The sequence below is a fragment of the Choristoneura fumiferana genome, chromosome 6, assembly GCF_025370935.1.
Source record: "Choristoneura fumiferana chromosome 6, NRCan_CFum_1, whole genome shotgun sequence".
In the NCBI taxonomy this organism is placed as follows: Eukaryota; Metazoa; Arthropoda; class Insecta; order Lepidoptera; family Tortricidae; genus Choristoneura; species Choristoneura fumiferana.
The window spans coordinates 17,244,951-17,356,117 of record NC_133477.1 but is presented as its reverse complement, the minus strand read 5'-3'; the positions used below and the strand labels follow the sequence as shown (position 1 = coordinate 17,356,117).

The 111,167-nt window shown below is 36.9% G+C and overlaps 2 protein-coding genes across 2 annotated transcripts; both read right to left on the bottom strand.

Annotated features, from left to right (window-relative positions):
• Positions 1-2,472: 2,472 nt before the first annotated feature.
• Positions 2,473-34,356, bottom strand: LOC141428730 (alkylglycerone-phosphate synthase-like). Its single transcript, XM_074088744.1, is given in 15 exon segments — positions 2,473-2,695; positions 3,138-3,191; positions 3,194-3,258; positions 4,294-4,358; positions 4,360-4,455; positions 6,173-6,303; positions 6,772-6,907; positions 7,486-7,632; positions 8,171-8,287; positions 8,778-8,951; positions 9,416-9,601; positions 10,765-10,845; positions 10,848-10,908; positions 24,815-24,901; positions 34,107-34,356. Coding segments are annotated over 15 exon segments (1,770 nt in total). The 5' UTR covers positions 34,286-34,356; the 3' UTR covers positions 2,473-2,504.
• A 2,156-nt stretch (positions 34,357-36,512) lies between these two features.
• On the bottom strand, positions 36,513-97,226 carry LOC141429235 (uncharacterized). The gene is made up of 2 exons (XM_074089510.1): positions 97,061-97,226; positions 36,513-39,565 (listed from the first exon to the last, which is right to left on the bottom strand). Exons 1-2 carry the CDS (start codon positions 97,075-97,077, stop codon positions 38,971-38,973), a joined length of 612 nt encoding a protein of 203 aa, XP_073945611.1. The 5' UTR covers positions 97,078-97,226; the 3' UTR covers positions 36,513-38,970.
• Positions 97,227-111,167: the final 13,941 nt, after the last annotated feature.

Genomic DNA, 111,167 nt, shown 5'->3' with positions numbered 1-111,167 from the left:
GTTTAAGTCTAATAAGTGAATAAAAAAAAAAGATCAAAAATAAGAAATACAGTACTGAATTAATAATCCACCCACTGCAATGAAACAACCATAAATCCGAATAAATGCGAAAGTTTGTAAGTCAGTTTGTTTGTTACGTCATCACGTCCAAACCACTGAACCGATTTAGAAAAATTGTGTCCCTCTCCCCCCTCTATCTTGTAAACCATTTGTTAAAAAAATATGCAAAAAATATAGAAAGGTAACGCTTAATAAATACTTTCAACGAAAATTGGTTTCAGCATGATCGGATATACTGTTTTTGAGTTATTGCCGAAAAACTGCGCTTCTTAACAAAAGGACATAATTGCCGTGAAGATACGCTCTTTTTCTGGTAATAGATTTTAAGACTGTAGTAAGTGTTTTAATTGTGTTATAACGCACATAATATGACTTGATTTTTTTCGTAATGGCTACGGAACCCTATCTTGGGCGTGTCCGACACGCTCTTGGCCGTTTTTTTTAAATTTTTTTGGATCTACTTTCAATAGGAATAAAAGCTAATTAAGAATAACATGACAGTGCTTTGGATCTTTTTTGCTAAACTACGTCCAGTTTACCTATAATATTTTGTGGGTACTTCACTTGGGATTGAAAATGACGAATTTAAATGTTTGTTTAGGTTCGTGAGTCTAACGTCTGGTTCTGATAGCACGGTGAACGATTGTGTGTGCTCTGAGGATGAACTCTGGTTGAGTTTGGAACGCGTCAGTGTCTTGTCTGATAGTGGTGATAGTTGGGTTTGTGTTTTATTCTTACAGTGTGGAAAAGGAGGGAGCTACATTAACTCACATTTAATTTTGTTGCATAGACGTAGCTGGGCCAAGTCGGGTCAATCAACTATTTTACCCACACTTTGGGCGTCTCCTGCGTTAAGTACCAAAAATCGTACTTCCAACAAGATATTTCACAGTTTAATAGGTAGAACTTACGTAGGATCGCATGTATTAATGTACACCATCTATTAAATTACAGAAAAAAAACATGTTTACTTACAAAAATCTGCAATTGTTTGAAAAATGTCGCGGACAGATTAGTGTGGGTAAAAAAGTTAATTGGGCAGCTATCGGAAGGTTACGGGTGAACAAAGTAGTTATATGTCGTTCATAAAATTTATTCTTTCCTTTTAATGTATTTTTATGTGTAGTGGACATGTATCTCTCTTTTCTCTCTCGCTCAGCTCGCTCTCACTTTGTTTTTTTTTTCAAAAAAATAAAGCCGTGGGCTAAATTAGATAGGTTCGAAATAAATAAACCCATTAGTAACATAAAGTTCTTTAATACCATAATTATTAATAAAGATTTAAGGTACGTAATTTGTCAGTTTTTGTGTTTAAATATAAGCAGATGTAATAAAAAATGTATAAACTATATTATCCTAACAATTTAACTGATATCATTGGTACGGAATGTCAATTTTAACTCATCGTATTTTGTTTTTGTTAACACATAAGCGTGACGAGAAACCTAAATTTTATAAAACCACACAGTTCTAACAAAATAGTCCAATATGGTAATGTATAGAATTGGTCTGAAATAATTTGTAGTTATTACTTGGACTTTATCTAACATAATTATTGTTTGGAACAATTGAGCAATTGGATTGTTAAAAAATAGATAATTCTTAATAACAAACAATTTTAAAACATATTATAGTGATTTAACTCGAGTAACATTTGAACGAAAATACATGTAATATTATGCAGTTTCCTGAATTATCAATAAAACGAAGGTGACATGCTTCATTTCGACTTAAATCTAGTTACTAATGAACTAAACTAGCATGTTTGAAGGCACTGCTTACATCAAACACGCTCCCAAACTCCCACCGCACACCTCACTAAACAATCAAACACCACTTGGCTTACATAAACGTAATTCGGGTTAAGTAAACATTTCAAATATAATCATACATAGGCCCTAAGCTGTCCTAAGTAAATTGCAACACAAACATACACAAGTGTATTCATATAGAATTTACAAAAACGACGTCTACTGGAGTATATCAATCAGGGCTTCTCAAAGTGGGGTAAAGGGGTGCGCGACAAGATTTACGTAATGGTGGGTGCAAGACTAGCGAAATTTAAAAAAAACTTAGTTTCTCCAATAGCGAATTATATTATTTTCTTTGGGGGTGGGAAGATAGCCGTTCGCTGTCATCTAAAAACTTTAGGGGTACGTGGAGCCATAAGTTTGAGAAACCCTGGAGTACATAAATCGAGTCATTCGCTCGTTGTTGTTAAGTAGAACACTCTATTGGTGAAAAATACTTTTCCTTTTAGGAGTGAACATATTGTACATAAAAGACTTGTAATTCTGACATATTGTCGATATGATCTTCGTTAAATAAGTGATAATGTATTTAACCAAAAACTAAACATAACAATATAATAATATGTACTTTGACACGGTGTACTTTTTAATCACAAAAAATAAGTCTGTTCCTAAGCTTTCCAACGACCATTTTTATAATTTACTCTTAATCGACGTCTCTTCTTGATTTCCTTCGTTAAAAGCCATGTTGCCCAGAGCAAAAATATTATCGGGGTCGAGCGTTTGTTTGGCAGCCAATAGCAGCCGCCTCCCGGGTTCACTCACAGTGTCTGTGTACCATTTTTTTCGAAGCTTACCAACTCCATGGTGATGGGATATCGACCCTAGAAAAATTAGAGAAATATGTTTAGATTGAACATGTATACTTAAACTAAGCAATAACAAGAAATTAAAAAGTTATCGGTTGCACTCCAGGTAATAAAGAACCATTAAAAAAATAGAAATGAAATCTCATTTGTTTACACTATTATTATTATATTCATTCTTTACAATATAACAGTCTTACTCTATCGTGTACTTATATTATTAGATTATTTCACTCAAACTTCCGTAAACATCATTGCAGCCAACTTGAGTCATTCAAAATGTTTAGTTTTTTTTTTCTAAATAGGCAGGGGTTGAGTTTATGCAGCCACTAGAACATTTTATAGGCCACTGAAGGGCTACTACGTAAAAAATTGAAGTTCGTATCGTACCGGCCCTCTCACTTACGAACGCTACGATTTTTGAATTTCGTAATAGCCTTGCTGGTAAAAAAAATCTTACCACCGCAATCGATAATTTCGTCTCGAGCAGCTTCTTCGATTTCTTCGTAACGGTAACGGGGTCCTTAAATGCTGATGTGTTGAATCCAAAGTAGAAGTAAATGCAACAGCCCGCGTCGTACCTGCCGTAGCAATAAACAAAATATACATGATTCTCTTATACTTAATTTATTTTAACATTGGCAAAATTTTGCACACGTTTTTAAATGAAACAACGAAACTACTTATTTAAAAAATCTGTTAACTTCAATAATAAAAAAATATAATAAATAATGCTAATCGCTAATAATAATAAATGTACCTGTTCGAAATACAGTGTATTTGACCGTTAATTCAAACCTTAAACGGAGAGTAGTCTGTGATAAAGGTTTTGGAAGATCAACTGACGTAATAAGTACTACGTTACCACAGAATATATAATACATGGCCTCCCCCAAACATAACATATAGGTTTAGGTTTAGAAATACATAATAAATGAATATCACGTGACACTTGACACCAAATTGATCTAGTCCTAAAGTAACCAAAGTTTGTGTTATGGGTACTTGAGCCCAAACATTCGTATTATTCATAGGTAGGTACATTTACTTATTTGCCCCGACCGTAGATCGAACCCGGGACCTCAAGCTTTCGTAGTCAGGTTTCACTAACCTGGGCTATCTGGTCGTCAAGTTTGTGGAAATCATGCTTGACGCTGCTGTTCGACGCGGCGACTTGACGCTGTTTTTTTTGAGTCGCGGGAAATTCAAAAAGGGTCAGGTGACCAGATTTATCGCTGGAAACAAGCGTCGAGCGACTTGCATGTGGCCACACCTTATCGCAACTCGCATGCAAGTTCTTGCATCGTCTAATTCAGGGTTTCTCAAACTATCGGCTCCACGTACCCCTGTTAAAGTTTCCAGGTGACTAGCTCCCCTAAATTAATAATCCCCTCGAATATTCCCTAATATCTCCAAAGAAAACAATAAAATTGACTGTTGAACGACGGAAATCAGTCACGCGCGCGCCATCTTGTTGCCGCACATTGCCTGCCAGTCATTCACGCGACATTACGTAAATCTTGTCGCGAACCCCTTGCCGTCGAGAATGGCGAACCCCTAAAAACTTCGCGTGCGCACTTTTTGCGAAACCCTGGCCTCATTGGGTCTTTACTTACGTCTGCGTCAGCCGGCAGGAGATATGGTAGTGCGTGACGCCGCGTCGCGCGCACTCGTCGCGCACGGCGCCGCTTGACGCCCGCGCACAGCGCCAGCGTGCGGTCCCAAGGGACTGACGTCTCGAACGACTCCGCCACACACGTCGTAGTCCAGGCTAGGTCCTGTGAAACAAGTACTAGTTAGCCTAACTAATAATTAAATATCCCGCTAATATTATACTTAAATGCTACTTCATCATGAAATTCCGTATACAGATAGTTTGAGCCCCGGGGAAGGACATAAAAGGATAGTTTTTATTCCGGAAAATTGCATAGTTTGCGCGAGATAGTGATAAACGAATTCTATGCAGACGGAGTTGCGGGCAACAGGCTGTTTAATAATTGTTTTTACTCAATGAAAAAAAAAATCGTCTAGGAATCTTGATCAGCACCAGCTTTCTATTAAAAAAAGAGTCATACAGTGAGACTCACTCATATTAAATGATATTGTAACGGATAATTCACGTCTTAAATACAGTTTAGCTCGACATGTTTCGGGCTATTTCGTAGCCGTTCTTCATAGGAGCACGCGACTCGGCGTGACACGTCGGGGAGACGTGAGTTATCCGTTGCAATATCATTTAATATGAGAAAAAAGTTCTAAGTATACAGTCGTTTTGGGAACCTACTTTCTAAGAAGTCGCATAGAAAGAAAACTTTCCACTGATTCTGCCGCAATCTTAACACCCGGCAATCCAAGACAATGTTCCGACCAAATTGAACTCATTCCGTCCAATTTGGCGTGCAGTTAAGGTATGAAGCTCTACCGGTTGCATTCGCACTCATCCACCAGCACTAATAAGGGAAGGCCGCATTACCGCTGTCTACCCCAGTACGGCCTCAGGGGGGCTACTACAAAATTAGAAAATCAAAGTTCGTCTCGTCTCGTACCGTCCCTCTCACGCTCGTATTAAATAATATTGGTGTAAGCGGAACGGCAAGATACGAAGTTCGAATTTTGCACTTAGTATAGACAGGGCCAGCATAAAGCCCAACACACACAGACGGCGGGTGCGGGTCGTGCGCAGGCCCATGCGCGTATATGGATGGACGTACGACCCGACCCTCGCCCGCCGTCGTTGTGACGGGTCCATATACCGCCATGTAAATGGGTCAATCAACGTTTAAGTGTTGTTATTCCATCCATAACTCAGGAGGCATCAGTGATGATGTCAGAAAAATGTTTGCAATTTATATTAATGAGGGCTATCGTTTTTTGTCTCACTAGATGGCGCACTGTTGGGTGAGATTTTTAAGTATGGCTTTCAAAGTCTGTTATTATGAGCGTGAAAACAAAGTTTAGATTAAAATCATATTTAATACACCTTAAAACCGTACCATAAATATATCGAGCATGCCACAGTGTTGCATAGTCCCCGTTTTGTTCGGAAAAAAGGGAGGACAAAGGTTTCCGAAAGACAAAACTGTCTCAAAACACAGACATTCATTGCCCCGGAACGCATATTTGCCATAATTAATTTCAGATATTGCAAAATTTTCACAAAATTATTCTAATTTTAAATAAACCCGCGTAGCTCACCCAAAAACTATGAGATTTGACATTTCGGAGACCTCACGCTACACTAGCGCCTCTAGTGGCGAATTCATACGCGATAGCCCTCATTAGCACACCTACGAGATGAGCCATAGAGGAATTGCCTTAAAACTGTCACAACACAACTTCTAACTTTTAATGGATTTGTACCCCATAAAATCATACATTTAATAGGTAACGCAGGAGACGTTACCAAGCAGCAAAAAGTTGCATGATCCAAATACTTCCGTCGCGGTCCCGCGCAGGACCCACACCCTCCGTAATGTGTTGGGCATAAGGACTCACCCGTATGTAGGCTATGACAAAGGTGAACGTGTAGCCGCGCTCGCCGTTGGCAGCCCCGGCCGGCACCCCGCCGTACTTGGCTGCGATGGCGTTCAGTCTCCGCTCCCGCTCCGCTACTTCCTCCGCGTGCCCTTTGCGATACAGAGTAATAAAAATAAGGAATGTTACAAGCGGAATTTTGATAAACTATTGGAAATCAATACCAACTATAATTCTCGAATATTTTGAAAGAAAATAAATTTTATTTTATACTTTTGTAAAACTCTAGAGGTTCGGTAGTTTTTTGAAGGAGGTTTTTGTCCAGCATTGGACATCATTCGACTAAATATGATGATGATGGTGGTGTAATTTCATTATTATCGTGCATTCCAGAGGCCTTATTGTCTATCACACTTGCAATCACACTCGTTTCACCACTTCTTTCTGTCACACGGTATAAGACGAGGGTAGAAAGAGATGGTGAATACGCGAACGTCAGCGCGTTAGATAATAAGGCCTCAGGTAAAAAAATACTCTTATGTACGACGAAGTACGAATATTAACCGTACAAATGTAACGACGGTTAATTTAATACCGTACTAAATTTTGGTTTAGGTTACCTTCAATAAGCAGCGTGACGACGCAGAGCGAAGCGGGATCGAACCCCTTGATGCGTGTTATGTAGAAGTGCTTCAGTCCGTCGAGGATCACTCCGCCCCACGTGGTCTCCGTCTTTAGAGCCAGCCCGAAACGGAACTGCAAGGAGATAAAAGAACAATTTAATAGACCGATACGTATATTACAGACAGATAGACGTGTAATAAAGTTTGACTATCTATTATGTAGGTGTTTTTTCTTCGCGTCGCGTTTTATTCCGCAGTGCCTGAAGACTGAAGTCTTCGACCAGTGTGTGTTGACCTATGGCTCTGAGACGTGGTACTTGACATTTGGCCTCTTGGAGAAGTTCAGAGTTACGCTACGAGCTATGGAGAAAGGTTATGCTTGGAGTTTCTTTGCGCGATAGAATCCAGAATATGGAAATTTGTCGAAGAACTAAAGTCACCGATATGTTGTAAAATATATAAGTTGGCCGGGCTCGAAGGGCATATAACCGTTGGGGGACAAAAGTCCTCGAGTAGGTAGCGACCACGAACCGGAAGACCAAGCGTTGGCAGGCCTCCTACTAGGTGGCCTGACGATGTCGTGAGAGTTACGGGCAACTGGTGGATGCAAGTGGCGAGTTGTCCTTCACTGTGGCGCTTTAAGGGGGAGGCCTTTGTTCAGCAGTGGACGTCTTTCGGCTGTTGATGATGGTCACAATTTCGTCGTGATACCTGGTCGTTATCCATGAGCCGTATGCTAGCGGGTTGCAGACGAAGCTCGGCCACTTCGCGCTCGAATCTCACCCCCGCCTCCCATCCCGGGAACACCAGCGAGCCGTAGCGCGTCACTGGCGGCAGCGGGCGCACCTTCAGGGTCACCTGGAAAAACGGCGTGGAGCTCAACAGCTGAGGCCTTAGGCGCAAGCCACATAGAAGAGACGGGGGACGGAGGCGCGTTTGAATCAGTTTTCATACTAAATGTATAGAAACGTCGCGACGCGATCCAAAGCAAACAGAAGAGACGAAGCGGAGACGCCTTCGCCCCGTGTCCGCCTCGTCCGCGACTCGCCCCCGTCCCATTTCTTCTTCTGTGGGGCTTACCTCTCCGTAGCCATTACGTACATACGTGGGGCGATTTTGGCGATTCTTTGACTCATGAGATGTTGTGACAATTGGCTCGACCCCCTGTTCATATCAAGTGAGTTTCCTAACAAATGTCTTAGTCTATAAACAAACGTGGATATATGCTTTATTGTGGATTGGTATAACGATATTAGCCATATTTTAGAAGAAAGAAAAATGACCAATTTATACCGTTGTTGCAGAAAGACTTGCGAGTTTCCTAGGAGACAGTCTACCACTACCACTACGTTATTTAACCTGCACTAGTAATACGATTACGTTTGTAAAATGTTACCTCAGTGACGACTCCGAAGCACCCCTCTGAGCCCATAATGACGTGCTCCCATTCCGGCCCGCACGAGATGCGTGGCACGCGGCAACTCTTCTCCAGTACACCCACTGGTGTCACCGTCTGTAACAGCAGACGTATACGGTCAGCAAATATAATTATGATTCAAAAGGAAGGGAACATGAAGTGCTTCCTCGATAGACTTCCGAACTTAGGGACTATCGTCAAAACCATTCTGTTTTAAAACGGTCACATTGCAATGTAAGGAAGGTTGAAGGCGTTCACGCTTTGATACGGCAGGCAGGAGTGGAAGATCATCCATATTAGCACAGTGAATATTCGGTTAGTCAACTTTACTTCAGGGACGGCGGAGCTACGAGAAGCAACTTCATGTCATGAATTTAGTAAACTTCTTTGGTTACGGCTTCCTCCGGTCGATTTTCCTTATGCACAGGTACTTTTTCTCAATGAAACAGGAAAGGGGGGAGAGGGGCAGCGTCCCCTGCACTCCACTTTCTCAGCCGCTGGCAGTCTTACCATCCTGATGTATGCATGTTCCTAAAGCCTAGCCCCTAAACACTACATAAAGGGGTTGTCACAAGATATTCCCTACCTTAGTCTGCACGACAAGATCTTCGATGTTTCCATAGGTATTCTTCTTCATGCCGCTGGCGCGAGTGGCCACCCAGCCGCCAAGCGTGGAGAACTCGTAAGAGTCCGGCTCGTGGCCCACTGTCAGACCCCGGGCGCGCATCTCGCGCTCCAGGTCTTGGCCCACTATGCCTGTCTGAAAAGAAGAGTAGGTATTTTTGAGGCCCTTGTACAAAAACGGCCATACAAGGCCCTTGCACCATTGTGTACTGTCATACTGTCACTACTAGAAGTTTCGAGAACCATCGAGAAGCGAGCTTGTGATATATTTCTGTTCATCGTATCTTGCTCGTGCTGGATTCTCGCCGATCGGTATCGATTTTGTGCCCGTTGCAAAGTGATAACACAGTCTCTGCTATGTCCTCCGGCCATTTGGATTTTGTCTATCCGCAGTTTGGAGATTCTTAATCTATTAGTATTTCACCTAAGGAATCACGCACGAACTCGGTAGTATCTTCTCGAATTAATATGTACTCTAACCAGTCGTTGGTTACCACTTACTTGAACCACCATAGAGACTAAAATCATTTGTCTCCACAACAGATGACATAATCCCTTAAGAATACTGTCAAGAACTGTTAAGTAGTACGCTAATTTTACCTGCACTCTAGCCAGTAGCTGTTCTTTGTCGATCCACAGTATGGAGTTCATCTCGCTGGTGTCTAGAGCCACGATGGGCCGTTCCTCGCGCTCGGGGCATGTCACAGAGCCAGAGACAGAGGTGCCTCCTCCGAAGGGGATTATCACGAATTGATGGCGGGTCGCGCAATCTACTATTTTTACCACCTAATAGGAGGAAAAGATTTTAAGTTTAGGATAAAAGTACGTGACAAATGGAACTCTTAGGGACTATTTCACCCTTCATTGATAATTTTCATGTGACAGATAAATATGTAATGCCTTTTCTCTTTGTTTGGTTCGATTAAATAGAGGCAGCATCACATTTATTTGCCACATAAAGTTACCAACGTGCGGTGAAACAGGTCCCAAATCTGATGGCCTAAGCCATTTGGTATAATCCTACTAACATATCCTAGTGTGTCTGGATCACACACACGAACACAGTTCCGTTCTTTCCCACGCAGGATGGAAGCAAGCTGCACGATGTAGTGCGTCTTACGTGCGGTCTACGTGGACAGTAGGCCTCATGAGGCTCGCATCTCAGGTAGACAGCAGTAGTGCTGCCACCCTGACGCTGGGTGTGGCGGGTGATGTTAGTGCAGCTGCTAGCGCTGCTTATCCTCACTGCACGCCAACGGATAATAAATATCATCATCTGCACGTCACTATGAACAACAACGGCACTAGTTGCAGTGGCGTATGACCTGCGATCTACGTGGACAGTAGTGTTAGGGTCTCCCCACATCTATCGACGCGAAATCGCTTAACCGATCAAAAAACTTTATGTCCCCGCGATAAGAGCGAAAAAGACGTCGATCGGCTCGGCTTGTCACCGACGGAGACGTCTTTTTCTCGCTCTTATTGCGCGTTGTTTGGATTCTGCGTCGATAGATGTGGTGTGGGAGACCCTTATTGTAGTGTAGCGTCAGTGCCTGCTGGCACGAGATGACGCTCCGGAATCGGGGAAAGTGTTGGTCGCAGTGCCATGTCGCAGAGCTTGCCCGTGTGCCGTATAGGCGGTCATGCATGCTGAGAGCGCGGCCGGAATACACTGGCGGGGAATGCCTTTGGCAGGGGTGCCATTGGGTCTGCTGGTGGTTGCCGTGTCCTGCCGGTATCAGGGGCGGCCCATGCCTTCTAGTGCTGAGAGTCCGCCTTTATGCTGAGGCCCGCTATTGCCTCTACACTGGCGGTTAGAGGGGGACCTTTGGCCTATGGGTGCCCTATTTTAAAAATAATATGTTTCATCATTTCAAGCAGCTGCGTTTAACAAACGAAACTGCGAAGTTGCGCATTTTTTTGCGCATAACGAAAGGGTTCATACATACTTGACGCACGCGGTGTGGGTAAACGGCTCTCCTGGTAGGAGGAGGGCACGGCGGGATCTTGCGCGGTTTGCTGGCGTCTATAATTTCAGATTCTGGACGGCCCATGGTATGAAGTGGGGCAGGGACTTTCCGCCTAGTAAGTACCTGGAAGAAAAAAAAAGGAAATTTATGACTAACGAGGAACTGGGAGCTACTACGAAATTCGATGAATAACATACCTAAGCGTCAGCGCAGCAGCAGAGACTATACTTTAAGGGTTAATAATACAACATTCTTACTTTAGTTTCCTGCTAACCTTAGAGGTCCCCCGACTCCCGACGACGCTTAGATAGAAAAAATATTACTAGGTACTTATACACTAATTAACTGGAGCTAATTTTGCGGGAAATCAGCATAGTCCCCCGCGGGATAGGGATAAACGAATTCTTCGCAGATGAAGTCGCGCGGCAACAGCTAGGTAGTGCATAATATATTTTTTACTTTTAGTTGTCTTTTTTAATGCGTTTGAACTAATCTATAGATCAAACATAGACAATAACTAGTTTGTCAAAACAAAACACTCATGCAAAACAATGCAAAGGCGTTCAAAATAACTATTTGAAAGGCATTGATGAAATACGCGTGAACAAAATACATCAATGACAATAATACGTTAATTTCCAGCATTAATAAGGAACCCTATATTGACAGTGGTATACCATGAAACGATATTGATTATGAGTTGTGTTCGTGAAGGGCATAAACACATAACGCGTACTCTAGCTAGGACATAGAATATTGTTGTTATTACAGGTTGACACTTTGCGGCAAGGCGAAAAATTAATAGATAAATATAAGTGTGTAAAATAGATTCAGGTACTAAAATATTTTATATATTTTCGAGCAGTTATGTATTGCGAACAGTAATTTGACACAAGAGAGAGCATGTAACGTCGACAGTGCAACGTTTTAAATAAAAACTAAATAGTGATCATGTTAGTGATACATTGCGTGCATTGTATCTATAAGAAAAAAGGGGGTATTTTATTAAAACATGTGAAATTATGATTATTTATTGGGGCCTTAACTATAACAACCCTTTAAGTTGTATTTAACATGAATTTAACGGATAACAAGAGAATGAGATGTAGGTACAAAGGCTATCTTATCCCTTATACCGTTACCTTATAGGTACACACTGTATAATATATTTATATGGTCCTTGATAAAGATAACAATTTGATATCGAGCACAGATATAGATTACACTAGATAACGCAAACACCTCAAACTGTATGAAAACCAACCGTGTCACTTTTTTTATATCTACTGTAACTTCTCAAGAGCGAATTAGCGATGTGAATTCCCCGATGTCCGCGCAAAATCGATTCAAATGCACCGCCCGCCCGCGCCGTGGGGCTCGAGTCAGTCACTAGTCATGATTAGTCAGTTAGCGGTCAGTCTTTGTATGGGGCCAACCCCGACGTTTGGTCGGGGTTCGGACACGCGTAGTAGATGCATTTGCGTAATCTAGTGATAACGTATCTATATCTGTGATAACGAGAGGGGCGTGGATAAAGCTATCAATGCGTTACATGTAATCGTAATCGTGTATCATCAATAATCTGGAGTAGTAGGAAACCTATTGCTCCATCATCATTATCATTGTCATCATACCAGCCGTAGGACGTCCTCTGTTGGACATAGGCCTCCCCCATAAACCTCCAGTTGATTCGGTTGGAAGCGGCTTGCATCCTGAACCCGCGGTTTTAACCAGTGGCCGTATTGTCTAACGCTCTGACGCTCGCGATCGCATTCACTATCCCTTAATTTCTACCCTCTTCTTAAACCGTGTGACAGAAAGAGGCGGTGAAAACGATCGTGTTTTGTACTGTGTTAGACAATGCGGCCCCAGAGGCTCGCAACGCTCTCGATCGCAATCAAATGTCATTTCGCATACAAAAACTGTCATTTGATTGCAATCGCGAGCGTCAGAAACGTTAGGCTCAGGTCATCAATCCGCGCTTGCAAATCCGCGGTGCCTTGCTCCAAAACTAATAAAATAAATATACTGGGGCGTCTTACACTACCCAATCTAATACCAAAACAAGCAAAGCTTGCACAATGGGTACTTAACAGCGGATAAATATATTAGTGGCTGGGCGATCGAGTTATTGGGCGGTTTTGCTCGGAGTTATTTTTTGTTACATTGTGTAACTAATAAACAAATAAATAATAAGTCGCTATAATTTACACTTAAAAATACCATTAGAACTCAAAAATATGAGTTTTGACAGAGATACAAACAAGCTAGATCGATTGTATGCCCCTCCACATAGCAAATTGGCCCTATACTAAAAAGTTTAAAATTCGTAATTCGAGCATAAATATTCATTTTTAGGGTTCCGTACAAAACCAACCGACCGACCGTAGGGTCAAAAGGAAAAAACGGAACTGTTATAGAATCACTTTTTGTCCGTCTGTCTGTCTGTCTGTGAAGACCCTTTTTCTCAGAAACGCGTGGAGGTATAAAGCTGAAATTTATACCAAATACTTACGTCTACTGTCCCTCAGAGCTGTGAAAAAATCAAACTTCTAAGTTAACGCAATCAAAAGCCGCCGTGCTGCAAATTTTCGACATTCGGAAGGGAATCAATACCTACGCGGTACTTCCCGTGTACTCAGAATCTTGAAATTTGGTACGAAGCAACGTCTTACAGCACAGATAAAAGAAAAATTGCGAAAAGCATAATTTTTTATTTACTTACATCATATAATAAAAATATTTTTAATAATTTGTACGGAACCCTCGGTGCGCGAGTCCGACTCTCATTTGGCCGGTTTTTACAAGCTCTTATTTAATTTGATCTGTTTGTTGTCGTTGTTTTTTGTTTGGGCCAAATCTCGCAAATTCACTTCCAGTGACCACGGGAAGTGAACTTGCGAGATTTGACCCAAAATCAACAATTTGACCAAATTGACATGAATTTAGTATGAATATGCAAGTGAGATGAGATGACAATGTAAGTACAATCAACAAAAAGTAGAGTCATCAACAAATCTTGTATTAAAAATGATTTTTTTAACAGAAACTTTATTAGTTAAAACTGGTACAAGCTTTTTAATCAATTTGCCCACCACTTTGTTGTTTGGGTCAAATCTTGTAAGTTCATTTTGACCCACTTCCTTTTTCCATTGGTTGGATGACAAAGTAAGTACCTACCTATAGTCAACAAAAAGTACAAGCAACAAAAAAAAGCTGCGCCTTTGTACATAACACCTTTTTTTCTGTAACCTTTTGTTTTTCCTTTTTTTAAATAAAGAGTAAAAACAAACAAACAAACAAAAGTTCGATTATCTTGGAATAATTCAACATCATTACCTATTGCCCCATAATCTTTAAAAACGTAAGATAGGTACATACATCATCCATGTTCGTAATCACAAATACTCGTGCCTAGTATAAGTACCATCATCCATGGTATGGTGTTTAAAGTTTGAGCAAGGTATTAGCAAATGATTAAATACAGACGTACCTAATATTAGCACTACGTAATGTGAGTTTAGTGTGTTGTAATGAAACGCGTTGTTAGCGGACAATCGCAGTCGTGTTGACTGTGACATCTTCAGGGACGTGACATTATAAATATTTAGCCCTTTGTATACAAAACGGTGGGCTGATGATATTGTTGAAAAAGCGGGGCGTGACTGGATGACCCTCGCCAGAAATAGAGAATTGTAGAAAGAGAAAGAGGAGGCCTTCATCAAAACGGGATCCGCATCACAGAAAGATAACTAACCCTACTAACATTAGATTAATAAGTAAAAAGTAATAACACGACTACTAATAGTACTTGAATTGTAAAATATTTGATGTGGAAATAAAAGGCTTATTATTATTATTGTTCTTTATTTTTCTTTCATTCTTAGGTTTAGGTTTTTATAATAGTTATAAAAAGTAAAATACAGAAAAGTACGTCCAAATAAAAAAAATATTATAAAAACCTAACCTAGTTTGCCGCCGGTGACGGGGTAGGGCCCAAGCTACCGGTGGTCAGGGCCGCAGAGTGAGGAACCTCCGGACGATGCGTGCCGTGTCCAGAAGTACCGCCTTCTGGATCTGGCCCTTGATCCAGCCATCTAGCGAGAGTCTCTTGAGATGTTGGTCGAGACTCTTCGCTATTAGACCGTTTGCCGAAACAACTATCGACAATGATCGTCAAGTCAACATCCCACATAGCAGTCACCTCGTGAGCCAAGTCAAGGTACTTGCTGAGTTTGTCCATCTCGGCCTTCACGAGGTTCTCGTCATGTGGGATGGTGATGTCGACGAGCACTGCCTGGCGGTTTGATCGATCTGTCAGCACGATATCAGGCTTATTGTCTACAATAGTCCTGTCCGTGATGACAGATCGATCCCAATAGAGCGTGGCACGACCATTTTCAAGACTGGCGCAGGGACATACCTATAATACGGCACCTCAGAGTCTAGACCGTTTTTGTATTGTAGGCCGTATCGAAGAGCAAGTTGCTGGTGGATAATCCTGGCTACTAAGTAATGTCTGTGCAACTAAGTTATTATTATGTACTCTCCCACGCATGGGGGAGGCCTATGTCCAACAGTGGACGTCTTCCGGCTGATAGGATGATGTGATGATGCAATCTCGCACGAGAAAATCCGCCGAAAAATAAGTCATCGACATAGCTCGCAGAATATACAAGTTGAAGTGGCAATGGGCGGGTCACATCCCTCAAAGAACAGATAACCGTTGGGGGAGAAAGTCCTCGAGCGGCGACTACGAGCCGGAAGACGAAACGATGGCTCGGCTACACCAGGTGGACTGATGACATTGCGAGACTTGCGGGAAAACTTCTTTCAACGCAACAAAAAAAAAATTATAACAAAAAAAAAATTGAACCAACTACAAAAAAACATGAAAATAATTTCAGTCTAGTCATCTATACTACTATACTCATCTGCCACACCTACGCACTGCTGCTGGCTCGTGCTGAGGCACCGACCGACTTCAGACTGGTAGGAAATTATTTTCATGTTTTTTTGTAGTCGGTTCAATTTTTTGTTATATTTTTTTTCACGCTTTTTAGTGTAAATAATCTAAGATACAATAGTTTAATATCCACTGCTCGTCACCTTTTATGAAAGATTGCTTTTTCCGATGCAGAGACGTTCATTGTTGAGGAGTCCTGGTGTTTCACCACCCGTTTTACCATATTCTATGCCGTTATGCTGTGTAAGTTTTTAAAAATAAATAAATAAATATAAATTACGAGGAGCATAAATTGCTTAGCAACTGTGTCAAAGTAATTAAAATTCAACCCATGAAATACTTGTTATTGAGTAGTAACGCCGATGGTCAACTGTGGTCTTCATCATCAGTTCCACTTCACCAAATGATGATTTTCAAGAGCAAATGCACGAGTTACTACTAAATATATCCAATTAGTTGTCCCTACAACATTTGAAGAGTTCCCTCGATGTCCTTAAGATCCAATCATCAGACCCTGATTTGGTGCTTATGGGACCCAATTATTGAAGACATTCCTTTTTTGAATTCAATATATTTACAAATGTCGCTAAAAATAAAAATTACAATTACAATAGAGAAACTTGTAGGGTAGGTACTTCCGGTTAAATATCCTAGAAACTTAAAATTTGGTATAAAGGTAGCTGTTATATTATAGCACAGCCAATATAGACACAAATAGGCGACATTATAACACATGCGTATGTGTCAGTAAATATAGTTACAACTAGGATTTTAGCGTATTAAACATAAATAGAGATGTACACCGACTGCTCGCTCAGTAAAGCCAACTATTGGTCACATTAATAATAGGCGAATAATTGGCGACTGGTCGGCAAAAGATACCTAATATTCGGCATTTTTAGACGGGGAAAGGAAAGTACATTCAATTTCCGTCTAAAAATTCCGAATATTAGGTACCTACATTAATATCTGCCACAGCGGAGTGTGCAAAAATATCTGACACGCTCTACCAGCCCAGAAAATAGAGTGGTATCAGATGCACGCTTTGTTGTGTCTGATATCGGTGCTGGTGACTGTACTAATGAAGAGCACCAGTTGTTAGTATGTATGTATGTAAACTTTTTATTGCACATAAAAATAAAAATACAAATACACAGAGAGGAGAACAAAGGATCAAAGGAGGAGGAAGAAGGAGGAGAAGGAAGGAAGGAAGGAAGGAAGGAAGGAGGAGGGAGGAAGGAAGGAGGAGGAGGAAGGATTGTGTTAGTTTCACACAATGTGTCTTTTTTGCTGTGATATGAATCATATGAAAGACCGGGCCGGTTTAGCAAGCAAATTCAATACAACAATACACACACACTGCGAACCAAAGCGAACGTACCCGATCGCACCCGAACTTAGCCGACACCATAGATCAGCGTTGTCGATTAGTCGGTCCTATCAGCGCAGATTAGTCGGCTAGTCGGCAAAGTCCGTAGTCACCCCATCTCTAGTATTAATCCTACTTCAAGACACACCCTGTGTACGCAATTGGCGTGCGAGTGTGAAGGCCCTATTACGGTTTACTTGGCAATGATCTGTGAATACTTTAAATAATAATGATCTAATATTACTTATAGATTTTTAGTTTTTTTATGTAGCCTTACCCTCGGTTTCGCTTCAGTAAACCGTTAGATCTGGTAGTCGAAATATTTAGTAATTTAACTTTTGCACCGCACTAAACGTAGCCTTGTTTACCTTAGACCACTAGACGGCCGAGTTACCTCAGTGTACATTACTATGCTAAAGCTATGCTAGATATTGTGAACCCTTACTAAATTCTTCTCTCCCTCAAACATAAAGGTGCGAACATACTATTAAAACCCGACCCCACGCCACGCTTGCGAAACGCTAGCCAACGCGTGTCGTACTAATCAGTCCCATATCCCATATATTTACTATGGTCAGTCGCAGATAGAGAAACATGCGTCGGACGACGTGGCGTGGTACGTTTCCGCCTTAAATATCGGTGCACAAACGATAACACGAATGTGATAGAAGTCCATAGTTCACGCATTACGCCTGTCAACACAAGCGTTACATTGTGTATTTATTTTACTACGGCCATAAATTTTATTATTGACACTGTGCCACACGACAATGTTCAATGATGCGTTATTGACTATTGTGACTCTGCAGCCATCATTTGCGTTGCAATTCTGATCATCTGTGTAATATAATAAATATTAAGCAAAATCTAGGACATTACGCACGCAAAAACTTAAATGCTAGAACGTTAAAAGATTTGATATAGTATATTTTTTATCGAGGGACTAAAATAAGTCAATATATACCCGAGGTGGTTTGGTTAGCCTCTGTCTATTTATTTATCCGAGGGTTTATATTGACTTTTAGTCTCGAGGTGAAAACTCTATTTTTCTCTTCGATTGCGAGAAAACGCTTTCTGTGAAAGAATTAATGCGTTTCTTATTCCTCCAGTCCTTTAAGGACATTACTTTCATAGGTCAGGTTTTTAAATAAATCTTTCTAGATTTCGGCGGCAAAAGATTATCAATTATGTCTTTTGCTCTTTGCTCGACATCATAATTTTCACTATCACTTGACGACATTGTGAGAATAATCAATTTATTTTAATCGTTTATGATTTACGCTCTACAACAATTTCAAAGTTTTCGCGGCTTTTTTCCAACCAGACACAGATATAACACAATCGCATCGGCCGCGGCGAAATGGTCCATACACACACTAGAATATATAGAATGGCGCCACCTTCTGCGGAAAAAGCATAGAACTAAGACTACGTAGACTAAGAACGTAACATTTTCGTCATGAACATGGTCCACACACAATCTTATTTTATGCCAAAAACTAAGCAAGTATTGGCTGATGGAGTTTATCTAAGTCACTCGAAGAAAATTAAAAAAAAAAAAAACTTTTACTCCCTAGGGACTAAAGTACTCACTTTACTCCCGCCTCGTGAGGCTATATTGACCTACTTTTAGAGCATGAGAAGTGAAAACGCTTGTAGAGTTTCCGAAATAGTGTTTTAATCTATTCCCTCGTCTATACGGATACCTACTTCATTAAAGCGAATGCAATGATTTGAATGACCTTAATATGTTTTCTGTCAGCAGTAAGTTTACCTAACGAAATTATATTGGTTTCCACGCTCATTCTGGTATCAGTTCAATCCATCATTCTGGTCGGACTGATGCTCCAGACTGACATTTTCTACGAAAATAGACTTTCACAAGCACCACAGTGTCATAAAAGGTCAGAAGCGAGTGTGGAGTACGTCACACGTATGGGAAAAGAGCACATGCTTAGATTCTGAATTGAAATTAATAGATTCTGAGTGATATCAAGAATTTAATTTGCTAAAAGGAGATTGTTGCACCAAGCAGAAAGTTATTAATTATTGTACCGAGTCCCGATCGAAAAGCACGAGGGCAATATAAATTACTTAATGCGAGGTGCATAATCTGCTTTTCTTTCAACTATTACAGGAATAGTAGACGAAAAAAAAATATGCTAATCAAGTAATAGGAAAGAAATATCACTAGCACTCAATGATTCCATTTTTGTAGGTTTACATTCGCACTCTCAAAAAATGTCCACGGAAAATTCGCAAGGTTCCCGCCAATTTGTTTTTTTTTTTTTAATTTCTTTTTTTTTTGACAGAGTTAGTATATTATATAGCAGATATTTTTACTCGCGATTCGATTTCAGGTTGGCCAACCAAACACACAAAGTTTTTTTTAAATATACGGCTACTTACTATTTTTGGTAGGATTGGTAGCAACAATTTTTTGTACGCAATCTGTCAAATTTCATAAAACCGTCAGGTTGACCAACCTAACACTAGATTTTTTTACACTATGCAGGCTAATTTTATAGCAAAAATACTTAGATTACCTCTTTGGTCGTGCAATTAAAAAAAAACTAAAACAATGCAATAAAGGATTTTCATAGGTACATTTTTCTGCTCTAGAGCAGAAAAGTCCCGCTTTGTGCTGGGTATTTAGTGCGGTTATGATGAAATTAAAGCATAGTTGGAAGAAAAAATTATTATGTTCTTCTGCTGGTTATTACGGGTCTATTCTCAGCAAGATAGGACTTGGGCTTTAAACAGACACCTTCGTTAATATCTACCGATTTGTTTAGATCTTTACCTCAAATGCATAAATTCCTTGTAGCGATTCATCGCATCGCATTTCACCTCGAAATAACAAAATTCAATAGAATCTTGTAGGTAGGTACCTACACTTGACGCAATTTTTCGCGTAGCTTTTTACATTAGTAAAATTAATTTGTAGCATCTCATTTTTAGGGTTCCGGAGCCCAAATGACAAAAACGGAACACTTATAGTTTCGCCATGTCTGTCTGTCTGTCCGTCCGCCGCGTCCGCGGCTTTGCTCAGGGACTATCAATGCTAGAAAGCTGTAATTTTGCACGGATATATAAACTATGTAAACTATGCGGCAAAATGGTACAATAAAAAATTAAAAAAACATTTTTTTAGGGTTACTTGTATTGTGACATTATCATCAGTGCAGCAGGGCTACTACGAAACTCAAAACTCGAAGTTCGTGTCGTGCGGTCCCTCTGACACTTATACTATTTAATACGAGAGCGAGAGGGACGGTACGATACGAACTTCGGAGTAGGCCCTCAAGAACTGTGCACGGTTTTAAAACTGCTATGCAAGGTCTTAAGCTAATGCTAATAATACGTTAAACGTAAGTCACACAGTGGCCCCAAAATCATACAGTACAGAGCAAACATCTAAAATTCGTTACATCTTACGACATACACGAGTACGAATGTCGGTACATGGGCAAATGGAAAAAACAAACCTCAATCGGGCTAAAACGTTTGACGGCTTTAGCTGATATATGTTTTGATGGCTGATCGACAGAGTACAGAATGCTGCGTTTCCATCAGAGAAGTATTTAGGGGCCATACATTTATTACGTAAGACGATTTAGGGGGGGAGAGGGTCGACCATGTCTTGTTTTTTCTTACAAGGGGGTGAAAAACTGGCAAAAACGGTCTTACGTAATAAATGAAGGCCCCTTATGTGTTTCGAGGCATGTGTTTCATAAACATGAATCAATGGAAACGCTTCATTTACTTGGTTTATTCTCGCACAGCACAGCTCTAGTGAAATATTTGAGAGGAGCAAGATAGGTAGGTAAATAGGTGTTTATATTGGTTCATGAAAACACATTCCTCGCAACGCATTCTCGCACATCTCTGGTGGAACGTAGCCTTATCGTGGGATTTCAGCTTCCATAGCGACTTCTCCTATCTTTAAGTTTTCCTGTCCTGTTTTGTTAGCTTGAAAAGATCCCTTTTAGGGATAAGTTCGCCTTCGTACTCTTTTGTTTTGTTGTTTTCTTTTTGTATTATTTTGTGTTTTATGCACAATAAAGTATTTACATACATACATACATACATACATACTTCTCATTTATCGACTAGTATAGCTTATACCCGCGACTTCATCTGCGTGGATCTAGGTTATCGCGCGGTGGCGCCCTCTACCGGAATAAAAGGTATCCTATGTTGATCCAAGGACCCAAAGGGTTCAAACTATCTATATACCAAATTTCATCAAAATCGGTTCAGTGGTTTCAACGTGAAAGCGTAACAGACAGACAGACAGAGTTACTTTCGCATTTATAATATTATATATAGTAGGGAAGTAGGGATAATGTGGACTTAGTGCCTTTTGCGGTCGAGAAGGCTGGCCCCTGGAGGGTGGACGCCAGGTCGTTGGTGTGTGAGTTTGGCCGCAGGATGAGGGACAGAGGGGGGACCCCCGTTCCGGGTCGTACTTGGTCCAGCGGGTCTCGTTGGCCATACAACGGGGCAATGACGCTGGGGTAATGGGTACGTTTGGGCCAAGTACAATGCGGAGAGATCTGGATTATTTTTTGTTTTATTTATTTAATTTATTAATTTTGATTTATTCTATTTCCTGGTATGAGTTTTAAAATAAGTTTTTGAAAAAAAAACTTTTTTTATACAACCTTTTTTTTTGCTGTATTTTGTCAACTTTACTTGCATTGGCTGGCACCCAAACTACATTTGCATACCAAATTTCAAGTCGATGCCATTAACCGCTGAAGAGTTAAAGAACAAAGAGTCTTTGTATTGTATTGTATTGTTCCGTCCTGCGGAGACGATCCTGGCTGGACTACCAGGATGTCAGTCCTAGATTTACTGAAAGTTGGTCGAATTTTTTGAACTTGCAAGATTTGACTACAGACACGACAGGCAGACAACGGGACAGGTGAAACAAAGTAAAAGCTTGTAAAATACATGTCCTATATTGTCTGATAATCTAATTAACTTTGTACTGAGCTAATAAGAAAGTCAACTGTAATGTGGCGCCAAAACTAGGATACCCACAAGGTAAACTGTTAGCAACAAATTAGACGGAAACGTCAATTTAGCACTCTACCCACTAGCCGATCTGAACTGAACTGGCTGCGACCTGTTGACGTCACCGGGCACTAGATCTCGATGGTCATGGATCAGTCATCACTTAAGCATCTGAAGTCTGAACTGTGCTAGTAAAGATAAAAGAGTCTCAAAAGAACCTCTTTCTCCTTTTGTACTCGTATGAAATAGGGTGGCAAATGAGCAAGTAGGTCACCTTATGGAATCCTGGACGTCCGCAACTTTAGAGGTTTGCCCATGCGTTGTCAGCCTGGAGAGCTATGATGGGATAGATCATGTCCAGCTCCAGGAGGAACAGACATCAGGACCAATATCTGACACAACAAAGTGTACATAATATCTGATATGGCTCTATTTCTAGGGCCGGTATAAAGTTTCAGATATTTTTGCACGCTCTGCTGTGGCACCAACATTCACAAACTTGCTCATTTAAGTATCATATATTAGTAGAATTTAAATATTACATTACGCGACCATCCTAAAACTTCTCAGGATGAAAAAGGCATACACTGGAAGTCTGGTAGGAAATCAAATAATTGGGATGCACCAAAAAATATAACCTATAGTTTTTATTTTATTTTTGGAAAGAATAGGATATTTTAAGATACCATTTTCATTTTTTTTGAATTTGGATGAGTATTTAATTTTTTATATTTTTTTTACGAAATACGCTGGATGACGTCACAGTGAGACAGCCACGTTCCATTGCCTAGAAAAAATCAGGTCGTACATAACATAATCTGTGGCATTACAATTTGACAATAATTCAAACACGGCTTAGGGTCCTAAATGAACCATGACAAATAGTTTTATTTATTTCTCTTCTTTTAGCTTCGATTATTCCTATGTTTGTTTAATGGTGTGATAGTAAATAAATATTTTTATTTAAATCTGATATTTAAATTATTTTGTATTTACTTGTAACGTAGTAATTTAATAATTTAATTTGTTAAAATACATTAGAAATACTCGTATACATTTCGGACTTTACGATAAATGACAACTGTTTTAAACCGGGTGCGCATCATGTGATTAAAGTTCTATCTTTGTCACTCTTTGCTATTATAAGCAGGACAGCAACATTTCAAACTGTCAATTTGCTTAAGAGTGTAGACCTGCTTTATAACTGCCTTTGTGACGAGACTTCGCAGGGGTCAAATGAGGGTCATTACTTAAATTTTGTTTAGTTAATTCAGTTTATCACTTTTTTGGAATCTGATTTCTGAAAACGCTTCACAAAGTCTATTTCTCCAAATGGTTTTCGATTTATTATATGTTGTCAAAAATTGGGACATTCCAATTATGACGCTTTGATATCCGGCTAAAGTTTGGCAGCTGAAGAAAACAAAACAATCGTTTGTAGGCTACTAGTTGGCACAGAGATGTCATTTACCTCACTTCACTATACTCGTACTGGTATTTTATTCTTACGTCTGCCTAAGGTTAATTATGGATATGGGTCACGACGAGCGTGTGACAGGATTATGACATTTACGACATTGCCGCTAATTGGTCAAGGTGTTTTTTTCACATTCAGTACTCTAATTCACCGAACACATGAATGAATATAATAGGTATAAAGCAGTCTTAAGTCACGGGAAGCGTTCCCCAAAAGGACAGTTATGAATGAAAGATATTGTTTCTAATTTTGAAAATTTAGTTTTTAAATTTATGACGCGGGATAGTATCAAATAAACAAAAGATAACCTAATTATCGTAGAAAAATTAAAAACCCTCTACATTGTTTGTTTGTTTTTTTATACTCATTATTGTACAATAAGAAAATACAAAAATGTTACAAAAAAGTGCTAAGTACAAAGGAGGACTTAGCCGTGGGTGGACCTCTGCCAGTCAATATTTGTCATTTCTAAGTTCAATATCAGCTGAACCGATTTTTGTCAAACATAGCATAACGTGACAAAAGCCGCATCGAAATCGGTCCATCCGTTTGAGAGCTACAATGCTACAAACAGACGACAGACATTGGCGTCAAATTTATAATAACCTAAGCTGTTTGTGTGTTGGAAATTAAAAACTAAAAGTAAGCAAATCAGTGCGTGATTTTGAGACATTTAGGCCAGTCACGGACCTACAAACCGATTCTGTTCTGTAAGAACAAAAAAAACCGGGTTCATCATCACACACCGACACCGACACACATGCCGACAGGTCAGAATGATCTGATCGGTGATACTGCCGATTGCTTGCTGACCGGGCATTCTCGCCGACCCGGGTCGGTAGGTATGATTTTGTACTGCATTCTGGTCTTCCAGTTTCAAATATTTTCGCTATTTTCGGAATCGGTAAGCCTGCAGGGCAGTAGCACTCGAAACTCGAAGTTCGTATCGTGCTCGTGCGGTCCCTATGACACTTATACTATTTAATAGGAGAGCGAGAGGGAGGGTACGATACGAACTTCGAGTTTCGAGGTTCGTAGTAGCCCTGCTGTGTTCGGTCTTAAGTATATGAAACGAGATCCAAGTACATAGGTAGGTATTAGGCATAGATTAAGTAACTAATGCAGCTCCTGATTTTCTGAGCCGTGCTTTGTCAATTTCTTAGTTAGTATTGAAATCCTCTAGATTAGCACTTACTTGTCGCCGGTGAATGAGGCAGTCTCGTCGTTTAGGTGAAACATGGAGTCCTTGTAGCCCCAGCCGTACCATTTTAGCAGGTCTTGTCTGTAAAAGTAATAAATAATTAATGAAGCATCGGAGCAGGCCCTATACTACGAAGTGGAAAATTTGAACTTCGATTTTATTAATAGCCCCCCAAATTATAACAAACGGAGCAAACGAATGTTTACGGTATTTGACTATTTTTTATATGTATTATAAATTAAAACTTCACAATGCCTGTTATCGAATAGAGAAACAAATTTTAAGCTACCTTTACAAATAACAAAGTTATAAAGGTTTGAAATCCAAGATTAGACAGAGAAAGACATACTGGCATGTGACGTCACACGCTAGTGGCGCCATACTTGCTGCATAGAGAAAAGCGTTTGAGAAAGAGATAGGTATATAGATTTTTCAAAAAATCACTACAAATCCAATTTTCAACTGATTTATGTTTTCTCTTCGCTAAACACTTTCTGTATAGCTATATTTTCATAATAATATATAAGACATGGCAAATTCAGGAGTAGTCAAATACCGTATTAAACAAAGAATCCTTGCCAACTTTGAACATGAAACTACCGTGAGGCTACCTCATCTAATGGAATAAACCGAGGAAAAGGAAGAAGGACGGGCTACCAATAAGCAAACATAGAGAGCATAGTCCTCACCGCACATGCTGAACCTGTACCTTTTGCACATAGCTGAGCATGTACCTTCTCACTAATAGGTATGTGTTTTTTCATGGACAGTAAATGTTTTTTTCCTTCTTTCTTTCTACGAATTAGCCCGAAACTTGTCTTGCTAAACCCGATTTAAGACGTGAGTTATCAGGGTTTTTTTTCATTAAATAATCCATCCATCCCAGCCTATATACGTCCCACTGCTGGGCACAGGCCTCCTCTGAGAACAAGAGGGCTTGGGCCATAGTTCACACGCGGGCCCAGTGCGGATTGGGAACTTCACACGCACCATTGAATTGCTTCGCTGGTTAGTGCAGGTTTCCTCACGATGTTTTCCTTCACCGCAAAGCTCGTGGTAAATTTCAAATGTAATTCCGCACATGAATATCGAAAAACTCAAGAGGTGCGAGCCGGGGTTTGAGCCCACGACCCTCTGCTTGAGAGGTGATAGGCCAAACCACTAGGCCACCACGTTTTCTAAAAAAGTAGGCTATGTCACTCTCTGGCCTATAAACTATCTCCATGCCAAAAATCAAGACGGACAAACATAATAACATACAAACACACACACTTTCGCATATGTAATATTAGTACCTATTAGACTTAGCTGCGCTACAGCCGCTGTAATGTGAAAGGATTCGATGTGCAGCGCTTCAGTCGCGCGACAAAAGCGCTCTAAATGCGAAAGTCTGTCTCGCTGCCTGTCTGTCTGTTAGCTGTTACATACATTGTCGAATCGCTCAACGGATTAGATAACGAATGATAATGTGAGACCCTGGAAAGGTCAAATAGTTATTTGTGTCACAAGGGAGCAAAATGGTGTATTTACGGCGAGGGCGTACATTGAATCCAGAATGTAGCGAAGGATTCTACAATAGAATCCTGAGCGTAGCGAGGGATTCTAAAGTAGAATCCTGAGCGTAATGAGGGATTAAAGTGTTAACGCCCAAGATGAAAATAATTTTGCTCACGAGTGGCTCATACAACTTTTCACACTGAGCATTAAGAAACTTGAAAACAAAATATCTACATATTATTATTATTAAAGATAATATTATTAAAGAACAACCAGCATAGAAAATGGCGTGGCTATACATTTATCAAGTTCAAAAAATGGCATTTGCAATAAACCACTTAGAAAAGCCTTGAACAGAAAAGTTGCACTTTGCTCCCTCTCGTCAGGGAGGAAAAGTTACTTTTCTGAAGGAGAGGTGTGAAAAGATAGTTTTCATAACGGAAAATTGCAGTTTCCACGGGACAGCAATTAACGAATTATTGGTGGACGAAGACGCGGGTAAACGCTACTTAGTTACTCGTAAGTATCAAAAACTTTTTAAAGAGGTAGTTTTGCTCATAGGCTAAACTTTAGTACGGTAACAATGAGTTTGTCATAAAATTATTTTCGAAATAGGAAAATATCTTAGAAAAAAGTTTGGTTCCATGTACTTATCACGTATTTGCGACTTAAAACTGATCGCTCTAAATATGTACCTACTGAATTAGAAAAATTGGTAGGTTCCTGATCACCAATTTAAAATCATGATATTATTTAAGTCCACACTTGATCGGAACATGCAATGCAATAAAGACATCGGAACTACATCAGGTACGTTTTTATTTTTATACAAAAAAGGACAATCTATTGAGATAAGTACGCTATAAATACCTTCTTTATCACGCTTTATTCATATTCTTATCTATGTAGACGATTTGCTGCAGCAAAATTATCTTGGGGTAGGCCTATGCCCACCAGGTGGACGGCCTACTTCTGATATTACATTATGATGATGATGATGAATATGACAGTCTTATGAATTCGTAGAAGCATTGCGATGAAAGGGGGAGGGATTAATAATGGATATTGTGCTCATTGTCTCACGATTTGCACAGTCAATCGATTTATAATGCAAGTCATTTGCTACGTATACAATAATATCGCGGACATGACATGATAATTGTTCACGAAAAAACCGGCCAAGAGCGTGTCGAACACACCCGAAATAGGGTTCCGTAGCTATTACGAAAAAATTAAGTAATATTTTTCTAAGGATTTCGTATTTTATACGGAATCTCCCATAGTTTAGGTATATTTTATACCTTAGGCTGCTATTTACTCTTAAACTACTAATAATTCTCAAGCAAACTTAACTGTTATAGTTTTCCTTGAAAGTTTGATATACTTACTACCATCCTGAATTTTTTCAAATTTTTCCACCCACCGGTTTAGATTTTAGAGGGGGGGGGACGCTCGATTTTAATGAAAATATACACTGTAAAGTTGAATATTTCGCAAACAAATCACTGAATCGAAAAACCCACCCCACACTATAGGGTTGGATGAGAAAAAAAAATCACCCCCATTTTAAGTCTATGTGAGGTACCCAAAAAAATTACAGCTTTGTATCATTGATAGTCCCTGAGCAAAGCCGCGGACGGACGGACAGACAGACAGACAGACATGGCGAAACTATAAGGGTTCCGTTTTTGCCATTTTGGCTCCGGAACCCTAAAAAGGTCAAATTTATTAGGTAAAATTAATTAATTCACCCTGCTGCTATAGTGATATGGACATTTTATAAAGTAACTTATTCAAGTTGATCAGTACCACTCACTACCAAGAGTTTACAGTGACCGTACTCGATAGCGACGGCGTAAATTATTTGTATAGAGAATTGTACAGCGCCTCTACAAATAATTTACGCCGTCGCTATCGAGTACGGTCACTGTAAACTCATGGTATGGTAGTGGTACAGGTTATTTTGATAGATAACCGTAGGGGGAGAAATTTCCTCGAGTGGCGACCACAATCCGGAAGAAACGAGGTTGGCAGTATTGAAATGTTTTAGCTCTGTATAAAAACGACTTATTATTAATTGTGACAAGTTATATACAAGCTTGTTTTTTATTTTATTCTACTGGATGGCAAACGAGCAAGTGGGTCTCCTGATAGTAAGAGATCACCACCGCCCATAAACATCTGCAGCACCAGGGGTATTGCAGATGCGTTGCCAACCTAGAGGCCTAAGGTAATTTCACCGGCTGTCTTACTCTCCACGCCGAAATACAACAGTGCAAGCACTACTGCTTCACGGCAGGATTAGCGAGCAAGATGGTGGTAGCAATCCGGGCGGACCTTGCACAAGGTCCTACCACCTGCAAAAATATTATTAGAACTTCTAATTTCAAAATGAAACTCCTACCTGCATCTGTCAGGAAGTGGCAAACGAATCGCCCAGAACAAACAGATGTTAGAAGGGTACATCAGTAGAGTCCTCTTTTTTTCAATTTTATCAACTGAGCTATACTCACATTGGTGCAGTTCATTGCCACAAACCATGTTTGTGACTTGAGAATTGTGTTTTTCTCTGTAGCTCTTATTTAAATTTGTATTACGCCGTCACTCCCACTCTTTGTATTATTATCCTGATCAACTCTTGACGAACTGGGTTCTCGGGAACCGGGGAGCCCTGTTGGCACTATACCCCTGGAGGCCGCGCCAAAGCTCGCATAATTGTGGCAAGTTATAATGTAATGTTTGTTAGAATTATTGTTTGTCATAATTTTTCCCCAGTGAAAGCGTAAATTTTTCCGAAATTTTTAAATGATCATCCTATAAAAAAACTGTAGGTTAGGTTAGGTTGGTTTTACAACAATTCGGAACCATTATTGGATTCAGAGAAAAAATAATGATGACAAACAATACATTCTGACTTGCAACAACTATTTATGCGAGCTGATATGGTTCATACCCGATATTCGGTATTCGATGGAGTATCCATTCTAAATGACTTTGCTCTATGCTTAGGTCAGGTAAGTATACATAAAATTTTATGACCATCCTTGTTAGCGGTTTGCGGTTAAAGGCTAAACGGTTAAGCCCTCCTATATTTTATACATAAAACTCACAAGGCCAAGTCTATGGTGCACCCTGCGATAGAAAATAAGTGTTTTTCTTTGTTATTATAATTGTTTTTGCAAAATTTTATACAATGGATATATTTAGTCAGGGTCGCCGTCATCGAAACCGATGTGGAGGACTATCTACAACTGAATAATCCTCCACATATATATTATACATATTATTTTTATTACATACTTATATATTATATATGTGGAGGATTATTCAGTTGTAGATATTTTGAACTTTCGATATTTTAGCCGTTCGATATTTCAGTTTTAGGAATTTCAGACGTCGATCGATATGATTGTAGATATTTAGATCATTCGATTCGTTTTAACTTTAGATATTTTAAATGTCCATATTGCCTAGTGCCCTATTAATCAGGCTCTATGTTTTAAATATTGCTTTGTCCACCACAGGACAATTTTGCCAGTGTCTTGTCACTAAAGACTCAAGTGTAACATAATGTAAAAAAGCATCCAAGAAAACCAATATGAGAGGCAATGGCGGATGAAAAATACCTAATCGGCTACAATACAATACATACTTTTTGAATTGTCAAAACGTAAATTCTTCCATAGATTTTTCATCACACTTGCTCGTGAATAGTGTCGTATAATATGCAGGCTAACTTGATGAGGGAACTTTTTTACGTATATTACACCCAAGGGCGTATTTTTTATTTCTTGTAGGTTCGTCGAATATACTGTCAATAAATTCCACTATGATTTCCTTGACAAAAGTATGGGATGTCAACATGACATTGGTAGCACGAATGTTCCACCCTGGTACAGTCGGACCATTTGATTCCTGACTCACAGTAAGTGTTATAATAAATTCCCTTCTCAAACAATGCGACGTCACTATGAATTTTTCTACGAAAAGGTGCCACAGTGGGTCACGATCCAGTTGGTTTGAGTGTACATATTTACTAACCAATTTGTTCCTCAATGATCACACACACACATATACACACAAACATCACGCCTGTGTTCCCAAATGGGGTAGGCAGAGCACACGAAACGTTACCCCTACGGAGCCACTTATAGCAATTTTAGGTTTTAAATTTGACAAAACCGTTTACCTTAACCTATATATCCTCAATGATCACATTAGTAATCCACACTATTATAAATGCGAAAGTGTGTGTGTTTGTATGTTTGTCCGTCTTTCACGTCGAAACGGAGCGACGTGTGCTAGGCCTAATAGTTTACGCGTGCGAAGCCGCGGGTAAAGGCTAGTTATAAATAAATAAACATCACGGGAAACTTGACACCAATTGACCTAGTGTCAAAGAAGCAAAACTTATCATATGGGTACAGACACCAGCACCAATATCTGACACAACAAACCGGCGTGCATAAATATCTGATACGACTCTATTTCTAGGCCCGGTAGGATTTGTCAGATATTTTTGCACGCTGCACTGTGGCAGATATTTATGCAGGTACTAAGCAATGGATACACATAATTGATTAAAATAGAGAGAAGCATACGTACCTAAATATATATTAAGGACCCAAGACTCAGGAAGAAAAATTCGAAATTTTCATACATAATTCTGCCCTCACCCTGGGATTGAACCTGGGACCTCAGGGACCTCAAGATTTGTAGTCAAGTTCTCTAACTGGACTGGACTATTCGGTCGTTAAAATTCAGTCAGTGTCAGGTATTGAGTACTATTAGATAAATGTTCTTCCGAAATTCTCGCGGAATATAGAGCTAATCAATATTTTATTTTTCTACGGGAGCGAAGCCTCGGGGATCAGCTAGTAAAATATATATATTATGCGATTTTCGCCATATATATTATATTTCGTAACGATGATAAGCCACATGGCACTAGAAATACAAGAAATAAGCTCAAAGGTCCATCTTATAAACCGGCTAGAACCGAAAATTCGTCTTTGGATTATTGTAAGATTTTATTTATACACAGCTGTTGTTAATTCGATTTATAATATTTTTGGTGGCCACTCGTGACAGATCACAATCGTTTTTGTGAGGCATTTCTAATCTACACTGACAAGCAAAAATAAAGGGTCGGTTACTAAAATCGCAATAGTCCTGAACTATTAAAGATATTTTATTTTCTTGATTTAAAAAGTACAGTCAGGGCAAAGATATCGACACAGCCAAAGTTACAAAAAAAAGTATACACGACTTTATGCACTTAAAATTAAGGCCGTGATATACATATTTTTGCAACTTTGGCCGTGTCGATATCTTTGCCCTTGACTGTACCTACATTAAAGCTAATTTAATTACGCATAAGTTAACTTAACGTAAATAACAAAACTCTTTATTATTATTAAACTCATTTTAATAGAAGAAGTTATCACAGAGGGTTTTGTAGTTATCGTCATTTTTGTAACCGACCCTTTATGCTTTTGTAGAAAAGCAGTCGATTTTTTTGTGAATAAGTAGGAAAGTAAGTACTTACCTAAATTAAAGAGATTATGACTTTTTATGAGTACCTACTGACGGACGTTACAAATTTGAATAATTCCAGAGTTATAATCGCAGCAACATAGACTTTAATACTTCCGGTGGCGAATGCACTAGTCCCAAAACGCACTATTAGTCAATACACTCTAATTTCGAAAGCCCCTCTTCTCATAAGAAACTAGGCCCAAAACACCATATTTCCAAAAAGGCTCATTCTCGATTTACACGAGAACCATTGAGAACTAGTCCCAAAATACACCTTTCCCAAAATACCCCAAATTGTGTTCACCTGTAAAGTACAATTCAATAGAATCTGTCAATTTTCTACATATTTAAGACACCCTATCGCGGCACACTTGATTACATAATGTCCCTGTTGTTGCAATTATCATCTAAAAGGAATCAAAAAAGAATAATAGTCACATCACAAAGCCTTAGGCAGCCCGGTGTTTATATTAGTAGGCTGGAAGTGTCTACAGGATTGTCAGATTCTATTGAATTGGAGTTTAGGTGGCGTAATACTTCATTCTCATAATGCATAGTTCTCAAAACACTCTAGTTCCAAAATACCCTAATTCTTTTTCTTTTATTTTCGAATGACTCTTTGAAATTGCTTTCAGCCGTAACGATCTATTATTATCTGACGGTTTAAATGAATACAAAAGCGAGACATTAAATAAATGTTAGATTTTATTATTTCATACACGGTAGTTTTAGTATTTTATTACAGTTTATTCGTGCAAATAATGAATCTCAAGCGGTTTTATCTCTTACGACACCGACGTTCTTTAAGGAGTGAAGTCGTCGTCGTACTTAAGTATGGAAGCGTTTAAACTTAATACTTTTAATATTTCTAGTTTTATTTAAAAAAAAGTTATTAATGTAATTTTACTCAATAGTTAACGATAAATTATTGAAATTTTCTGATATCAGATATATTTACGGAACTATCACCTGGCTACACTTAACGATTACACCCTGTAAATAGCTCAAAATAATATTTCAATAAAAATTGTTTTTGCAAAAATACTATTGGCGTAAAAACGGGTAACGGTTACGGCTGAAAGCAATTTCAAAGAGTCATTCGAAAATAAAAGAAAAGAATTAGGGTATTTTGGAACTAGATTGTTTTGAGAACTATGCATTATGAGAATAAAGTATTACGCCACCTACAGGTGAACACAATTGGGGTATTTTGGGAAATATGGTGTTTTGGGCCTAGTTTCTTATGAGAAGTGGGGCTTTCGAATTTAGAGTGTATTGACTAATAGTGCGTTTTGGAACTAGTGCATTCGCCACCGGAAAGATTTAATATAATAAGTAATATATGATGATTAGTGATGGTCATGATTAAAATTTGATGTTTTTTTTTCGGTCTTACAATAATCGGAGTTGAAATGTTATGCTATCTCTGGCGCACCCTCTAGCTCGTGGTTATCAGAATTATGTATTACTACATGTTATTAAAATGAGTACGCCACATAATATCAGTCAGACACCTTATCTTGAGATAAGATAGTAAAACTTATTTTTACTACGAATTTTGTGAGTCTTCCAATATTATTTGGGATGGTCTTATTAACCATGACTGGGCGAAGGTACTTTTACGTATAAGTACCTATGGTACATTGTGCTTTTAATGTCAGTAAAGAACCCACGGACCTAAAGTATGGAAAATGTGGTTTCCGTTAAATATCCTGAGATTTTGATATGTTATAGATTTAAAAGTCCTGAACAAACATATCTAAGGGTGCTACTTACCTCTGTTTCGGAGTCCCTTTCAGAGTTTAGTTTAGTTTTTTAGAGACTTGTTCAGGACTTTGAAACCACATTTTCACCAATGATGATAAAGAAAACACTTCAGTCAGACCTCTTGCGAAACCGATAAAATGCGCGGCAAAATAAAAACTTTTTGAAAGAGTACTTAAAACGAAAGTGCACACTGCACTGCGTAATCCTCGTTGTTATTTCAAAACAGCATGGAGTTGGTCTATATTTAGTTGGACGCCTAGTTAATTATATCCAGAGATATGGAGCAGGTCACTGGTGCCGGCAGTACAAATTTAAACAAATTAACAAAACGCTCTTTATTCGTATCATTGAACATTCCAAAGCCTAATAAATCTATTAACTTTATTATTATAATCCACACAACATGTAGCTCATGAAATTCTAAAATTATTTCTCAGGATTTAGAAATAAATAGGTACTGAACTACTGATTGTAACAAACTCACCTTCGCCTAGGAATAACACTCTTTACTTTTATAACTGTGTTGGTCCCACTATTTATATTTCCATCCTGTTTCTTTTTAACACTGGACGTTTTATTTTTATCACTATCACCTATTCCGATGTTCCTGTTATGAACATTTTCCGCGTTTACTTCTGAGCTGCTTGCAGATGCAGCTGACATTTTTAGGCGATGATTATAGATTTCTGTCGGAAACCCATTTGGTACGAATTTTATAAATCGCGCAGCCTGCCGCGCATGTGGTGACAAATGCTCGGTCGGTAAAGCAGCGATAGGGGTGGTTATATCTAAGCGCCATCTGGTTATCACGGTTGACACTATCTTAATGTCGATTGCAGCGCCACCTTATCATGTTAGCATTGAACCATTTGAGCAAGGTGACGTCCTGTTATTTCAGTAGTTTAACAGATTTTAAATAGATGGCAGCACTACTGTTTTTAAATTATTTTCCAAAAAGGAATTGTGTATCAATCAACGAAAGCGCCTGGCTGGGGGAAAATCGAAGTTCGTATCTATCGTACTGTCCCTCGCACTCTCGTACTAAATAATTAGCGTCAGCAGGACGGTACGGGTAGGTACGATACGAACTTCGATTTTTGAATTTCGAAGTAGCCCCCCTGCAACGATTGGGACAGAATCTCCTATAAAAGATTTTAAAATATTACGCAAGCTTGTAAAATCATAGACCTATCCTATCTACAGTATGCCCGATGAGGCCTCCTGTTCACGGCGAAATATAATTCGCATTAATTATCTGACTGCGACGACATCTAGCGTGACATAATATTTTGTGAATACTGAAAGCTACTAAGTAGGTATAATTAATTAGGTACTTAGCAGGTTTCATTGATTAATACGGTACTTGACAACTGTTGAATTTACCATAATCTGTATATCATTATAAAAATATAGATATACAGACAATGTTTAGCAAATAGAAAAATGAATTCTCTTAAAAATTGGATTTATAACGATTTTTTGAAAATCTATATACATATCTGTCTCTTTTCTCTATGAAGCTAGTACCTGGCGCTACTTGCATGTGACGTCACATGATAGTACAGTAAGTCTTTCTCTGTCTAATCTTGAATTTAAAACCTTTATAACTGTTATATTTAACGATAACTTAAAAAATGTGTTTCTGTTCGATAATAACGTGCATTGTCAAGCTTTAATTTATAATACATGTTTTTTTTTTCATTTTAATGCTGTCATTAGCAATGCAACGGACGTCCGTTGTTCGCGTGAAAAACCATAAAGTAATATACCAAAACGAAATCAAATATTAAACGAATTAAGACGTTATTCTGACGTAGAAATGTGTATTTAAGAATAACCGTCTGTAGAAGCTCAAGTCTAATGTGAACTGCCAAAAATTGTAATTTTCTTCCATCGTCTATACTTCCAGATGGATGCAAACTAGGGATCTTCAGGGCTAGAGTGAATAGGCTACACCTTTGATCTGCACTTTCCATCAGATGTGATAAGTACCTATGGATCGTGATTGATCACGGGTCAGTTTTAAGCTAAAAAAAACCGGCCAAGAGCGTGTCAAACACGCCCAGGATAGGGTTCCGTAGCCATTATGGACAAATCAAGTAATGTTTTTCTAAGGATTTCGTATTGTGTACCTACGGAATCTTCCAAGTTTAGGTTTATTACCATTCAGATTTTTATCAAATTTTTCCACCCAACATTCGTTTGATATGTAGGTATATTCATGCCAAATTACAGCTTTCTAGTACTAACGGTACACACGTAACAGACAGGCAGGGCGAAACTATAAGGGTTCCTAGTTGACTACGGAACCCCAAAAAACAACAAATTATTTTCTACTAAATATTTATTAGATAAGTAGTTCTAGAAACTAGAAAATGTTGTACAAAATATCTTATCATAGCATAACAACTTATATTTACGTCTTAAATTAAATAATTTAAAGGGATCTTAAAATGTAAAGATAATTAACAGTATCTTGCATAAATAATAAATGCATGTTCTACAAGAATCTTAAAATCAGTACTTCAGTAGATATTCATCATTTCATTATATTATAAAAGATACCTAATTAAGCGACTACAAAGCAATTGAGACAGGAGATCGTAAAATTTTATACAGAAAATGTAAAAGACATGTGCTGAAGGGTAACTTTGGCCATTTGGGATTAATTCGGTCCAGGGTTTTATCATCGTATCAAATCGCTTTTATTGTAAAATTATGGCATTGCTATTTGGTTGGTTTTGGTAGACCGCTTACGTTTTATTTGTTTTTATTTATTTACCAGTCAATGAAAATTTACAGCATTACAGTTTATACCAAGGCGCTGTAAATTAAAGAAGATGCCTAAATAATAAGACACTTTGAGAAGAATAACTAACTAATATTAGATACTAGTAGTAACAATACCATATAAGATAGGTATAATCACAATTTATAATAAAATAAAATAAAAAAGTTATTTAGGGATTACGATTCATGGATTTTCATTCTTGTTTCCCTAAAGTGACTTCATTTTTGATAGACTCTTTTATGTGGTTTGCAAAATGAGCCAAATGTCCCCATCCTTACGGTACCTTATAGTCTATGCCGATTCAGGGTAACTGGATAGGACACTTAGGGTTGACTCTATGTTTTTTATTGATCAATAACAAAAATGGGGCCAACACCACTAGAGTGAATTCATAAATTTTATTTCCGGGTCATTTCGTAATACGTTTCATTGTTTGGTAAGTTGATTGCTCCTGTCTTAAATGCTTCGTGAAATAGCCGAAAATCCGAAGCAATGTTGGCTTTTTCAACTTTCAAATAGACTTATATTAAAGAGTGGACTATTTTATACATGACATATTTTGCATAACTTCCAATTATAAATAATACAATAAATTCGATAAAAAAAAATACAGCTCAAAAGTACACAAGGACATATTTTTTATACTTTATATATGTACCTACTCGTATTTTATTTCTGTATACAGGGTGTTAATCAAATAACTGAAAACCTCAGACACCCCAAAAATATTTTTTCATTTTAAGTTAGTTGATTGCATTTATTTTTGAATACGTTCCTTATTTTACAAGATATTCGTGTGTTTTGTTAAGTCAGTAATTTTACTTCATTGTTAACTCTACACTACTCTACACTCATAATTTGTATTTGTCAGCTGCGCTTTGACGTTTTTAGAAGAAAATCACACATTGGCAGTAAAACGGCCAGTATTAAATTATCGAAATAGTATGCAACCTCGCTAAAATACTTAATGGTGCCTGTTGCACGTAAACTTTTAGACTGGGCACAATAAAAAAGGGATTTAAGAACACAAACACCATCTAATTTAAAAAATAGTGTAATCGATTCTACTGATTCGGAGCAAACGACTGTCTGGTTTTCAATTATTTAATTAACACCTTGTATAGGTACCTAAGTATTAACTTGACGGAAAATCCTAGTATTAAGTATAAATATCAAGTCTAAATTCGTGTCGCAGTCTTAATAATACAATTAAGCACCTGCATAATTATGCACCTATAGTACGAGGACTCTTCTATAAGAACGGGGGTGAAATAAAATAGGTTATTGTGTTTAATAGGATTGTCGTAGCGTAACCCGAAAAATAATAATATTAAAATTTTGAATGCACCTATAATATAATTATAATTATTTACAATACACAGTCACTGGAAAATAATTATTAAAGTTTTAATTTACAGGTCGTCAGATCACAGTTCAATTAAAAAAAAAAATGTTAATTAAACTGGTTTTTACAGTAGGAATCTACTGACGTTTATTACCTACTGGGGCATTTACCAAAATCTATAATTTTTCACAACTCGTCAGAAGGAGCAATTTTCATTGAAATTTACATTTTAATTCCATTTTATGAATTTTTTTGCAGTTTACTTGGCTACGTCGATTGCGTTAGGTACTGATATTCACTGAAGATCATTTTTTTTCCGAAACACGTAGAAAGAGGGTTCTTAAGTGTTTGAAGGTAAATTTTGCTTCCATTGTTTTTTTTCTCAATCTTCTGACTTTTTCAAATTCGACCTGGGAATTCAGAATTTCTCCACCATTTCAAGATAAACGTCGACCGTCGTATAAAAAGACCAATTACTTTATGCAAAACCGGAGCAAGTAAACATAATTTACTTGAATCGGTGGCAGCGATTTAAACTCAACGCGTGATAAGAGATCAGGTAAACTTCTAATAACTGGTCGCGACAACCCACAAATAGCCTTTTAATTGGTGAATTAAGTTAGAAATCAGTTTATAATAAATTGCTATGCTCCGAGAGAAGCTTTTCTACGAGGATGATTACCTTACATTCATTTAGGTATCTAATATAGTTAGAAAAGTAATAAAATTCAGACATGGACACTTTTTCGTACTGCCAATTACCCAATACTTGATTGATTTAGCAAGCAATTAGGTACTAAGCCGAAGAAAATAACTCACGATGTATAAGCACTATTTGAATAAGTACTTGTTGTGTGTGTTATCTAATCTAATTATAAGGTATCCTTCATTCCATCGAGCCAGTAAGTTTTGAACCTACCAATACTGCCCTCCTAAACCAAAAGTCGCTATCTAAAAAAAAACACTTTTGAGTTATTAATACTATAGTGTAGCTTAAAACACAGAAAAGCGTTTTTTTTATATAGCGCCTTTGGCTTAGGAGGGCAGAATATTAGTTATACAATATAGAAAATAACAAAGAAAGAAGGCAGAACCAGTCTCTTTAAAATGCGTGTTACTTGCAAACGTTTACATCGTAGACGCTCCAAGTTTTATGTATTTTTTTATTCTTACTTAACGGCCGCCCATAGTCTTACCAATAATTTAAAAAAATTATGGCAGCAGTCTATGGTACTGCGCGGAATTCTTGTTCTTCTCCAGAACGTAGAACGACTTCGGTTTGCCGTTGCCGGAGTAATATTTCCTGAACGATGGCTTTTTAGCGGGGACGTAGTACGCCAGAGCGTCTATGGAATTCGGGTGGTTATTCGCGCCTTTAGGCCACGTTGGGGTGCTTTCTACATCGACGATATCGTCGTCGAATCTCGCTTGAGGTCTGTCCTTGGCTAGTTTTTGTAGCACTGGCAGGTTCCAGTGGTAAACCCTGGCTGGTTTTCCATTGCCTGTCATTTGGAGGGGGAGTGTTCTCGCTGCAGCAGGTGCGGGGTCTGAATGTGTGTAGTAGCTTGTATTTGGGGGCAGTTTTATGACGAACATTCTGGAATCTCCTGTGGCGTGTCGTCTGCCTTGTTCTGCTAGTCTTTTCCTGTGGTGAGCGGCTGGTATTTTTAGCTTTTTTAAACCGAGAGAGCTGAGGAGGTCGTGCGTGCTGGGCTCTTTCTTGTCGTCGGTGAGGTTATTGTCCCGGCTGGAGGACGATGCTGGCGCTCCGCATGTCGCTGCGATCGTGATCAGTAGGGCCGATAACCTGGAACAAAGAGGAATTACAATTAGTAAGTTGAATAATATTTTACATTCGTCGCATAATTTTCTCGCTGTCATTAACATGTTGCTGGGCTAGACATCGCCGCCGAGACAGAAATTAATTTCATTTTCTACTTGTAACTCAATAGTTACTGACAGTAAATTTTAGGAAGCTAATAAAGAGAAATAAAACATGTTTTTTTTTTCAGCTAAATGACTACATGAAATGACGATGAAGTTCAATTCAAAAGTTAACAAAAAAAAAACAATTATTTAATGTAATTCTAAAAGTTTGTATTTCGAATACCATGATATGCGAAAGATGCATAAAAGTTGAACTGCAAGTTAAAGTTTCAAGCTCACTGTAGGTACATTGACACCGTAATGTTTGCCGAGCTTATGGAACTTGAAAAGTCAAATAAAAGCAGTGGTGCCAACATAATGCGTCCTCCGCCTAGCAATTAGCATAGACAATGCGGCTAAGTTGTATACCCTGGGACACTTGAGGTTTCATCACGTTTGGAATATTCATTAAGTGCTTGCTTTTGCTTCATATACCTAGTCACCTCTTCAAGTAAGTTCTTTCTTAGTACTACCCATATTCGATTATCATCATAATTCGATAATCTTTAGTACTCGTGGTCATATACATGATTTTTATTATAAATAATATTTCGAGAATATTCAAATAAAAACAGAAATGAATAATTGAATATTCATTCACGAATGAATTATTTTCAAGATTGTATCTAAGTACTGGAGTGTAATTAACCACACTAATCATTTTTTGTGTGGTGCAAGCGTATTTTATCTATCATAAATTATGTATAAGATTACAAAAATTAATCCCTTTTTCTGTTGGTTACGTCATAACTTCAAAACGAGTTTAGGTACCGATTTCATGCCACATTTTTTTAAAGTTTTCTAACAACTTGCAGAAGGTTTTTGGAGAAAAAAAAGGAAACTGTGCAGATTTTTTATTTTATTTTAAATTAGTTGCTCGCATTTTTTTTTATTTACCTTCATTATTCCACAAAATATTCGTGTGTCTGGCTAAGGCAGTTATTCTAACTGATATCTAACTCTAAACTCATAATTTGTATTAAATTAGTCAACTTTGCGCTTCGTCGTTATTGTATAGTTAGAAGAAAATCAAACTGACAGCAAAACGGCCAGTATTAAATTATCTAAAAAAAATATACGCGTCGATCATATCGTTTTATAAAATCCTTCCATTCTACCTGACTCATTGCTTATAAGCGATAGAAAACTGATAGCGGTTGAAACGCTCGAAGACCCAGGCACAACCGTCCAACAAGATGGAAGGATAACCTGTGGCCGTATTGTCTAAAGTTCTGGCGCTCGCGATCGCATTCACCATCTCTTTTTAACCTCATCTCATTCCTTGTGACAGAAATAAGTGGTGAAAACGATGACGATTCCGAGTGCGTTAAACCATAAGGCCTCTGGTTACACGGTACAGGTGCACGGTGGATGCAGAATGCAGGCCGCTTCTGACCGAGGCAACTGGAGTACATGATGATGATGATGATGATGATGATGATGAATGTATAGCCGTCATACGAACCCCGTAATACGCACGGTGCGCCCTTAATACCTGCATATAAATACTGTATTATTTTATCACTCCTAATTATTCTGAATCACTTTCATATTATGGTACTGCACCTAAGGCCCATAATACCATATCATCTCGATAAGTAGATACTCGTAGGGTTTCGAGAGAAAACGAAAGTTTACACCGTATTGCGGTTACACGCATTTTCAATGGTTATTTAATTAAGTATACGCAATGGGCAATTGGTAGCGTGAATTCATTTTAATTAAATAATTAAAAGACCGCACTGTTTGCGTAAAAAACGTTTTGTTTGTTTGTTTGTTTATACTCTTTATTGTACAAAAAGGAAAAACAAAAAGGTTACATAAATAAAAGTTGTGTTAAGTACAAAGGCGGACCTCTGCCAGTCAACCTTTGAGTGGTAGAGGAGCAATCCAAAAAACAAGGATCGACAAATAGAGCAAAACATTTGAATAAATATAAATGCATACCTAAAATAACTATATACAATAAATATATAACACATATAAAAAACATTAATATATCTATAACTAAATATAAAATAAAATAGATAAATACACACATTTACATACAATACATAAATAACACAAATATAAAGGATAATTACTTACTAAATATAATTGGATATGTATTACTGTTTACTGTATTGGTGTGCAATAAAGAGTCAAGGAACTAGTGTGAGCCACATCTTCTTCAATGTCTCCCTGAACGAGTATACGGAGGAAGATTGTCGGACAATGATCGGCAACCGATTCCACAAACTAGCCGCATGCACAGAAAAGGATTTGGAGTAGATCTTGGATGAGGTAGAGGAGAGAATGTTTTTTTTGCGTTAAAGAAAATTAACTACACAGGTAGTGAAGAGATCTGACCCTATATATCTTATCGTCCCGCTGACGCTAATATTATTTAATACGAACTTCGATTCGATTTTCAAATTTCGTAGTTGCCCCCTGGCATCATTTTAAATTAAATTGTTTTTGGTTTGATTACTTAGTATATACGATTTACCAATATTTTCCTCCCCCTTAGTATATACCTACATAGTATAGTAACAAAAGCTAACATAAAAACATTCCGTGAAAGCAATAGGCCATTCAAAAGCTTAGCATTCCTCAATCTTTCCCATAGCCTAAACCTCGTAAGCTCGACAATGTGAGACTCACAGGTATGCCGTAAGCTAGTATTGTTTAGTTTTCTAAGAAGTCAATGCATACGCACGTAGAGTTGCGAAAGGTATGCATCCTACATGTTTTTTTTTCTACGGAGCTGAGAACACAGGAAATAACGTAAAAATATTGTAGAAGAAATGTATTCATAAGACAAATGGCATGGATGATATTATATTACCAATAAAGGAATTTATTTGTTTATTTGTCAATAAAAATTTACAGTATTACAGTTAAAGAACCAATGCAAATTATAGGAGTATGAGTATGAACTTCCTCAAAGTATCGCCTGAATCAATTATATTAGAAAATATACACTGTGTTTTAAAAAAATCCGGAATATTTCGATATATTTAATAAGGGTTCGGGTAAGTTTGCATGAATACCCCTTTAACAGCTTTTGCACAATTTTTAATTGTGGCTGACTAAAATAGCATCATGATCCATAGCAAGTGATCATGCGTTGACATAGACTAAGAATAGCAGCGGCCCTAGAACAGTGCCTTGGGGTACACCTTGTGCATTTTTTTCGTAGCTCGAACGTATTTCTATGATTGTTTTTGTAGTTTCATTATATGTGTCTAATGTCGTGTGAGATTTATCTTCCAAGTTACATTGGAAAGGATATAGATAGTTATTATTTCGGAAAATTATATCCGTAAGATAGTGATAAAAGAAATCTTCGCAGATGAAGTTGAAGGCAAGAGCTAGTGGATACTATCGTCTTATTATTTAATATTTAAGATTTTGACCCCACCGATACTACTGAAGTGTATGGCTATGGTCGTTAGTGGGTATTTTACTGGCAGTACTTAATAATAACCCACGATGTGCGATTTCCTGCTATGCCACAGCTAATGAACTTTAAGTACCTTTAACTTGTGTAGTTACTTGCATAATAATCGGTGCCGACTTCGTAGCACCCAAGCACGTGTGAACGGAGTTACCTTTAGGGCCCGAGAGACGCGTACAAATAATGACATAATACTTCCAATACGTTTAACTCGCGATCACAATAAAATAAAATAACAGCTTTTGTATGCGATAACTGCCATTTGATTGTGATTGCGAGCGCCAGAAAAAGGCCAGAAATGTTAGGCAATACACCCTCTGGCTAAAAGGAGTCTTATCAGATCTCTGAGTTATCAATTATTGCATAACAAATTACAAGCAAGTATTTATTAGTGAATTTCAAAACGTTGTTATGCAATCGGGCCCTGCAAGTATGTCATTTTTTTCATACGTGCCTTTAATTTTAGTGTCTGAAGAGTGAAAAAATAATCAAAGCAGATTAGGTAATTATGAATATCATAAAGGAAACAATATACCAGTTTTACGCTGACTCAAATACCTACTCTAAAAATCTAAAATATCCACCAGCTCTCTTGGATTATTATCATAGCACTAGATATGCCATATGTCTTCGGGAGTGGAGATTTCTTCCCGCCTACACTCATATAAAGACAAAACTTTTGCACAAATTAACGCGACTAAACATATCATAAGACCAATGACGACGTTGCCTGACTGGTGTATTATTTGGAAGGGAAAACGCGTGTTGCCATCTCTTGATGTAAATGCTCTGCACTTCACTTTGTAGAAAGCAATTTCTGTCAAAAAGTGTTGCGGAACAGTGCAATACATGCATTAATGCCGCAGGGGAAAAATGGCCCAAACAGAAATTTGAACAAATCTCCAAGGGATATGACCAAATGACGCAGGATGTAAAAATAGCGAATCCATTTTATAATTTGCCTAGAAAAAATATTTATTTGATTATAAATCACTGAAACACTTAAGTAAAATGACGAAATCAGCCAAAGAAGACTACTCGTTTTATCACTTCATCAGATTTGTTTAGTGATTTGATAAATTAATCGTTCTGAATTCAAAACAAAACACCGGGTTTTTCTTTCTCATTTGAATCTTCAGGAAAACGAAGAAAACCGACAAGTCCCGAGCAACATTAAGATTTTTGTTGTACCCACTGTACGTACAGTCGCCATCAGATATTTCGGAGCCGGCAAGGTGGTAAAAAATATCGGAACACGCACTCTATTATTAAAGTATTACCAGTATTACCTAGAGTTCATGTTGCGATATTTTTGATCACCTCGGCCGTTCCGAAATATCTGTTGGCGACTGTACCTACGTTTCTACATGGGTACAATTTATTTTATTAATACGTGCCTTAAAAGTGCAACTAGAAGTAATAGAACCCATAAATCAAAGACAAACACGGAACGCCCAACGCCATTTGAAGACATCAAATGTCTAACCATATCTTTAACGCCATTTCAAAGGCCAAGTTAGTTTGATTTAATGGAGTTAACACCAGCTGTATAAGTGTGTGCTGTAGAAGTAATAATGAACGCGAGGCGTATAAAATATATATTTTGAGTTTAATGACATTGAGTAACAACAAGATATAGTAAAATCGTAAATAAAACTTAAATAAAAACTAAATACAACTGATTTAAAAAAGTAAACCCTCAAAATAAAAAATAAAATTAATTAACGACTTGAGTAGGTACAAAAGTAAAAAACAACAACCGAATTGAGAACCTACCTCTTTTTGAAGGCAGTTATAAGATGATGAAATCTAAAATAATGTAACAGGACAGGCGAAAAACTAGGCTAGATTTCTAAAAATTAGATTAAATTAGACCTGTATTTAGTCCGTCAGTTTGGAGACCAAACTTGGACGCGCTTCATCTTTGTAAATTTTGTTTGATTAACAAAAGAAAACATATTTGTCCAATATTTTCTGACAATCAAACTGATGGAAAACATAATATTATTTTTGAACCTAGGAATCTACCCAATACTGGAAAGCAACAAACGATAATCTTTCTATTCCGCTTATTCTCTCAATCTGTGATTAGCCACGTTGGGATAACTGGGTGATCTATTAATATATGTAAACGTTGCTGGTCGGTCACTTTTTACGCGAAAACATTTATGGTTCGTCAACTTTTCGAATTAGGTGAGGCGAGCGACCGTTTTCCCGGATGCAGTAGCGTAAGCAGTTCCGTTGCATTGTAACAGTTCTCAATTCTTGAGAGAAAAGGAAATGTGATTGGAGCTGTTTGGTCGCTTTTCCCGACCTATTTTTACATCAGACTTTTCTTTAAGGTGTGGGAAATGCATCTCATGCATCCAGACGTGACTGGGAAACAGAGGGAATGAATGGCTCTCGTCTGTCTTGTCGTTGTCGACAGATAAACAGACAGAGACGCGAGTGAGTGATGATAAAGGGTTCCGTTTGTCCTTTTGAAGTAAATCATCATCATCAGCAAGACGTGCACTGTTGAACAAAGGCCTCCCTTAGAACGCCACTCGCATCCACAGTCCATAGGTTGATCGCAACTATGTCGTCAATCGCGTTGTCGTCCTTTTGGGGTAACTAAGGAACTCTAAAAATAACCCAATCCACAACATTCTGTCGGAGAGGCGGTAGATCAAAACACTCAACCATTTTAACAAGTGGGTTAGACAGTTTAAATTACTCTCATTCAGCATCGCAAGCGCCCGGCAATTTACTAATATACTTCCATTAATACCCCGAAACCAGGTTAAAAGCGTAAACATACGATCGTATCTCAAGTCGGGTCATTAGAACAATCATTACAAGATCACTATCATTATCATCAGAGGTGCCGGCGCCATCATCGTTTGTCAAAGCAACTTGTAATTGCGGGTTTTGTTTGGAGCTCAAATTTTACATAACTCTATGGAAATGTACAGTCGCCTGCATTAATATATGCCACAGCGGAGCGTTTAAAAATAATTGACACGCCTTATCGGCCCTAGCATAGAGTCGTGTCTGATATTAGACACGCCTTATCGAACCTAGCATAGAGTCGTATCAGATATTTGACACGCCTTATCGGCCCTAGCATAGAGTCGTGTCAGATTATTTGACACGCCTTATCGGCCCTAGCATAGAGTCGTGTCAGATTATTTGACACGCGTTATCGGCCCTAGCATAGAGTCGTGTCAGATTATTTGACACGCCTTATCGGCCCTAGCATAGAGTCGTGTCAGATATTTGTGCACGCTTTGTTGTGTCAGATATTGGTGCAGGCGACTGTACTAGACGTGAGTGCTCAAGTTACTACAACGTTATTATTTATTATTAATGTTATTTTATGTGACAAAAGAATTTAACGAGAAAAATTACATTGGCGTAAACATATTTTTATTTTTATTAAAATAAAATAAAAATCATTTGTTTTCAGATGATAGAATCCATAAATTTTTAAATCCAGTATTATTCCAATAAATCGTTCCAGTATTATTTATTTATGTCATTGGAATTTATTGATGATAGATATCAAAAAATAAATTAATTTACGTAATAACAATTAATTATTAAATTTACCTATTAAGTATTCATTTTACTTTGAAATTCCACTTGACATTGTAGCCATCCTGGTTTCGTATGTGTTAATTATAACACGTATTTAAACAAAAATCTTAGAACAAAGCTACGAGGACTAAGTCGGTAGCTACTTGTATAGAAATTATGGACCAGCTTCTTTTGAACCATCCCATTTGATACATTCTGTATAGTGTATACAGTGTTACCTTACAAGAATAAAATGATTAAAAGAATAATAAATGCTCTACAGCATTGGTGCCCTGCTTAAATTGCGTATAAAACTTTATGGCAGATGTAAGTGGCAATTACATTTTAATTTATCTCTCCAACTTCAAAGACTCGTCGTGATAGAGAATCTTGCCCATCACATGTCACTTTTGACAGCCAGGGTCGCCAACTTTAGACGTTTATTTTTATGTACATGATAATAATAAACATTGTTAAGTACAATAATAAATAATAATAAACATCAACCTCAGACGCTCAAATTTTTAAACCATAAACAGATATTTTTTCTCATTGCATATTACTTTAAATTAAAAAGATATGGAGACATTTTTCTTATACAACAATCTTTATGCTGACTGTACTCGTATTGCATGCAAAGTAAAATAAATCAATCCGATCACTAAAACTGGGTCAAATTGGACTTGCAAGATTGACACACAATAAACAAATACCGACACATTGACTAATTTTTTTTTTTGACATTCCCTCATATTTTTAAAGTACATAGATTAAAATTACCCCCATTTCATACTTTTTGCTTAGAAGCAGAGCTCTGCTACATAAGATAGGTATTATAAATACGCCTATTTAAAGCGTAACAAAAATTATGTAAGTATCTATTTAATTTATATTCTTTATTCTTCAAAAGAAAAGAAGCAAATAATATTCCAGATACATGTAAAAAAGCGAACTTAGCTATTTAAGGGATCTCTATCAGTGGATGAAAGGAGCAATCAGTTACGGACCAACAAAGAGTTAGTTTAAAAGCCTAAAATAGTGGAAGCTACAATACAATGCTTTAAATAATAATAGATTCTTCGATTCGCACTTGGCCAGATTTATTAAATTAATTAGTTTTTCCCATTGGCAACCCTACGCTACGGCTTTCGATTATCGCGTCGCAGGCGCCGCTCGTAGATAAATCGGACCTCATCTGCCTCTGCGGATTAATGCATGAATAATTTACAGGACAATGCGCGTGTAATGAAGCCGTAACGTTTTAGTATGATTGCTAATTAATATTTTATGGGCCGTCCATATTTATACATTTATAGATTAAGAGTGTCCACTATAAATATTAGGTTTTTTTAATTAAGTAAATGTGCGCGTATCATGATTCATCCCATCATCATCCCAGCCTATATACGTCCCACTGCTGGGCACAGGCCTCCTCTCAGAACAAGAGGGCTTGGGCTATAGTTCCCACGCGGGCCCAGTGCGGATTGGGAACTTCACACATCATGATACCATGATTATTAATGTAAAAAGCTACGACATGAGTGCTTTTGACATATTCGTTGCCAGCTGTCAAACTTAATTTTTTTAAGTGCCGCAAACGCACAAGTGCGTTCAGATAGCTGTAAAAATTATGTCAGCAGGACAGGATTTAACACGAATGCGTTATAAAGCGCACTGTTTCTTGCAAGGCCGGCAACGCACCAGCTGTATCAATGGTGATTTAGGCGTCCATGGGCTGCGGTAATCACTTACTATCACGAGAACGACGCTCGTTTGTCGGCGAAGTGTTATAAAAATATTTTTCAAACTATGTATTTTCGAAGTTTAAAAACTTCCATCGGGTTAGTACCTGGGCAACCGAGATTTACTCAAGATTTTTTTCTTCTGAGAATATACGTAATTAAATAAGCTTTGAAAGTAAAACATAATAAAGATAAAGAAAAAATTTGAACTCTAGAACTTCAGTTTGCCAGACCCATACTATACCGCTGAACCACCACGCTTATTAGGTATCGAAACTACCCGCTCTCACGCGTTTTCCCATAGATAGGACCAAGCTAGGTCAAGTTTGCCCCCTTAAGCCCCCACATATAAATATACAGGGATTGCTCGTTTAAATATACCGGGTGTGGCCTGTAATACGAGCAAATAATTTAAACATAGATCGTACTCGTCAAACTAAACAACATTAGTTCAGCGACTTTTAAAAAACTACTAACATTATCATTAAGACTGTAACTAACATGAAGTATATGGGACTAGAGCCTGAAATAAACGTTAAATTATTATTATTATTATAAAAATAATGGAGTCTGAATTTTCCTTTTTTCATACAAATTAAATATTGCTATCAATGTACGCCATCCTAGATAGAACCCAACTGACGTCGCCCTGTCACGCTAGAAACATCAAACGTTGTGGTTTACATTGCTTCTTCGAATAAACTTTAGAATATAATAAAAAATAAAATATTTTTAAAAGTCGTTGAACTAATGTTTTTCAGTTTAATGAGTACGATTTATGTTTTAATTATTTGTTCGTATTACAGGCCACACCCGGTATAAGATTTATTATACACTGACCTTAAGCTTCTCATTACTGTGTATCTACTTACACGCCTACCACATGACACCCGTGACTAACCCACAGTTACTCATTCATTATTTAGACATGCAATTTATCTATTTGCGGAACCTACATCCTAAGCCGCGTGCACACTTTCCCACGTTCCCGCGATAGCCCAGGGCTACCAACATAACGCCTTAGAATAGAATAAGTAGCGGTAGTGTAGGCGCGCCCTAACACCGCTGACCGCTTGACCTCGCAGCGGGTCAAGCCGGTCAACGCACCACGATGCAACGCAGTGTCGCGCGTCGTGTTGCCATGCGGTTAAATTTTCCGCATCTTCTGGGACTCTATACGGATTTCTGATATCACATCATTCGAAAATATCTTTCAAAAGTGGTGCCAAATTTGTTTCGTGTTTGTGGCAATGCACAGATATTTCCCACTTTCGATCATTATTTAATTATCATCATTATTATCAATTTTTCAATAATGGTTAGGATTAATTTAAAAATAAAATAATCTAATCAAAAACCTAACTTTATTTACTGAAATCAAGTTCTAAAAACCACAAACAGTAGTACTTAAATTGTTTTGCAAAAAATATATCTTTAAGTTATCAATTTATTTAACTTACGCTCGATGATTAAATCGAGGTAATTTAACATTATTCATACTGGCGTAATTATATCCCGCGCGGGAGTGGCAGTTATTATATTCTAAGTATAATTAATTACGAGAGACTTCTTTTTTTTGCCAACTTCAAAATTTTTTTTTACCAATTAATTCAAATTAATCTACTTATCCGACCCACTACACTGATTTATTCCACATTTTTGCAAAAACCTATCAATAGTTTTGCTTAATTTATTAAGTTAATTTTAATTGTTTATTGGCAACTCCGAACGCAGTGTCGCGCATGCACTTTCGTAAAACCGAACGGTTACTGACGCGCTGCCATTTTGGAATTTCGAATTTGGAATGCGTCTTTGTGCAAAGCGAAGCGGTCTATGGAATTTAGGCTCCCGGTTTTACGTGTAATGGCATTCTTAGGAGTGTTGTTTTAAGCGATCATTAAAATTGCGAACCAATCGGTGCTTAAATGTTTATGCGAAGAACTTCGTGACTATAATTTACTGAACAATATGGGGAGTTCTCACGGTAGAAAACTATCTACCTATCTTTTTCCTAAAAATATTTAGTAAACTATTGTCACTTTGCTGAAAACGATGAACAGCTTATCAAATAAATTTAGAACAGCAACATACTTTTTCGTTATATCTAAGCTTGGAGTCACACTCAATAAAATAATAATAATAATATTATTGTGTTTTTAATGTATTTTTAATATGTTCCATGTACTATGTGAAGAGCGAATAAATATTTCTATTTATATTATTTATATTTCTACTTGTATTGGTAAATAAAAGTATATAGGTATGGTTACCATAGAGTGAAGTAAGTATAAGGTATACTCAGCGGTACAAAATTTGGCCCACTCTACATACAAAATTACCTATTTCGGCATTCATTTGAGGGCCAGTTTTTTTGCCGCTCAGTATAAATATAATATCCTCCGCCGAAGGACATTGCGATATTTGCTGTGTAGTTATAAAAATATAGTATAAAAGTCACAAAATCGCCGCTTGAGGCTTTCCAATTAAATTACACCCTTTACATTACAATAAAAAAAGCAACAATAAAAGTAAACCATAATAACCCATTGCCCGTGCATTTCCTGCAATCGATGCATCTAATCGAATAGAAATAATCGATTGGCGTAATGATAGGGATCGATGGTCGATTACGACTAAACACTGATGGTTGTCGCACCGAGTCAATATTTACTGAGGATAATTACAGACTCCCACGGTATAGATGTGTTCCATTTTTTATTTAATCGATAGTATCGATTTGATACGCTTCCAGACATTTAATCAAGATATACTAAGTAAGTATGCGCTCTTACTAGTCGTATCGTGCTCGGTTATTAATAGGACGGTCCCATCATTTCCCGAAGCTGTTGTAAAAGGCGACTTCGAAGTGCAAAATTCGAACTTCGTAATTTGCTGTCTCGCTTACGCTTATTAGCTTATGTAATACGAGAGAGAGGTTCAGATACGAACTTTGAATTTCGTAGTAGCCCCCGTGCTGTGCCATTATCAACACTGGACTCCAGCTCTGCAGTGTCGAAGGCAAAGGGACACCACCAAACTATTTACCCAAGAAATTTATCATGAAGGTGCACTGCTGATCCTCAACTGGCGACAACGGTCACCTGAGTGTAGCGGCTTAGAAGAAGAAAAAGAGATTGGCTTGAACTCTTACTACTAAATGAACGCAATGACGTTTGTACATTCGTGAGTATGTTGTGTGTGAACAGCACAGCCAGCAGATGGACCGACGGAATTTCTAGTATTGTTCACGATAAAAGTTGAAATTATTAAAGTTGGTCAAAACATTATCCTATTTATCTGTATTACTACAGTAGTTTACAGCACACCTAGTATTGTCATCTAATTGCATAATAATTTTTAGATTTTCTAAAGAAATTTAATTAAGGTTTTTGTTAAGGTTTTTGTTAATAATTTCATTTTCAATACAAGCTTAATTTTGCTGACTGGACTTTGGTGCCTGTACTTGCATTGTCATCCAATCTACTTGGCAACCAAATGTGAAGATGGATGGATGGATCGAAGTTAACTTGCAAAATTTGATCCAAATAAAAACAACAATAAACAGGGTAAGCTAAATAAAAGCTTTTAATACTTTTTGTTTATTTTGTTGATGCCCAATAATAGCCGAGACCTTGCGATACTGCTTACTTATAAATTAATCTCGGCAAAGGCGAAAGTCTATTTTAAGACGTCAGACTAAAAAAGGACTGGCGTTGCAGCTTAAAGTACCTACTCATAATTCTTGGCATTTTCAAGGGACTAAGGCAGCATTCCTGTACGGCTGTAGCCCGATACGTAATTGCTGTAATAAATTAACGTATATTAAATGCGCTATTAAAAATCATACGGCAGAGGAAACGTACTTTTTTAATTTGTCATATTCAAACAACTAAGAAAGAGCCGATTCGAGTTAAAAAAGAAATGAGTTTAAGAAAATTACAAAGTCTATGGGGCCTAGAACAGTGAGTGTGACAGCAAATTTTCTTCATTAGTGACCGCGTGATCCGTAGTAAACAAATTGAAAATATTCATTTAAGTAATATCACATGATTTCATTATTTCTTCAAGTCGTGCGCATAAAGCAATCAGTGTGCCCGAGTTAATAACTGTATCTAATCACTGGGTATTTACCAAAATGTTAGTTTCGTGACCTAATGGTATCACGCTCTATAAAACGACATAATTCTTTAATGCGTGGCGACAAATGCTGGCGTAAATGCAGGCGGAACAAGCGTACTTGGTTGCCAGAGTTTTGATACTGAAAAAAAGATCTGATTTCGTAATCAATAATTGTACGAGCTATCATTTTAGCTAACTCATCAAATTCACTCCATCGGCTTTTTAATTGCATTAAAGCATTCAATCCTTGTTCGGTAAGCAAGGCTGCACCTTAACTTTACCCACTAGAATTACGTACTTTACCTTACCTATACCTACCTTAAGTTTATCAAGTTTAAATTAATGAACCCATTATTGTAATTTATCTATAAATTTTATCATATTTCCCATCAAATCGACATCGACTCCGAAAAATAATAAATTCTCATCGTCGGTCAGGAAATTACTTCATAATAATTTTTCGCTAAGAAGAACTAAGAGGCTGTCCTATTATTTTACTCAAACTTGAAGGTGAGAGGCAGAACGTAGTTCCTATGGTGTTTCTCAAAAGATTTTAAGGACACACGAGCTTGAAGTTATTATATTTTTAACCGACTTCAAAAAAGGAGGTTATCAATTCGGTTGTATTTATTTTTATTATTTTTATGTTTGTTACCTCAGAACTCCGTCATTAATGAACCGATTTAATTTTTTTTGTTTGCGTTTTCTAGGAATGTCTTCAATTAGCTCCCATAAGCACAAAATCAGGATCTGATGATTGGATCTTAAGGAAATCGAGGAAACTCTTCAAATGTTGTAGGGACACCTATAGTAAATTGGATATATTTAGTAGTAACTTGTGCATTTGCTCTTGAAAATTATCATTTGGTGGAGTGGAACTGATAATGAAGACAGTTGACCATCGGAGTTACTACTCAATGACAAGTATTTCACGGATTAAATTTTAATTACTTTAACACAGTTGCTAAGCAATTTATGCTCCTCGTAATGCATATAGTTAAACGGGTGGTGAAGCACCAGGACTCCTCAATAATGCACGTCTCTGCATCGGAAAAAGCAATCTTTCGTAAAAGGTGACGAGAAGTTGATATTAAACTCTTGTATCTTAGATTATTTAACACTAAAAAGCCTGAAAAAAAATATAACATAAAATTGAACCGACTACAAAAAACATGACAATAATTTTCTACCAGTCTAAAGTCGGTCGGTGCCTCAGCACGAGCCAGCAGGAGTGATTGAAGCCCAATATAAAGTGCGTAGGTGAGGTAGATGACTATAGGTCCACTCCTGCTGGCTCGTGCTGAGGCACCGTCCGACTTCAGACTGGTAGAAAATTATTTTCATGGTTTTTTGTAGTCGGTTCAATTTTTTATTATATTTTTTTTATTAAAAGTTAAAAACAGAGTTGGTAGGCAACTAATTATATTCTCGTAATAACATACACTGACGAGCAAACTTATTGAATCATCTTCATAAAACCAAATCGGTTCGGCATTTATAAAATATTAGCATTTTTAACCTCGGAAATATCACAGGAATTATAAGCCTGCATTTGATAATTCTGAGCATGCATGCGATCATGCGGGCATGCGGCATGCGATGCGCGTGCGCGGTCGGGCAGCACTAACTGCCTAAAAAGTGTCTAGCCGAATACATTTACGTTATAATTGATCGATTTGAAACGAAAGAGAAATTATACGTTGCTCTCGGAATGAAACGTACTTGAACGGAACGACTCTCTGGTTTCCATTATAAATAGAACAAGAAGACGAATTACACGTTTTCCAATGACCATATACTATTGTTTTTAATTTCATATTAACATATAAGCCAAAGTTGTTGTCACCCTAAGCTTGATCAAGCTGAGAAATTCTTCTGAATTACCATTCAATTTGGATTCTTTTCGCATTCCCAATTTATTAGCTGTAAAACTCATGCAAAATCTAACACACAGTACACGTTTAAAGTACTCCCCTCATAAATAACTTAGCGACAAAGCGTTTTAGTATTCTCGGCACGCTGCGTACGCCTTTATAAACTATAAGCATGTATTTTTTTTATAACAAAACGTTAATCATTCTCGCCATTTAGCCGTCGCATGAAAACCTTACGTAAATGAGCGTAATAAGTACTCATTATTTCGAAGTGACTTATGACGTTTTGGTTTGCTGTAAAACGGTGGCAGTGCCATCTTCCAATTAGCACTTAATCATTATCCTGACTAGCACGCTGGAGTTATCCAGGCGCTAATTCTGTCCTTTAATATGAGTATGAATAAGAAAGGGACAGTGGTGATTTTTAGGGATGCCAAGGATAGATGTTGCGAGTTATTCCAACAAAGGCGCACGAAAACTTTTTTTGTTTTTAAACAGACTGCAACTTTAACCTCCTGTTTGGCAAATTTTATGTCACAGATAAATCTTATGCCGTCTCTGTTTATTTGGACAAAACAAACAGCGATAGCATTATGTCACATAAAATTTGACAATAAAATGTTGGAACAGGCTTTAAGTAAGTTTTCCGGACGCAAGTTTAAGAGAAGTCTCTTCGTTCCATTCTCCATACAAACGGAGTCCCGGTCTCATTTCAAAACAAGGCAACGGAAATAGATGAAATTTTATAAGTATGGACTAGACGTAATTACTTATCTATGCCTGTGGTTTTTCAGATTTTCATGTAAATGTGAAATATCAGAATTACAGGAGCTCAAAAGTCGACAAAAAAAATAAGTCAATTTTGCACGTGAATTACAGACTAATAAAGCATTTTTACAAAAATCGAAAAAACCGCAGGCATAGAAAATATAATGAATATCTTGATTGTAAAATATCATTGATTTCTGTGCTATACTTTTCGTATAATATGAGGACAACGAAACCCAAAATTCAACCGCCCAAATCTTGAAAAGCCTACAGCTATCTAGATATAAATTACCTACAGAGGTCGTTGCGGAAGGCATGGGGGGGACGGCTGCGAGCGCTTATGTCACGAGCGATAAAGACAGCAATATCCCAAACGAATACCTAACGCGGCCGCGCGGCCGGCAGGGAAATTTCTCTTAAACGAATTGTATAAGTGCTCAAACATGGCTGCGGTAGAGTTTCGCCATAACCATGCACCGCACTTCATTACTGCGGGTACTTTTTGCCGCCGGTCAACGCTCGAAAACCGCACATTCTTTATAATACATACAACAGTACCCATAGACAACCTGGCTATGTAAATTTGTCGCGTTTTTTGTTATTGTCTATATAATAATATGGTGTTTAGGATTCCCATATTTACTATTCCGGCGATTCTATTATGTAACATATTATGTCAAAATCTTATTGAACTAAACCGTTCGTGATTTTTGATGTCAATTTTTCTATTAAGTACGTTGTTATTTTTCACGGATACTCGTATAATATATAGCATTTATGCCGACAAAATGGTAACAAAAATAATACACGTAAAGTGGAGGAGATTTTTATAAATCCTATAGTGTAGGGTATTGTTGGATAGGTCTTTTAAAATCATTGGGGTGTTGTGAAGAAGATTTTTTTAAGAATATCTATGGAGTGGATTGTAATAAATCGTAAATGTCGGAGTTATCCATGGGTTAAAAAATATCTGAACTCGACATTTTAAGTCGCATTTGAAGCCGTGGTGGCCGAGTGGTTTGACCTATGGCCTCTCAAGCAGAGGATCGTGGGTTCAAGCCCCGGCTCGCACCTCTGGGTTTTACGAAATTCATGTGCGGAATCCTCCGATCAACGATTAGTACTAGATTACAGGTCCCATCGTTGATCGGAGGCGGAATCACATTTGAAATTTACCACGAGCTTTACGTTGAAGGAAAACATCGTGAGGAAACCTTTACAAACCTGCGAAGCAATTCAATGGTGTGTGTGAAGTTCCCAATCCGCACTGGGCCCGCGTGGGAACTACTTCCCAAGCCCTCTCATTGTAGGGGAGGCCTGTGCCCTGCAGTGGGACGTATATAGGCTGGGATGAATGAATGCTATTTTAAGTATAGTGGCTGTATAGATGGAATGTTCCAAAAGTTTACTGCTCTATCCTTAACCCACCGCCGCCACTCAATCTAACAATCGCCAAGTGTGATGGCATAAGGGCATTGGTGTAAGCTGCAATCTCCGTCAATAACTTATAAGCATTTACCTACATCGCTGAGGTGCATACATTTTCTTTAGCGATTTTTCTGTAGACATACGTTAAGTTGTAAGAAATCGAGTCAAGTACGATTGTCTATACATACTAATATTATAAATGAGAAAGTGCGCGCGTATGTTTTTCCGTCTTTGACGTCGAAATAGAGCGACGGATCGACGTGATTTTTGGCATAGAGATAGTTTACGGGCCACTGAGTGACATAGGCTACTTTTTATCCCGTATTGCAGCTAAATGTTACAATTTTGCCCGATAGGATCGCGCGTGTTCATCATCATCATCATTCAGCCTATATACGTCCACTGCTGGGCACAGGCCTCCTCTCAGAACAAGAGGGCTTGGCGCGTGTTGCCGGGCACTAACTAAACAGCTCACAGATTCAATCTAGAAGCTGATTCATTGCGGCCGGTTTTCCAATTAGATGTTACTCGTAAAACCGAAGTAGATTAAATAAGAGGATGTTTGAAAAACAAGAACATCTACACGAAAAAAATGTGGTATCTTGATTGGGTATTAAAATATAATGGTATTAATAAGTTTAGTACTTAATTCAAAACTCGATACGTTTGGAACCTTCTGTTTCTGTCTTTTCAATGTCAAAGACGCCTAGCCAGCGTAACAATATAACTATGGCCGAAATTGCCTTTTCACTTCTCATGCTCTAAAAGTAGGTCAATATAGCCTTACGAGGCGGGAGTAAAGTGAGTACATTAGTCCCTAGGGAGTAAAAGTAATTATTTTTTTAATGTACTTCGGGTGACTTAGATAAACTCAAACAGCCAGTACTCGTACAAAATAAGATTGTGTGTGGACCATTTTCATGACGAAAATGTTACGTTCTTAGTCTACGTGACCTTAGTTCTATGCTTTTACCGCATAGAAGGTGGCGTTATTCTATTTTTTCCAGTTTTTGTATGTACCATTTCCCCGATGCGATAACGCGAAAACTTTGCAATTGTTGTAGAGCGTAAGTCGTAAACGATCAAAATAAATTGATTATTCTCACAATGTCGTCAAGTGATAGTGAAAATTATGATGTTGAGCAAAGAGCAAAAGGCATAATTGATACCTATAATAATCTTTTGCCGTCGAAATCTAGAAAGATTTATTTTAATTTTTTGATTACTTAAATCTTTTTGTACCAAAGTGACTTTTTTTTTCTCGCAATCGAAGTGAAAAAATAGAGCTTTCCCCTCGAGACTAAGTCAATATAAACCCTCGGATAAATAGACTAACCGCCTCGGGTATTATATTGGCTTATTTTAGTAGTTTTTTTAAAAATATACTATTCTTTAATTTTCACTACGAGTGAAGCGATTCGAGATTTTATAACTATGTACGGTCGAAGCATTCGATTCCTGACTCACCGTAGATCGTTCTCACAGTAAGTCATAATAAATTCCCTTGTCAAGCAATGCGATGTCACTATGACTTTTCTACGAAAAGGTTCCACAGTGGATTACGATTCATTTGGTTCGAGTGTACTCTGCAGTTTTGTAGTAGCTGTACACATACTTAAGCTGCAGTTTTGTAGCTAAGTATATACATATTTGAGCTGCAGTTTTGTGGCTATACACATATTTCAACTGCAGTTTTGAAGTTATACATTTATTTCAGCTGCAGTTTTGTAGCTGTATCCATATTAGCGCTGTAGTTTTGTAGCTATACACAATAAATTTTGATTTGCAGTTTTGAAGTAGTTACCGCGGGATAGCGATTAACGAATTCTTAGCAGACGAAGTCGCGGACAAAAGCTAGTTCATAATATGTGGACTACCTACAAAGAAAAAGCATCCGCTTCGATCGTCTATGTTTCCGGATATATACAATATAGGGTTATTCTAGTTCAGACTGAATAGACTTTTACTGATGCAGTGCTACTCATTACAAACAGGTGAATAAAAAGATTTAGGCCAACTACCAGATCAGTTTGTTATAAAAAAATAAAGATACAGAAATCACCAAGAACGTAGCATCACATGTACACCTATTACTTACCAAGCATCAACTCATACGCATAATAACTTGTTCTAGGAAGGAGCCCACGCGCACAATGCTAAATTGCACCAATTGCATGGCGACACGGGTTAAAGTTCAGGCTAGGAGACAATGACCAGTTTTTTTACCGTTAAATACGCGTTCAGAAAACCACACATAGCAAATTTCGCCGAAATCGTTAGATCCGTTTCCGCAATCCCCGATATAAGTAATATACAAGAATTACTCGTTTAAAGATGTAGGATTTTATTTTCTGTTCGAACTCTACGATATTGGTTAATATTATCCTCCTAAGATTGTGATCTTGTGAACAGTAAGATGTGAAACCAACAGACTGAGTCATCGTCGAAATTAATAAGTTTTTATTATAAATGTAATTTTTATTACTTGCAAGCTTTTTTGCCAGCTGTACTTTTTATTGACTGTACTTGCATTGTAATCTCAACTACATTTCCGTGCCAAGTTTCGAATTGATGCCATTAACCGTTGAGGAGTTCCGTCCTGCGGAGACGATCCTGGCTGACTACCAGAATGTCTCTGCCAGATTATTGTATTGTCACCAGATTTACATAAGTAGGTATGCCAAATTTAAAGCTAATCCGGCCACAGAAAGTGAGTCAAGTTTAGCTTCAAAGATTTGACCCAAATAGGTAATAGTAGATTGTTCAACAAGGGACTAATAAGCAAGCCATAATGATCATCATTATGGTTGTTTAGTCTCGCGCTAAACATTATTCTTTTCACTTTGAATACGAGGAAAACAAACGACCTTCTGTTCAAAATTACAATATTACTTTTTAAAAACGTACCCTCAATACGACTTTTCAGTTATCTTATCGAGTTCAAAACGAAATACCAATTTTTTATTTTTTATATAAAGTTACGCTTTAATTAAATGTTTAGCTAACAGTTTCAAAATTGAAAGCTTTATCCTTAATAAATTGAACAAAATGTAATTATTTTTAAATATTTTTGCACAGTTGTCATTTTGAGGTTATTTCCACGCTCTAAGGCAGCATTTCCACCAGAGGTGTGCGTCGATGTGTTGCGAGGAATACGTTATTCATTAACCAATAGAAATGCTTCATTTACCTCGCCTCGCTCCGCTCAGCTGTTTCCACCAGAGATGCGTTTCTATTCGTTAGTGAAAAACACATCCCTCGCAACACATCCTCGCACATTATTGGTGGAAACACTGCTTAAAAATTGTCTATAGACAATCACTGAAAATGGCGATTATCCTCCATTCGCAAACACCGTGATTGGCTGTTTAGGGGTTTTCAACGTAAATTTAAAAAAAATCCTTTAAAAAGTCCCGATATAACCCCGACTAAAGAAACATTTTAAGAGCATGAGAAGAGAAAATAAATAAATAAACGGGGCAAACTAAATCAAAGCTTGTTAAAAACAGTGACCGCCCTTCTTGAAACAGCTAAATTCCGGAAAACCATTGTTCAATTATTGAATTAGCATTAAAGTCCAATTACTTTGCGCAAACCACAAGCCAATTTTATATTTACTTCCACAGTTCTTGGTACAACGCGATTTTACACTAAACACAGATTGAATTATAATTCAAACAAAAATGTGGCCAAAGTTCCACGAAGTGAAGTTAGTGGAACGATGTATGTATGAAATGAATAATGATTATTCGGGAAACACTGACAAATGAGCCGGTGAAATTACTGGCACTTGAGGTATCCCATTTAGGCCTCTAGGTTGGCAACGCATTTGTATTACCCCTGGTGTTGCAGGTGTTTATGGGCGGTGGTGATCTCTTACCATCAGGAGACCCACTTGCTCGTTTGCCATCCAGTCGAATAAAAAAAAACACCGAGAGTATAGGCACAGGTATAATACATCTTAGTTTAGTTTTAGTTTATTTTATCATTCAATAGGTATAATATTACATTACAATATTATAACATAAATGTGAAGTTATAAGAATTAATAATTAAATCCATCAATAAGATTATCAATAATACTTAAAATTAATAAAACAGCTTAGGTAATATTAGGAGTCCATAGTTAATACGAACAATATTATAACTTAACCAACCACTTACCTAACTTTACTACAGTACTTTTTAATATTGTATGTTTCACAGCAAAATATTTAGTAGGCCTGCACAAGGCCTGCACAATATTCTTGCCAGAATTGCTGTATTTATTGATGTGTATTGCCTGCCAACTGCTTTCAAAGAAGTTTTACATTATTTCTCAATGTGTTTCGGACACACTTGCTTTTTACATGCGAAGATTCACACTGAATCACAATATACCTACCGTATTTATTTTAATCTAGAACCTTTAAAGTTTAAATTCAACTTGTGAGTGGGAATAATATATGTGTGCCATTTTAGACAGTCAAAAACTATCGTAGTGATTGTATTGGGCTAATTTACAGGATAGAAAGTTGCAATATTAATACCGAGTGTGGCCTGTAATACGAGTAAAATATTAAAACATAGATCCTCCTCGTCAAACTGAACAACAATAGTTAAGCGACTTTTAAAAATAATATGGAGTCTTTGAATATTAAATACTGCTATCAATGTACGCCATCCGAGAACCTGACTGACGTCGCCTGTCACGCTACAAATATCAAGCATTTTGCTTTACATTGCTTCTTCGAATAAAATTAAAACTAACTATTTTTAAAAATCGCTGAACTATAATAACGTTGTTCAGTTTACCGAGTATGATCTATGTTTTAATTATTTGCTCATATTGCAAGCCACAACCGGTAAGCTCTATAATTAAGATCCTTAAAAAAACAGATTTTTCCTAGACAATATAGTCTTATAACTCTCGAGTATAAAATCGGAACGAGTATAATATAGTTTACTTCTGAAGCTTAGGTAAATGTCATGTGTGGCGGCAAATAATTAGCCAATGATGGTTACGATCATTTGAAACGACAAAAACCTATCTTATAATCAGCATTTAATTTCTTATTGCTCATCAATGAATATTCACAACTTGTGTCATGACATTCTCGCTTCATTTGTTTCTCCTGAATAAACTGTCCGGAGAAACAAATGAATCATTTTAACTGACAAATATGTTTGGACGAATCGCGTGATTTGCGTCGTCGGCGCATGAGCATTTCCAAAGGCGCATGTGGACGCTGCTTTCTTTCTAAAGCCGTGATCATCCAACGACCACACATGTATATTTTGAGGCACGAGCTTTTTTAAATGCAGTGACGATATTAGGTTTGTACCTATTAACATCATTTTTTAGGGTACCGTAGTCAACTAGGAACCCTTATAGTTTCGCCATGTCTGTCCGTCTGTCTGTCTGTCTGTCCGCGGCAAGCTCAGGGACCGTTAATACTAGAAAGCTGTAGTTTGGCACGAATATACATAATAGTCATGCCAACAAAGTGGTACAATAAAAAACAATTTTTTTTAGAGTAGGTACAGTCACCAGCATTAATATCTGCCACAGCGGAGCGTGCAAAAATATCTGACACGCCCTTCCGGCCCTAGAAATAGAGTCGTATCAGATATTTATGCACGCTTGTTGTGTCAGATATTGGTGCTGGTGACTGTACCTACCTCCCATAGACGTAAAGTGGGGGTGATTTTTTTCTCGACTAACCCTCTAGTGTGGGGTATCGTTGAATAGGTCCTTTAAAACCATTGGGGGGTTGCTAATTCAATTTTTCGCGTTCTAAAAAGTTGGGCAGAAAAAATTTAAAAAAAATCAGAATGATAGTAAATATATCAAATTTACAAGGAAAATTATAACGGCTAAGATTGCTTGAGAATTATTAGTAGTTTAAGACTATATAGCAGCCTATGGTATAAAACATACCTACTTAAACGCTGATAATTAGAAATTTGTTTGTATGGCAAACTTTTTTTTTACATAAACTGACCCGTGATTGACCCCTATCTCACCAAATGAAGAGTGCAGATAGACGACAAAGGTGAATCTCACTGGTTCAGTAACAGCCTATTCACTCTAGCCTCGTAGAGCCCTAGGTTGTATTGTATTGTACCTACAATTTAATGTAATGTAACTTCTTTGGACCCCAAGCTAACGGTGTCAAATACCCTATTGTCACAAGTAATTATCAGCTTTATTGATCAAAATTGCATTATAATATTGGTCCAGCGAGCACTCACTCACACGCTGCGCTGCGCCTGCGCCGTCAGATGATGTATCGCTCTAGATAAAATACTGCATGCTGTCAATTAGCGCGCCGAGCATTTTTCAATTAATCTGATGCAGAAATGGGCACCGGTGGTGAGGAAAAAAGTTGACATCTATGGTTAAACCCTTTTAGTGATAGATAGATATGTTTCCTTCTAAAAAACACATTAGGTATATTTAACGGTTGCCCGCGACCATGTACCTAGTTTCTGCTCTTTCACTAGCGCGAATATTCGGCGAAGACCGCAAGATTACGAGTAATTGACAACAAAAATAGTATATATAATAAAAATAGTATTATTGTTTCGCATAATTGATTTGGCATAATTTGTATTGGCATAATAGTACTGTCGCATAGTAATACTTTGGCCTACTACTTTTTTGGCGTATTAAGCTATGTATTAGAATAATTTCAGTTGGACTAATTTGTATTAGACTAATACACATTATGCATATTATTGTTTGGGCTATTGATTATTTGTTATAAATGAACAACAAAATCCGCACTGGGCCCGCGTGGGAACTACGGCCCAAGCCCTCTTGTTCTGAGAGGAGGCCTGTGCCCAGCAGTGGGACGCATATAGGCTGGGATGATGATGATGAACAACAAAATATTAGGTTAGGTTAGATCACGTTAGGTACATTAGGTTAGGTTAGGTTAGTATGATTTCCAGGCGCGAAGCGTCCAAGCAACGCAGAAATAGGAGGTCTGCTACGCGGACCTCCGTCGACCTCGCCTTAGTTCCTAAATATATATATTAACACAAAACTAACCTTTTCTCGTAGTGCATCAGGCTCGTGATTGTGGTTATGCACTTTGTAATGATGCAAATTTATTATTATGACTTTTTGTATTTATGCTATTTGACGTTAGACTTCATGAAAATAATGCTTTCTGTATTTATGCTTTTTAATTTTATACGTAAAAAAATATGCGTAATGTAGAGTATGCACATCGCTAATTCGGCTAAAAGCAAATATGCGTAACAACAATATTACGAATAATTTTATGCCATACAATAGAGAACCAAATTTTGGCGCAAGCGAATTTGTTGCGTGTTTTTGCGGATTACTTACTAGGATTTTAATGGTTTGCAAGACTCAGGGCCGGATTTAGGGATCTTGTTGCCGACATGCAAGTGGAGGCTTCTAACGCGAAAAAAAAATTTGAACTGCTGCCACGTCGAAATTGGGGTATTTTTACCTAAACCTCTATTGTGGGGGGCCTGCGAAGGCCCGGATGCTGTCCTCTAAATTCGGCCCTGGCAAGACTACACGCAAATTAGAATCCGGAATCGCATACAAATTACAATCCAAGACGATCCTTTCTTGGAATTATTTTACGACCTGAGGTTCTACTAGTTGGCCGACGTTGACCTGGCACTAAGCAAAACACTAATAAATGGAAACAGCGGTTATTAGTGATGTGACTAAATATGCATATTCGCGAATTTTATGCGAATGCGAATCGGCCATTCAATGGTCGAAGAGACCTAGCACGGTTGTTGGCTATGATGTTCCGTCCACGATAAAGAGTTGTTGCGTACAGAGCCTCGTGTCTTTTGCAATTTTTTTGTTTTTAAATAAGTTCGGTGGACGTAAAGTTGTACCTGACAAGCTTGTCTGTTATGCCAATAGGCATTATACCTCGTGGGCCCTGTAACAAGAGCAAAAAATTAAATACAGGTTCTGCTACTCAAATGGAACTAGGTAGGTACTTTAGTTCTGCAACTTTCAAAAATTAAGTAATTTTGTCATTATGCTTATTCCAAACAAATTAAATGGTATTTTCAATGTACGGCATCCAATAGCCTAAATTACATCGCCTGTCACGTAACAAAATGATCGATTGCTTGTCTAATTAAACTTTAAACTATAATAAAATCATAATACAAGTTATTTTCAAAAGGTTGTAGAACTAAATTAGCTCAAGATGAAGAGTGGAAGCTGTGGTTTAATTTTTTGCTCCTGTTACAGGGCCCACCTTGTATAGAGGAGCGGATGTTCACCATAGAATTGTCTAGTGCATCTTGCACTGCAAGATGTTTGTTACTTAGTGGCAGATTCAGCAATGAAATGAACATCATGGGTCATAAATAATAATCTAAATTCAAGTTTATGTACCTCTCTCTCTACAGTATCTCTATCTCTAGGTATGTATAAAAAGATCGATTATTGTATTCTTACATAGATGCACAAAATCGCATGTCTTTGATGCAGCCAAAAAAAAAGTTGCAACATGTATTTGAGTTTTTTAAATCATCTAATTTTAAACCAATACTTCCCCGAACGTTATTCGCATTCTTGCGAATGGGAATGAATATTCATAATACGTATACGACCGTTCGTCACATCACATCACTACTGCCCATACCCATGTTTACCAGTAACTCTTATGTCTAAAATAGGTAAACGCTGAAACAGTTAGTTCCAAAGGACTCCGAAAGAGGTCATTGACCGCTAGCGGGGACTATGCGTGCCACTTAGCAGCCTACCAATGTGTTTCATGAATCTGCGCCCACGACGCCTATGGGTGTCGCTTTTGCTTACGAATGTAGACGTTGGCCGTTTTCCGTGCTATGTGATAATTTAGGAAGTACCTACTTTAACCTAGTTTTACGTGTGCAATAATTTACAGTACAATAAGTATTAATAAATAACAACAACGTATTGACACTACTTGAAACTATCAGATACTCACTAGAAACATTTTTAGACGGTTTTATTTAGCTTGCCTTGTTTGTTGTTGTTTTTTCAGTAAAATTTAGTAATTTAAATTTTACTCCTTCCTGGGCCTTATTTTACCAACGTTACAATGTCAGTGACATATGTCGTGTGACAATCTATTATTTGTATCTAAAGATGTAATTTTCCTAGTCGACATTTGATTTGTAGATTTGTCGGTATATCTTAAGATGCGATTAAAGCTGTGTCAGGTTTGCATTATTGTAGTGTTTCGTGATTAGAACATACGCGTATTTTCTAACTGGCTCTGTATGAAAGTAGTAGTCGCACCTGCCAGCGTGGTGAAATAGGGCCCGTTGAAAGATTAATCGGATATTAAAATTTTGGTAATACACCTTTAGTTCCGATGACAATACAATTCAAATATATTCAGTATCATTGTAAATCCACCGCGCTTTCCGCCTATGGCACTTGTCCCACCGCCGACGATGAGCGAGAAGCGAGTAGAGCGAGTAACTAGAAATGAGTGGGCGAGCAGCGAGAAGCGAGTGTAGTTTTGTCGCTCGGCTGTAAGCGAGTGTTCGAGACTCGAGTGCGACGGGCGATTACTCGCTCCACTCGCTCGAGCGGAGCGGCCGCCAAGCTAACATCGCTGAACGAGTATCGCTGAGCTAGTTTTATAGCTCTTGTCGCTGCGACAAAAGATGTAAGAGCGTGTTCTCGCCGGCAGTGTGAACAGCCAGCGATAACTATTAATATAATGTGTCTCATTTACTTACACAGGATCTTATAATATCTTTTGATCGTTTCTTGAGCGAGAAAATAGTCGATAGCCGATCGTTTCCTCGCCGGCGGTGAGACAACTGCTTATCCCTATCCACTAGTGCATATATCTAAACTTGATTAGCGCTAAAAGCTCGGTGCCCCCTTAAATCATGATTCATGTAACCCACATGCGGCAGGTGAATCAGCCAGCCCCAGGCAAGGGATGAAAGGCCGGTCATCTCGCGTACAATCATCCGACACCGTTACGAGAGGTGAATCACGCGCGTGAAAGGGGATATTGGGAATTCCATTACTATTAGTATTAGTGAGTTGAAAGTTTTGTAAATTCCATTTATAAATATGTTGTGGTTGATAGTCAAGTTTCTTTTTTCCGTACAGCGTGTATTTTTGTCGCTAACGAGATGGCCGGATGACCTGGTTAAAGCGGCGTGTTCAAGATGGATGCAGGCCGCTTCCAACCGAAGCAACTGGAGGTCCATGTGGGAGGCCTATGTCCAACAGTGGACGTCCTATGGCTGATATGATGATGATGATGTTTATTTTCTCATAACCACAAACTTTAAGGGTACCTTACCTAGTTAGATAGTTATTAAAGGCTCTAATAAATTAATATTCATAATATGTTTTAACTATTTGAAAAAATAATACGACTTTTTTCCTTGTAAAATAAATTAGCACTCAACTCAATGTTTATCATTATCAATCACTCATGATCACTACTATGTTTTTATTCGAAACGTCGCACTTGTTGACGTCCTGTATAAGTGTCTTAAAACAATTATGCTAACACTTTTCTACAAAACAAGGTGGCATCAATTTTTTATTCAAATAATACCAATTATTACAAATTGCCCAGTTCTCGGAGCTTGTTTGGCTTAAAAGTAAGGGTTGAACACCCTCTACCATTAAGTGCACGCGACCTCTTTGTGAACAAAGTCTTTATGTTTGTCAGAATGTCAGTCTGTGCTAAGTAATGACAGTTTATTTTTGATCACTGTAATTGGTAGAGGCGGCATAGGTGTAATATTTAATTGAAAGTTCTTGTTAGTAGATCTAGCACAGAAAATAAGAGAAAAAAATACTTATCTGTCATGAGATATATTCGATAAAATTAAACGGTTCAACTCACGATTATAAGTCAGGGGGCTACAACGAAATTCGAAAATCGAAGTTAGTATCGTACGTCCCTCACTCTCGTATTAAATAGTATTAGCATAAGCGTAACGGCAAGATTCTCCTATTGCGCACACGTTTTGATGTGTTTTCATACCTTTTTATATCGAAGTTAAAAGGAAACTATTCTAGGTGTTAATGTAGAATCGATTACACTATGTTTTAAATTAGGTTGTGCTCGTGTTTTTAAATCCCTTTTTTATTGTGCCAAGTCTAAAAGCTACGCTTGCAACAGGCAGTCGATAATTTTTCGATAATTATTATAATAATTCGATATTTTAATACTGGCTGTTTTGTTAATGTTTGATTTTCTTCTAAAACGTCAAAGCGCAACTGACAAATAGAGTTACATGAGTGTAGAGTTGATGAAGTATATTTACTGACTTAGCATAACATACGAATATCTTTTAAAATAATGCAGTTCATTCAAAAATAAATGCTATCAAATAAATTGAAATGAAAAAATATCTTTAAAGTGTTTGAGGTTTTCAGTTATTTAATTAACACTTTGTATCAGGCTTTACGAAGCTTCATGGTAGTGGTAGAACACGTACCTATATTGACATGGATGACATGAGTACAGTTCGTAAATTTCATCCAAGTGCATCGAACCGTTGTAGCATCAAACTTAATATTAAATTTTTGCCAAAAATTATTACGGAACCTTACACTGCGCGAGACTCGGAACGCACTTTTCCGGTTTACGTAATATTACTACGGGAAAGCATCACAAAGTAGAACTAAACTAACTAAAAATATTGTGACACCGCTATTGCTGCGATATGGAATAATTTATGAAGGCTCAGCTATTGTGCTGTCTGGGTGTCAAGATGGTCGGATAACGTGCTTTATGCGTCTAGCAATGCTGGTTCGTTTATAATTGGATTGTTCATGTTTAGGTTCCATATTATACGTAGCTTCTTAAACCTTAATTGTCTGCAAATGTAATTGTAAAGCATTTGCTGTAGTTATACAGGGTGTCTATAACCATCGGGCTTTAAATTCAATGTTCGATTCTACTCGCATAACTAAGCTACTTTTGTTCAGCAACTGTTTAAAAACATGACCAGTGTTAATTTTTTTTCACACAGATTACATGTACTTTTAAACGTATGCAATACAATAATAAAAAATATAGCCTATTATAAAAAAAAAGTTTAACTGTCTATGTGATGGTGAGATAATTTGTTTGTATTTTTGATTTGTCAGTATTCTTTAATTGAATCAAATGCTTGTGTACAGTACAGAGTGCACTAACTGCGAGAGCATTCGCAAACATACCTACACTATAGTCAGTAGCAGAAGTGGATGAGCGGTTACGGTGCTCTAAATGATCTACACAGTTCACTAATGTTTCGCAACTAACGTTTGGCAACCTGATTCATTTCGCAACTGTTAATTATTTCTGAAACTGTAAATATTTCAGGATTTTTATAAAACTAACCTAACCTAAATTCTACCCGATGGCCCTGAAATAAATTCTGAAATATTTTCAGCTTTAGAGTTTGCGAAGTGAAAAGTTGCGAAATGAATCAGGTTGCCAAACGTTAGTTGTGAAATGAACGGATACCGATCTACACACAACACGAGACTCTACGGCCAACGTAATAAAAGATTATGTAGATTATTTTGAGTGCCGTAACGTGGCCGTAACTCCTCATCCACTTCAGTTGCTGACTGTTCATTCACGCTGCTCTCACTCTCCTTAAAAGTTTCACTCCACGCTAGTGACACAATACAAGTAATGAGGGCTATCGTAGAAAGACAAAATTTCTAGATGGCGCTATTGTTGCGTGAGGTTTTTAAATGTGGCTTTCAAAGTCTGTTATTACGGGCGTGAAAACAAAGTTTAGATTAAAATCATATTTAATACACCTTAAAACCGTACCATAAAAATATCGAGCAACCACAGTGTTGCGTAGTCCCGTTTTGTTCGGAAAAAAAGGGAGGACAAAAGTTTCCGAAAGACAAAACTGTCTCAAAACACAGACATTCATTGCCCCGTAACGCATAATTGCCATAATTAATTTCAGGTAATGCAAAATATTCACAAAATTATTCTAATTCTAAATAAACCCGCGTAGCTCACCCAAAAACTATGAGATTTGACATTTCGAAGACCTCACGCTACACTAGCGCCTCTAGCGGCGAATTCATACGCGATAGCCCTCATTAGGTTACTTGTATTGTGCTACTTGTGTACTTGTATTGTCCTAGTGATTACAGCGGCGTCTTTAGCCCATGTAGCGCCCGTGTGCAATTATTACTTTAGCGCCATCACTTGGTCTTAGGGGCGCCGGCCGCAGCACTTTGTACCTGGGTGACACTCTTTCCCGGCCCGGACAACACCGACGTGGAAATACCGGCCCTGTTTTTTGTGTACACGCCCATAGCAACTGACAGGAGCTTCTATGGGCGTGTACACGAATAACAGGGTCGGTATTTCCATCCCGGTATTATCCGCGCCGGCAAAGAGTGTCACACAGGTACAAAGTGTCGCGGCCGGCGCCCCTAAGACCACTGCGACCGTGTGCAACGCACACCCTGCACTATAGGTAAAGGCGCCCCTAAGTGATTACCGTTCCAAGCGCTCCTTCCGTCACCTTACCTGTAAACAAAAGAAATGCTTAATTAGTCCAATGAAGACGTTAACACGTCAATAATGTCGCAAAAAAACAACAACCATGTCTCCACGTGAGACAAGAAAGGCGGTACACGAGATGTCGAGAGCGCATCGAATATTTATGATCGCTGTGGACTATTAAGACGGGCCTGTTATATAAAGCCCGGTTTAGACGTGCAAGAAAAATCGAGGAAGTTTAATTACATTGCGAGGTTTTTAGGCGAATAACATTTAAATGTTTATGTGTTTCTTCTTATGTTTATGACTTTCTTTGCTAGTCTTAACTGCGCCTAATGAACTTCCGCGATTTTCAACTATTTGCTATGTGTTCGGAGCTTGAACACTTAGTTAAAAAAAAAAATTACTACAAACATGCTTTTTCCTTTACTGACTCTTCTTTTTGTTGACTTACATTGTCATCAAAACTACACAACTACATGTCAAAATTTAAGTCTATCTAGAAATTAACTCACTTCGACTCGTTAGATTTGATTATCGACAGACACACTTACTTACAGGTAGAACTGAACAAAATAAGTAAAAGCTTTAAAAATATTTTAAGAATCAGACGAAGCAGCTGTCAAACGTTTACACAGGCATGTCTTATTGTGCCGCAACTCAAGACTACGTATGGAATATGAAATTTACGACCGGCTAATTAACATGAATTCTCAAACGATAGCCATGACCGTCCTATAAATTCCGGTGGCCGAATCCGGAACTAATTTTATTACGTATCGCGTGTTTGATACGTGTGATAGTGGCGCCACTCTTGAGTGCACAATTAGGTTGGTATTGGGGTCCAATATAGGCAGATAAGTTCTTCATTACAGGTGGAGATGGACCATGGATCTATATTGAAATGGATGATATAAGTACGGTTTTTCCAGCCGTTGTAGCGTGACACACGCAAATATACACACACTACAAAAAAACTTATTATTTTTTAGCTTTTTCTCTACTTTCCGTAAATAGTTATCTTAAAATTACGGGATTCTTGTATATATATTGATTTAATTAGTTTTGAGAACTCTGTAACTAACGACCTTTTTTTTCTAGAGCGAAGGTACTAACTTTTTTTTAAACAAAAATATCAAATCTCTATGTATAGTGTTGGTGTGCAATAAAGAGTTATTGTATTGTATCAATCAACCGATAAACTGATTTTGATAAAAAATTGTATGGATCCACCTCGGTAAAAACAATAAAACAATCTAAATAGAATCACAATTGCGAAAGCTATTCGTGAACACACAAAAAATTACGTGCAAACGAACATAACCTCATTAATTTAGAAGTTGGTAAAAAATGCTGAAAAAACGAAGAAATTAAAATTGCAATCAGAAGCAGTAAAAATACCACATAATCACCCAAGATATTAACTTTGTATTTGAGATATGGCTGGTGATATAGTACGTATAATTGTCTACATTAAGATGATGTACTCGTACACCGTGCTGAGACTGACAGAAAGCTATATTGAAGTTCAAAGGGCACCTTGATGCAAGTAGTTAAACGACCTCTACGACCGTAGGGTTCGGCGAAAACGGAACCAAGTGAGTCATGTAATTGTTTTTATTTCTTTGATATGGACCTCCACAAAGTAACGTCTGATTCTGTAAATTACCTGTCCTCAAACTCAACTTAAACTTCAAACTTCAAAAAAAGGAGGAGGTTCTATGTTCGACTGTATGTTTGTTTTAACTTTTTTTTTGATTGAAGCCCAATATTATAGTTGGTATCTACTACTGCTGGCTCGTGCTGAGGCACCGACTTCGAGCTATTCAGTAGGAAGAAAATTATTTTCAAAGTTTTTGTACTTAGTCGTTTCCATATTTTGTTAAAAAAAATTGTAGTGGGTTTTTTATTTATTTATTTATTAGCATTAAATTGCACCTAACAATACAATTTTACCTATAAGGTGTAGCTAAATATTTACATACATAAAAAAAGAAATTAAATAATAAAATTACATAAAGCATTCGTAATACAAATTAAAACATTTACATCACATAAAGTCATCCATAAGAAATATTATAATAATTATTGCCAATATACGTGAACCTTAATTTACGGAACAATAGTATTAAATGTCATTTCATTTTCCCGTAGGTACACCAAGGGTTATTAATCTATGTAACTAAACTTAATTCTTCTTATTCTTATTATTTATTTATTATAATAAATAATTACTAACCATTAAACCAAGCTGCAGTACCGAGGGTGGACATCTACCTGTCTCGGTTGGACAAGAAGACGACGCCTGAGAAGGTGTTCGAGCACGTCCGCGAGGCAGTAAAGGCCCGGTTACAAGGAGCCCAGCTAGAGCTGTCCATCATCCCGCTCGAGTCTCAAAGGGCTAGCTCATTTAGACTCCAAGTGCCTGCCAAGCACCAGCAGATGTTCCTGCGCTCCGACTTCTGGCCGGAGGGTGTGGTGTTCCGTCGTTTTAGGGCACCGACGAAGACGACGTTCAAAAATCCCTAACTATTCATAGTTTTTTTTCTAAATGTTTTTTTTTTGCTTTGTATAATTTGAATTTTACAGCGCATTGGTGTCTAACTGTAATGCTGTAATTTTTTTGTTGGAATAAATAAATAAATAAATAAATAAATTATCATTATTATCATTTTTGATCGTCGTCTATGTCAGTTAATAAATCTAAAATTATCCCACACTGTAATGTAAATATATATTTTGATTACGAGAAGGGCGCTGCTTACACTGAATACCTAGTCTGTTCTATTCGTAGATACAACTTGCAAATTTGTATGAGTCGGCCTCGCACTTGGTTTCATTGACACGTCCAAATCTGATGTAATCGAATTACAACTTTCCTATTTCAAATAAAAGCAACGAAGTCGATTGAATACCTGCGCAGTCGCATCGGTAATCAATCAGTCGGAATACTAACAATCCAGTATCAGATTCAATTCACACTTGAAGTGAAAATGTTAGAGAGTCACGCTTCAAATCTAAGTAAAAACGCCAAAAGTAAGTAAACGTTATAAGAAAGACGTGACCAGGTACCGTTTATCAATGCTCACTGACTCACTGAATACCACAATGTTCGTAAAATATCAATGAGCACATTTCACTGGAGTTGCCATACCTTCTTTCGTTGCAATATTTCTGCCATTTCCCGAAGGGGGCGACTTATATTGTATTGTATTGTAAAACTTTTTATTGTCCATAAAAACACATGAAAATAACAGAACATAGGATAATAAGATGTACAAAGGCGAACTTATCCCTTAAAGGGATCTCTTCCAGTTAACCTTTGAACGATTTACAGAATATCAGACACAAGAGTAGACACTACGAGTTGGTACAATGAAAAGATAAAAGAACCGAAATTTTAAATTAAGTCAAACAATGCATTATAAATACACTTACAGTGACACGATTAATATACGTTAAGAACACTGTAAATTATTTTTGTTTTATTTACCCCTTTATGTAGGCAATTAGAATTATGCAAAGGAATGTCATCCATATAGCCATCTAATTATTCTAACGGAATAACCAAAGCAAAGGTAGGTTAAAAGAAAACATTCTATTTTAGGGCATCCTCTTCAGCCAGTTTCACACCTATCGATAAGTTTGACGTTATGCGCTGCACCTTGTGTGGCCATTGAACTTTGTTTTTCTACTTAAAAAGCACTCGGAAACACCAACACTCATCCATTGAGTTTTCGAGAACTGTTTAGGTTTGTTTGATCAGTTCTTATACTAGAAAAAGTTGAGTAAACACTAACAAGTTGTTGTACTGGATTCATGCAATTCCAGACTTAAAGCAGTGTGACTGCAAAGTTTTCTGTCAAACAGTTTTATATTGGTGACAAATATCGAATTGTTTATTTTATTTTGACGCTCTTTATTTACTTTATGAGTAAAAAGTCGGTGAAGACGGATTTATAGTTCTTATGAAGTAAGCCGACGATTGGTTTACTTTTTTTGAGGTTAGTCCAACTAATATTTTAAATGCGAAAGTTTGTGTGTTGTTTATTTCACGTTAAAATTTCTAGACGGATTTGGATTTTGATACTAAGGGCGGATCCAAGGATGGGGGTCATGGGGGTCCCCCTGGGCCCTGGGCTGGGTCTAAGACAACAGTAGATATTTTTCTCAACTCATTTAAACGAGGAAACGCATCCAGGCTTATGGGCACCCTGCCCAATAGCAACGACTGGGTGATATTTGTAAATATAGATTTTTAGGATTAGAGTAAGTTAGCTTTAGTTCATTTTTTATTTATTTCTGTTAATTATTGTATATATCATTTGTTTGTTTATAAATAAAATTATTACTTATTTTAGGGTTGAAATAATCAATCTTGTATCATTTACATATCTCAATGTCTGTCAATTGTGTTTGATACTTATTTTGTACAATAAAGAGATAAATTTATTTTACTCATTTATGACGTCAAGTAAAAATGTAGGTAACCCGGTGGAACTTCCAACGCCACTCTTGTATGATCAAAGTCACTGACAGTGTGTCAGTAAACGGCATTGCAATTGATAGAGCGGCCTTGCTTCACCTTAACCTTTGGTTCCGAAATAATAGCTTAATTTTTCCCTGTACCTACGAAATTATATCACGCCTATATAATTTACACATATTACGGGCACTTGTGTTAAACTAATAATGATAGGGCTCACAGATGAGGGCTTACGCAATCAACTCGTGCGCATGCCATGCAGTAGATAAAACGGAAAAATACAATTAACTGCCATGAAATAGGCAATTTGATCTATTGGCTATGGACAATAAATAATGCATCTATTTTACAGGTGGATCTACTGTGGATATCAAATAGTCTCTGCTAACATTGCATTAAGTATTTGATCGATTCGGTAACTTTTGAGCAGTATACATATACATAACTCCATACTTAGTAAATATGCTGCTGTAATAGCTTAGGTGTACTGTGTAAACAAAATATTTTATTATTTTTAATTAGATTTTTATAGATGCAGCCGTGTGTAGCATATTTTTTGGGCAGGCTTACATACAAATTTGTACAGAATTCTCGTTGCGCGAGTCTAACTAGCACGGTCGGTTTTACGTATAGCTAATTTTGAGTTTCAGCCTGCTTCATTTTCATATCTACCTGCCATTCCATACATAAATTAAGAGAGAGAGAGAGAGAACATTTATTTACACATATTCGGTAGGTACCTAGACATAAAAATACATTGGATGGAAAGAATAAAAAAAAACGAATAGTATAAAAAAACCGGCCAAGAGCGTGTTAGACACGCCCAAAATAGGGTTCCGTAGCCATTACGAAAAAATCAAGTAATATTTTTCTAAGGATTTCGTATTTTATACGGAATCTTCCAAGTTTTTTAGGTATATTTTATACTACTAATAATTCTCAAGCAAACTTAGCCGTTATAGTTTTCCTTGAAAGTTTGATATACTATTACTACCATCCTGATTTTTTTCAAATTTTTCCACCCACCGGTTTAGATTTTAGAGGGTGGGGACGCTCGATTTTAATGAAAATTTGTACTTTAAAGTAGAATATTTCGCAAAAAAATCAATGAATCGAAAAATCGTCTTACCAAACCCCTAATAGTTTAAAAGACCTATCCAACGATACCCCACACTATAGGGTTGGATGAGAAAAAAAAATCACCCCCACTTTACGCCTACGAGAGGTAACCAAAAAAAATTTTTTTGTTTTTTATTGTACCATTTTGTCGGCATAGTTTACATATATATCCGTGCAAAGTTACAGCTTTCTAGCATTGATAGTCCCTGAGCAAAGCCGCGGACGGACGGACAGACAGACAGACAGACATGGCGAAACTATAAGGGTTCCGTTTTTGCCATTTTGGCTCCGGAACCCTAAAAAATACCTAGCTCTATTGAATTGCGTACCAAGGACTTCAGAGCTCTTGTTAATCATGGTTAAGCTATATCAAGCCAACATAGAAACTAACAAGTATAGCTTAGCATTGCTAAGCTGCTAAACACACATGAACGATGTGATGATGGACATAACGAAACTATTAGGATCCCATTTTGAACTACAGAATCCTAAAAAAGCCGGCATTTCAAAATCGATAATCTTTCTAAGTGAACTTTTTTCATAGTTCTTTAGAGTTTAATTTAATTTACATAATTGATTAGAAACACGAGCTTTTTTAAAGAAATGAGAACTTATAGGCCAGTTTGCTCGCGACTCGTTTTTTTTAAAAGTCATAGTATTTCCTATTTAACGACATGTAACTGTGTTTAAATGCAGCTAACACTTAGACACGTACAAGCGGATGAAATGTTAAGAAATGATTATCATAGTTCTGAACATTCTGACGCCTCTAATGATAGAGTAGAGAATATTTTTTCCACTCGAACGCATTATGCAGTATGTACTCCTGGTGATGAAAATGACAGGATTGATGATAATAATTACTTATAAGGTATTTGTGACTTGTTTAGTGACAGTAACGATGAGTTTTGCAAGAATTGATATTTTTTTGAAACCTGCCAAGTTTTACACCTAATAGATAAAGGAACTTGAAAGAAAATAAACTTGTTTGCCTGTTTTGGATGAATGAGGTTGAGGATAAATTAATTAATTCTACCTAGGAGCTAATGATCAAGTATTATTCTGACAGAGGGAGGCTTGTGCCCAGTAGTGACACGTATATAGACTGGAGATGAGATGATGGTGATAATAATAATGATGACACATAAAAGTGATAAATACCTTCTTGTCAGAAAGACGAGATAGAAGAAAAGTTTCTTCAATATTTTAGAAAAACCACAAAGCAAACTTCACGAGCATGATAAAGGTCAAACTAAATTACAATGCCATGCTGATCTGCATGCTGCTCGAGATATACCTACCGATTATACTCAATTTACTGTAGGAAATTGCCGACCAAAAATTTTAAATCGTTGGTGAAATTTTTGAAGATGAAAGTGTTACGAATAACTCGCGTGTCTCGATTTCTTACCTGCATGCTATTTACAAATAAGTAATAAATCTATGTAATAGTGGAGTGGAGACTAGGGGGAAAATGTCGATAAACCACTCACACGGGATCGATGATCTGAAATTCCGAAAAGGAGTGGATGAGGAAGACACAAAACTGACAAAAATTACGTGCACTGTTGGAGGCTACACTCAGCACAAGGGATTGAAAAAAAAGAAAAAGAATAAACTAAATTTACGTATAGGTTAGTCAGAGGTTTTCAACCGGTGTGCTGCGGCACACCAGTGTGCCGCGTATATTTTCAGGTGTGCCATGATCGCCGCGATATGTGATTCGTACAAAAAGTAACAACGAGACCCCTATTAATAAGCCTCCGCTGTCCGTTATGTTATAAATAATTATGGGTATACTGTACGAAACCCTTTAGGTACTCTACGCGCCAGTCTGACTCGCACTTGGCTATTTTTTACTGGTGTGCCGTGAAACTTTGATGAACGAAAAGTGTGCCGTTAACACCAAAAGGTTGAAAACGCCTGGGTTAGGTTCCTATAACAGTACCAGGAGTACCTGAAAGACTGACAGTTGACACACAGCGCCCAATCTAAAGCACTGAAACTAGAAACTTGAAAGGCAGACAGACAAGTACGATAAAGTACCTATCGCAGAGATTAGTGCCACTTGGAAAGGAAAACACGAAAATTCCCACAGTATAACATACTAGTCCATTTTCAATTCTTTGACTAAGGACGTTACCGCGGGCAAAAACTAATCGATAGAAATAATGTCAAACATAACTTATGAAGCTTGAAACTTGGTTACAGAAATTCTACAGTAAACAAGTCACCTAATGGTGCATTAGCATATGTAAAGTGCCGCAATTAATATAATAAACCGCATTTTGATGCTGTAGATTTGTCTCGAGATCAAACTGTTTATCCGGTCATTAACTTGTGCTCCAAATACCTAAGTTATTGGATATTAATCGGCCATCTAACAATAATTTGAATATTGGACAAGCGACTGCCCACGTAATCTGTCTATAGTGTTGAAATATTGTTTTTTGTTTAAATATGCGCTTGTTACGGGATCTTGTTTACAAATAATTACACTTTTATTTTATTTATCAGTATTTCGCGGGAACTATGCATTTTTCGGGTAAAAACTATCCTACGTCCCAGGCTCTCAAAAATATCTGCACACCAAATTTCATCTAAATCGGTTCAGCGGCTAGAGGGGTAATAACAGACAGACAGAGTTACTTTTACGTTTATAATATAAGTAAGGGTAAAGATGGAATGCAGATAAACTAAACTTGTTGGGTGTTTAAATTCTCGTAATTAATTGAACATTACGTATAAGATAAATGCCCTAGTGTTTGACATGCTAAATCCCAAAAGATGACACCCTGCTATCGCCGCTATTGCTAATGACATAAAATAAAAGATGACAACTATTAGGACAGTGACCTTTACCTTACCATCAATGACAGTAGATTTGCGCACCAATGATCCGCTTTTCAGATATTTATTGCATTAACTATAGAAATCATATTTCACGCCCTGTTTAACATTTTCTATAAATGCATTGGAACCAATCGAAATTCTCCTCCAAATCCGGAAAAGATTATGATCTTAGAAGTACGAGAAGAGTCACAGCGGGCAGTCCCCGAATTGAAAAGTTAAATGGAAAATGACGACCGAATAAAAAATGAATCGATGAAGACATGCGTGAAGATTTCTATTAAGCAACCAATGTTAGCCCTTCGATAGAAAATGTATTTAGACGACTTTGTAACAGTTGCAACGGATATCACGTAAAAAACCGAGAGATAGATGGATACATTGAAGTTTGATAAAAAAGCTAAGATAATCGCCCCAGTCATGTCAATATAACTCAAAGTCAACTTCAAGCAATTTCCCAATTAATAACTTCATATCTCAAGTTAAAACGTAAAGAATTCATGCAACTCTGGCTTCGCATCCTTATAAGGAAGCCTATCCATGTTTAGTCTGATGGTAGAACACGGACAGTACGACGGAAACATGAAAAGGAAAGCAAGCTAGAAGATATCATAAATCTGCTGTATGATTCCGTGAAAGGATAATCCAGTTTTTGTTTATACCGTGCTGATTGTGTGGCACCGTTAACGTTCGTCGGTAATCGAACCGAGGACCGGTCGGGACTGCTTTGCAGTTAATGTTTTGCATTAACTTGTTCAAGGTCGGTTGATCAAACAAGGCGGTTGGAAAAAGGAAGTGTGATTTCCAAAATCGAATTTAAGGCTTCTGTTTGACAATCTGCTTATGGATTTATTGAATTAGGGGATGAAATGGGAAATATAAATGGACAAAGAATTCTCCACGGAAGTAGGTTTTAAGCAGAATTACAATATTTGTAACTAATAACTAAAAGTGCAGTAGGAATCCCTAAAACTTATATCGTGGTTTTTATTGACGTTGCACTAAAAATAGCTGTGCCAAACTTGTTGACTCTTGAGATTTCAAGATTTTACAATGGGAACATCGAGACAAAAAGTAGCCTATACGTTATTCCAGATGTCAAGCAATCTACATATCAAATAACAGCAAAATTTACCATTCATTTTAGCGTGAAGGAGTAACAAACATCCATCCTCACAATCTATCGCCTTCGTAATATTAAATAGTAAGATAGGACGGACATTCCTTAGCTGTTTCGTCCATTTGACTCACACTTATGCACTAGGTGCAGTTTATGAATATGGAGGCAACAATATGAATATGTAAGATACAAAGAAAGCTCATGAACATGAACGCAGAAACAATCGTGGTTTCGCATAAGCCTGTGACTGTCGAAACCAACGTGCCTTCCCATGATGCGGAGTTTATAGGGCATTGTAAGACGCTAATACTTATACTTCAGTTTTATTGGAAAGAGAAATGACTAAGTGTAGTCTTGAGGTGTTCTATATAGACATTTTCTATTTAAAAAACTAATTACTGCTAAGTACGTTTTGATTATACATGTTCCCCGTTACTAGACAATTTCAAAAAACCTCTGGGATTTTTTATAGGAATAAGGGAGCGTACACATAGTGATCCGTTTTACAGGTCCGTTATTTCTTGGCGTATGTAGTTGGTTGCAAGTTCACATGTAAATACAGTAGGGTTATTCAGTATTTCAGGGTATTCAGGGTCCAAAAAAATAGAAAACCAATATTTTCTGATAAGCTAACACAGTGTTCCGGAAACTTTTTGTGTTCAAGTCACCATCAGCCAAATATGTGGTCTACCACCCTAAAGTTAATAATCGTTTGCATGTCATAAAACAATAATGCCAATAGACGTGTCTGACAACTTGAAAGTTCGACTTAAGCGACATATTCATTTGATAGGAACTTGTTTAAAAATTGATAGACCACTTATTTGGCTGATGGTACATTTAGGAAAACGAGAATATTTGGAGGTAGGTACCACCATAAATGAAAAATCAGTTTTTAAGTAGTATTATGCGTAGGTAAATACCTATTTTGAGATAACCTTATTTTTTCCTAGCACCAACTAATGACCACGGTACACACTTTGCGGAACACTGAGCTAGCAGTCTAAATAGAAAAATATTTTTTTACCCAGGTAACTATCCAATTGTACATACTAATCTAGACAAACAGACAAAAAGAAAATTCAAAAAATTGTGTTAAGTATTTGTAAAAGTACAAATAAATGTATGTGACCGCGAAACACTATCACGTTTAATCATTTCTTTGTACAGATCTTCATTCTGCAGTCAGGCATAAAAGCAAACGATTGGGACTCGACCGGCCCGCTAGCTTGACATTCACGACAATCACGACACTACTAAGTGTTTAACTGGTTTAACGTACGTAAAGCGTTTATCCTCGTCTTATGGAGCTGATTAGAAAGAGACGGTACGTATTTATTTAAATAGTCAACAGCCCGTTAGGAATAGATGTAAGATTTTTCATTCATTCAGAGTCCAAATTTCTCATGGCCATCGATATCTATTTAGATCTCGCTATTAGAGATGATCTCGATTACATCTGGAATCACACCCTAGAACTTCCTTCTGCAGTATAAGGCTACGTCTCCATCGTTATTGTCCTTTTCTAATAATAGAAGGATGATGGCACATACAAACAAATTCATGTGCGAAATGATATTTGCAATTTACCACGAGATTTACTTAAGTTGACGGAAAATATCGTGGAAAACCTGCACAAACCTGTGAAGCTATTCAATGGTGTGTGTGAAGTTCCCGATCCGCACTAGGCCAGCGTGGGAAATACGGCCAGTCTGAGAGGAGGTCTGTGCCCAGCAGTAGGAAGTATATGCTGGGATGATGATGATGATGAGGGTAATGGCACCATCAGTGGACAAGAACAAGTCGAAAACATTTTTGGACAAGTCGATTAATTTCAAGAATGATTGATTGTAAGTTAAGAAAAACCGCATTGCATAAGGAACAATAACGGCGCGACCTCGGGTTAACCCGTCGCGCGACCAGAATGACTTTTTTGGGCAATTTTGGATTAGTACCCTATGTTAAAGGGTGATCGAAACTAGTAACAAAAATTGAGTAATCACGAGCACTTAGATACGCATCACTGTGGCGCGCAGGGCGTTCGACGGGTTAACAATCCCACTTTTCGATATGAATGCGTATTTCCAGTCTGTCCAGTTAGTTATGTCAAAAAAGTCGATTTACAGAGCCCAAATAATACCCCAGCAGGCAGGATTTAATATGCTAGTGCTAAAAAAACAAAATGGTCTTATAAATGTCGCAAAATGGCCGTTTGACATTCCAAATCAATGCTCGTAATAAATTGTCCAAGTGCGAGCCCGAATCACAAACTAAACAACACGTTTCTTGTTTAAGGATCACCTATAAATTTTAAAATTCAATTTTATTGTTGAAAATATTATACTCATAGTCAAAATGGCAGTATATAAAATAGTCAACGAAAAAGGGCTTAGTCGTACCTAAAAAGGTACTTCAAATATTTTAAATGCCTATGGTACTCTATTTCTAGGTAGTTCATTTTTAATAAAACTCAAAATTCAAATTGCACTTTTTTCTCATTTGATGTTATTTAATGATGTTTACTTCTTTATTTTTGTACAATTAATTGTTAATGATACATACAAAAATTTTATAAAAGTTAATTACGAAACATTCTTTCTTTTAAAAGTATAAGTACCTACACCTGTTTGACTGCTTCTTACAAGCTAAGTATAGCTTTTAAACAAATTTTATTTGCTGTTTATTTTATCAGTTACATATTTACATAAAGAGTAGATAACGTCGCTGAGCTTTAGTACCTACTACTCAGCAAAATCTTATACAAATTGGAATTTAATAACTCCTCTCACTCCTGTGACTCCTTCACATTTACATTTTTTTTTACTGAATGTAATTGCAGATTTAACTGAAATTAATAACAGATAGGCCACTATTGCCTTGGAGAAATTAACATTTGACCTGTTTTTTTTAATAAATGGCTTCTTTCCGTTTGGACAATTCTGCCAGATTTGACCTGTTTTACGTTCCTTTAAAGTAGTAAAAATAACGAGGTGTTTATAAATAGTTGTTTGTGTCATATCATAGTCATCAATCAATGCCCGAGTATTAAGATAAAGGTTTTAAGTTGAAGAATGCACTCGTCAATCAACTTTGTTTTACGATTAAAGGAAGCATCGCCAAAACCCCGAGTGGGTGGACATTTACGGCCATTCCTTACCGTTACACTTCGGACGCCTGCCCACTTCCAAAACACATATATCTTAGCATTCCGTTATTAATTGAATATTAAAATAAATCTTATTAGCGCGCGCGTAATCCGGCTAACACCGCTTAATTCTGGCTGTTTCCGGCTGCATTCAAAGCGATGGTTTTTATTAGGACCGTAAAATAATGCAATTAACAACTTATTAATTAGCTAGTTGGTGTTACATATATTTATGATGGTTTGACGTATTTGAGACAGATATGTTTTTTTATAATTAATGAACTAGAAAAGTGTGCTGAATCCATGACGTATAATTGGCTCGTTCCGCTATAATTATGTGGATTAAAATGTCATGTCAACAAGTTCGGATCAGTAACGATGGTCATTTTTAACCCCCGACGCAAAAAGAGGGGTGTTATAAGTTTGACCGCTATGTGTGTCTGTCTGTCTGTGTAAACTGTGTGTCTGCTCTTAAACACATTTGAGTGCGGTTGTAGATTTCTTTTGACAGTGCTTATTAGAGCCTAAATTGAATAAAGATATTTTGACTTTGACTTTGACTTTGTTTTTTTTAGTTTGAAAGCAGTTTTTCATAAGTTTTTTTCATTGGTTCACTTTCTTTATAGAAAAACTGACAACACAGAAGTCATCAACTACATATTAGGCGGCATTTGTGTCCATTTTAAGATGATAATTTAAAAACTAGTCAAGTGGGAATCGGACCATTCGATTATTAAATATGAACAAAAAACCGTAAGAAAATATTTTTTGGTTTCGTATAATTCTGCTTATCTATTGTCTTCTTATTCTGAAAGGAGAAGGCTGTATTCACTAACGTTTCTGACACTCGCAATCACAATCAAGTGACAGTTTTTGTATGCGAAAACTGTCATTTGATTGCGATCGCTAGCGTCAGAGGGGCTACTGATTGAAGCGCAGAGAGCGTTAGATAATAAGGCATGTATTCTTAGCATTAGGATGAATATAAGCCGAATGTGACCATGACGATGATTATTTCGACCTACTTTGTGAAAGTTTTTACCTTTTACGGAAGTAATTGAGTCCCGTTGGCACTTTTTGCTTACGGAACCTTAAAAGTGAAATACTGCTATCAGCGTGTCGTAAAAGTCTAGCGTTAGATACTTAAAAGCAACAGTTAATTCAGACAACATCGTAATTCAGACTTGGTTCCCCTCAATTAGGTACTCCAGTTATTCTAAAACAATTCAACTAGTAGAGGCTTTTCTCATAACAATAGATTAATCATTTTCCCACAACTCCGTTATTTAGCCTTGCTTTGTCGTAAGTAAATCGCCAAGTTATTATTTGCTGGTGGTCAAAAACGGAATTATTCTTCTGAATACTCGTATCAACATTACGAATTATACGCCAATGGCGCACTGTCACTGGTCCCGATAAAATTAAGTGTATACCTACTTAAGTATTCAAATTTCGAAAACGTCACACGCTGACCTAAAGTAGTTTTAAACAAATAAAGAATGTGAGTTACCATTACCATAAACGACCGAATCGAGTCGACTCCTACACGCGTTCTCAATTTAAAATAGTTAAAATGGAATAAACAAACTCGCACCTATTTTTATATTTTTATTATATTTAAATCCGCGAATTTAATATCAATAAATTAGAAATTTTATTCATGATTTTTAAAACGGCATTATTGGCGTTGATTGAGGCAATTCGCCAGTAACTGTATCTAATAAACTATATTTTACTTAGAACTGGTTTAACAGGTCTCATGCTCGTCTGTACCTAATCAAAATAATTAAGAAATTTTAATGACCATAAATATTCATAAATATGTGAGAGATTAATTTTACAAGTTAATTAATAATTTATTATTTAAATCGCGAGCATAATTATTAAGTCGTTAAAGTAGCCGCTTTATAATCAGTTCTTTAATGTTGTAGCATGTGTGGTCGACCACGAACGATGAAAAGTTATGTTGATACGAGTATTTAACTTCCATGTATTTCAGTGTAAAGGTAAAAGGAAACAAATCGTTTATGGACTTATTAGCCTTTTTAACATTATAAAATATGCAATATGTAAATTGCATTGATAAAATTTGTCTTTAAGTGCCTTTCAGACCGGCGATACTCCACAAGCACTCAGCACAACAAATACCTGCCTACACATAAAATTTATAAGAACTGTATTAAAGCTAGGGTGAGGGCACCAATATTGGAATAATTTTTCCGCTAACCTAATATTAAGAAACGGACGGTACTTTTTCTAAAACTAATAACACTTATTTGCAGATAACTGATGATCATAACTGGTAAAGTTCATGAATGGTGAGCTATAAGGCATTGAATCCTTGCTGTCCATTACTGGATACTACTGTGCTTAACATGTCCATGATTGGTGCCGTCACCCTGAATACTAATTATTATAATTATAAACTATGATTGTTTTATGGTACAGCGTTAAAATTTCGCTTAATTCCGAAGAAATGTCTATAGTTTTCTTTGCTGCACGATTTTCGCGGGGGTGAGTGGCGCTTAATGAGAACTGTATAGGAAGCCAAAATCCACAGACAAAGTTGTGACAAGTTTAGTTTTCGGGTTCCGCTATCTGGCAGACTGTTCGAGTCGCGTCAGACATCTAATGTTTATTCAGATAGAACGGTTTAATGCACTGCTTCAATCGTCTCGATTTAATAATGATTTGAAAAGTTTTAATCGACTACAATTTGATTTACTTTTATTTATGTTCCACTAAAGAAAACTACAGCATTAAGTACAGTAAAAACCAATGTGCTATCAATTTTAAATTATACCAAAAAACATAAAAAGACATGAAATACACAAAAAAGATGTGCAAAAGTAAAACTAAGTAATTAGGGATTTTTATACGTCCTTAATGAATAATTACAAGAATTAAAGCGAAAGTGACAAAACGGATCACAACGGTTCTTGCTAGCACCACATATATATCTTACAATGTTGTCACTCAAAAAATACACATTCCTTGTCAAAAAATATTATTCTTTTTTCAATTTTCGGTTATCACCAAAAAAACACAAAAACATATTTGTCAATCAATAAAAATATTACAAAGATGAAACGCGTTAAAGTCCGGGAATAGCGGCCTGTCAAGCCGTGCTAAAGGCGTTACGCGGAACTTAAACTGGCTATACCTTATCTTCACATTTTTTTAACTAATTCGACGAAAGTAAAACTACGTGTCCTCTGATAATGTAATTAGATATAATTGAAAAAATATTAAACGATAATTAAGTTTTCTTAAAATCAAACAGTTTTATCCTTAAATTAATGTTTTCTTATCTCTAACACGCTTAATTAAACTCTGTTAAAATAATTAGAGGGATTAATTTGAATTTTTTGTTTCGCTGACGTTTTGCACAATTATTTTTCCCAAACGTCATTTATTTCCCGTCATGATTTTCTCTGAAATCATATTATTTTCGGAACTTTCATAAAACAAACCTAACCCAACCTACTGTGCTCTCTAAAACCATAAGAAAAAAACACTGAGAAAAAAATTTTGGTTCCTAAATAGTTGGGAAATGAAACGTTTGGCAAACAACAATTATGCGAAAAGGCAGTACACCGAATGTTTGAGGACACTAGCCTATTTAGTGTTATTCAAGGATTTGAAGCACAGCGTATAAATAGGGTGTTACAACTCAGCAGTGGGCTGCATCGTTAGCCTTTTCTGCACTTCAGCTGAGATACAGAGGGTATACTCCGAAATTCGAAACCGTCCTTCTCACTCTTGTATTTAATAGTATAAGCATCATCAAAGGGACGGAACGACATGAACTTCGATTTTCGAATTTCGTAATATCCCCCCTGGTCCCTGGTCATTTTCGATTTTAAAATATGGATTGATGTGCTGGGTAATTTAATTGCGTAATCCATTTTGAACTTCCTTAACAATCCTTAAGTAAGTTTTAAAAAAAGTTGTTAGTTCATATGAAACAATTGAGAAATAAATAATTTGGGAAAAAAAAAACTGCGAAGAATTAGAGAACTCGATTGACAGAAAGAAATGGTCAATGCGATTGTGATGTTTTTTCGTCTTATTTCATGGCTCAATTATTCAGAAGATTGCATTCAACTGCGAATTTCATTCTCAGAAAAAACAATCGGAAAATATCATTCAACTAAGCCGCGGTGATGCGTATAATTTATTGCGGTGCAGGAGATGAGTTAGATAGTCATAAGCCGTAACTATAGTTTTTTCTTAGATTTCAACTCTATTTGATAGATTATGTAATCCTGAGAAATAATAAACAGAATAAACTTTGTTATAATACCGGGTGTGGCCTGTAATACGAGCAAAAAATTAAAACATAGATCGTCCTCGGCCTCGTCAGACTGAACAACATTAGTTCTATTCAGCGACTTTTAAAATAATGGAGTCTTTGAATTTTTCCCTTTTTCATACAAATTAAATCAGCGGTTTTAACCTTTATTTGACCAGAGACCGCTTTGACTACATTATTAACAGGAACCACAAGATTAACAAAAAACGGTATTTCAATTCAAAAAGAAACAAAATAATGTGTAACATAAATAATCGTAAAATTTCAAAGTTATATTCTTTGACTATATAAACATATGATTATAAGTCAAAGGTTATATTTTGATTAGACAATTCAGTTTGCATAATGAGATTTTTGTGCATGCATTTTCTCTACAATCTTTCGCGGGTCTTATTTTAGCTATTGCGGTCCATTAATGGTCCGACCGAATTTTCGACGTGGTCCGAGTGATGAACACAATCGGAGAGGAAGAGAAGCATGAATTAATAGGTAGTAGGCACCAATATCTTCGGCTGCAACATCTCTCAGTTAGTATACCTAAACTACCTTTGACATATTTGTCATTACAATACAATACATTAACTCTATTGACACCAAACCATTGTAAGCAGCACAGAAAACACATGTATATAGAGATTTTTTAAGTAAGCAATAGGCGGCTTTACAATAAACACAAGTAAGAAATAGATTTTAGCAGGTGGGTCATTATTGACGGTACGCAAAAAAAAGTACAAAACGGCGGATATAGAGCCAGACCCTTAGAGAGTGTTATACCTAGGGCCATCCACGAAGACGCGTGATTTTGTCAAAATTAAACATTAATGACATTGTAATAAGAACCACGGCACGCGTCATCGTGAATGACTCTACCTATACAGCGTTATACCGCTGCCATGGTATTGAAATCCTTGACTCATGTCTATATACACAATCAATAAGACAAGTTACGGTATTTAGTACCTATTATTACCGTATTATTGAATGCCTATATATTTGTATGCCTCATGGTGCAACATAGTGACACTACATGTATTTTATTCATAAGATCTCTGTACATTTACCTATGTTTTGACAAATAAAATTATTGACATGTTTTTGAGGTGGCATCCGTCCATATTTATTTGCCGTTGACTGTACTATCACTGGTAATTGAAGTATCCCCCACTGGTACAAGCTTATCTGCGGGTAGTTGTCTAACAAGTCCCAACTAGTCTAGTTCCATGGCATTAGAATCAGATCCGGTTGTATGTCTGGGTTCCATACAAAGGTTGGTAGTAATCAGACTCTATACAACGTGTTTTTTTGGTATCCGTTAACTTCTCGTGGGAATATCGGGATAAAAAGTATTCTATGTCTTAATCCAGGTTATAAACTAACTTTTTGCCAAATTTCATCCAAATCCGTCCTGCCGTTTCAGCGTGAAGAAGTAACAAACATACTCACTCAGTCACTCACAACCTTATACATTTGTAGGAAAAGTAGGATATTACTGCGACAAAAGAGAAGAATTAATTTAATTATGACTAGAATTTAACCACCTTTATAGCTAGGGGGGGCTAGCTATAAAGGTGGATCCACCCTTGATGTAGAATTCAACCTAGCACGATAGTTGACTTTGCCACAGCCTTTACACATCGCGTTTTTTAATCGCGCCGCCGACGCGCGTGTTAAAAATACGCGTTGACTCTTCGCAGTACTTAAGCGTGAAAAGTTGAAAACGTAACACAAAAATATACGAACAAACGAACATTCTTATTTAATATTAATTAGGATTAGCATGTTACTCGCCGATAACAAATCGTTCCATCATCATCCATCATCATCATCATCATTATCCATCCTATACAGGGTATGACCTGTAATATTAGCAAAAAATTAAAACATAGATCGTCCTCGTCAAACTGAACAACATTAGTTCAGTGACTTTTAAAAATAATGGAGTCTTAAGATTTTTCCTTTTTCATACAAATTAAATACTGTAATCAATGTACGCCATCCTAGAAACCAACTGACGTAGCCTGTCACGCTACAAACTTCAAGCATTTTGGCTTACGTTGCTTCTTCGAATAAACTTTAAAGGGTAATAAAAATTAAAAAACTAATTATTTTTAAAAGTTGCTGAACTAATGTCGTTCAGTTTGACGAGTACGATCTATGTTTTAATTAATTGCTCATATTACAGGCCACACCCGGTATACGTCCCACTGTTGGGCAAGGATCTCCTCTCAGAATTTAAAGGGCTACACATAACTTTCCACTAGCAAAAGAATTCTAAAATCGCTTACTTAGTTTTGATTTTTTCCATTACAAACAAACAAACAATCAAAAAACATTTTCTGTTCATGATATTAACATATAAATGCAAGATGGTACATATGGCCGTCGCACGGAAGCACTTAGCGTAATTAATCAGACCCGGATCAAAGCCAGCCGCGATGCAATTTAGATAGTCAAAGTCATAGATAGACTGTCATTGACTGCATGCGCGGGCTGCACACACGCGTACGCTGGAAATACGCCTGCAGCTCGCAGATTTTCGTTTGTTACGTCAATCTTTATAAAATATGATATGACACAAGCGAGCAATCTACTTGCATGAAAACGTGCGAGCTCCAGGCATGTGTATTCTCGGTCTTAAGCAACACAGACAGTTCTACACATGGTGTTAAACCAACGTAAACGTATTTATGCGTTGCCGGAAATGATGCGTTCGCTCGCACTACGTATTTTTTACGCGCATTTGACGTACTTTTAGCCAACGCGAGCTTACAAAAAAGCTCGTATGAAAGTAACCGAATCTCGTTTGACGTGCGTTAAAGCGCCATAAACGCCATAGCGCCATAAACGCCATGTATCGCTTTTAACCATCTAAGCGCCAGAGCGGGCGATTAATTAATTTAGAGTTTGCATAGTTCTCGAGGGATATCAATAAACGAATATTTCGCAGACGAAATCGTGAGAAATAGTTGGGTCATTCATAAATAAATAAAAAAACTTTGCACTCATGAGTCGTGACAACTTCGGGACCCCTGCAAACCGGGTAGCCCCCAAATTTGGTGCTACCGGTCACCAGACTGTTTGGGAAGACTTTAACACTCAACCTTATACTCTAAAAGGGATTAACTGAAGACCTCAGAGACTATTAGGAAAATTAGTCACGTATCACAAAGAAAACTCGATTGGGTTTATGCCAAGATTGTGAAGGACAAAACGGCATGGGTGGTCAAGGAAGAGTTTTGAATTGCAATGACCTGCACTGCTTAAGTAATAGACATCACTTATTATTATGGTCACGTGAGCTGAAAGCGCGAAGGAGGCATACCTATGGCTAAAAAGACATTATTTTCCAGGCTCAATCTGTAACAAAGCCGAAAATTGAAAGAATAACATAGGTTTAGTTAGGTTAAGTTAAAATAGGTTAGGTTTTAATTAAGGTGTTTAAGTCTTTTTTATAATTCTTTTTATATTATTGTTTTTTATTTTATTTTGACATTTTATATTTTCATTTCATTTTATCCTACTAATATTATAAATGTTAAAGTTTGTGAGTGAGTGAGTATGTTTGTTACTTCTTCACGCTAAAACGGCTGGACGGATTTGGATGAAATTTGGCAAAAAGTTAGTTTATAACCTAGATTAAAACATAGGATACTTTTTATCCCGATATTCTTACGGGATAGGGATAAAATCTGTAAATAACAAACGCCGGGCTTAGTCATGAAATTTCGTATGTAGGTGTCTGGAATAACACATAGGCTACTTTTTACCCTTATGTTCCCACGGGATAGGGATAAAATATAATAAATATAGGGATAACAACGGTTGGGCTTTGGGTCACGAAATTTGGCATAGTGTCTTTTAATGCAATGCCAATGAAAACCACGATGTAATTTTCGAGAATTCCCACGGGAATTTTGTGAAATCCCGGAATTTCAATTCAACTGCTGTATGTAATGAATTCGCGGGTAAATGCTAGTTGAGAATAAAATTGCTTTTATTATAAAAACACGTCAAAACGTGTAATCATTAATAGCGGGCGAAAAGAAAAAGTGGGGGGTCCAGTGCACATTCGGCACTAAAAGCACGCCATTGAATTGTTTCGCGGGAGTGTACAGGTCTTCCTACATGCTTTCCTCATCGTAATGCTCATGTTCCGAACTGTAGTAAGCCTGAATACTCCATACTTTATATCTATTGGACACTTGATAAATTGAAACGTCAATGCTTTAGTTCGACTGGTCCATGATTTTATGGTCCCGTCAATAACATTGGAACTTTACGTTATGCACCTTGCTTTCCCAGAGGCCCCCTAAGGTTGGTGTCAAGGGAGGTAAATTATTGTAAGCAATCAGTTGCCATACTTATTTATACTGCACACTGCTACTAAAATGCATACTACAATGTTCGAATACTTGATATTGCGTTCAGGATGTTAAAGTAATTTAGATTTTTTTTGAGTTGTGAATCACGTACTTACTGTCGCGTAATTTTTGCTGCATTCTGTTTTATGCTGAAGTCCAATTTTGTGTTCCAGGTTCCAGCAATTCATTTTCGTGGTCACATTTTTTTATGAATGGGCTGTAGAACTTTACGACATTTTAGATTATTTTTTAGACGTCTTGTACTTCTACTAGATAAACTGGAAACTGTAACAGAATTTTCTACCATGTCAATAAAAATGTGGCCACGAAAATTAATTGGAATCTTGTGCCACCGGCGATTCAAAATAAGTTAAACACAAATAAGACTTTTGCATGAAACCAAAATTACGCTACCGAAAATACGCGACTCATACTCGTAAATCAATAAATATTGCTCTTCTTGCACCTGATACCACCTCTGTCATTGAACTTGTGTTTATGAAATACCAATGGTTATTGTGCGCAAAAATCGTGTCACATTTCACTAGCTTAGTCACTAGTCAGTCGTTGACACTTGTCGTGCAGAATTTAAAAGATCGATTAATTTATTTATGACATTTGGATTCTTTCGTTTCACATCACGATCGTTGCCAACTCATATCGAAAGGAGAATAACGCAAAACATAGTTATTTAACCTCCTGAGGCTCGACGTAAAATTTCTGCTATCGCAATTTGAACCAAACGTCAATCGAGTAAAGTTCAAATATTATGTCATATACATATTACGCCAGGCCCCACGAAGTGTAACATTAATTACCGATATCTTTTCGATTCTTTTCGCAGGTCTATGCGATGTTTGCCTCCATCGAAAAACTCATGGTAAAGTTAAAGTGTAATTCGCACATGAATACCGAAAAATTAAAAGGCTCTTCTTTATTGCCCATAGAATAGATCAAAACACTGGGTTACCGTTACCACGGCCATTTCATTCAAAACAAAAAGGACAGTAATCTAAAATTAACTACCTACGTACGTTTTACTAAGTTAAGTATTAGAAGTACTACCTTCATATACTGAACTGGATATTTGACAGCTAATTTAACATTGGTTAGTTCAATGGCTTTGTAACTCACGCTAGGAATAAAAGTCGCTCACGCAGAAGCAGCTCGCTCAAAGAAGCTAAGACTTCTTGTTTGTTTTTGCTATTTTACATAAAGTGACAGAATAACATTGAACAAAACTGTGGAATGTTATTAACTTTGACAAGAGCGAAGTCATGTTTAGGCCGACACTTGCATTTGTTTTGCTTGTACATACACTACACGATAATTCCAAGAAAAACAAATAGCTACAGTCACCACGTTAAAGAAGCGGCTTTTCGAATTCATCCAATACACACATGACTGTACATCGTTATTCAAGTAATGTAACGTATTTTTTTCATTCGCGACGTTTTATAGAACAATATTCTAACTAATTCTGTTCCATGCCATAATACAATATTTATTTGAAAAAGTAAAAAAAAAATTCAACAAAAATGATTCTCCGAGATCGAAGAAACTTCAATGTTGTACTTAAATAATAATGTAATGTTGTAAGAACTATGCTTAAAATATTTAAAAATAGAGATTATGTATAGTCGCTAAGGAACACCCCAATGTTATGGATTTGTAGGGCTACATGTATGTATTTAACAATTTTTACTAACAAGTGAATAACTTGCCTTGCGATTTTATTCTGACATAAGTTAGCAACTGTCAAATAAATTGTAAACCACTTAGCTTGGCAGCTGATTGTTTTTAAAATAAAGTATTTAATTTTCTTTCAATAATTTTCCAAGTAAATAAAATACATATGTATTTAAAGTGTAAAAATACGAAGACTTCGAGTTCCGTTATTTACACTTATGTATATTGGATGCGAATCGAAAGAGAAAATCTTATTCTACTTGTGCTAAATACCGCGTATGCAAAAACCAATACCAACATCACGGTCGGCTGCCAATAGTGTCAAAGTTAATGTATTCCCATTCGTGCCGATTGTACAATAGCCAACTGTCATACCTACAAATACATGTATGTATAAGGTAAAGGAGACCGACCGCAAAATAGGGGTTAACTACATTATGACTTAGGATTTAACTACTAGCTGTCGCCCACGATTCCGTCTGCAAAGAATTAGCTTATCGCTATACCGCGGAACTGTTTAGCTTGTCAGAACGATCGTTTGTCATAAATCTTTTTTCTCTGAATCCAATCATTGTTCAGAATTAAACCTAATCTAACCTATAGTTTTCTATAGGATGACCATTTAAAAAATCCAGAAAACTGTATGATTTCTGTAGGAAAAAAATCATGACAAACGATGATTTGGACAAAAATTACGGTATGATAAGCGAAGCGTCTGCGAACTTTAGCGCTCCCCTGTTCCGGGATTTACCAGTGTAAAGGACAGGACCAGAACAGTTGCTGTATCCTTCCCAGAGTCTCAATATATGTGCATGCCTACCACCTACCAAATGTATTTTAATTTTGGTTCAGCGGTTTAATCGTGAAGAGGTAAGAGACAATTACGCCAGAGCGAGTATCCCACTAATATTAGGTTTAAAGATAATTTATTCTCAAAAAGAATTTTATAATTCACTTACTTGAGAAATTACGGGTACTTTATACACAAGCGTTCATATTACAATTGCGAGCAGTTTTCTTTTAATTTACTTATTTTGATTATTATATTTTATGTGGAACCAAGTGAATTACATTTTTTCAAAGATTTTCTGCCGTTTTATTTTTACGAAAATAAAATGAGTTCTACAAGTAGTGATGAAAATATCCTAATAATGGGCACACCACAAACTCATAACTCGTAGCGCAGCATCTTTTATCAGTAAGGTTTATTTTTATTACTATTAAAGTGTAAGTTTTGTTTACATTGTATGAAGATTGTTATATAAACATATTGTGTCGAATAAATATAATGTTTTCGTTTTCTTTCCTCGCATATTTGGAGAAAAGCAGTATACAGGCCTCGGCAGGAATGTCATTTCATCCTTCAAAACTATACTCATCCACGAAATGACTCTTCCCGCCCTCTGCAGTAACATACTATTACCCGACGCGCCCAACCATAATAGTAAGAATCATTTGCGATTTTCAAGGAACACTAATTGAGAAACCATCTTGCGTGAAAGTGAATTTCTTACAATTACATTTTATTTCGAGGAGGACCGTGAAAGTACAAGTGTTTTTGTTTTAAACGACTTGCTAATTGATGAGAATGAGGTCACTTCTTTTTATCACAGCACTAAACCTATTTACAATTTAATTATTTCACACCTACATACTGCTTTACTACCTATTTTACGAAAGCTAATTACGGAAGCCAGAAAAGTGTTTAATTAATTAGGTAGTGAACTTAAGCAAAGTTTCAAATGTTTACCCATTAGAATTTAAAAGATATAGCCTCGTGACAGACAAACTAAGGGTCGGAGGGTTAAGCGACAAATAGAATTCCGTTTTAACCTTCAAATTTCTAAAAAAGCTTTCAATTTTCCCTACAAATAATTAAAATATATCTATTTACCTACAACTATTCTAAACTTAAAATAAATAAAGAAACTAAAAAAATTCAAAGTCAAAAAACTAAAACAAATTATTTGAAAGCTCTTAACCGAAGTTCAAAAGGCAGCATTCGCTTTGTGATTAGCTAAGTTAACTTTTTGTCTGAGGGTGCTGCCAACTCTTCGTTCAATCTAGGTACAGTCAAGTGTAAAAATATGAACTTATTCAAAGTTTCTAAAAAGGTACCACAGACTCTTATTCCGACACAATAAGGCCGTAGTAACATATTTTGAGTGGTTCGAATAGATCTTATTTTTGCACTTAACTATACCTTGTTTATTACCCAATAGATATGACCACTAATCAACTGATAAGATACTTTTTATGAGTTATATCGAAACATTCTCCCATAGATGTTACAAGACAACTACAATAGTGTAGTAAGACCAAACGTACTATACGTAATTTTTCGAGTTGTGGGTGGTGTATTTTCGATCGCGTAATTTCAGCTGTATTCAATAACAAATTTAGAGTTTCGAGATTTTGACTCCCGGCAATTTGTATGGAAATATCATTTTAAAGTCTGTGTCTTTTATGGCGTCAGACCTGAATATTTGATATTAATTTCAGATTAGTTCCAGATTGATACCTCCACGCGTTGCTGGGAAAAACGGTCTTGACAAACGGACAACAAAGTTGATCCTGTGTGATCTACCTTACCGTTATTTAGTATCAGTTATTTATTAAATACTAACTGTTGCCCGCGACTACTGTGAAGAACTTTCACATCATTATCTCGCGGGAAATATGCAATTTTCCGGGGAAAAAAATATCCTAATGTCCTTCCCAGGGTTTCAAACTATCTCTATACACAAATTTAGTCTAAATCGGGTCATAAACAAACACAGATTTACTTTCGCATTTATTAATAGATATTAATAAAAGTTTAATGATATTTTTTATCATAAAATCACAGTTTCCGAATAACTAAACGGACACTGCGTTATTAACTTTTTATGATGCGAACCACTTGAGTTTTTTATTCCCCAGTTAAGGAGTTAATTCCAAGTAGAGTTCGTTTGTTTTTTTTTTCACACGCACTTTTTATCTCCGTGAGAAATCGCAGAGGGGCTGCAAAGTGCATTGCTCGGGAGCCCTAGGTTTATTTTTAGTTGAACCCTATTTTCTTTTGAAACCTAGGGGTTCCGGACCCTGGGGGGTCGCAGTTAGGAAGCCTGCCGAACATCAATCTTTTTTACTATAAAGATTTAAAAAAAGTGTCATTTTTTGTGACTTTATATATATATACATATGAGTACCGTAAATAAAGCAGAACAGAGGTTTTTGATTTAAATATTATTTAAAAAAAATAGTACGTAATTTACTTCAGAATCTGATGCTGAATCAATTTGTAGTTAAATAAATAAATAAATAAATATCACGGGACAATTCACACCAATTAACCTAGTCCCAAAGTAAGCTTAGCAAAGCTTGTGTTATGGGTACTATGCAACGGATAAATATAATTATATGGATAGATACATACTTAAATACATATTAAACACCCAAGACCCGAGAACAAACATTCGTATTTTTCATACAAATATCTGCCCCGACACGGGAATCGAACCCGGGACCTCAAGCTTCGTAGTCAGGTTCTCTAACCACAAGGCCATCTGGTCGTCTAAAACCAGGTGGTGGTGTAGTTAAAACATAATATATTAGAAAAAATATAAAAATTCAGAGGGAACACCATTTCGACCTTAAAAATGAGTTGCTCAAAGTTACTACATACAATGATTTTCGGTTAAGTAAATTGGCAGAAGTCATAGTTAAATAGATGCAACTCCTACCAAAAAACCACACTAACTAAAACTAAAGCTTCCTAGCTAGTTAATCACCCTCTAGTTATAATGTAATTAAATACTTCACTTTTTATCGACACCACGTTCATTCTAGCAATAACCCTAAGGGAACTAATATAACTAGTTCGCACAAACTCACCTTACGAGGTTCCGCATGGCTGAACGGTCGGCGAACTGGCAGTCAATAAAAAAAACTGAATTAAAAAAAATCTAAAACACTTCGATTTTCGAATTGAATTCGGGCACTCGTAATTCGGAAGTAAGTTCGAATCGCGTCGCGTGCGCGCGAGGCGAAGGCTGCGGCTATTCTGCCGGTCTAAGGCGCGCGTGGCCAGTCTTGAACTTGACAGGTTGCAGTTGCACACATGCAGAGTTGCATTTTCGACTGTAGCCGGGTGATTCTTCGAGTTAGTTAACTCAAACACTCGTTAATCTTAATACTGTTTAATTTGTCTTGGGTTAGTTCTTGTTTTGTTTTCGTTATTATGATGTTAATTTTATATAATAGGCTTCAACTTTTTAATGGTTTATGTAAATTGATTTGTGTTTGCCTACTTATAACGATTTTTTTACTAACTTAAAATGATAAAGATACATTTTCTACGGGATGTAGATCGCTATTCCGATACTTGACCTTGATATAACATGACCATGGGTCGCACAATCAAAAAATGTATACTTAAAAAGTTTTAAGCATTGCTGTTTTATAATAAAAATAAACTTGAATTCAGAGACAAATTAGTTAATTCTCGTACAACATCAACTACCTACTTAAACTACTTAGTGACAACTAGCGATATTTTCATCGCCTTTAGATTCACCCATTCGCTTATTTGCTAATGTATGTAAGTTTCTTGTTATTTCACTACACACACACACACTACTGTTAATTCCTAGTATTTGACAAATCCTCTTTTTATTTAAGTATCTCGGCTATCATTTATATATCATTTATATTCCTACGCCTAGGTAAATAATATTGATTTAAAATAAAAAAAATGAAAACGGGTAAAAATTGCATTAAAAATTACTTACACGGATATGCGCGTGGCTGTTAGGATTGAAAAATCGTGCAAGTAAATTGATAATTTCCATTTGTATAACTTCATTTATCATTAAACTAGTCGTTGCCCGCGGTTCTATTCTATTGGCGAAAATTTCGTTTAATGCGCGCCCGGGAACTTAACTATCCTAACTACTTAATATCCTTCTCAGGATATCAAATTATATATATAACCAAATATAATTATGATCGGTTGAGTAGGTAGTAACGTATAGCGTATCTGTAGCGTGAAAGTAAAGCAAACATACATTCGCATTTACAATACATAATTAAGTACTTAGGATAGCATCACACAACTTCATGTTAAAAATTCCAAAAATAAATTAATATAAGCTAATAATTATCTAAATAATTTATTTTTTAGGGTTCCGTACCTAAATTAATAACTGGACCCTTAGGATCATTGCTCTGAATATGCATAAATTGGATTTGACATATATGTAGCATTTTTAAATGCTACATGTGGAGATAAATAAAATAAAATTTCGGAAACTGTAATAATATTCATGTCAAATAAGAGCACTTGTTGTGAGATCTCAGATATTTTTACAATAATGATAGAACAGTTATATGAATTTAGAAAATAACTGTCAATTTCTGAAACTATATAGACCCAATTTTGATCATTGATAATGACAACTCCAAAACGACACACCTAATAATAAATTGTTAGCGACACAGTGTAATGTTGGGATAACAAATCTTTTAAGAATATTACATCAAAGCGCTAGTACTTATACTCTCAATGATTGATAGACATACGCATTGGATCTTTGTATCTATTTGGCAGAACATTAGTGATGTCGTCCACGAATTCTTTTTGGCAACCGCACGAGGGGTAGGTAAGGTATCGTTTGGTGGTGTCGCTAGTGACGAACGCTCCATTTGAAGTAAACTGCAGATGACCGGTTAATGAAAATTCAGATTTTTTTATTTGCCAAACAGTTTTATTTCCCAACTCAATTTTCTCCGAAACTTTTCTCAGTATATTTTCTTATGGTTTTATTGAATAACTGCAGTAGGTTATGCTAGGTTTGTTTTATGAAAGTTACAAAAAAATATGATTTCAAGGAAAATTTGGAACAATTGGGAATAATATTTCGCCGAAAAGACAGAGAACCGAAAATTTATTATATAGGTACCGAAACCCTCGACGCTCGACTCCGACTCCCTCTTCGCTGGATCGTTGTTAATATCAAGATATCGCGTGAATAATAAAATAATGGACGCAATCCGCACCATCTGCGCACTCGGCGATTATTTCGCCATTAACACAGTTTACAGGCGTTTACTTTTTAAAGGGAAAGTTAGTGCTTTTCGCTTTTTTTGGGCATTTTACTTTATACTTAAGTAATGGGCTTTAAAACATGGATCGAGCATTTGCTTTTCTTTCCTGTTCGCAAGATTAAGTAGAAATCCGTATCCGTAGAGCAACTTCATTAAAACTGCAAAATAACTGCAAATTATCCATTGCATTGGTTATTTGACCAAATTAAACATTTGTGAAACGAATAATTTGTAAAAAAAAGGCAAAATGAAAGGCATCATTGCAATACCAATGCAGGCGGCAAATACGACCCGTGTCTTACTAATATTAATAAATACGAAAGTAAATCTGTCCGTCACATCTTCACGCTTAAACCTCTAAACCGATGGTAATGGATGGTAAATATTATGGAGAATGGAGATTAAATGTTTGTATGTTGTAGATTCTTCATTGCACATCCAAAAAATAAAAGTAAAGATACACAGAGAAGTACAAAGGCGAACTTATTTCTAATAAGGGATCTCTTTCTTTTAAAGGATATCTCTCTCTCTCTCTCTCTTATGGAAAATTGTATAGGGATTAGTCGTGGTAGAGCCGTAATATTCAATTAGCTAAAATCTCAATACTTTCTTTCTCCTAATTAGCTTTATTTATACTCACTTAATGAAATTAAATAATTAAGCACTAATATCACTTGAGACGTAGTTTTAGAGAGCGGCTGAAAGCCCGTACACATCTCCACTTAGTAACTCCATCAACCTCATAAATAAACCCATCTTGTTAAAATATGATCAATCTTATCGCAGTTGAATAGAGTTTCTATTTCACTTTGAAAAGACAGCATAAGAGCTTTAAAAGGTAATGGCTACTTTGTAAGAGCGAGGTAAGAGCCAAGATGCATTACTCAATCTATCTTACAAGTGTTGGTGCTATCAATAACTGTTTTAATTTGAAATGGAAATCATTGGTCACTGATAAAATGCGTAAGTAAATTAACATACAGGGTGATTCTGGGGACGTGATAGGGATCAACCCTACATAAGTTAGGCAATCTCCCAATGTGAAATCGTCCAGGAAAGGCTTGAGGGAGATATGACTCACATTCCATTCACACCTTCTCCTTAAATTTTGAATAAAAACCTTTTTTCACTTCTCATGCTCGTAAAGTTCGTGTTTATGCTAGATCTAGTCGACATAAAATGTTTTTTTATGCTCTAGTGCATAAAGTTAAATCTTCGTCTAAGACCGAGGCAATCAGATTTAACCAGCCACAAACAAAGAAGTTTCTACATATTTTTTAAATTAATTTTTAATTTATATAAAACTAAAAATCAATCAAATCAATCAAAAAAGATCAATAAAACTAAAAAATTATAATTATAATAGTAATGCGTGAACAATAAAAGGTACATAGTAAGTAAACAATTGATTCCACTGTTTCTATTTCATTTCCTCGCCATCGAAGTGAAAAGCAGAGTGTAAAACTCAAGCATTAAACCCATTTCCCCTCGACGTGTCTATCCACCCTCGCCGTACCGCCTCGGGTGGCTACATGAACGTCTTGGGTAAAATGGCTCGTTTTATGCTCTTGTTGTACAATCTACTATTTTGTATTGATATCTAGTTTTGCAATTACTTATATTATGCTTATAATGTATGCCCGACCCTATGTCCAGCCAGTGAAAAGTGACTGATGTGCTTATACATAATATGTATGTATATGTATACAGGGTGTCTCTGACTATGCCACATGAAGAGGACGTACCTTAAATATTGTAGATATAAATTTTGCTGGAAGGAGACTTTATTTTATTTTTAAGCGATATTAACACTGCATTCAAAGATGTTCTTTGTTATTTCTTCGTCTGGGAATCAAACTACCTGAAATGTGAAAAAAAAAAATATTTATTTATGATGCCAATCGAAAAACCGGACAAAATAAATAACTCCTCTTAAGTAACATAGTATCTTAATAAAATACCTGTAAGGTTCGCATATCTCAACCTATTCTCGTGCAACTTTATTAACAAGTTCGATAATTATTATATTTTTTTGATTCAGTTTAAATACCTATTTCAAAATGGGAGTTGAAAAAGAAGAAAAAAGGTCAGAATTTGGATGTTTTTGTTTATTTTTTACTTTTATTTTTTAAGCAGTAAATAAGTAATAATTTTACGTATTTGAAATTTTAATTGACCAGCACTTTTCTATTCCTAAGATTTTCGCTTTTTATCTTCATTAATAACTGGGAAAGTAAAGTGGCCTTTGTTTGAGCCTGTTGCGTTAAGCCCGCCAATAAGCTGCAAGACGTTTTTGGTTTCAGTCAAACATTACTGTCACTTTTATAGAAAACTACACTTTGTTATTTGTAACTTCATTATATCTTACTTGACTTTAAAATATTCCAAACCAATTATTTTCAGGGTTCCGTATATCAGTTCGCAAAAACGGAACTTTGATGTCCGCCTGTTAGGAACTTTTTCTCAGGAACGCGTTGGCTACAGAGCAGAGAGAAAAAAAAGCAAAATTCTAATTCAACGCAATCCATAGTCATTAAATTAAAGAAGTTATTTCCATACAAAATAAAGAGAATCAAAACCCGTAGGTTACTTTCATTTGTTTAAGAAACTTGAAGTTTGATATCAAGGTGTTTAAACTAAACAACCAATAAGAAAAGTCTGAAAACTTGATTTTTTATGCCTGTCTATCTATATCAGCCAGCTGTCTATCTAATCTGAAATACTTAATTCTACAATGCGTACATTTTGCTTAGGAGCACGGTTCTTCTAAATTGAATATTTTATTTATACGTATAGATTTCTACGGAACCCTCGGTGCGCAAGTCCGACTCGCACTTGGCCAGTTTTTCAAATAAATCTAAGCTCTTGCAATAACCTGTATCGCTTGAAGCTGCAATGAAACTAGATATTTTTATAACTAGGTATGCCCATAAATCTAATAAAACCAGATTTGATTCCTTTGCCTTGATTAAAAAGCGATAATAGAAGCTTTTTATGTTGAAATAATATTACGCTTAATTAGAATTATGTGTATTATGGTCAATAAAATATTATTAAACATTATTATAATAATTAAGTTCTCTGCGTCCAGCCAACGAGAATATAATCCTGGCTCTACTGGAATCAACAGGTACTCAATATTTTTATTTTATCTCAACTGGCAAAGGTAAGTTTGCTTGTAACATAACATAAGGAATATTATAGTATCGCTAAAATCATCACAGGATGCAGAAAGCTATGAATAATTTAAGAAATACCTGCTGTAATCTAATTAGCTATGAAATCGCATTATATTTTAATAAATTTATAAGGACTTACTAATTAGCTAATTAGTAAATAAAAACCAGCCAAGTGCGAATCTAACTCACGCACCGAGTTGTCAAATTTTTAGGTATGCCGAATATTTCGTAATCTATTTTATCAATGATTTTTAGGGTTCCGTATCCAAAGAGTGCCAGCCAACGGAACCTTATTACTGATACTCCGCTGTCCGTCCGTCCGTCTGTCACAGGGCTCTATCTCTTGAGTCTTAATAGTTAGACAATTGATATTTTCACAGATTATGTAATACTGTGGCGGCTATAGCAACAAATACTAAAAACAGAATAAAACAAATTTTTTGTAAACAAACAGATTTATGTGGAACTTTAATTTCGTGGGGTCTTCAAGTAGCATTTTTACGAGTTTTGGTCAATATGATGATTACCTGGTTGAGTTCGAAAGCTCAGTGTAGTGTTGGTGTGATAGATGGGTTTTTGTTTCTTACAGTGTGGATAAGGAACTGCATGAACACGCATATTTTGCATAAGCTTAGCTATCGTAAAATTTGTGAAATTTGGAATTGCTACAATGCTACAAAATTGTTAAGTTTCTCTTAGTAAAACGTAACAATTTTGTAGAATTGTAGCACTTGTAACTTCTGTGGTACAGGGGGCAGATCGAATAGTTAACGCGTGCGAAGCCGCGGGTAAACTCTAGTGTAATAATAAAACCTGTTGATTTGAATGCCTTTTACTGTAACTCAAATACGAATTAAGTAACGTCATTATGCTCCGACGAAATATGACCAGTATAACGATTTGTAATAAAAAAATAAAATAATAAAAAGAGATGGCAGGCGCCACTCATAAAACAAGTCCAACCCTGTCCAATTTGAACTTGGAACGTGCAAATTATAAACGTCGTAAAGGACAAATCGTTACAGTTGCATTATGACCATTACAATAATTGTGTGAGGTTCAAAACACTTTGCGCCAAGTCTCAACATCAATATCATCTCAACCATCGATATCATCTTTAAAAATCTCTAAATGCAAAAAAAGGAAGGAAGACATAAATAAAATGACAGTTAAATTTTTAAATAAGGATATTATTATGCAGTGTCAAAGTAACACAGAAACGATCTCTCCAGCTGGTGGGTGTTAATTAGGCTCCCAAATAAACGCAATAAAAGACGCTCGAACCAAGTAATTAAATAAACATAATCTTTGATTTACATCTGCCTGCGATCTGCTATATTGTAATAAATACATTTGAATTGAGAACTATGGTTAAAGAAAATCACGAGGCAATTTCGACTTCACAAAATCGACTTAAATTGCTGAATAATATTCCAGTTAATCATATTTACACGTTAAATGTGTGTTAAAGTCATATCTCGAATTTATTGTTTTATGATGTTATGTATCGATGCACAGCTGCTTCGCACAGATATATTTTTTGAAAGAAAGAAAAAAAATACATTTTCTCAAAAATGTCCGTAAAAGTTGACATTATTCTTTACATATCAGAAAGTGAAGTGCATAGTTTATGGTCAGCGAAAAATTAAAAAGTTAAAAAGATTGCAGGCGCGCTAGCTCGACAATAATAAATTAGCGCGCCTGCAATCAGTCACAACTTTTTAAAAAAGTTAAAAAGGCCATGGAAATGTTGGCACAAGTCGTATACAGCCAAATCTAATGGGCGGTATCAGATATTTTGTTGGAACTTCGAACTTTTTTTATTGGGTCTGAAACAGCTTGTGGTGCTTTCGGTGGAAAAATACAGCTGCAGTTTATTTTTAATGAAAAAGGCGGGAAAGCATAAGAAAAATAATTGGAATAAAATTAAATGTTATGATATATTTTGAGAAAAAGTTTAGTCTACGAGTATTTCAGAATTATTCATCATTTTTGAGAAAAGCTTTATATTAGTCTCGGCTGGAATAGCAATTGCTGGCTTCGTATTAGTTAAACGGACTCGCAAGCTCGTCCGTTTAATACTCATACTCAGCCAGCAATTGGCTACTTCCAGGCCACGACAATAACCTACTATTATTTAACGCCATAAAAGCAAACATAGAACAAATACAAGATATACATGACGCTGAGCAGGTCCCCACTTGAAAGGTAGACGAAAAATTATAAAGTGCCTTTGATTAGGTAGACTTGCTTTATTTTTTACCTTGCGAAGCAAAGGTGGGTCGCTAGTTGGTTATAAATAAAATTCCCTCTTGTATAAACTCTTTTATTTAGATAAATGCATATTAGACGTGAATGGTAATGTTGATGCATGCTGATGATTATGACCATACTTAGTTCCTCCAACTTATGAAGCATGCTTTTTAATATGGCTGCATAATGAATCAGTTTTGTTGCAGCAGTGGTTATAACATTTATGGTATTTATGGTAATCTCTTGGAACGACTCCAGGGGCAGTTGGCGGCTTCTATTGCAGTTCACATTTGTCTCAGTTGCCTTGGCATTTCTTAAGGGGCTATAGCTTTATGCTCGCGGCTTGTTACGTAGAAGAATATATAACAAGTGCGAGTCTCGCTCAAAAAACATTACAAGTCTATAACACGCGTTTTACTAGAGATACTTAGGACTAAGCTAGACCGATTGTTCGTCCCCAAAAGCCTTCATCATATAGCAAATCAAAATAGTTTCATAAGTTGCAAGTCCCAGAAGACACAGACACAGACCTCCCCCATAGACTTCCAGTTGCTTCGTTTGGAAGCGGCCTGCATCCACCGTGAACCTGCGGCTTTAACCAGGTCATCCGTCCACCTCGTTGGTGGACGAATTTTGGCTTCTGCCGGGAATTTTTAGCACCCGTTGCCCGCCACTACCATAGTCGGGACTAGTGGGGCTGGTCGGGGACAAGAGGCCTGAGTAAACGGTGCACTTTCATTTTCACATATTCATTAGGGGGGAAGGGTTTCCAATACTCACCGTACGCTCGACAGGAGGGTTGAAATAAGAAGACGCTGCTTCTGGTGTTATTCTCAGCCGGTTTCTTCGGCGCCAACATTGTAACGCCGGCGCCCAATTGCCATAATTTGTTCACGGTTTCATAATTTGTTAGCGCTTCCAGCTGGCGCCACCAAAAAGCCTGCGTATACTACTTCCGCCCCACCCCAAGCCAAAGAATTAATTACTGTAGTCGATCGAATAATATTTCAATGATTGTGATATTTATTATCAATTAATTATTTAGTCTCTGTTTATGATTTTGATAATATTTAATTTAGATTTGACTAACTGTAGTACTTGCTTTTCGACAATAATAGTGACAATAATATATATAACGGCGGTAGATTCATTATATTTTAATTATTCTTGAGGCCACAGTGATTGTAGACGGTTATTATGTCCGTTAACGGTAATAAAGTTTAAATTCTCAAAGTGAGTTTCTTTTGGTGAATCTCGGTGAAGATCCAATAAATTATAGCAGTCTCTAAGCTAAGGTAAAGGTAATTTTAAGCACCTAATTTAACCTGCGCGTTGACTATCAGTCAGCTGGTCACATTACTTTAGATAATATAGGTATAAACAGTTACTCTTCCTTCGTTTACTGCCTGGTATTAGCACAGTCGTACGCTCATTAACTTATGTTTGTGGGTCATTAGCCTGATGGCTTTTACATACCTACATCAATGCTTAATCCTTGTAATATTTCATGATTAGGTACTTTTATAGTTTCCGTGTAAGCAAATGGAACTTTATTAGTTTCAATAAACTAAAGGTTAATGACTTTACTAATTATTACTCGTTCATTCAGAGACTAGGTACAATTTCCTGTTCTGGATTCTAAACATATTCCATATAAAAAGGAATGCAAAATAATTAGGTAATCATTTAAATCTTATCATCATCTTAATGTATATATTAAATGTTACATTACAAGATTTTTTACCTACTTACTGGAACTGTTCAATAAAACAAAAATAAATAAATCAGCGAAGCAGGGTTTCAAAGCTGGTAAGAATCACAATTAATTACGTATGTAGGTTGATTTTATGTATTACAAAATTTGCACCATCTGTCTAAAAGAAAATCTGTCCGTATTTGTATTTCCATGTAATCATCCGAAAATTAATCAAAACACGAAAAAAGGATCGCAGAAAGTAAATGTTGTTACTCCAAATTTTAACGCGAGCGAAGCTGCGGGCAAAAGCTAGTAAAGACATAAACTCACAGTTGTACATGCCTAATGCGCCGAGTCGCAAGACTTGAGAGTATGATTGTTTTCTTTGGAGTCTTTTTGTATTTTTTATTTCAACTCCAAATTTGTTACTTTTACGGGTATCCCGTGAAAACCATATCGAAAATACAAACTGAGACATGGATGCACAGAAAAGCCAGAAAAAGAGACCAGCGCGCTCGGAATCGAACCCAGGTCCTCAGCAATCCGTGCTGCGTGCTATAACCCCTACACCACCTACACTACTTGAGAGTAGTTGAGAGCTCTTTGCACGTTAACGTTTCTAGTCGCCGTACTTCTAAATACTCGTACTAGACTCTTATGCTAAAAAACACCCGAACGTCGTATCTGATACACCTATTCCACAAATACGTCTCACCTCTGAGGAGGATAAGGTACAAGTCATACAACGACCGTTCGACCGACTGACGTAATCTTCCTTATTACGGTTCGCCGGTGCAAGAAGCGCTGTTTAGCACAGATTACATCTCGTTCTACAAGATTATTGATGCACCTGAAACAGCAAGAATACGGTTTTTACGTCTGCCGATTGAACGCTCTACAACATAATTTGCAGAGGCAGGTGAAATTACATATCTATAAGTAAAACACATACATATTGCTGGCTCTTTGAGTCAGCCACACACAACTGGTGGCTATTTTATTTTTGCAGTCTTTGTAACTTCACATTCGCGAGCGCTTAACGCGTTTGCCATTATGGCTCTGAGGCCATATTGTCTGAAGCACGACTCTCGCGATGCCTTTACGATTTCTTGGTACCCTAATCCTGTATATGACAGAAAAAAAAGGTTAGAACGATTGTGACTCCGAATTTACCCCTTGCGGCTCGTGACTGTTCTGTAAATAAAAATCTTATATATGTACACCTACCTACATAAGTAAATGTGAGAGCATTTGAGAACAGTCCTATTTTAAAGATCTTGTTTTAATTTTTAATTAAATAATAATAAAATTATGCAAATGGTTGCCGACCGTTGCGTTCTACCATAAGACCTCTGGTCGACTTGTCGATACCATCATTGCCCTAAGTGTTGAAGTGAAGTAGAACACTGATGTTTATTTCACTAATTGTTGTGATCTCCGAAAGATTTGCTTGTAAAAAAACTTACGTCAAGCAACTAGCACTGTCCTGTCAATGAGGATAAATATCACTTACTTACTGTTATAAGTACATATAATTAAGCCGTATTATTTAAGCCGTGGTGGCCTAGTGGTTAGACCTATCGCCTCTCAAGCAGAGGGTCGTGGGTTCGAACCCAGGCTCTCGCACCTCTGAGTTTTTCGGAATTCATGTGCGGAATTACGTTTGAAACTTACCACGAGCTTTGTAAGGAAAACATCGTGAGAACCTGCGCAAACCTGCGAAGCGATTCAATGGTGCGTGCGAAGTTCCCAATCCGCACTGGCCGCGTGGAACTATGGCCCAAGCCCTCTTGTTGAGAGGAGGCCTGTGCCCAGCAGTGGACGATATAGGCTGGGATGATGATGATGACTATTATATAATTACTAGCCGTTACCCGCGGCTCCGTCCGCGCCGAATTCGTTAGCGCTATCCCGCGGAAACTTTGCAATTTTTCCGGGATAAAAACTATCCTATGTCCTTCTCCGGAGCTTGAAAAATCTGTATACCGAATTTCATCTGAATCGGTTTAGTTGTTTAGACCTGATGAAGTAACAAACAAATAAAGAAACAAACAAACAGACTTACATATTTTCGCATTTATAATATTAGTGAGATTTCTAAGAGAAAACTGTATACAAGGGAAGTCGTGAGTAAAAACAAGTTCAATCAAATACAATTTAATCTTACAATTAGGTGCGAAGAAATCGAATTACAGAGATGTTATCGTTTTGTAATAACCACCACTTTTAATTGGCTGGATGACAACTGGCTAGTTTATAGGATACTAACGAGACAGGAAACCTTGTTGATGGAGGGAAACCGTGTTTAACACTTTCCTCGTATCTATTAAGTTTTAATAAGACCGCACACGTCGAGAATTGTCTCAAGTAGTCAGAATAATCGCTGTATTAAAACTGGCTTCACCCCGTTGTCGTAGAAGAATAAAAATAATGTCATGGGGTAATCGCTGTAGTAAAAACCCAAGGGCACCGCGTAAAGGTGCTTTTAACCCGGAAAATTAGCTTAGACAATCTGGTGGAACGTGCAATTAAACGCAAGGGCCCCGCGTGACGAGATACTAAATAAGTGCATCATGAGCTAAAAAATCTAGAAACCCCTGGACTAGTTCGCTGTACAGTGGAAAATTCAGAAAATGTATTTTTGTGCAACTTTATGATCCTCAAGGAATTTGGCTGTTATTAAAGGTTTAGGCGGTGCGTTGTCAGTCAGTTAACCGCAAACGGATCACTGGATCGAATACAATACAATACAATGTCTCTTTATTGTACACCAGAAATAGTAAGCAATACAGAAAACAGGTACACAGAGAGAAAATTACAAGGTAAGCAATAGACGGCCTTATCGCTTAAGAGCGATCTCTTCCAGGCAACCTTTTTACAGAAAGAAAGAAAGAATATGGTACCTTTACAATGCTTTTGAAATGATTTACATATTTATGCTCAATAGTCTTCGAGCTATGTGAAGATTCTACTTCTTCAGCTGAGCTATCCCTATTCCGAATTCTATCGCGCAAAAAATCCAAGCATATTTATTCTCAGAGAAACTACTTAGTATTCCTTTTACTTGCTGACTGTAAGTACTTTTTTTGTTGACTGTACCTACTTACAATGTCATCCAAATTCCACCCTACCTACATCTTAATATTATGTTTAATTCTGAACTGATTCAGATGAAATTTAGTGTGTAATATAGAGTGTTATCAATAGGTTCCTGGATGGTTTGAAACACAATTGGACTGTAGATGGCGCTACTGTTGGTATACTATTGTCATATTTAGGGGGTTAGCGCTAATCAATGGATGGTGAAACAGCCCCTTAATGTAGTAACTTTTCCGGTCAGGACAACGTCTGCCGGGTCCGCTAGTATATCTATAGATACATAAAAATTTAAGTCGATCCGACAACTGAAGTGAATTGACTTGAAAAGTAACTCAAGATTTGAAGTAAACAAAACCTTGTAATAAAAATCCAGTCCGGTGTGCGTTGCAGTGGCGTAGTAGCGTCAGATATTTTCATGGAAAAGCCGAAGCAAAGATCGCATAGGTATAGCTTTCATAAATACTTAAGTCCTATTTTGTAAATATTGACAAGCCGTTGGGAATAGGGTTTTACATACGGATCTTAACCGTCGCTAACGATGGGCCTCATGAGGAAGCTCAAAGTCACTCAGAGGGCTATGAAGAGGGGTTTCTCTGGGGGATAGAATCAGAAATGATGTATCCATAGTAGAACTAAGGTTACCGACATAGCCCATTGCAAAGAATTGCGAAACTGAAGTGGCAGATGGGCGGGGCAGATTACTCGCAGGACTGATGGCCGATGGGGTTAAAAGGTTCTCGAATGACGTCCGCGGACCGGGAGACGAGCTGTCGGTAGGCCTCCAACAAGATGGAGCGACGAACTGGTTAAGATCGCGGGATCACGGTGCGGGAAAGCACAAGCGGTCTGAGTGGAGCGCCTTGGGGGAGGCCTACGTCCAGCACTGGACGTCTTTCGGCTGACTTGATGATGATGATGAATAAAAATCACAAAAATATCACTTTATCACCTCTGTTTTGTTAGATTCCTCTATGGCTAGCAATTACGCTGTTAGAATTAGATCTCATACCGAAAACCCCATTAGCAAATTGTCCGATTTCAATCTCTATTCAATTTGATTAGCAATTTCTACTCCGGCGCAACTCTTCATTATAAAGTCATAATGACGGACACGACTACGACTATCTACATCTAAACATATTAGGTACGTAGCGTGAAAAAGACTGTCCCGCTTGTGAAACTTAATATGTAGATGCATTCACTTTCTATAATATTCATAGAATAGTTTCTAGTGTAATGAAAATTAATAAAACGACAGTTGAAGAAATTGGAGTCAATTTTCGAAACAAGCACATGAAAATTACTTTCTCCGATGGTGAAAATCCTTGTGCAGTTATTAAAATGTTTTGATAGAAAAACTTTGTATGAAAACCCTGAAGTATTGGTTTAATGATTTGACCCATGGCCCTCAAGCAGAGAATCATAGGTCACCCGGGCCCGCATCTCTGGTTTTCTAAATGAATGTGCGAAATTATATTCAAAAGTTGCCAAGAGCTTTACGGCGAAGCAATCAATGGTGTGTGAAGTTGTAATCTGCTTAAGTCCTCTCATTCTGAGAGGAGCATGTGCCCTGCGGTGAAAGTATATAGGAGAGATCTGTATACCTGTCTGTATGGAACTGTATTCTGGTGTTTTAAATCTACTATGAAAGTCTACAAAAATTGTTTAC